Consider the following 143,944-nt stretch of genomic DNA (forward strand, 5'->3'; position numbering starts at 1 on the left):
GCTATGAAACATTGATGTCAAAGGAAAGAAAAATAATTTTCATTTTTCAACAATGTCTGAAAATTTTAGCATATTAGTAATTAAGCATCTGAAAAAATATAACCCCCGTCCCCCTTTCGTCTATATCGCTGTTCCCTTACATGTTTATAGATACTCAATTCTACTTTATCTTAGTGAAAATCATAACTGAATGCCATTTTTTTAATTCATTCAATTAAAAATCATATATATTTGTGTATTTCAAACCTTTGTAAACAGTGGGTTGTAAAAATGAAAATCCTAGGCTAGGGGTGCGAACCCCACACCCTGAATCCACCACTGTTGCTGCCTTCCCAACCTCATACCAACACTTGTACTTATATTATATATTGGACATCTTTTTCTGGAATATCTCTCTAACGAGTGTGATTCCGTATTTAATTGATCTATGTTTTGGGCACGTAGAATTCGTAACACAAAAATTACCCTATTTTGGCCCCCCAAGTTCCCTTCGCAACTTCTCGGAGAATAAGTGAAGGGCGCGAGATATACCGAAACAAACCGAACAATTTGGCGGGAATCAAACACCTCGATGGCGCATGGGCAGGTTATCGGAAGTAAACAAAGTCAGCCGTCAGACAAACGAAATGCACGTGTATTCAACTATATAGAACTAAAGAAGATTAACTGAGTATGTCATCGTTTGCACCAAAGTTCTGGAAGCCGGGTAATTAAAGTTTCTTGCATAGCATGGAATAATTTGGAAGCATTGATGGAGTTTTAAAATCAAGCTTAATTTCTATATAGTGCTATCATTTAAATTTGTCTTCCATCCTCTACTTGATTTACCTTGAGAAATGGATGACTAAATAACTCCATAACATTTGTAATTTATTTAAATATCTAATTCTGGGCAAATCTAATTAAAAATTCAAATTTTATGACAAAATAAGTGCAGATCAGCAGATTATTGTGTTTTCACTACACCAATTGGTTAACTCACCATGCAGTTTCATCATATTCTACATGTTCTTAATAAAGAATAACTAATAGATGATATTAAACAACAAGTTATCAATTATTGTCTCTTGGATTGAAGGAAGTGATGCTCCTGGTCAGGCAATTAAGGAAGAGAGAACAACTACAACAGAGGAAGGGGGAACAACTGTAGTGTACAACCAGAACGTCTCTCTGTCAATAGAGCAACAGAGGCAGAAGCTTCCAGTGTTTAAGGTATTAACATGGTAAAAAAGTACAGTTAATGTACAATTTGTGTACTCTCATTACATATCAGTCATGGTATGATAAGCTAGGTTTAGTCTTTTGTAACTTTTGTTGTCAATCGAACAGTTGAGGAACCATATCCTTTATTTGGTGGAAAATTACCAGACAGTGGTCATTGTTGGAGAAACGGGCTGTGGAAAATCCACCCAGATACCTCAAGTATGTGGAGAATCTCTCAGATAACTACCCTCAAACTTAGTACCACAATGTAATAAAAAAAAAAGATTTGCAAAATATGACATTTGTCTGTACTTTTGTGAGAAATTAATTTTCTTTTTACTTTTTCATAATTCAGTATTTGCTGGAGGCTGGATGGGGAGCAGAAGGTCATGTGATAGGAGTCACTCAACCAAGACGAGTGGCAGCAGTCACAGTGAGTGATAATAAAGAACGCTGTACTTGAATTACTCTATTGAATAAAGTGTAGAATAACTTTGTGAACCAGGCTCCACATAAAGTTCAATCTGATTAAATTCACAAGTGTAGCAATCTTCGTGAGCGGATCAAAGGATCTGATTTTAATCAGATTGTATACAAGTTGGTCATCATATGACTATAAAGGCAACATAATCTTCTTGAGCCAATGCAAGTTAATAAATAAGATTACTTACTTTCAAAATTACCAATTAGATGTGCATTTTCTCTTAAGTGTTGAATCTTTTTTTTAGTGAGTAATGTTTGTTGTGTTTGTAATTAGTATGATTTTTTCCAGGTTGCAACAAGAGTGGCTGAGGAGAGGGGGGCTCTATTGGGGGATGAAGTGGGGTACACCATCAGATTTGATGACACCTCAGATCCAACTCGTACCCGTGTCAAAGTTAGTACATAGTGCATATAAAGATTAAACACACACACACACTGCTATACCATTTTATATAGAAGGATAGGATGTAGTTAAAGGATTATTTATTTAAAAACCAGGCAAATACTTCTAAAATTACTAGTATATGGCATACAAGTTCTCATCACCAATTTTACTTGACTTACCAGTACCCTTGTTCCTGTCATACAAAATTTTGCTTTAATGTGTTTTGAATATCTGGTTATGCTATTAAATCTGTAGGCTCTATATCTACATAATATAAATCAAGATAGTAAATGTGCAAGAGTTATCTGCCCATCATTTGGAAGCTTTTTTCCTGATCATGTTTTGTGAATGTTTGATTGAGAGTGAAAAAAACTAGATCTTTTTATGAACATTACACAAAGATTTGATTCATAATCTTCCAATTTAAAATTGTGCTTTTAACAGAACAATCATATTTTGTGAAGGAAACAGAATTTTTTTTTTTTTGTAAGTTATTATTACCTCTAACCTATTTATTGAAGTTTTGATAAATATATATTCTTAAATTGTGGGTTATGATTTTTAAGAATTTTTCTATACGGTACTCAAAATGTTCTAATCACGGTGAATTTAGAAATTTCTGAAAATAATTGGTTAATTTTTTGCATCATATGGAATAATATATTTGACTGCATGCAGAAATATTCACTTTAACCATGGATGTATATACTAACTATACTAATAATATAGTGTATACGTCTCTGCTTTAACATAATTAATGTATAATTGTTTAGTTTATGAAGATTAGATGTCCAAATATTTTGGAAGCAGTAATGGATTCAGAATGTCTAACTTTTAAATAATCAGATTGGAAGTTTTTTAAACTCCAGAAAACCTACCACTGAATTTTAACTTCATTCATTAGTGAGATTAACTCTTGATTAATTGATAACAAAGTTGAATTTTATCTTACCACTGTCTAGTAGATTAAAGCACATTATTTTTTGACAGTTTTTAACAGACGGGATGATGATTAGAGAAATAATGGAGGACCCCTTGTTGAAGAAATACAGGTCTGTCCCAAGAACATAGTTTGCATGATGGTATACATATACATATACATGTTTATGAGAAGAAGGAAAGAATTATTGTCAACTTTATTAGGGTATGCAAAATAGCATCTCTGTGAAAACTTCAAATCATGGTTTTATTTTATTTCACTTTCAGTGTTGTGATGTTGGATGAGGCTCATGAAAGGACACTCAACACAGATTTGATCATGGGACTTCTTCGAAAGGTTAAAATAAAAATTCTGGCAATACCTAATTAACTCTTAAATTATTTCCCTTAATGTGCATGTTCATTTTTTCATAGCTTCTCAATATATACTGGTGTGTGATTATATAAGTACATGTATTTAAATATTTAGGATGTATCTGTGCTTATCTTTATCTCAAGTAAAACACACCTGTTAAATACACCTGTCATCAGATTAGTTTCTTTGCAGATTCAGAAGAAAAGAGAGGACCTCCGGCTGATTGTTACATCAGCAACATTGAATGCTGAGGTATGGACCACATACCGGTATTCTCCTCATCTTTCTCTTTGCCTTTGTATACTGTGGAATCATTAAACTTTATGATGGTTCAATATTTGTGGATTTCAAGGGTACAAGGAGTGCACACAAGTTTACTTCCACATATTGATGAAACGATTGTCACCAATGATGCATTATCATGAATGATTATCTATTGTTCTGAGCCTCACGATGCTACTTATAGCTTTCAAAGTAAAAGTCGCCGCCGACATCGCTAACCAAAAAAAAGAATTTTTAAATCCGGATTTTGAATAGCTTTGGTTTTATTTTCTGTTTAGTTTATTTTCTGCATGCATGAGAATAATATTTGTTTATGTATTTTAGAAATAAAACTAGATTTACTCACAGAAGATCTATTATTGCCCTGCAATTGCTAGATGCATAAAACATTCAGTGTAAAAATTGAAAGTCTAGGTAACAACATCTTCTCTAGCCAAGGGTCCAATTTGTTTATTCTCTTCTCCCCCTTGGCTAATATAACCAAATTTGTAATGCCATCTAGCAGTTTGTCCGAGTTATCAGTCATGAAAAGCACATTTGTGTTTACAATAGTGACAGCATTGCCTAAAAGTACAAATACATACTGCAAAAACATTTCTTAAGTTCATCTTATAGGTACAGGAATTCAAACTTGGCTATTGTGTTACATGATCAAGAATGCCAAATGTCCCTCTCAAATTGCCTTTCCTGCATACACGCAAAAGAAAATAGCACTGGGCACTGCCATAACTGTGAACAGTCAAAATTAAAGGAACAAATTGATAGGATGCCCTGAAAAGTCAAAGCACATAATGTTGAAGTCGTGGCAAAATCTGCCATGGGGGAGCTGAGAATAATGAATCTGACCCTTGGCTAGCAAAGACGGGGTAACAAAGGTTGCAAGAGCTAGAAAGAAAAATGTAAAGGTCATATCTTATACATGTAAATATGTATCAAAGATCATAATAATTATTTGGTGAAATTAGGTTTTAAGTTTTCAGGAAAATATCGATGAATTTAACAGATATAGTTGTATCTTTTAGGAGATGAAAGATTTTTTCAATACCAGCTCATCTGAAAACACAAAGTGAGAACATTATACATATATTTCATCTGTGGTAAAATTTTACAAAGTTTGCCAGATCATCATCATCACAATATTTCTTGTTATTAATCCTCCTTAAAATGTCCCTATTATATTTATGATTAACTTCATAGGCTTATTTGCAAATATTAAGTTCAGCCAATCAGTTGATTATTTGTAAAATATAAAACAAAGTCATTGTAAATAAAAGTTTAGTTACAATTAACAACAGTTTCTGCAAAATTATAACATGTTACTGGTATATGTGTTGTTGATTTTACAGTAAAGACACTGCTGCTATTCTGAGTGTGGAGGGCAGAAACTTTCCTGTAGATATCCATTATACCATTGAGTAAGTTCATCAATATCAAGTTTTACTTATTTTACTTAAGAAGTTTAAAGTAATATTAGTAAATATCTAAGGTTATTGATACTTTTTTAAAATCTGTACTTCATAGTTCGTATTTTTATCAGTGTATGTTCTCTCTCTCTCTCTCTCTCTCTCTCTCTCTCTCTCTCTCTCTCTCTCTCTCTCTCTCTCTCTCTCATGATTTTCTTTTTGCTTACAATAGGAAGGTAACTTTTGATGTAATAATTTGTTATTATTATTTTGATATTCTAGTCCTGTACCTGACTACTTGAAAGCGACAGTGGACACCATAACTAGAATTCATCACCAAGAGAAAGAGGGAGACATTCTAGCATTTCTAACAGGACAGGTTAGTATATTCATACTACCAGGTAATATAATTTCCTCAACTGGAAAAGCTCAAAATAAAGATATTTATTGTATTTTATCCAAATATTTACCATGTCGTAGTAAGATGAAGACATATCTAAAGTATATAACTCCCTCAGACTATGCAAACCCTACTAGAAGTACCTGTAGTCAAATATTTTTGCAGCAGCACAGTACAATGATTGAACTATTGGTCCTAATTTTTGGATATCAAAAGTTGACTGTTTCAGTTCCTTTTCCATGTTCTCTGTTTGTTTTTTTAGAATCACAACAAGTCATTCTAAAAATTAGAGAATTAATACTATGTTTAAATTGATGTTATATTTTTCTTAATGAAAGGTTGTATCTTTCCAAATCTTTGTCATGAACTTTTCAGTTTATCTTGCACACAACAGTTATGAATTGAAATGTTAATCTTGTGATATTTTGGTAGGGCGTTGCTTAGCAGCAATAGGGCAATAGGCATTTTGCCAGTTGCTAAAAAGTCACTGGTTCAAATCATGGTGGAGCAATTGATGTTTTGTGTTATGTCCTTTGACAAAGTGCTTTATCTGTGTTGTCATAGTTCTACCAGCTGAAAATGTGAACTGACTTATGCTGACAGTTTACTTAGGATTGACTAATGTGCCCCATTCATAGGAAGTCAAGGACAAGCTTTTATCCACTTAGCACCACAGAAACCTGATACATGTATAAGCTCAGGCCCTAAGTCCTCATGGCTTGAAAAACTTTATTAAACTAACTCAAGTGTTTGCCTTTTAATAACTTTATGTTTTATGATTACCTGTATAGCAAAATACAGTTGTGATAAGATGCACCAAGAAATCTTCAGAATAATTAATATAAAGTTTCATATCAGTAAATTTCATAAGTGGATCACTGTGTTTTGAGTCTGGGAGATTTTAATGTGGGTTTGCTGTTGTTTTCTTTGTGTCCCATGGAAGGCACATGTTACAGTTCATAGCACAAAATACACATAAATATATTCCCCTTATTTCTTTAGAAATGTAATGATCATGTTTATTTCTAGCCACAATCAAATCCAAATTACTTTGTAACCAGTTAAAATCAGTTTGTTTACATATAAATACATATACCGGTAAATGCATTCTTTGAACTTTTTAAACCCTCTTTCAAACATGCGTTTTAGCAGCATTCAGATGTAATAGTGTCAACATTTATTCAAATTTCTACTATGTATAATGTTTAAATTATTCAATATTTTGGGGGTTACTATGTGTGGGTTATTTTGTGATGTGTGGTAACTTGAGCTACAGTGACAATGTAAACAAAATGAACTCCAAGGACTGACATCAAACTTCAAGACAGTCACTTAAACTAGCTTCCACCAATTTTCATATCAGGTAATTATTTTTGATAATTCACTATTAATGGTTTTCACCAAAGGATACGATTTATGTGTTACACTTTATTAAATGCACCTGACAAATTAGATTAGAATAAAATAAAAAAAATAATAGGGAGCCACTGATAAACTTTATTGAAAAAAAAAATAATGTACGGATAAGAAAGATAGGCAAATAAATGTAACAACATTGATTCACTATTGCGTGCTAATAATACTAATATGGCACATATTTTTAAATCATTTAATTAATATATGGCCTTATATAGCTCAATATTAAAGATGAAAAAATAAAGTTATATATAAATTAGTCATACATGATTCTGAATGCATTTTCATTGAAAACTGAAAATTATATTACATGTATAGAGTGAAGCAGAGCTCTCAAAAAAATGCTGCAGTGGTAATCACTCAAGACAAAGAAAGCCTCGTTTGGCTAAGTCATTCATTAAAGAAACAAAATATTAAATTCCTTAAAATTGCGAAAAATAACCACAAAAAACATCTAAACAAAAAGATTTAGACATGACAAACCAAAGCAAGAAATGCTTAATGTTAATGAATAAACAACAAAGAGTGGATAGTTATACCACAGCCCAAAAAAAAAAGCAAAATATTAGTGGAGTAATTATGCTTAAATTTCCATGGCAACAAAAAGTATCCTGAGTACTGCCTGGTTAGCAATTGGTAATAAAATGGGAACTATTTTAAAAAATAAAAACAACTCAATCGCACAAATACTTGTATTCACACATCTAATGGTTTTCTTCTGGTCCCTGACTGGTATTATAAAAAACTCCAAAAGCAATTCATGTCTCATTGACAAATAAAAAAATCTGGCATTAATATAGTCACAACAATTGAGCAGTAAAAAATCATCAAGGCAATTTTATGAAGATAGTAAACTTTATGGCTGTTTGTGTTTTTAAATACCAGCATGAACTCCTTCATAATTCAACTGTTCAAGTATCAAGGTTTTATATACTGCATTGACATTTCTTGACCTAAATAGTTTCCCTGTATGATAAAAAAAACAAACATCTACTACCTGATACAATCATCCAATTAATTTCTGAAAATGAAAATTTAAAGTTTAAATTGTCTGTCTGTACTATCTATCACAATGATTCACATATCAAATCTAACAGGTATGCACTCTAGCTCTTTTCATAATGAAAGTACTTATAATATCAATTGCAGGCCTCGATCAACAAACCATATCAGCACTACATGTTTATTATGCAGTACACATTGATCTAGGTCCTGGTAATCTCAAACAGCTTCAGTGTGTCACAACCTTGACTCTTCAGTCTTTGCGGAGCTTTCATCTCATTGAGATCTTCTACAATGAATCCCTCACCAAACGCCTTCTGTAATTCCTCTTTTGTCATGCTCCAAGTAATATCTACCATGGACTTGTCAAAGTTGACAAACTCGGTCAGGTTGATGCACCCTTTTCTCATCAGAGTGCGAATTCTGTGAATATATGCTTCTCTGTCCTCAACATCCATAGAATTCAGACCACCACAATCCCATATTCCATCAAACTCTCCACAAATGTCTGCAGTGAAAAGGAAAAAATCACAACTATAAATAACTATCTTCTGATCAAGACTCTCGTATTTTTCTCCATGGATGCCTTTCATTTCTTTAACATTGTAAGGAATGCCGTTTTCTTCAAAGAAAGCCTTGCAAGGGACAGGGGCTACCTCCAATCCCACCACTTTATATCCATGATCCACCAACCATTTCATCTCCACAGCCTTTCCACACAGAGGCACAAAAATCCGCATACCTGGTCTTGTTAGCATTCTCTGGTGGTATTTTACAAATAGTTCATTCAGCTGTGGGTTATGAAACTCCACATTAGGTGTGTTCCAGCATTCCTTCCACATTCCCACGGTCATTTTATGCTGGTGAGCATGATGGTGATGGTGATGGCTGTGGTGAGCCATGTTGTTTATATGTGTTAAGTCAGGAAGAGGCCAAATCAGGTCATGCATGACAGGTGCTTTAAAGAAAGGGGCCCCAGAGAGGATAATTCAGACACTTCTGTTTATTTTTTTTTTATCAACAGATAAACTCCACAAGCATGATTCACAGGTGCTTAAAAAATATATATGAAAATATATAATATAATACATAAACTTTGTTTTTGCATTTAAACTCATTATATAAATATACCAGTTATATATTGAATGAAGAAATTTCTACAGAATAAAACCATTATGCACTTATTTCAGGATGAAGTGGAAACAGTCACACGGCAATTGATGTAAGAATATTTTTGTAGCAGGAAGATTTTTCTTTCTATCCACTTGTATATTCATTCTATTAATAGTTTTAAAACATGCTTAATATTTTAACCATTTTAAAAGAATTTTTAATTTGGCGAATACTATTATTTTACATTTTGTATAATCTTTACAATTTCATTTAATATGTTATTAATTTTGATGAAAACTTGATGCAGAGATGTAGCCAAAGAATGTATCAGGACACAAGCTGCAATGAAGATGAAAGTTTTACCCATGTATGGTAGTCTACCAGCATCAGAGCAGGTACATTGTACTTGCATAAAAACATCTCAATGTCCAAACGTTGCAAGGCTATGATTTAAAGATTTCATGATTTGCTAGTTTTAATACATGTAGTAAATAAAATGAAAACAGCCTCCTAACCAGTGTCAAATACTTGTGTATCTCTTAAAGACTATGACTTCAATGTTTCTTATTGTTTACTGTAATTATGCCTATTAGTCTTGCAAAATCGTAACACTGGTAATACAGTGTAAAACCTTCATTGAAGTATGAAGGAAAAGAATAGTGTTTTGTAATGTAGATGAAAGTGTTTGAAAGATGTGGCAGAACGACAAGGAAAATAGTGGTGGCTACAAACATAGCAGAGACCTCCATTACCATCCCAGGCATTGTGTACAGTATGTAGCAAATATTCAATGGCAGAAATTCTTGTAGATAGTCATGAATTTGTTTAAACAAAATGTTTTAGACAACTATTAAATGAAAATATTCTCTGATTTATGCCACCGTGATTATTATAATAATGAACATAATTATAACAGCATTTTTTTTTTGGGGGGGGGGTATTGTTTTAATAAATTAACTTTTATTTCTTAAAAATTATGAATTATTATTTGACATCTTCATTTACCTATAAAAATCCCACTTTGCAGCTTGTTTAACGTAAAATATTTTGTAATGTTATATCTTTATTTTCATAACAGTTGTAGATTGTGGATTTGTGAAATTAAAGGCATATAATCCAAAGTCGGGTGTTGGTATGTATTGCGTTTTCATTATTTTTTTCTGTAAATCTTTTGTAGTGTAGAGAACTTTACACAGATTTTTACAGCTTAAGCATTTTTATGAATTATGTAAAATTAATGGCTGTTAACATTTCAATTTCAGAATCTTTGGTGACCATTCCTGTGTCCAAGTCGTCAGCTGAGCAGAGGGCAGGGAGAGCAGGCAGGGTGAGGGCAGGGAAGGCTTACCGCCTCTACACAGGTGTGTAACATGGGGTCAAGGTCCCATTTTACTCCAGGGTCATGGTCAAATGGCACTCAACAGTGGTTGTTTGTCAGAATGCTATTTAGTTGTTACAATTAAAATTTCCATGCAGTTTTATTAGCTCACCTGAGCTGAAAGCTCAAGTGAGCTTTTCTGATCACCGTTTGTCCGTCGTCCGTCTGTCCGTCTGTCCGTCCGTCCGTCTGTCCGTCCGTCTGTAAACTTTTTACATTTTGAACTTCTTCTCTAAAACCGCTTATCCAATTTCAACCAAATTTGGCACAAAGCATTCTTATGGGAGGGCGAATATAAATTGCAGAAATAAAAGTCCGATCTGTATTCAAAGCGGAGAAAACCTTGAAACTGTAGAAAAAGGGGGGTGCATTTTTAAAAATCTTCTTCTCAAGAACTACTGATTCCAATTCATCGTAGTTTAGCATAAATTATCCTTATGGGAAGGAAAATATAAATTGCAAAAATTAAGGTCTAATTCTGTTTCAAATCTGAGTTATTACGAAAATAATAATAAAGGAAAGGCGTGTTTTAATCAGTTTAATAGCTTCGGGTTCGGCATCCGATAGGTTCGGTATCCGGTAAAATGGGTAGACAAGACTTGGTTGGCCTGGGCATAACAAAAGATATGTAGGAATAAACATGTATATATAAGATTACAAAAAATAAATTGTGTTCTTTATTTGTTATAGTGCATGTTTCTTGTGTTTAATTGTTTACAATTTCTATTTACTAACCATATTTAAGTGTTAAGCTTCGAATTATAAGCAAGATACATAGATTTGCTCACAATTCTATGATTGTACACAGATCTTAAAAACTAAAGATAAAAAAAGTTTTAAAAAATTGTCAATATTTATTAAGAAAATTTTCAAAGTCTGTTCTTCCAGAAACCAACTTTAACAACTTATTGTATTGTAAACTTAACCTTTCTTCGTCATTATTACTCCTACTGTACATGTGATCCTTGACTGTGTTTGTGTACATTTGTATAAACTGATTTTGAACCTCAAATACCAGTGAACTGGTCTTGAGTGAATAAAAGAATTGAAAATCTTAGGCCATTCTTTTTTTCCATTTTAAATGCTGAATAGGAAATACCAAGTTAAAAATCTTAAGTTGAATGTAATAAACTCATGGGAACAAAATATGACTCAAACCTAGGCGAACTGTGAGCTCTGTATCTTGCTTATAATTTAACATTGACGCTGAAATTTTGGTTGAACATTAGAAATTCTATATGAATTAGAGTATGTTAAATACTTGTACAAACAAAATAAAGAATGGTCTTCTGTATATACCTACTCTCTGGGGCCCCCTCTTTATACAATAAATAATGTGAAATCTACATCAATTTTGATAGTTTTTCAGACACGGGTAAATAAAAACGACATCTTTAAAACAGTCTCCATAGTTCTGACACATTTCTGTTGCGGGGATAAAGTAATTATCGCTATTCCTAAGCAGTTATCACATCGGAAAATTATCCTGGTTTGTACGCGAAGTAAATAACGGTCATTTAATTATAATGGAGAAGACAAATAAATTTTTTGAATGTTTTTTATTTGAGGAATTGAGCACATTGAGGTACAATTTTCTTCTTCACATCTAATACATGTAGGATTTTTAAAATAAAAAAACAATAACTATTATATTTTCTTTTTAAAAATACAATTACTAGTAAGTAGTTGATGAAAAAAATGTACCTATATGCTTTCATATATTTTGATCGCCTTACAAAGTGGGGGGGGGGGGGGGGGGGCAGAACGAAAATATAGGGAATTGGAAGTTAACAACTTAACAGTGTACTCCTACCAAATGTTTAGTTTTATATCTTGCGTAGGATTTTCTTATTTTTGTAAAAAAAAATAGTATTTCATGAAGGTACAATGTCAAAGATTACGTGTATGCAAAAATAAGTGTAAAATTCGAATACTTTACAACATTTATTTTTTGTTATTCTACCGAAGGACCATACGGCACAATATCTTTTGAACGCCCATTGTTGCTCAGGTGAGCGATGTGGCCCCATGGGCCTCTTGTGTTTCTTAAGTTTTAAATAAAGACAGCATTTAAATAATTACATGTATTTTGAAATACAATTACTTTGCCAAAATCAAAATAATTTTACATCAAGATATGGGTGATGACTGATATAAGACAAGTGGTCTTTTTTTTAACTGCTGTGAAGAAATTAGGCATTAGTCAACTTGGCAAACAAATAATGTTTCATAAAAACTATGAAATTGACATAGCATCAGTTTAAAGTTGTTTGCAGTGATGCTTGAATGTTGTTGCTGCTTTGTTGTGTAGAGGAAGGTTACGACGGACTTGAATCATCCACTGTGCCAGAAATGCAGCGATCAGACCTAGCACCTGTGATACTCCAGATGAAGGCCCTAGGGGTGTCCAACATTGTCCGATTTAACTTCTTATCGGTAAACTGAAAAGGTTTTAGAATACCACAATCTGTTTTACATGAAATTTACTCTGACTTGCTGAATTATGGAATTATATGAATTTCTATTGTATTATTTCATGGACATACTAAAACAAACAAATATATGTGAAGTTGTGAAGTCTCAGACATTCCAACATTTTCATCATTTCAGCCTCCTCCAGCTCAGAACATGATCAGAGGTCTAGAATTGCTGTATGCCCTGCAAGGTGTGCTATTATGCTCAAAAGATGTACCATAGTGTTAAAATATGAAAGATGCATCATTGCAATTATTGACTGAATTATGGTTTCAATTCATTACTTATAGATCTATGCATTCATTTTAATTGTTCAACATAAAAATATGTATCTAAATCCATCTTCAATTGAATCTATTTAATGCTGATTCAGAAAGAATGCAATTTTTACTTATCTCTGCTTTTAATCAACTATTTAATAGGTTTATTGTATTTTCAGCATTAGATGACAATGGTAACCTAACATCTCCACTTGGACTTCAGATGGCAGAATTTCCTTTGACACCAATGTTCTCAAAGATGTTATTGGCCTCAGGTATGAAAATTTCTACAGTTGTCGGAGTTATCTTTCTTCTTTTGAAAGCAGACACAAACTTGCTGATGTCTCTCATTCTCTTTTGTATAGGTTAAAGTCTAATGACCCTTTGATAAGCTTGATTAACAAGTATAACACAGTTGTTGTCAAGACAAGGTCCTATTATGTAAATCTATGCAGAATGAAGAAAAATCAATTCATGTTATTTACCATACATGTTCTCTACTGTTTTTTTTTCTTATGAAAACCTACCACTTTTATTTAAAAAATGTTTTGTTTTGATAGATATTGTGGTTAAAAAATCTTGTTGGTTTTGAAATTATTGCATTACAAATGTTTTTACAAATACCAATGGTTGATAGAATATCACTCAAGCACATGTTTTAAATTGAACAATGAAAGCAGCTACTTCCAGTGATTACATTCAATTTGGTTACCAGACATGCTTATATTCTAGCCAAGGGGGGGGGTGACTATTTTATATACACAATATTTTAGTTTTGATTATTACTGGATAAATAATTTTTTTTTATTTCTTCCATGATAAATGTAAAAAGGGCATTTTGTACTTTATTGCAACAAAGCTTGATTTCTCTATGATAAGAGCCCTCAGTAATATTGTAGGGAATACATTGTTTTTAACCGGGTTTTCCAACGGAAAAATCCGGTTATTAAAATGGTGAAAATGGTGGGTGGATGGGTAGGTGGGCGGGCAGCTGCCAAAAGGGTACCCTCGTTGTTCGGATAACTTCTCCTACAGTTTTCAAGATAGGAAGTTGTTCTTTTGCACATCAATTGTACATATATCAGAAGTGTGCATGTTGCTAGGGTTTTGATTTCTGATTTTTAATGAAAAAAATACCAGCTTTTAAACTTAGTCATTTTTTTGGCAAAATATTTCATATAGGGTATCCTCACTGTATGGATAACTCCTCCTACAGTTTTCAATATAAGAAGTTGTTCTTTTGCAGATCAATTGTACATATATCAGAAGTGTGCAGATTGCGAGGATTTTGATTTCTGATAATTTATGAAAAAAATACCAGCTTTTGAAATTAGTCATTTTTTGGCAAAATAATGCATATGGGTACTCCATTTCACTGGAGTTTGCTGTCACATTGACAGCTTTTCACTTGTTTTTCATATTAAATAGGATATATGAACTACTGTTGATTCTCACTTCACTTGTGATGTATTTGCTCAATTGTTCAATCATTTCCAAGCATTTCCTGTATTCTTAATGCGAAAATAATGTTGAAATATTGTAATTTTATGTGGCAATTTTTTGTTATTTGCAGCATGTTAAGGATAAATCTTGACTGAATTTAAAAAAAATACTGCCACAAAAAATTCAAAACAATTTGTAGGTATAATTTCAAATCAATTTATTGAATAATGCATATCATTTATTATAAATTATTTCATGAAGGGATATCTTTTATTAATTGCAAAGGACAAATGTCAGATTTTCTAATTATATTTGTAAAAATAGAAACATATTTCAATCAATTTTGGTTTTAAATTTTAAATATTATGTTTCTTATTGTTTCTGTATAGGCGAATTTCAGTGTTCAGAGGAGGCAGTGATCATAGCAGCCATGACACAGATCCAGAATGTGTTTATAACTCCAATGGGCGAGAAGTCTGCAGCTGTAAGTTTTACTCGCATCATGAAGACTGGCCATTTTTGTCTGTGTGGACACAAAATGGCAGCATGGTCAATTAATCATGATGACAGGCACTGTTTATTTCACATAGGAACAATCTTGAAATTAAAAGCACACACCCATGAAATGGATGAACAACATTATATGAAATATGAAATCTTGAACATCGTAGCAAAATATTAGTGATCTTAGAAAGAGTTTAAACCCTGATCAATTTCAATTCAGAGAGAGGGAATACATGTATATTGTTTTTTACACATTGTTGGTCAACATTCAATGGATAAATAAAAAAAAACCTACTGAAATTTGTTAGAGCAGTATACCTAATATAAACGTCTCTGGTTATAGTCAAACCCTGTTTTAGCACGACATCTAAATACCGCTCCTGGTCATGGTGATGGTGTTACGGCGTACATTCTAATTTGGATACTAGAAATCTATATATCGCTCCTGGTATCTCTGATAGTGACACATTTTACTTCGGATAATTAAGAAATCTATATTAAAGTTAATTCCCTTAATATAGTCTGTCAATCCTTGCAGACAAGTAAGTCAGAGGATTAGTGTAATTCACTTTTTATACCCAGGCATTAATGTAAATAAAATTGAAAATCATTGATATGATTGTACTAATGTTTTGGCAATTTTAAAATTTTTTGTAATAAGTTCTCCTTTTTACATTTAAATAATGGAAGTAAGCAAATTCAGATAATCTTTTGTGAGTTTCTCCAACTTAACAAGATCATCAAAGAAAATCGTATTCCTATGGAATCATTTTTCTGTGATACGGAGTTGCATTATATAAAATGTGGGTGAAATTTGGAAAAGACTAATAGTATTTGTCAATTAAGACACAGATAAGGTTTAATCCACTAATCCACAGATGAGTTTCATTAACTGCAAGGAGAGGGGCTATTATCACTGTTGTGTTTTTTGAAACTTTTTAAAACATTAAATCAAAAAATATCATCTAATACGAAACATTATAATGTATTGCATATGTATTAACAGTGAAGTTAATTTGAAAATTTGTTTTAAAACTAAAAATAAGTTGTATGGCGATCATTTTAACAATTCTAGAATATTTCTTTTATTTTATGTGTCACAATTATGTTAGTGACTTTATTTAGGGAAATTCACATTTAATTGCCCCATTTAAAATTAGCCTTAAGGGGGTATTAGTCCCATTAGGAAAGTTTTTAGACTAGTTAAATTGGTTACAATATGTGAAAGCTTGTCTAAATTCTGTATCCAGTTGTAGTTCTGTAATTTCACTCTTTGGATGACATTCCTTAAGTTTAGTCATAAAGACTACAAGAATGTGTCTTGTATTTTTCTATGATTTTTGTATGAAACTATCAAGAGGAAAAAAAAATGATGGAAACTGCATCAGTGTAGGTACTATATTGATGCTTGATTGATTTTTGTTTGATTGGTTGAGCAAAATGAGTTTTATTGGACTTAAAAAGAACAGAAAGCTATTTATTTCTATAGACATATGGGATTGTTTTCCTTATCAACTATGTGTGATCATGCTTATAGATTATTTTTTGTGCTTTTGTTAGAAAAAATATTATCAGATAAAACCTGCCTCCACCATTTTTATTTGAAGCTACACTTTTTCATTCCTGTGGTTAGGAGGTACACAAAATCTAATAAGTTTACAATATGTCTGCAGACTTTTAAAAAAAACTGATGACAGGCTGACATCTTATCTTGAATTCCACAGATGTTAGTGAACCACCATTTTTTAATGTCAGTTTCTTGGGGATGAAAAATAAAGATGATTTCTTACCCTCCAGTTGCAGATGTTTAAAAGAATGAAAAAAGAATAATGCTCCTACAAATACCATAGGATTTCTATAGTTTTTGTATGGCTTTTATATTTCATATGTATTTGACATACTGAGCTGTTGGAAGGAGAAAAGTGAGGAGAATGATTTGAAAAATAACCTGCTGTGTTATGTGTAGTTGGTAAGGCAAGGAGATCAAGATTATCAATCTAATGTTTTCGTACATGTATATATTCATAATTTTCATTTGAAGATAAGTTCAGTGACAATTTGTTTATCAATTTTTTTTAATCATGTTTTATCTGCCCATAATCTTCAAGATATATATGTTTTAATTTGACAACATTTTAGTGCTCATGGGGAAATAATCATTCATTTGTATCTTAGCTAGCTTCCTTTAGAAAAAAATTGACGCTTCTTATCACAAGAAGCAGCGACCTTAAATCTGGAATGTCAAGGGTGTTTTACAGCAGTATGACACACACGTTTGAAAAAAACCTGAATCAAAATGCTGATTGATCCCTCCCAAATTCAGCCTAGTTATAATTTAATGGGAGCACTCAATTTAAGGAGCAGCTTATCAGGGATGTGATATAAGAAAGTATGCAAGAGTTCAGAGGACCTTTTGTTGATAACCTCTATAAGAAAACTGTAAAAAGGTCAAGTATATGCCACAGAATTTCAAGAATTTATCAGAAATGAAAAATGATTAGAATTTATCTTATGTTGAAGAATTCAGACATGAAGAAGGTGTATACATGCATGTATTGAATATATAATGGTTCTTGGCACTTGGTAGCTTTCAAGATGATGTAATATTCCTTTAGTATGTCTGAAAAGTAGTTCACACTGTTTAAAAATGCTAATACATGTAGTATTCAAGCCTAAAATTATCAACAATTTTACCAAGGATCATTTAACATGTGTTTTATACACAGCTAAGCTAATGTTATTGAAAACCTTGAATTATTAACAATTTTCCCCATTATCATTTTAATATGTGTTTTATTCCTTATGTTCAATGAACTATCTCAGTTTTAGACTGTTCTTTCCAAATTTCCAAGATTAATTAATAAGTCTTGATTGTACTGGATTCTTGATGATAATCTTTGATTTCATCAAAGTTTGTGCTAGATTTGGGTTTGAAGGTCAAAAGTTTTCCAAATGAGTCTATTCACATGGGCATTGGGTTACACCTACATTGTGTACTGGTAATTATTGGCTGCTAGTGGATAAATCCATTCTACTTTTGGCTGAGTGAATGAAGGAGACTAAAATAGAGAGTCCTGAAATATTTACCAATTGGTCCGTTTGATAATTCTAACAATATTGAGACTTCCCTTTTGCGAGTTGTTAACTATGGCGTGCAATATTTCAAATTAGTGTTTGACAATTTAATGTTGTAATAGCTGTCCAGTGAAGGAGTATTGGACATTAATGGATGGCAGGTGAAATTGTCTGCAAAGAAATGAAATGAATTTTGAATAGTGAGTTTAGATCTCCAGTTGGTTTATTACATGCATCCTATAGTGTCTTTTAGTAATACAGTAGAGTTTTAATCATTGACTCTTGGGGCTTAACTGGATTGGATCTGTTTTGGTGATTTATGTAGGCCTTAGATTAAAATTCAGGCAGTAATAACTATTTTGAACAGGATGTGCTCATACCCTTTATTGCATGAACCATTCCTAGAGGTAAAAACAATGGAAATTTTCAGAGGTTTTTTTTTTTCATCCTATTTACAAGTACTGAGTATTTGACGGGTCGACAGTATTTCAGCTCTCTTAAGTCCCCATCATTTGCCAATTTATCCTTCCAACAGACAGAAAAAAAAATTGGAGTAATTAGAAATCAAAAGTGCTTGCTTTGAAATCTGTTTCCTTAAATAGAATAGCGTAGCCTTGTCATGCAATTATGATGTCACAGAGTTTGTTTCAGAGGTTGTTTCCGAACTATTCTCAAGACACCTTTAAGTATTGATGGTGTCAAGTTTACATACATTTGGGAATATCTATTATAAGCCCCACCCACGTATGGCATGCTTTGTTACCCATTATGCACATCCCCTACTGCACTCTTTCAGAGCAAATCAGCTGATCTGGTGATGTGGAAAACAGCAAAGTTCATATTTCTTTTGACAATTTCCGCAAGTCTTCTCTTAACTTCTCAGATCTCTTTGAATCTTGATTGCCTGAAATTGCCAATTTGGAATTGATTTTCCCATTTGTAAACAAGTAATATATAAAAAAAAAAAAAAACCAGAATGTGTTGGAAAATGACTAGAAAATCAAGTAGTACAGGCTTTGAAAGTGTTTTCATGTCAATTTTTGTGAGAGTTTGAGCTTTTTTGACCATCATCTAACTTCACTTTCCTAAAGGTCAATAAAAAAATTTTATGCGTTTCTTAATTTTTTTCAAAATGTCACTTATCAAATAATAATTTGACACCTAAGAAAGATGAAAAGTAAATTCGATGAAAAATTGATTTAGGTGGGGAGTATTTATAATAAAAGACATTTTTACATTGCGGTACTTGTATTAATTACTATATGCATCTCATTGACAATTAATCCTACATGTCCTATAATCTTCTGACAAACAGGAAAAAAGAAAAGGTGTGTAAAGACTGAAGATGAAGGTATTTCCAAGTATCTTTGAGGCATATAATCTATAAAACAAACATGGAAAGGCTCAAACTTAGACACTTTGGATGCAGTGTCTATCGGTATTCCTCCTCCGAGGTCACTGGTTCAAATTTGAATCAACATTTAAAATGAATTGTGTCTTCGTTGTTCTTGTTTCAATGATTAATTGATTAGGTGGTTTTGATTTCTATTCAGACATTGGCTTAACCAGAAATGAACAGGGTTATTTTTGCCCAAAACAATTGTAATATATATCATAAAAAATTTATGCAAGACATTACATTCTTTTAACACATCTAGTTTTGTGTGCTGAATTTATAACTGAATCCACTGAATGAATTTGTTGTTGAAATCAAAACTCAAAACCTCTCATATATGCTTCTGCTGTATCAGACAATGAACTGTTTGGACCATTTCTAACATTCCAGAAAAGCTGTAATATGCCATGAATTCTTTTTACTATGGGAAAGGCATAGAGTTTCTTCAAATCATTATGCCAGCAAAGTTGCCAAATCAGTTTAGGACCAATTTCTCAAATGGGAAATATGGGATATAAAAATACTGTGCAAGTTTTTTTTTATTTTGACAAAAACTGCATAAATCCACATTGAAATGCATAAAACACAACAACTTTTGGTAAACAGGTTTTTCTGTAACCTTACTGTTATGGAGATGATTCCTTGGCTGGTCCAGTACTTCTTGGGGATCAATCTCATTAAATATGAGTTTAAGGAAAAACTTGTTTACCAAAAGTTGTTGTATTTGATGTATATTTATCCAGATTTATTACAAAAATTACTTTCAAAATTTCCAATTTTTGCATTGTCAATTTATACCCCAATTAGGGTATTATATCCAAAACAAGATATAAAATATATCCATTAGGGTGATTGGTCCCAACCTGTTGAAGAATCTGTATCAAAACTTTAAAAAAAAAAGATGTCATTGAGAAGATTTTCTTTGAAAACAATTTTTTTTTATGTGAGTTAGCTTAATTTGGTTCTCTAATAAGAGAACTTAATATAGCATATTGGCGATGCATGTTTTTATAATGATGTACCAAACCAAGGTGTTCATGACAAGATTGCATGGTGAACAAGTGCAACTGTTAAGTTTTGACAGGTATTTATCTTGTGAAAATATTCAAATGTTTATTGGCCTGTCAACAAAGCTGTGGGGGGGAAACATAATACAAATCATAATAATACATCAATCTTGGGGTGCTGAGAAGATTCCAGTGTGTGATGTATGTTCCTGGCATGCTTCGATACATAAAAAAACGAAGCAGCTTTCTTAAAGAATTGATCCCTCCATTTCTGTTGTAGAATCGTGCCAAGAGAAATTTTGCAGTGGAGGAAGGTGACCATGTTAGTTTACTAAATGTGTTCAGAGCTTTCATCAAGGTAGGTAATGAAAGAGCAGGTATGTGTGCAGCTGCAGTTGGCTGCTTTACTTCTCACCTGCAAAATAAACAACAGATGGGAAACAGAACATGCATTTTTAAAACTCAATCTCTGTCCTGTTAAGTTGTTCTTACATCATGTGGTGATATATTGAGCCAGCTTGTAACATATTGTTAACGATGTAAGGCAAAATAATTAATTTTTAATTAAAACTAGAGTGAAGTATGATTGATTTTAATTTTTATTTAAAACTTCTTTAGAATTTTTTATATCAATAATATACACTGTGTTCTTTGAAATCAAATACCCCCCTCTCTCTATATAGCTTTGTCAACACTGTACCTTTCACTTTCATTCGCCTTTTAATTCTTGCAAATCAATTTTCATAGTGATAGAAACACAATACATTATGTAATGATTATCCCATATGCATCTGTATTACCTGGGTTTAATTTTTACATTTTTTTATTGCATGACTATAAATATCTGGACTGTAAGAAGAAAAAATAAAACCTTCTCTCTGGGTTTAGTTACATTTCTGAATACTATCTGTAAATTAAAAGGCATCAGTCTAATTTTTCCTCTTAAAATTTATGTTTTAATTTTCTGTTTACATTTCATAATATCAAAGTTGCCAAAGCAATTTCTAGGTCTGACTGTGATTGCTATACAAATAAAGATATATTACAGCTGTTTTCTTAAAAAACTGCATCAGAAAAATTTTCGTTCTTTATGAAATTATAAGCAAACAGATACACAATTTATTCCTTTCTCCTCTATATCTATATTAGTATAAGAAGAATTCCAAGTGGTGCAAACAGAATTTCCTGAACTATAAAGGGCTTTGTCGTGCTGTTGAAATCCAACATCAACTGCAACGCTTGCTGAAGAAGTTCAAGGTGCCACTGGTATCCTGTCAGGGTAAGTCTCCCCGATGTCTCCTTGGCTTCTGTTGTTCGTACACTTGAATGTGACATTGTAGGAATGAAAAATAGTTATATATTACTAAAAATTTTGGATTAGGTTTGTGCAATTACTTTTGAACCAACAAAATAAAATTAAATCCTTACAAAACCACTTTCAAGCACAAATCAATGACATTTTATCCCCAGTAATTCCCCACAAAAATTTCTACTGTTAAAGTCATTTTACTCACTGATAGAGAAGTAGATTTGTTCACCGTTATTTGTAGTGAATATAAACTGTTGCCTGCATGTACAACAAAAAAATTAGCACAAGACAGGAATTTATATCTCTGTGTGTTGAAATGAACTGTGTAAGACATGTCGAACATCTGGACTTTACTAAGAAACACATATATTAGTAAAATAAAGGACTCAACACAAGACAGGAACTCTTACCACTGTGATGTGATCAGGTTTATGTGTAAAAGACAGGTCTAACATCTAGATATTACAAAGAAGTATGTATTAGATTACATTAATGTCATTCTTCTGGGCAGTATACATGATGACATGCAAAATGCACAATCTTGCAGTTGATGATTTGGTTTTCTTGCAGATGCATGTTGCATCATGAATATTTTACTTACATGTGTGGCATTATTTGTATGTATGTTATTTTTAAGGAATGTGTTTTTTTATGATGTGAATTTGGTGCAAATGCACTGAGTCACAATTAAGTTACTCCCTGGTATGGCTACAAATGATAACAAACAGTGAGATGAAAATTAGTTCTGTAATTCAAAGATTCTGTAGATTAAAAAAAATGGGTCAAAATATAAACAAATATCGGGATATTGATAACCGAATAGAAATTTACTAATAGAAATGACGGTTTTGAACTGGGGATTTTTTGTTAATCACAAGCAGCATGCAGAGGTCCTGGTTGAGGGGAGAGTTTGCCATCACAGATCTCTCCCACAGGAATTGGATGTAAATTTACTAATTACTCTTTATAAATGATGTTCATGACTATTCAGGTAGTTGCTGATGCAATTATAACCAGTGTGTTTACCATTTGTTGTTTTTCATCCCGGAAGAGATAGAAAACTATGTTAATTTTAAGGGGATTGGTAATTTTTTAGGTTAAAGAGGGGTGTGTGAATAAGATATATTGTACGTGACTTCTGCAATGTTTGATTGCTTAGGCCAAAAAAAACCTTAAATGTTAAAAACTCTTTTTTATTAATGAATGATTGATGTATCCTATATATATATGTCTGTCTATAAATCTAATGTATTTTTTTTATTTTTGGGGCGGACTGATTCCGTCAAAATGAATAAAATTTTGTCCACAAACATGCTAAAAGTTTTGATACACAGAAATACACACTCACTGAATTCTTTGCATGTGCTACAATATTCCCTAAAATAGTTTTAGTTATCGGTGAACCACAAAAGCTATTTGGATAACATTCATTATTTTTTTAGAATTAACTCTTAATCTGATGAGTGTTCAAAAAATTATAATCTTATGAAATCAAGATTTATAATTTTAAAAGAAAATTTCAATGTATAACCTTGTATGAAAAAAAAAATTGCAATAAAAGCAACTTTGATGAATGCTTTTGCATATTGAGATTAGATTTCAAGCAGTTAATGAAGGAATTGATTAAAGAGACATTTCATCATAAAAAAGACTAATAATTGCATACATTTTTACATATGAATTTTCTTGAAGGGGGAGGGGGCAGAAGCAATTATTTTGGCTATGCTGAAATAGCTGAGTTGTACGAGACCGTAAAGTAAATTTCATTTCTATATGATCTATGCACTTTTATTGTATATACACATACCTTTATTAATTATTGTGATGGTGTATGAATCACGACGTGTGGCTCTTCTGCCGGAAATAGATGTACGGTTAATAATTCTGAGAATCGTAGCTGTAATCAAGCGATAAAGAATATACTGTGCTCTAATTGATCAGATAAATGAAAACTGCCCTCTCTCAGGCAATTGGGATATTTTATGTAAAGTCTTCAAACAGACAAAATAATGAATTGTTCAAATTTGTGTCCTTGTTTGTGTGTGTGAAATAGCAAATGGATATGAAAAGGTCATACAAATGATTCCCATTCATTAATTTTGATAGTATGATATTTGTAGGAATTTTTTGGCAAATTCCCAAAACAAATTGATATTTTAGCAACTAATATAAACATCCAAGAATTGGTTGGAAATATTGAGTAATTGATGGAAATTCCACACAATAAAGCTAACCAGGTGTTGTCTTATGTAGGTGTGATTTTTTGGAAATTCTTTTTTATTCATAAATCTATCCGTGTTCCAGTAAACAATGATCACCACTCCTACCCCATCCCCACCCCTTTACCCCTCTATATTCTTAACTGCAGCATTTGATTTGACATGAATTTAAAACTTGAACATCTTTAAGTAGAATTAAATATATGTACAGCAATAAGAATTTTTATATATACTATAATTTTGTTATTTTGCATTTTAATTATTTACCTTTTACTTATAGCTATTCACAAGGTTATTATAACTTTTTATCTGGTCAAGATTCAAGTGAAGTAAAAAGTTATATTTTGAGAAAGAAAAAATGTATGCTTATGTTTTATTGTGCCCCGATATTTATTTTGTCAACATGGAGCTTGAGTTTGCCTTGATCTTTTGGAATTGTTTTTGAACACATTAGTTTAAGTTTGTTAAATTTATCTTAAAGGTCAGAGACATTATAAACAGTGCTCAATCTGCCTTCTAATTTGTGTTATTAAGGTGGAATTTAGATCGGAGCTTTTGAATAGAAAGATGACTTGGCATTGCATACTTTTACATCAAAAACAGTCTTTTGAACTTGGAGGTATTTCAAAGAATTGTGCTCACAGATGCGAAATATATAGAGAGATAATTCAGCTTTATGATTTTGATGTCAAATTGAGACTTGATTATTTTATGTAAGAGTATAAAAATGAAAGTGGTTTTTCTTTCGAGATGAAAAAATTCAAGTTGTACTTTGCACTCTTATCGAGTGTAAAATTGTATCATGTCTGATGAAGCCAAAACATTTATATCTTTGAGCACATTCCTGTGTCTTGGAGAAAAAATTCAGAGCTGAATTTCATGATGCACAAAGAATACTTCTATGGTGTATAAAGCTGTTTTCTCCAATTGTATTTCATTATTATAGTTTGGTTTGGTTTTGTAAGTGTACCAACATTTATCCATTAGAAAGCAGTGCTGTAGTTTTCCTGATCATTTTAGCAATGTTTTATCAAAGAAATGATGTACAAATTGTTTTACTAAACAAACTTTATTCAAAAGTATTCTTGAATGTATTAAAGAATAATAAGTGATTTCACTCATAGATTTCTCCCAGTTTTGAATTGAGTATGTGCATGTATTTAAAGATTTTTTACTTTTGATTATTAGTACGAAAATAAGGAGAACTAGACACGATCTCGTTGCGAGCAACGAGGAGGTCTTCCGTCTGATTTTAGAACTTGAGATTTATGTTCGATCTTAAGTTTGCTATTTAACAGCTAAACATGATTTAAAACAGGAAAAGAGGGTCTACATTTTAAGGGCCAGATACTATTTTGTTTCAGGTGTAAGAGCTTTGTTCAACAAATGTTTATAAATTTGTAACCTTATTTGAGATATCTGTAAAAAACGTTTAAGGGGTCGACGTCGGTCCCTTATCTCCTTATTGGAGCCAATGAACCAAATTTTTAAGGTTGCATGTTGTTAGGTACATCATTTTGAGCAATTTTTCTTTTACACTGCCTTTCAAAATATTACGTTGGAAACGGAGGACCTTAATAATAGGGAAAAGAAACAAAGCAATAACAATAAGGTCGTTTGAAACGGAAGACCTTAATAATAACAATAAGAAATGTGAAAAAGAAACAATAGAATAATAGAAGGGTCTCACGCTGAAGACGGAAGACCCTAATAATAAAAACAAAGGTGAAAAGGAAACAATAGAATAATAAAAGGGTCTTCCGCTGAAGATGGAAGACCATAATAATAAAAGACTGTTTTTGTCTAAATCTTAATGGAAGCGTGTTTTTCAACTTGTACAACCCCGTTATGTTGAATATTTTAGTTAACCCCCCCCAAAGAAAAGCCTTTGCAGATGTCATAACAGTCTTTCAGCGAAGGTTCACGTCAAAACATGGCTGACGTGAAATATTTCCCGAATTTTGCTTTGAATTTGGGGCGTTTCCGCTCGGGACAGGAGCTGAATTTTTGTGTGAGATGAAAAACAACGTGTGAGATGTCTGACTATTCAGGTTTGGTAACAGTGCGAGGTCATTTGAAATATTGATGCGAGTTTGTGTCTGGAGGGGACCGAGCTTGATTTTCGTCGTAAATAAATTGAAAGTAGAATTTTGAGGTGTGGATCTAGGATTCGGTTAAAGGTAATTAGGGGAAGTCCTAAAACAATGACTGATGCATTTTACACATGTATTTCAGTGTTGTGATTTTTTTTTTTTCGAGTCGTTTACTATTAAGTTTGACTGTTTTATTTCAACAGGATTGATAAAATCTTTATAAATGTAGAAATAACGAAATCAGTAACACTTGAATTTATTTGGTAAAAATTTGATGACGATAATATTACACTTCTAACATTCATAAGTAGTTCACACGCTATCGTAGATACAGACTAAATGGAAAACAAGAAATATACATGCAACAGAAAAATTATGCGGCTGCTTACATCCCTAGTACTGCGTAAATTTTAAGTCCCCGTATAGGTTATACCCGTCGCTTGATCTCAGGAATTTCTTCTTAATTGTTCAATCCGCTGCATATTTGGCAGACAATAAGAATGGGGTCCGAGGTACATTTATACAAAATTTCATTAGGATTGAGTGAAGGGCTCGGGAGTTAGAAATTTTTTCTACAGTACATGTCAAGCACGACAATCGAATCTCAAATGCCCCAAAACTCATAACTCGCTTACAAATGAACGAATTGGTCTGGTCATTGGTCCAAAAATCAAGAATGGTACTGGGTTGAAAGAAAAGGTTTAGATTGAAAGATCCAGTAATAGGGGCCAGTACCTTTTTCTTGGAAACCTTTCAAATGAAAGTTTTTTTTTATTTTAAAGACAACAAAAAGACAATTGTTTAGAAATTTGTTACCATTCTCGAGATATCTTATCAAAAAATATTTTAGGGGCTGGTCCCTTATCTCCTTATTGGGCCTGCTGAACCAAATTTTGAAGGTTGCATGTTGTTAGGTACATCATTTTGAGGATCTTTTCGTTTATACTGCATTTCATAATATTTTTCTTTTTTGAGATAAAGGTGATCAAAGTTTTGGACTTTTGACCCCTAAAAACCCCTAATTACATAACACATGAGAAAATCATTATACTGTTGGGCTTTATAACTGTAAGATGAACATATTTGCTTCTATAATCTATTACAAAATATCCCTCACTGAAGAGCTATGGGCAAAAGATTTTAGAGCCCACTAGGTCCCTAATTTGAGGGGCCAGTCCCTTTTTCTTGATATCAGCTGAAAGGTCTTAAAAATTCAAACTAATTTTACATTACATGTTTTAACAAAATATTTTCCAGAAAAGAGAAAAAGAAAAAAAGCACGAAAATTAGCGACGCTTTTCATATCTCAATTTTCGAGCCCTTCCGAGCTTTGGCGCATGTAGTGCTAGAAATATAAAACAACAACCATGCAAAACTTCAATCTTCCCTCTATCAACTGTAGAAATTTGAGCGCAATATCTTTTATACTTTAGGAGAACTGCCTCAGACAAAATACCCATATAAAAATCGCTAAAACGTCAATATCGCAAAAACGGATGTGACGTCATCAATGCAAAAAATTTGCTATCAATTTCAGACCAATATCTATCACATCTGAAATTTTGATGGAGATCGGCCAAGTCGTTGCTGAGAAATCGCGTGCACAAAAATCGGAAGAAAAAAAATAATAATAGGGAAAAAGAAACCGAAGAATAACAATAAGGTCTTCCGTTGGAAATGGAAGACCTTAATTGTATGAAATTTGATCATAGGAAGTTTTCACACATTATAAGTCATCCCCTCTCAGTTTCCAGGTCATTAAAACTTATCCGGAATTATGCATGTTAACAAACTGAGTTGTTTTGGACATTGGTGTGAGTGTCATGCAATTGCGATTGCTGTCTAAAAATAGATACAGAAAGATTGACACACTGAGAAAAGAATTGAAATTTGAAGTTATTTGATGTAATAGGAAATATGCATCCATGGAGAGTGAATCTTAATAAATATCAAGTACAGATACTATTAGATCTTGAAGACATCAGGTTCACACTGAGGGCGCTTGCCCATGATGTATGACACGCTGCAGTATATATTTACATTTCCCTTGACTGGTAAGCGGAAGGAAAACTCAATAATTATGTGTTGGTTCAGCAATTAATTCTATTTTTCTCTTTTTAATTAGATTTATTTCCTTTTAAACAATGTAATTTTTCAAAGGTTCATCTTTTCTTTGGATATATAAGATTACATGGAAATGTTATCATGTAAAAATTTGATATTTGATAAATCATAAGTTTGTGCATCACCATGTATCTTTTAACAAGCAAATGTGTATCGGTACTTTGGTGTTTCATGTGGGTATGAGGGTTGCAAAAATACGCAAACATCATGTTTTCCTGTTTACCTGAAAAAGATTAGGTGCTTACCTGAAAAAGATTCAGTTGATTTCAAAAGATATTTCTAAAAACAAATTTACATGTTAAAGAAAAACAATTAATGTATTCTTGTTCAGGATTGAACAAAGGAGGAATGAGGTCATTGAGAGACTTAATGAACTGACAGAAGAATGGAGATGCCAATGTTTATTTCAGTATTTTGATTTCGTAAATTCAGTGTGGTAAAGTGTATCTGTTTGGATAGAAATTAAGACATCTGAATTCCTTCTATCCAGTTTTTGTGTATAGAATTACATCATTTTATCTGTGCTTGAGAGGATATGTTAACAATTCAAATGTATACTAGTTACAGAAAAAAACTGCTGGAGGAATTAAAGCATTTTGTTTTAAAAAGATATAGAAGCTGTTTACTTTACGGAACTCAAATCAATCCGGAGTAAGCAAGACATCGTTTCTGGTCCTTTGCCATATTTCTAGTTCTCAAAATAATTTAGCTTGATTTGAACGAACATTTCCAACCCTTGTTGAGTATATTTTTTTCTGTAGAAAGGTACCCTAGTTAGTCGGAAAATTAAATTTTCACTGAACTAGCTGTTTTAATGTAAATTATCTCTGTAAAAATTTTGACAATGATCGGAACTCTACTTGAAGTTGCTACATGCTGGGGCGCTAACGTCTCTTAGTGGGTTTTCCTTTAACTTTATAATTATTTGGCATTACCCACTCTGCAGTCATCCCGACATTGTCTTTTTTCTCTACATATAATTCAATTAAAGCTAAGCAGTAGATAAAATATAAGTAGTTTTGGCTGACGGATGAGGGGATTCTACTCGGAGCTCAGTAATTTTGCTGTAGATCGAGGCATGAGCACTTCCGTGTTTTGATAAACCATCCAGTCTTGTTTTCGTTATCATCGAAAGGAAAACTTTAGTAATTAGCAACATTAGACGAAAGATATCTTTGGCCCAATTTTGGTTCTAATTTTTCTGACATCATATTGCGTGGTTGAGTTGTTTTGTCACTGGCCTAAATAGTTTCTGTAATGGCCTCTAACAAACCGCACGTTTAGGAAATGAAGAAGAAACAATTATTTGAGTATATTTAGAAGACTTTTTTCCACCCCCTTTCAGCAGAAAATTGGCAAACTAAAAGCAGGAATGCTTCATGGTGGGAATTTCTGAAATAAAGTGAATACAAGTGTGCACACTCTTATCTATGAAATTGAGAGGTGGGCTTATTTAAGGGGAGACAATGTTTGATACCACGGAGCCATTACCCAACATGAATCCCGACTTTCATCTGAAGTGTAGGGCAAATTTGCCAACTTGTGTGATTGAAGAAGTGATGTAACATTTAATTTTTATCAAAAAAAGTAATTTGCTGTATTTTGAAGTAGATGAAGATTATCAGGATGATTGAGTATTATACACGGACTGAAGCAGAATATTTCATTTTCTGCTGATTAAACAACTCTGGGGATAAGCTGAAGTAAAAACACGTTCATGTTATGACACAACACAAGCCAAAGACTTTTTTGGGGGGGAATAGAATAACTGAGAAAAAAAAAAACATTTAGAAGAGAAAAGATTTTTGAAAGCTTTTAATGAGTTAAGCAGTAAACTGTCAAAACCTGACAGTTGATTGATCCTATCATTCCTATGGTTAAAAAAGGAAAGTGATTTCTGAGTCAGTAAAAGGCACACCTCTGCAGTAAAAGATGCATGCAAATGACATATGTACTCTCGTAAAGTTGTGTAAAATAAATTGATGAGCTAATTAGTTTAAATTATTTAGGAAAACATGAAACTATCAAGTGTCATGTATACTGATTAATTAAGATGAAGGAAGGAGCTAAGGGGAGATAAAGAGAAGCTATGAGCCCATAAAAATAACGGAGTAGTCAAGTCAAAATTATCAAATACAGCAACTTGTATTTCATTTGACAGATTTATATTTTGTGAAGATTCAGGTAGTTTATATTCATGTAGTAAGTGTTTTTGTACTGTGATTACAGACATTGGGCTGTTTAGGGGTTGTGGCTTTATATTGGAGTATTTTGTATGATGTGTGATGTGACCCACGTTTAAAGAATTAAGGCCCTTGAATGTAGACATTATCTAATTGATGGTCATGTGTGATTTTTGTCTGAAATTCTATCCTAATTTAGAATCAATAAGAGTCACTTGTAAGTGATTTTGAATACTTAAAAAAACTACGGTACTTATTTTAAGGCCTCTTGTTTTTTGGCTGCTGAAACATTTTCAGTTTCTAGCTGATTTCTGTCAAATACCTTCTAGATTTTATGATTTACAGCTGAGACATGCATTAAATATGAGTTTTATCTTGCCATTTCGTGAGAGACTTGTTTATATATGAATTGAGTTATACAGGTTGATCTTAAATTAATGAGCTTGCTAATTTGACTAACATGAGTATTCGATATTGCACTTATATTACCATCCCTATGGGCTGCTCCAATGAACCTTAATGAAGTACACATATTAAGAGATCGAACCATTTATTTACTTCTCGAATACATATAACTAATTATCTCATCGCTGAAGAAGGGAGAGTCACTCCATAACGAATTATTGAGTTTGACAGATCTCGGCCATTGCATAACAAGTTCAGTACAACACAATTCTGTTTCTTTAGATAGATGCATACTTTCTAATAGCATTAGAATAGATTGGCAGGATATTGTATAGAGGGCACAAGTGTATTTTGTATGTAAACTTTCTAATTATTGATATACCACTAATGAGAGACATTTTTTTTATATCTATATATTCATAGAATAAATGCACACAAGATCATTAATTACCAAAGGTGATGAGGGTATTTTGGTAGGTATGAAAACAAGAATAGATGTGTCGGTACTTAAAATATGACACTATAGTTTATTTTTAGATGATGAGCTCATAGGATTCACATAAATGTAGTTTGGAAAGCATTATTTTATGATTGGGAGGAGTGTAGTATCTGCTCAAGGCATGTTTCAGTGTGGGAGATACCTATTACCATCCTGATTCCCATGTGTTGTTGTTTGGGACTAGATAATCTTAGAGCATTTTGTATGCGGGTGTTTACTTTACATCCTCATTTACTGTACATTAATACCTGGTGTATGTGAATATTTATATGAATTTTCATTAAGAAAATGCCCGTTTTGATATAAATGGATGAATTGTCTGTCATGTCTGTGAGATCACTATTAAATCCTTATTTTCTTTAGTTGATAAGAATGAAAAAGAATTATTGGAAAGTGTATTCACAGCAATCAGCTCTGCTGTGAATGATGATAAACAGTCTCTGTAAGAAGAGACATGGAATCTTCTTCACTTTTCTTTTCATCTGAAGCACCAGGTACCTCATCCAGACCACTGTATAACATGCGCATCTTTTACTGAATGATTTTACTTAATTAAAGTTACTTCATTCAAGTTTAAGAATTAACATTCTTAACAGGCATAGTTGTACATATTACTAAAGAATATTTTGGCGAGTTCGATCTTCACTTTTCAGTATGGCTACTATGGTATTGTTGTTGAAATCGATGGTATTGTTGTTGAAATCGGGCAACCTCAGCCAATTAACCCCGAGTTGGATGACCAGTAGAATAGAACTAGCTAGCTTCCTCATTAGTTGTAAAGATTCCAGACAATGCAGGTTTTTATTATAGCTGCTCATGAAATACTTCATAAGATCAAATCTTAACGTGAATGTTTATATTATATACCTGCTACGTAAGTCACGAAATCACCATTTGTGAAATGTGAAAAATGCACATGGAAAAGGGAAATCAGCTGCTAAGTAAACATACAGGAAATAAGTCAAAATAATAGTAATCATTATCATAGGAAAATGCTACATCATCTCTGCAATTAAGGAGATATGGGACACCTGCTTATTTTGACATACATTTTTTTTTTCAATATAGACAAGAAAATTAATAATAACAACTTATATTCAAGATTTTAATTTTTAAAAGGGTGGTGCAGTGGGTTTAAGCATTGATCATCAACTTAGTACTGATCTTCAAGTCTTGAGTTGGAAACCTGCTTTTTACCTTCATGAGAATTTCATAATGCAGGTTTGGGTCAAATACTGTAGAATTTGAAAAAAAAAAAATTAACTGATGGTTATATATAAAATATATTGTGTACTTTCAATTCCTTATGTTCAGTAAAGTAATACATGTAATTGTACCTTTTGAGTTAAGTATTCAATTCATCAAATTCATGTCTGAATTTCCTTAGAGTTATAAGGGGTTAGATAATCGGAAGCTGTACAGCAGCTTACCCAGGGGTTTCAAAATTAACATTCTTTTATTTGTAGGTAATGATATATGTATCATGTTGCTTATGACTTTACTGAAGGTTTAGGGTCCTGACACAATCATGACATGCTAGTTGATATGATGCTAATTTGTTAAATCAACTATTATATTACGTGGTTGAAATTGGTGACTCATTGTAGATTCAGTGTACTTCTTGAGGATACATCATACATCAGGTGTGTTTGAATTCTTTTTATAAAGATGTTCATGCTTGCATGCATGCCTGCTAAAAAGCTGAAAAAAAGAGGGATATCATTATTCTGCCAGCTGAAATAAATGAGAGTCTTAAAAAAATCCTTACAAATAAGGTAGTTGATTTAAATTCTTAAATATCTTTTGATTCAGTGTATTAATTAATTAGTATATTTTTGGGGGTGGGGGCTTGGTGGGGGATAGGGGTTGTTTGACGTAGGTATTCCTTTTTAAAATTTATCAGTAGAGGTATCTGTCTATCTTTCCTTCTCCTTTATTATCCGTGAACATATGTTTGCCTGATTTTTTCCAAGGAGGGCTAAGATGATCCTGTATGATTATGAAGGAATTCAACTTCATTTCTCATTTCCACTCCGTATACTTGCTAATCGAGCAAGATAATGAGCCGTGATACTTGGAGGTAAACTCCTAAATCAAAAGCATTTTTTTTTCTCTTTAGCCTTTTTTATGATGAATATTTCAGATTCAACATCTGGAAGGGTTACATATATAATCGTTTTGGTTTTCTGGGGTGATGGAAAGGGACGAAGCATTGATTTTTCAGGTCAATGAAGCAAGAACAAGTGTTTTCAGTTTTATGTGTAGAAGATTACTTCTTGAGTGCTGTAGTTAAGGAATCATTTTCTGTTTCATTTTGACATTAGAACAATATGGTAGTTCTAAAGCTCCTGGTCTGTTCCTATGCCTAATGCCAACTATAGATTTAATGACCTAGAAAATTTATTACCATTATCTAGACTGAAAAATTTGAAGAGGTTGCAATTACTAGACAAAGCTTTAGTGTACTTTATGGGAGAACGATTTTTGGTACTCCCACATTCTTGTAAAATCTTTGCATTCTAGATTTTGAAATTAATTTATACTGGTAGTGTGGGAGCTAGCTGCAGCATCCTAACAGTGTAGAGTTTTTTACAAGCAGTTATATGTGGATCAATGTACTTAACTGTTTTTCATGTACTACAAATACTGCTCTTTGCTTTAAATATATACATGTAGGATCTCTCATGGTTTGCAGTGGTATTTGATTTTTATCCAACAAGTTATATGTTTTCTATCCCTGAGCCTTGGGGAGGGGATAGAAAACACACAATGAGTTGGATAAAAATCGTACCATTGCAAATCAAGAGAGATTCTTTTTATCACGTTTTACCAAGTATTTTGTTAATCTTAACTTTTTCTGTAAATATTGTAATTGAGCACCGCACAACACATTATATACAAGACATCAACAACTTTATGCATGAAAAAAAAGTTCCTTGAAGTTTAACAAACAATTATTTCATTTTCAAACATTTTTTATGAATTCATGAAATATAATTGAAACAACATCAAATGCTTCACATTTACAACTCAACACTTCAACTAAATTATTTATTTACTTTTTCATTCTACGTCAGTCAACCGCCTAAACCTACGTAATGTTTAATTATGAAGTCACGTCGCATAAGAACACACAGAGTAATATCAAAAATTCATCCCATGAGTGTTATCCACCGTATATTGAGATAAACATGTGATAAATATATGTAAATTAGAGAGAGAGAGAGAGATTATAAATTTTAAAATTAAACTTTTCATCTTGTATATTTTCACTTAATTATAACAATTATTGTATTGTGCACAATCAAAGAATACATGTATGTAATTCCATCCACAATAATATGTTATCATACAAAAATAGAACAAATTTTTAAAACTATATGAAATAATCTGTTTCATTATCAAGATGTAAAGGTTTATGATTACCATGCATGAGATGAAAGTTGATTGAATTAATATTATATTTCAACATCTAGAAGTTGTAAGGAAATATATTTCATTTATTTTCATTGTGAATGCATCAATGGACTGTCAGGTTTTTGAATTTCCTTATCTGGCCTGGTTTAGTTTTACTAGGATATTTAATAATTATTTGCTCATAAACTATATCAGTCTTCTATTTTTGGTAGTGCTTGTTTTCTCTATTGATAAGCGGGTACATGAACTTTTGGATTGTCATGAATATCAAAAGCGATGTGCTGAAACCGATATATCTTATTTAAATAGTGTGTTCAGCTACTGAGGTTGATAAAATCTTTCAAACCACCTATTTACTGTCAGTATGGGCCATTTGTATGGAGTGGAATCGGGTATGTCATCAAAGACACTAGCTGTCAGTTCTATAATACTTAAGTGATGCCAACGTATTCGAAGGTGTGCAGATAAACCTGTCAAGCTTTTTCTCTGATATGATCTAAGCTTGCAATGGGCACCCTGTCCCAAGTGGCATAATATTGTCAAAGTACGGGAAGAAATCAATTGTTATCTTTGCCGCTATTCAAATGGATGGGTAAAAAATTGCTATGATTTTGCAAAGGTCCCATTTTATTGTATCCTTATGTCCATGATTTGAGTGTGTTTTTTTGTGATATGAAGCTATTTAACCAATATTCAGGGTTTTGCACGCAATGTTTACATGTTGAATTGGACAGAGCTAAAAATCCTTAATGAATTAAGTCTCGTGTGCCATCTCAATAAATTTTTGGCCAGCCAGGAATATTGAATTCATCACTGAAATTAAACGTTAGCCAGCACTTCATCTGCAATGAATTTATTAAACAGTATTGGTTGTTTGCTAATTTTCAATGATTGAAGACCATGCACTCATTGTTGAAATTTTTTTAAGATTGATTTTACAGAGAAACATTTGAAGGTTTTCCCTTGAGAATCATTTTCACAATTGTCAAATGACCGGACTGTTTGCTTCAAATTGAGCTAACTATTGCCAAAAAAAAAAAATGGGATAACAATGAAAGTTCTTTTTCAAGGACTTGTTTGAATGTATTAATTAAATGAAGAACAGAAGGAAAGTTGCAATTTTTACTGACAAACTTTGATCTAATTAGAGAGCAATATCCTTCAAGTCTTACATGTGCTTGCATGTAGACTTATGCTTGCATGCAAAGCTTTCTGACCTTTGAGCTTTCAGTGCTGTTTTTAGGACTTAATTAGAGAGCAGAAGATTCAAAAGAACTCAGTTGTAGCATGAATTACTAATTAGATATTGAGTAAAGAAAGTGGGTCTACACATCATATCAATCAGAAATATCTTTTTTTTTCTTACCAGAGAAAAGGGCAGCTTAATGAATCTGTGCTGGCTCAGTTACAATTCTGATTTTGGAAACTTGGAAAAATAGACAGTGCTTCCTGAATGCGTGCATGATCATGCACTTTAATCTGTACTTTAATGTCTCAGACCTCTAAAATTGAACTACTGTGATTAATGTTAGTTGATTCATGTTTGTATTTCATTGAGTATGCTTGTGTAATGAATTATTTTAAATTTGACAATTTTAACAGAGGACTATATAGAGAAAATCTAAAAAAATCTTCTCAGAAACCCTTAGGCCAGGAAAGCTGAAGTTTGTGTGGAAAAACTCCTCAGGTAGTGTAAATTTAAAGTTTTGAAAATCATGACCCCAGGGGGTAGGATGAGGCCACAATGGGGGTCAAATTTTTACATAGTAATATATAGAGTTAATCTTGAAAAATCCTTTTCTCAGAAACCATTAGGCCAGGAAAGCTGAAACTTGTTTGGAGGCATCGTCAGGTAGTGAAAATTCATGTTTATTCAAATCATGACCCCTGGGGGTAGGATGGGGTCACAGTCACAACCGGGGGGAGGGGGGGGGAGACAATTTTTTTCATAGGAATATATAGAGAAATATCTTTAAATCTTTTTCATAAAAAACATTTGCCTAGAAAAGCTAACAAGGTCTAAATCTACATGATCCAGTTTGAGCCTGCAGTTTTTTGATCCATTGAAACTTTGACTAACTCAGGAAATGTATTTTTCTGCAATGCTCGCTGCCTTCATACCAACATGAATCATCATATTCTTTAATTGTCTAAATAATTAAGTCCAAGGAGCCAGTCTTAATCTTGATCTACAGCATATAGGTCTTTATTAAAAAAAAATGGTGAAATGGTGTGCAGCACTGAAGGAAGAAGAAATGAGTACTTTTTATAGGGGGGGGGGGGGGGGTAGTTATTTTGATCATTGTCTGTACTTGATATCAATTAAGACACGGGCTAACTGTCATACACAGACAGACACACATTTCATAGTATATTGACCATGTGTCAGATGCAGACTTGTGACATATTAATTTAGTGACCTTATTGTACAAGAACATATATCCCAAAGAGTACAGAGCATATATAGTGTCAGATTTTTCTATACCTGATTTTGATTTTAATTGTGATCACATCACAAGTTGTCCTGCATACTGGAATATAGTTTATGTGGATCATTCAGCACATGTGCACATGATTGCCAATACAAACTTTATCATTGAAATTCCACTCCATTTTTTTTATAATGATTTTAAAGGTTTTTCTTTGATATAAATTATTGTTTATTTTTTTAAAATTTCAAGTGATGTGAAATGAGTTAAATATTCTGCGTAGATAGTTGTCCTGGAAATGAAAGTACATGTAAAATTTACATGTAAAATAAAATGGTCCTTTGTGAAATTTCTCACAGGCAAATAAAATTGTGCTGTTGTACTAAATCTTCTGCCCTCAGAAACATTCAACAAGAGCTGTTTGGTAACAAGGATATTTTTATTTTTCATTTTGACATACCGGGATATATGTACATAGTATGATCTGACAACAAATAACAATTAGAGCACATGATGTACGTATTACAAAATAGACTATTATGTCATTTAGATACAAATAGTTCAATTTTTCTGAAAACAGGGGATGAAAATATTATGATGGCATTTACGTTATAAGTGTATCTGAAAATCCTTCATAGCAGTAGACTTGGTCTTTCTTTCTTCATCATAGAAAGTCTTTGATGGTCAGGAAGTGTAATGCAAGCATAATAGAGGGGAGAGGGTTTTTTATTTTCTTTTAAAGGTGGACTAATTCTTTCAGCATCTATGGGCTTTGGGTAATATAAATACATTTGTCTCATTCATCGTGAATAACGTTGATAAAAAAACAACATCAAGTATCAACATATAAACATTGAGTTATCAACATTATATAGAAGACAATATAACATAATTTTTATATACATATAAACTATACTACAGTGGATGCCATCTACTCTATGAATAAAAATATAAAGTAATTTGCCCTAGTTATTGTCAAGTTAGGTTTTGATTCTAATAAAGACATATATGATCATTATTATCGTTATTTTAACATTTACATGTAATAAAGTAAGGCCTTTAGGTTGATCGAGCCACTTGTTTTTGATTTCTCAATATATAGCTACCAAAAGATGTAGATTTAGTACTATTTATTTCGGGGGGGGGGGGGGGAGGGGAGGTGTTATACATTTAAAGGTCAACATTCTTATTCTAAAGTGTTTAAAACAGTTGGTGTTTTTTCTTCAGGATATAGTGTTTGTAAGTTAAAGCCTTTTATAAAATTAATTTGATATTCTTAGAATTTTTTTCAAGATATTTTTGACCCAGATGTTTAGATTTTGGTTTGGGAAAAAACCTGTTGTTGACTGCCAGCATGGAAGCAAAGGGGAATAACTCAGTTTATCTGAAAACTATTTTTATGACATACATGTATTAGCAAAGTCCCTGAATAAAAGACATGAAATAGACATCATCAAAAACATTGAAAGTGAACAATAGACCATAAGCATAAATTTCATTTTTATATTGAACTGAGGTCAATTCAATGCAAAGCAAAAAAAAATTTTGATTATTGTACATATAGTGTTAAGATTTGAATCTTGTCGCTCTTGTCCTGACAGGAGAGTCCTTAGTGCGCAAATACAGAACACAAAGATATTCAGTTCTCAGCTTCACTTTTGTCAAATAAAGCTGTGGTTTGACTAATGGAGTGATCTACCTTATCCATCTTGAGAATCTCTTGGCCGCCCATGCTCATTGAGCACTTGGTTTGTTGTGTCAGGCTATTGGTCTGACTACTGTTATTTCTTGTAATTCCATTGATGTTGAAGCTGACTTTGAACGGCCTGTAGGACTGCTTGATGCAGCTCAACTTCAGCCACCTTTTGATCATGTGACGCATCACACGGCGGAACTTTTCATTGAATGCACAGTACAGCACAAAGTTGAGGGAGAGGTTGCACCACACTAAGACGTTAGCTATGTACTGCAGAATGAGGTAAAAATTGGATGTACGGAACTCTTTTACTGGGATGCCTCTGCCAAAGAAAAAGTATGCAATGGGGAAGTCCGAGAATGCAGAAGGTAATATGCAGACTATGAACAAACAAACAATGCTGATCAGAGTAATGGTTAGACGGACCTGGTCTCGATACCAGGTTGCTTCTTTGTTGTTGCGGATCTGTAGCTGTTCGCGTTGCTTACGAGCCCTCATTACAGCATACACTAGGTAAGTGTTAGCAAAAAGTAGGATGATAAGGGGCAGAATTTGTACAGTGATGCTGTACACCCAGTTGATCCCAAAGAAGTCGTCGCTCCTGCGGAATTCTGTATGCTCCAAAGCCCAGATTCCTGGACGGGGCTCATGGACTTTAAACAGTAGGAATCTTGGGATGTTGAATACCACTGCCAACCCAACTATTCCCAGGATCTTGACTTTAGCACTAGCTCGGTCGCATTTAGCTTTGGCCCAAAGTGGGTGCCTTACGAATAAGAATCGTTCTATTGTCAACAAGACAATTATCCACACGCTAGAGGTGACACAGACATTGACAATTGGGAGGAAAATGTAAGCGTCATAATATTTCCAGTATTTCCCAATTGTCTTGTGGGAGAAGACCATGTAGATAAAGGAGAGAGTCAGAGCCGAGAAGTCGACCATTGCTAATCCCGTGAGGTACGTGTAGGGAGACTCTTTCAGCTGATGCTGCATGAGCACAGCAAAGTTTATGATGTTGAACAGCATTCCCATGGCACATATAATAGGTCCTAAGTAGGTGTAAGTTATTTGTCCCACCACTTGGTAAACCTGGGTCACAGAAGCCGAAGGGGGTAGGGTAGTGGTCAGGTTATCTGCCGTGCTGTTGATAGTTGATGCTATGGCATACCCTGGGTCTGTCATGTTCATCATTCCAATGATAGAAGACAAGTTGTTAGCCATGATTGGTGCCTAGCTTGAATAGTTGATCGGAAAATGTTGTTTTTTGAGGATCGAAGAAGATGGATTACATTTCTTCAATGCAACTGTGGACCTGAAAAAATAAAGATAAAAATATGAGTATTAGCAACAGAGCAATCCTTACTTCATGGGTATGTAAATTTTCAATTAAATTTTGATTAAATTGATTTAAAATGCATTTATTCCAAAATTGAATTGTAAGTGTTAAATATATAGATAAATACATTTAAACATCTTTATATGCACAGTTGATCTTGTGTACTATATGGTAAGTGCTATGCAGTTCTCAAACCAAATTTATAATAGATAAGTGTAAATCCTAATCATGATCTGTCAAAATTAGGGAATCATTTTATTGTCAAATATTAAACTGCAGAGAATCCATGCACCAAGCACATGGCTTTTAATCAAAGGGCTCAATCTTTTTTTCATTTATTGACACATTTACTTAGTAACTTTGAAAGAGTTTAGCAAAGTCATGCAGTTTTAACATGTGTGATAAAGAAAATATTTGTGAGATCATTATCTCCCTTTTAATCTGTTTGCGGGTTACCGGTAGGTATGTGGTATTGATCTATTCTGCAAGTTTTAACTATGTTATATGTTCCCCTGGCTACACCTGTGCCATTAGAATTTGAAATGAGAGGAAAAAAACTCTGAGAATAGTTACATAATTCTAAACAACTTGTAACTTCAGAAAGCACCTGCCGTCATGGGAGATATGTCTTGTTTCACTTTGTGTAAATATTTTTACCTTCAATATGCCAAAGTCAGACAACTAATTACTCTTAATTGCCTCAGAGTTTGGAATGGGTCAGAGATTTCAACATGATTTGTTTCGAGTGGGTCAAAAAATATCCAAGCATTTGAATGAGAATATAAAGAAAAGAATTCATAAATGACTTGACTTGGGTTTTCAGGTAACAAAATGAGATCTATAAGCCTTCTCATGATATTATGCATGTGCCTTTGTTTCAGTGCATCAATTTTAAAATATATGATTTGGCATACCTATGCTTATATTGAACTATTTGCTCTTAATACAGTACATGTGTTGTATTTTTAATATCTCAGGGAAATGGCATTTCACACCAAAAAACAAAAAAACAAAGATTTTGATACCCAACAAGTTTTATGTTTCATTTAATTTGGCATTGCTGAAAAAAGAGCTTATGTTGAAAAGTACAATACATGTAGGTTGATGGATTCTCACTAGGTCTTATATTGTTACATTATTATTGAAAATTATAGACAGCCCTCAAAGGTCAACTATAGTACATATATTGTTTGAGAATGTATTGCCAGTAACTCATGACACCGAGAATCAATTTTGTAATTCTGTTGGGTGGTAAATGCATAGTCAGAGATTTTTCAAATTCCTGAAGAAAAAGGGAAACACATGGGTAATGTTATAACCAATAAATGTTTTCTTTTTATGATGAAGTTTGATGGGTAGTCTTCATCTTGCATACCTAAGGGTTGATATATTGGGGATTGTTTCAGTGTTTCATTGTTGGTGAACATGTTTGTGAGATTTTGATGTCTTAACTCTGATTCCATTAACATGTTCTTAAATGATGCTTATCTTGGTGGATTTATTTTTAACAGCCCCGATACCATAGCACCACAACGTCACTTTGCAAAATCCCTGTTTATTAAGCCATGGGTTGTCAATCCAGTGTGGTCTATACCCTTTTTTCTTTTACAAAAATACAACGTGTGTATCAAATCATAAAATTGCTAAGTGTGCAATGAAAAGAAAGGAATTGAACAGGGCTGTAGAAATGGTTGTCATTCCCTGACACAGTTCAGAGATTCATGCATGCTGAAAAAAGATTGCCAAATCCATGTATTGGTATATCTGACATGATTATGGAGACCAGCTGATTAATTAACCTATTTTGATCCACCAACAGGTGCTACCCTAGCAGTCTGGACCAAAGCATGCCTATTGACACAGTAGTAAGAACCGCTAAGAAGATTACATGTGTTTGTTAATTAAACCAGGTATTAGGGACTATCACTGAGCACATGGAACAAGGTGAAAAGGAAATATCAAGTTGTAGAAAATATCTTTGATTGAGATACACACATATAAAGCAACACAATTATATGTGCATTTACAAATATTGGATTTAAAAAAAAAAATGATGATGTGCAGCAGTTTGTAACTATGAGTAATGGGGGGGGGGGGGGGGTAAGGGAAGTGGACATGATGATGTTCCACAAAAGAGCAAGGATTTTGTTATTAAAGGTCCATATTGGATTACTATAGAACCCTGACCTTTGAAGTAGGGGAAGTCATTGAAATAATCTAAATGAGTAATCAATTGGTTTCAAAAAACTCCATAGAAAACAATTACAAATGAACGCTAAAGATCAGCTCTAGTATTTGATTTCCATTTATAGAACTCTGAATTTCTCAAAGAAAGAAATCAGACATTTTGCAATTAGATATTGGGTTTTATTTAGTCCATTGTCCAGGCTGACAAATATAACCAAAAGAGATTTTATTGGAAATTTAGAGAAGGCAAAAAAGGACAACATGAAAAAGAAACTCATTATTTGAAATGCAATCTAGTTATAATTCCTCAAAGAATGGCATGAATTGATTATAGATGGGTTATTTTCCTTGACTGTTTTAGAATATGAGATTGAATTTTGTGAGAAAAAAACCCAGAAAATAGAGAAAAGAAATGGTACAATTTTACCTGTCTGTAGAACAGTAACACAAACATGCCAAATTCACCTGGGTGTCTAACCGTTGCACTCGGATTATTAAATGTATATAGGTGAGGGTTTTGTTTATAATTTTCTTCTAGATTTACCACAACTTTGAATACAAAGTGGTAACAGTGACTAATATTTAAATGTCTTTATGAAAGATATAGGTGTTGGATTGTACACTGGACTTAACTGATTTTGTGGTATATAGAGTTTCCTGCAAAAGTCACAAAGGGAGAGAGGGTAATTGGTATTCATCATAAGTTAAATTGGTTTCATCACAGAAGCACTTAGAAGTGACAAACGATCAAAGAATGTACAGAGGGTTCTGCTTAAGGTTTTGTAAGAAAGTGTTGCTGGATGTCTCTGAGGAATGGCAGAAGCTATAATATCTGGTTAATACTATGCAGCCTCTGTTACCCTGCTACTACCTGTAACCTTTACATACATAATCAGTTAGGCAATCTTTTAAATTGTTCAAGTTTAATTTTATTATATGGACTGAAACACTGTGTGGCTTTTTAAAATGATTGGTTAGTTTCCTGGTCATTTTCTAAAACTCTTTCAAAACAGGTTACATTTGGGGGCTTCTTTTTTTTTCAAGGTACTGGTAGATTGACAAGCTTAAACACTAGTTTAAAGCAATTAAGCCAAGAGCTCTTGAGATAAAAAAAAAATGAAACAAATGTTTATCAAGAATTAGATAAACATTAACAAAGAGCATCTTGTCCTTAAATGACCCGAGTTAGATTGGTAGAAGTAGTTGTAATGTCATAGGGCGTGCTGGCAGGATAATAGCTTAGCCCCTCCAGGAACAGATTTCTGGAGAACAGCTAGCTACTAAGGCTATGTACATTTTCTTACAGTATGGTTAAATTATTGAGGAGCCTTTCTATCACACAAATACTCATTAAGTCCTGACTATCCCCTGCCCTACATATGCAAACTATAACGTAAACCTGGACCCATGGCTTTTAATTACATTGCCTCTTTTTGTTTTCACAGAAAAGTCTTCGTTATTATGAGTTGGTCAGCTTCCAGTTTGTTAAGTTACACTGTCTGTTGGCTGTTTACTGTGAGAAATGATGATAGAGAGAAAGGAAAATTACAATAGAGAGAAAGATGAGGTCTTTAAAAATTATATGAGTAAATTAGATTTAAAGCTCTGATGATTGAAAAGTTAAGGTTTTTATTTTTTTCAAAGAACTGTTGGATCACTTCTTTCATGAGATACTTAATGCTAGTTTTGTGTTTTAAAGAGTTGCCTCTTCTTGGTGATTAAGGGCCTAATTAGGATCAGAATGTTGACTCTTAGAAATTAAATTAAGATTTATGACCACGTAGACTGACTAAACACAAGCATCTCTCGGATTGCATGTCTATTTGTTTTATGACATTATTTTACACATATACACCGAGCTATAGAAATAATTTGATATGGCTTTTCTGCACTGTGTGTACATAGCATTAAGTCTACGATCTATGTAACAAATGATGTAATTAGACTTTTTTTTTCATGAAACATGTCTGTTCTGTTGCTCTGAAGTACTCTTCAGAGTACACCTGATAAAGGGAAAAGAATATTTTTATACATGATACAAGCTTTCATGTTCGGTCAATGATTATGAATTGGGCTTTCAAAGAGCTTTAGTAAACTATTGAAAAATGTGATGAAAATTTTATTGCACCTAATTGTATGTTGCTGGTTTTTTTAATTCTTTTAATTCAATGAATGTTTGAAATGCAAGCGGATCCAAATTTTATTTGCCTAGCAACAGGGATACTGTACATTGCTTTGGATTCTGACATCAGAAAACCCTGTTATGGATTCTAATACTGTTTTTGTGGTAATTGGTTTTTCCAGTGCTTGATTATAATTAAGCAATGTGAGTATGATAAAATATTTGTTTAAATCTAATGAAAGCAATTAAGTTCATCATCATTTCCCTGATTTCCCTCAAGGAGACTCGAGCTATACTGGGGAATAGAACAAGTTTTGTTTGCATATCAAAATAAGAATTAGTAGAGGCAAGGTGATTATTAATTTGGCACCATTCACGTAAGGATTGGAAAATTCAGTCTCCAGTTTGTTAAACCCCATGACTCTTAATTAAACAAGCTGCTAAGTCTACTTGGTCATGCCTTAATTGGTCAAGTGGACATCATTTGGGTCAGCTGGTATATGTATTCATAAAATGTATTGGTCATCTTGTCCTTTTATAACTTCCTTGCATATATTTTTGGGTGGGTTGATTCTCTTACATCATGCTTGATGTAGTCAGATTTTAGATTTTCTTTAGATAGAACATGTTTTTCTTACAATGCAAGACAAGCATCACTTCCAGATGTTTCCATTAGGTGCAAAACATTCTCACACATTGTAAAATAAATTTGAAAGTAATTTAACAAAGGAGTGTTTTACTTTTCATTTAATTTTCATTTTGTCTATGTTTTCTTATCATCTTTGCTTTTTAGCAATGAGTTGGTATACATATGATATGGTTTAGAAATTATCTATATAAACATTGATATTTTACTGCCAGTTATTTCTCTACACTGTAAATTCAGTTATGAGAATTAAGTTCATTGTATAAATTAAAATCTGGAAACTTTTGAATTTGATGCTATCATTTCATTTTATTTGAACACAAAATTGATGAATTTGAAATTATTTTCCTTACCTTGATTTTAAATGTCTGCTGTAAATATAATTTCCAGTTAAGCATTTGGGATTGCTTTCAAAATCACTCTTTGTCTAGTACACTTTGTTCATCATCCTAGTTCTATTGTAATGAGATTGGAAGCAAGTTCACAGATTGATATAAGTTTGTATAGAGATGATTTGCAGATCAATTAGACATCTTTGAGGAGCCTATGTCAGAAGTGGGAGGGGCTTCAAACAGCCTCTCTGCTGCTTCTGTTAATCTGATTGGCTAATGGAAGTGACAGCTCTTCTGTGTGTGGTTGGATAATACATCCATGAATGAAAGGATCTACTCACTTCAGCATTTTGAAGTGTGCGTAGTTAAATTCTTATGAGAAGAAATAGTTCAAATTCTATGTTAATTAATCTTTGAATTATGCCCATGCATTTAAAGTACTTAAATAATATAGACTCTTTGAGTGTAGTTTGGAGGTGATTACATGATTATTCTTGTGTTGAATTATTAAATAAGAGAAATCGTAAGCTGGTTATTGGACCTCTGTGTGTGTGTATGCACGATCTTCTCCAACTCAGCCCCCAAGTATTATTTACAGGGGGCTGCGAGGGAACTCGGTAATACCTCAAATGACTGACATAGTTGTTCTATTCTTTGTCATAATTTGAGGATATCAGTTTTCTCCCATTATAACAAAGAGGGGTCATGCACGTTCACTTTTTCCCCATGAATCTTTTTACATTTTGGATACACATAGCTTAACAATTAAACAAAATTTCTTCAATGTGATTGGTGTTTCACTGTCCAGATTTTTGAATGCTGTGTGTAAAGTACAATATGATTTTATAATCAACAAATCAGTTTTAGCATTCTTGTTGTCAATGTGGGTCACTCAGTATGACCCTTTTTTGTTGACAAAACAGAAATAGGAGATTCTGAGTCATTAAATGGCATCAATAGCATGTCACACAGACACAAACATTATATCCTGGTTATTTCCTCCGCATTATTATTGAAACTTAGGCATATGGAGACTATGATTTTACAAAATTATTCTGAACAATTAAAAAGGAAAATTTTTATTAGTATACCCCCAGCAAACAAAAAGGGAAGAGGGCATGAACATGTATAACAGTATTGAAATCACTTTGTTCATTATTTGTCATGTTTTATCACAACCATGAAGATCTAAGAAATTAGTGGGTGATTTTTCTTAAATTTGCATGTACCAGTATACAGTTTTTCATGATATTCTCTGATGAGCTTGGTAATTTCACATTGGTCCAACAAGTTTTCTTCATAGTTCAACTTCAACTTAATCATCTTTCTAAACATTTTGTCAGTGACATATTATCTAACAAATTATCTAATAAACTGAGCCTTTTCTAGGATTGGGGGACTTGTTGGACATTTCTAGTTTCCAATGGTTATTGTTATCAAGGTGATACCCTTAAATTTATATTACCTTTATAAAGATATATTCATATATTTTTATTGATTTTAAACTCCAAATCCACATATATCTTAAAAAGAATGAATCATTATGTCTATATACCCGTTACTTCGGATTAGAGAAAATCGGTTTCTGTATTCTAAAGAGTTGGTCAGGATCTGCTAGGTACAAAACCACAGTGTATTAGATTATTAGACAGATTCTGATATGATCTGACGTCATCATGGGAAACAGTTAGACCCCCATAGGTCTGTTCTCTGAGTGAATGGGAACAGTACTGAGGGTTGATTTATCACCATCAAATAACACAAACCTTGTCATGTTAACGTAGATCTTTTCATTGGACAGTGATTAGCACAGGTCTGTTTGAAATTGTCCAATTATTAGTGACCTAAAGACTTGTAGCAGTTGGACAATGGAACTACCTTACTGGTGTTCTGGATAATGACTTCTAATTTACCCAATTTGCAATCATTGCCATTGTTTCGTACTTTCAAAGGCGAATAAGGTTTGAGTTGCAGTGTGGAGGTAGAAATGATTGTTATTGAAATTCTGTAGAACAGTCAAGATGCATTACGCCTATTTGTTGTTTCAAGATGCTATGTAACATCATCATCGGCAGATGCATGACAAAACATAAGGTGTGGTAATATACGTAACACACACATGAAAAAAAAAATCATATAGAAAAAACAAGGCACCGATATAATAGGTGCATCTGCTGCTAGAGAATTTTGCAAAGGATGGTTGCAATGATTTTCCTTAACTTCTCCCTTTCCAAGTGGTAGGCTCTCAAGATTTTGTTGATTGCTTTAAGTGGAATTTTTTTTAAAAGTATGGTCTATTTTTCTGTTCAGAAGTTGCTTTACACCTATAAGATTACTTATGTAGGCTGCTAGCTATTATGAATGACTTTGACCTCAATAGGTTTTTGATTAGATTGATTGCAGACAGCAGAGAGTAAAAAGGTTCACATATCACTCTATCAACAATACTACCGGTATTTCATTCATCTTAGTGAGATTTAGGTACGAAATGATTGGGGGCTTACTGCTGACATGATATACAATATGAAGATATGTATTCCAATTCAAATTACCCAGTATGCATTTGTCTTAAATTGACCCAGTGTCTCAGGATTTTGTTTTTAATCTCCTATTAAATGAAAGACATTGCCATCATTATAAATCACATTTAGAGATATCACTTTTAGCCATATTTTTTATGCAGAGGAGTGATGTATGACGTGTTTTGTTATCTACCTTAAGAACATACCCTATCATGACACTGCTTTTTTAGCTAAATTTCTTGACAATCTAATTTCAGTTTGAACAATTTAATGACATTATGTTTTTATGGCAATAAAGAAACTGTATATGGTTGTACCAATTAGAATTTTTTTAACTTTTGGAAAATGAACGTTAATGGATTGAAAGGATATGTTGTTAGCAATTGTTAATGACAGTTTAAGGATCACTTAAAATTTACGCAGACTATTTTATGAAAGTTTTACGTGTGCTCAGTGAAATAAATTGCTGAGATAGAGTAAATCATTAGTAGGATTCCTAAAGTTGTTAAGCATTTTTTCTTTAAAATCTTTATATATTTTTTTTTTGGGGGGGGGGGAGGGGAGGGGGGGGGGGGTATTGGTACATGTTTAACAATTATGGGCATGCAGTTGTTGAAAAAATTTAAGAGATATTCATTTGGTTTAATATTACACTTTATGTATAGAAGAAAAATTAGGAATGGACTAATGAATCTGTGTAGCTATAGTGTACTTGTGTATGGAAATTATATTAGAATATTTTGAAGTCTGAATTTAATAGTAATTATCAGGAAACAATATGTCAATAACAAAACAAAGAAATACTCATTGAATGTAAATATTTTTAAAACATGGAAATCAGTTTTCTGATTGTTTACTGGTACTGCCCTTTAAAACTATCTTTATTTCTCGAATATCAAGATGTGACCATAAGTCATAACCATCAAGGACTGGGGCTTCGCCCAGCATGATCATTTTTGATACTTTTTCTCAGCCTCATAATAATTAAAAATTAATTCAATAAGTAAATGAATGCAAGGATGTTAATATGTGTATAAATTCTTGTATAGATTAAATCATATATGCTGTCTTTATTAAGTCTTTATCTATAAATATACAGTATAGAATATTTATTTCATAATGATTCATGTCAATCAGATTATATTATAGATAATGATGAAATGAGAGATTATTAACCATATCAACAAATGTTTATGAAACAATGTGGGCTTTAATTGTTTCTTTGTAGAACCATAGCAACTTGAATATTTTTAATATTTAGGGGGAAAATGGAGTAATTTGGTGTTTAATAGAGATTTTATCTGCTTGATAATTAGATATTTTGTGAATATTGAAGACATAATGGGTATGTTATAACAATTTTATCACTGCACGGTCACAAACAAACAATGTTCACATTTTGTCAGTGGAAGTGCGTCAAAACCTGGGAGAAAAGCAAACAGAACTTCTCAAATGTATCAACTAGCAACAAAACAGCATCATAAAAAGTCATCCAAGTCAAGAGCTTCCTAATGGCTTCCCATTTTAAATATGATATTTTATGGCTGATTCCATTATCATTGTAGAACAAATGATTCAAGTTGCCATTAAATGCAATCAGGGGGTAAAAGAGATCAGAGATTGCTACAGAAAATCATCGAAATTTGCAGAGAACTAGAATGTCAGATAACAGTGATATACCTATAGAAGGCCTAAGGGTTAAGTCCCGAGTTTACCTGTATTTTGTTGTCGTAATGACTCCATGGCTTAATCCATGTTATGTTCGCAGTCTCCAGTGTAACCAAAATACGTATTATAAGTCTTAGCTCACTGTAGTAGCATTAAAAGCATCCCCTCCAGGGTCAGATTTAGTCACTTCAAGTCTGTGGTTTTTGAGGTTTTTCTACATTTTACTGTGGTTATTTAATTCACTTAGATTAAAAATGAAAGAAAGGAGAAAACTTGACTGCAATATGTCAAATTTCAATACTGTATGTGGTTTACGAAGGCATGAATACATAAAAAGTGATTTATAAAGTTGATATGCGTTGATTACAATTACGACATTAAAAGCAGATAATGTTAATTTGATTACCAACTTGAAAGGTCTTCTGGCATAACTAATTAGAAAAAGGAATATAAGCTTCACTTGGTGAGAGTCGACTTATTTCAACCATGATTTGAAGGGCATGAAATTTGTTTGTTTGTTGTGACAGAAGCTATCATCTTCAAGAAGAAATACATCCATTGTGCTCATTAACCTTGAAATGAAGCTAAAATTAGATTTTATTTTAATTAATATTTAACTCAATAAGTTGGGTTTTTTTAAACTGGTAGTTAAAAAGATATTTTCAAATAGAGTAAAGTTCTAATACAATAGTTTCTTGACACATACATCTACTTTCAAAAATTGTTTTGTACGAGAGAGAGAGAGAGAGAGAGAGTCATTCATGATAGTTACTTTAAGTGGATGAAAACTTTTTTAATGTGGGAACTTTAGTGATGGTGATATCCCTGCACTTCCTGTATAAACAATGTCAACCACTACAAACATTCCATAGTGTATCAAAGGAAATACACTATGTACCTCCATTCTTACAAACACTGTGTCAACCACTGCAAAGCTCTTAATACCAGCTACACTTTGTGTCAAAGACGGTTATGTGAAGTCTCTCACACCAACTGATTTATAATGAAGTGCAAATCTTATTATAGATGTACTACACAGAATTTTACACAGCATTTTAAGCACTAGTTGGCATATTATCTTTGTAACTCTAAGACAAGAAGTTGTAACTTTGCACGGAAAGTTTCATATTAAAGACAGCTAAGTAAAATAGCTACATAAATGGAAGAGTTCTTTAATTTTGTTTGATTTTTTATTTTAATCATTAATATAAATGTTCTATGAGCCATTGTGATTAAATAAGTTACAGATGATTTTATTATAATAAGGTACAGAACCATTCAGACCCAACTTAACGGAAAGTAGACCCTAACTAAACCCTGGGTTTACTTTCAGGGTCTGCTGTTTACTCCAGGTTTGCTAGAGCAGACCCAGAGTTAACCCTGAGTAAACCCAAAGCAAATGCAGAGTAAAGAGTAAACCCCAATCAAAAGAATATAGACCTCTGAAATCAGACACTACTGTGTATTTGGAATATACAAGAGGCGGGACTTACAGGTCCTAAGATAAATGACAGGTCTGTTTAAAACTTCAGTGAATAGAGCGGACCTCAAAAGCAAACCCTGAGTTTACCCAAAGTAAACCTGGAGTGGACCAAAAGTAAACCTGGAGTGGACCAAAATTCAATAATCAGACAGAAAAATGGGTAATAAAATGTGGTCAGGAATATTGATAGGACAGACAAAATCCCTCAAAAGTACTGAAACCCCATTCTGATTCTGATAAATCAGTCGTCATGACATACAAGGAATAGATCGGACATAAATCATGTGAAAATGGGATTAGAGTCTATATCATTAGGCCAGTCTTATTAACAAAACTAACTATCTTTCAAAACCTCCAAAATCTGACGTGGAGCCTCATGATTTCCCATCATACCTTTGTAGCAGCAAAGAATTATGGGAGAATTGGCCTCCAGAGATTTGGTTATCATCACTAGGGTAGATGGCATCAGTAATTGTTCCTGTGATACGACCTACAACTTCAGTAACAGCCTTTTTATCTTCAGCAGATTGCACTGAACTGGGGGATATTATGTGCATAAAAGTGTGGCTAATTTGTTTATTCAGGGGCTTATCTATTATTCAAATTCAGATTATTTTACCCCAGTTATTTATCATAATTAAGTTAGAACTGGACTTGGATTACACTCGGATTAACTGTATGATATATCCCTCACTTAAAAGTTCTTATAACCCAAAATGTGGTATAAACCCTTTGTAAGTCTTCCTATCAAGTTTTATTTTCAGCTGTAAAAAGTATAGGCTACAAAATTATATTTCTAGTTGCCACATATGTATGTATTGTTAAATGCATTGAATATAGGAGGCTTATGAAGTATATTTTTCATCTAAAATTTAGTTGTTTTAATTACTTTTTCAAGTAAATATATGAACTTTGATAATGTGAGAAAATTTAAATATGTTTTAAATATAGACTTATGAAAGATGACTATTAAAATTTATTTCCCTCAAGAGATATTTCCTTCTTCCACCCCAATATGATATTTTTCTTTTAAATGGGAATCATTAAAGCAGATTTACATCATCCATCAATTTTTTTTTTTTAAGTAGATCACATCAACTGTTTGTTATAAATTACCATATTTTATCGTGTTGCAAGGTTAAAAGTCAAAGTCATTACAGGTTTTGGTCCATATAATATCTATTTTCACTTGAAATATTACAGTTAAATGAGAGAAAAAAATTCCAAAATGCAATTTGCTTTGTGCTTTTGAATGCCCCTCTATCCTCCTTAATTGGAGCAAAACTCTCCATTTAAGTCCATTCATTCCAGTTTTAATTTTGCATATCATTGCTTGTGTAATTGTAGCAGACCTTAATGCAGACATTTAATGAAGCAGAACTCAACAGGAAGTTCTCTAATATTCTCAGATAGATCTGTATTAATTTGCAGTGAGAATTGTTCCTTAAGCCAACGATGGGGGCCCTCTATATTGTCTGTCCATGGCTTTCAGAAGCCAACTGCTTGTGTTGCCGGCTCATTTATTCTAACTCTCTCATTAACAGGTACTTTTGTAATTAGGAATGACATGCTACATTACACTTTTCATAAATGTACGAGAAACAAAATATTTTGCTCCACAAATTTCAATTAGTTGATTTACTGTCACAAGTTAGTATATTCTTTCCTTGTGTACTTTTAGGAAAGCTTCTTCTTGTGGTTTTGGGCACAGGTGCTTTGCTTATTCAGAGATAAAGATTTTATGCTGGGAAGGCAGGCCTGACTTTTCCTTGATAATTTGCAATTTATATAGGAGTGAGTTTAATTAATTGAGCATTTCATTTAAAAGATTTAAATAGATATTGATGTAAACACTAAAGGTTTAGAATAATTTCCGAAATTAAGAGTAAATATCAATATGTAGTGCACCACTGATTAGATGAGGAAAAGAGACCAAAAAAAACATTTGTAAAATGTTACTTAGAAAATGCCAGGAAGATAACAGAGTCCCAGACATTCTCAGAACCTGTGCAGCTCTGTGAGGCAACTACATAGTTGTCATGTTTGAAAAGAACAAGTTGTGTGGCAATTCAAGGTGATCCCATGGTTGGCATTGTTTTTAAAAAATTTAATTCTGTTATCTGTGTAGATACAGCAAAGCAACAGTTAACGCTGCCAAGTTTTGTGAGAAATGAAAACACTGTGATGTTTGCTGACAGATACAATAGTTGACCCTTATTCAGGGAAGTTGTCCAACTTTGGTAGTATTCTGCACAGGTTTAAAGCTAAGGCCTTGTAAATTTGTTAGATTATCATGACAGAAGCAGCAAGCCTTGCAACAAGGAAATGATGCATCAGAGCTGCACTATGGATAACCTAATTGCAGAGTCTGTCAAAAACGTTCTTTGCCGAGAGATCCAGCCATTTTTTTAAAGGTTTTAAGTCTATAATTGAAAACTCATGCCTGTTGATTTGCCCCTCAGCATGTGTTGATTTTCTCTCTGTGCAAGCTATTGTTCCCTGTTAACATATTTGTCTTCTGGGAATCTATTTGTCATATTCCTGTGACACTGCAGACAGATGTACTCCAGTCTAGAGTCAGACAGGTACTCTGTCTGGGAAGGGGAGCTAACCCTGTTCTCTCCCAGGATGTGTATATATTTTCAATGCACTAGAAGTTCCCTCACAAATTCAATTGGTTGTGTTTTCCATGCATGTTTATTTTTGTGTTCCTATTTACAATAAGAGCTGATTTTACTGAACAAACTTTTATGTTTTTGTCAACGAAAATGAAAATTTCTTGAGGTACAAGAAGTACAGAACTTTGCGTGGGTTCAAAAAGACTTGTTGATAATATATAACAAAGCTAATCTGAACTTCCTCAATGCTAGAGAACTTGATGATTATCTCTGGTACTGGCCTCTCCCACATAGGTAAATAGACAATAGCATAATTAGTTTTGTTCTAGCCCATTTTATCGCATCGATAGGAAAGTGCAGGGCTGATAATTGAAAGCAGCTAAAATAGGCTCCATCAAGCAAAAATTTTAATGGTGTATGAATAATATTAAGTTCAAAACTAATTTGTGTCTGATGCAAATTTTTTAATTGAATAGATTGCATTTGCAGTTTTTACAATTTTTAAAAATTATTTGCAATTTCCTTTTCACCAATATATTTTCCCACATGCAAGTATGGCTGCATGCATGTTTGCCTTTGAGAATCCAAATGCAGTAACATTTTTTTAGAAATTAAATGTAAATATAATCATTGCTCATGGGACTGAAGGAACAATATTCATAGGAATAAAAAAATAATTTAAAAAAAAAAAACTTATAAAAAAATAACTTACCTTTCTTTCTATCAGCAAATATTCAAAATAAATCACTTCCTAAACATTTTTATGAAATATTGAGTGCTTGCTGAGATAACAGAAAAGTGAGTTAAATGACAGATTTCTTGTGGGGTCGGTACCAGCCATTTGTTGTAGCATATGTAAATAAGAAATTGGGGCCGCAATCATTTATAGGGAGAGATCTTACAAGGAAACCAGGGCACACATATATATACATATTATGACTTAGCATCTGAACTTTTAAATAGACTTAATTTACAATTGACCTTGCAAATACGAGATCATGCAGTCTGGTAAAGACTGTTCATTATGATCATAATATATTTCAGTTTTTTGATATTTCTGAATAATTAAGGACGTTAATTTTAAACATGTCAAAGTAGTCTCGTTAAACTTCATTAAAGTGAAGGTTTTGATTTTGAATTTTTTATGCAGTTTCTTTGAATTTATAAGAGTGAAATGATATTCATGAATTCAAAACCACACAGATGCTGTTAAATACAAGCTAACAAATATATAAGTGAATTTTCACTGGAATTCTATGACCAGATTTCACAAAGTTCTGAAATAGTTTCATGAATATATTTAAAAGCTCACCATTGTCTTCACTTCCTTCTTCATTTTAGATTCCCTGATATTCTTCTCTACTGGTTGTTACTTTCTCAAATTTAATTCAACCATTTGAAATGCTTAATACTCCAACAGTGTAAGCTAATATTATATATACCTGTAAATTTTGGGTGGTCAGACTTTTCTTTATTTGGAATGGTTGATCAGTGTTTTCTTAATCAGTCAGACATACTGTATTGACAGCTTTTAATGTTGGCAGTGTGAAAAAATATCAGGGTGGTCTGAATTTAGACTATTTATGAAATGTGTTGCCTAAATAATGGAGTGACTTCAGAACCTTGTCCCCCATGGTACCTTTCTTGTAGTCCTAAACTAATATCTTCCTAGTAATTAAGGTCAGAAGTTATCTACATGCATGATTCTGGAATTCAGACCATGAAATTGACCATATGATGGGCAATGTTTGGAGCAGTGATAAAAGCACTGCATGGTGTGGTGTTACTTAGAACAAGGGTCACCAGTATGACCCCTCATGAGCTCAGGCAGTCTAACATGTTATTGACAGCCCATGACAGGTCTGTGTATTTCCACAAGTTCTGTTCTGTTACTGAAAGCCTAAGCATTGTAACAAACAAATGAATAACGTAATGGGTATGTTCTTGGCATAACTACCTGATTTCCCTATATGACACTTGATGACAATGACATATACATGCAGTCCTATTTTGACAAAACTGATTTCCTTTTAATTCCCGGTTATCGATCCATTATTGTAGAAATTACATGTTGTACAGTGTACTTGTATATTGTGGACTGCAAAAGTCTAAGAAACAATGATTCAAGTTAGATTCTTATAGTGCTACAGTTAGATATCTGCCTTAATTTGTATAAAAACTTAAAATATTCAGTTCTTTTACAGAAATTGTAAATAATAATTTTTATCGCTTAATTTTCTCTATGACTTAACTTCATGGTTTTCTCAAATTGAAATTAAAGTTATCTCTGCATGTTAATTTTGAAAAGAAATGAGCATTTTCCTTGTTGTGGCCCTATAAATGTTCTAATCATTGTAGTTGAGAAATTGTAGATTTCTGATAAAACAGGTAACAACAAGGGAAAAAAACCATTAACCTTTGTTGGAACCTGGCTGGGATTTATTTGCTTTGAAGAACTGATATGTTTGTCAAGTAGGCAAGCATTTTTTCTAGAGTTGGAAGTTGAAATAAAAACAGCAAGCTATTATAATTTGTAACTGCATGTACATGTATTTCCACAAGATGGAAGTGAAATAGGTAGTAACTAACCTATTCATGAATCATATTTATATCATATATCTTTATTGTAATATCATATTTGTATCTCAGACAAGTAATTTCTTCGCCTGGTTGAGTACATATTGGTGTCCTATTATTCAAGTAGCACTTCTCTGATGGACAGCAGCTTGTAAAAGGATAGCTTGCAAATGGACACCAGGTGATAGCCAGTTTATCTCTGTCACAAGAAACGATGAACTCCCTCAAAATGATTGAATTTGTGTTGCATGTTCGATGTAAAAGCTGTGTAAAGTTTGCAAACCCACTTCATTTAGCTTGTTTATGCTTCAGAGTCTTAAATTCAGTTAAACTACAATTATTTAGATGTTGATTGGGTTAATCATGACCATTAACCCACTTTTCAGGAAGTCTCATTCTTGAGATAAAAAATTGCATATGATTTTCAACCGAGTTATTCCAAATAATGTTCTTATTTAGTCAGATGAATAAAAAAAAATTAAAAACTAGTAAAAAAAACCTGTTCTTTTTTGAGGAGTTGACAATGTTTGACGGTTAATCTTTTGTTGATAGAATGAGATGTATGTTAGCTAGCACTCTGAAATGCACTTTATATTTAACAGATGCATTTAAGATGGAGATTTAGTCAGTGCAAAATTTTACAAAAAATTCCATTCAGTCAAAATATATACAATTGTATATCATTCAGAATTAAACTCAGTGGGGCATGCGCTTGATAATGATAATTGTATTGTCAAATTAGTTTGTGAACTCTTTCCTTTATCAATGAAAGCAAACCCAGATACCGGTACTTTTATGATATCAAACTGTTTGAAAATTAGATAAATGAGAAGGGAAATATTGAGTTTTATGCAATTGGTAGGTTAGGTTACTCAGGGCTGTAGGGAGTCTGTTGTGAAGTCTTCACAATGTTTGTATGTCCTATTTAGCAGCACTGTACAGAATATGCTCTTTATTGAAGCAGATATATTCCACAGGGTGAGTGCTTGTTGAACTTAAAATTTTCAAAATACACGAAAGGTTTATTATACTTAAGATAATGAAATTAACCATCATCTCCTATAATTCTGCTTTAACTCAATATAATAAACACTCAATGACTCTTCTACAGATTTTCATCAAATTGTTTTTGTAATTAAAAGTATATTTAGGAAGTTTTATTTGGTTTGAAACTAGTACAATAAGCTGAGGAACTTTTAAATCCCAGGAGAAAATATGACTTAACTGAATCCAAGCGGCAGTGTAGGCGATTTTCTAACAAGTATTAAAATTGCAAAATTGATGATGAATAATAAGTGTTTATTAATCTGTTAGGATATTTTTTTATTATTAATTAATTCCCTAAAATACCTAGAGTTACGGCATGCATTTTGTCGCAGATAACGGTGTAGAGGAAGAGTAAGTGACGCAAGGCACTCGCCGGGAAGACGAGAATTTTAAGTGGTTTCCTGAGATGGCCCTAAATAAGAGTTAATTTTCATGGCAGACAGTTCATTTTATTATCTTGATTGAACAGTTGCAGTTTCATTTCATTCGTATTAGCTACAATATATATACCTTCTTTCCTCAGTGCTTTATGACCCAGTTGGTGATCTTGAACACTTGAGTTTAATTTGAAGGTCACAATTTTCAGAGTTCATATATCTATAAGTAATTCTGCCTAAGACCCTGTGTGTAAAATATCAGAAATTGAAAGACTACTAAGCGTGAATTTATGTACAAACCCTGAACAAATTATAGAGATTAGTTCATTTTGATATCTCAGATTTTAATGCTAAAATATGATGAATATTGATAAATTTTCATCTCTTTTTTTCTGTTTACTTTTTGTCAGTGGGGTCCATCTGTCTGTCTGTCCATCTATAAACTTTTTACATTTTTGACTTCTTCTCCAAAACCACTTGGCCAATATCACCCCAATATCACCCCAAATTTGATACAATTCATAATTTGGTGAAGGGGATTCAAGATTGTTCAAATGAAGGGCCATGCCCTCTTTCAAGCAAAATAATTAAAATTATTGGAAAACACTATACATGTATTTGGTATGGTTAAATATCTGCCCCCAATACTAACCAATTTTTAACCAGGTTTTCTGAAGGAAAAATCCAGTTATTAAAATGGTGAAAATGTTGGGCTGGTGGGTGGGTGGGTACCTTTATTGTATGGATAACTTCTCCTACAGTTCTCAAAATAGGAAGCTGTTGTTTTGTAGATCAAATATACATATATCAGAGCGGTGCACATTACTTGGATTTTGATTTTTGATAATTTATGAAAACAATACCAGCTTTTGAACTTAGTCATTTTCATGCAGAAAATGGCATATAGGGTACTCCATTTCTCTTGATGGGTTATGTTTATCAATTCAGGGTTTACAAATAGATACTGTTCACACAAAAGAAAACCCAATTTGCTGTCACATTGACAGATTTTCTCTTGTTAAAGAGTGTCATATGAAAACCAAATCTTTATAAATCATTGTACAGAGGATACCCACTGTCGTGTATCCGCGCCGGTAGTGACGCGTTTGGATAAAGTGAAAATGGCGGCTCCGTTTGTTTCTTGATAAGTTTTTGTGTTATTTAAGGCTTACATTGTTTACTTTTACATGAAAAAGATCGTCAAAGTTATTTAAAAGCATATTAAATCTTCAAAGTTCTACGAAGTTTATGTTAAAATTATGTAAATAAGCAGTTTATGTCGATTTATTTTGAACAACGGAACAGGTTTGGATGACCTTGTTTTTCAAAATAGGAACGGTTTGGATACGCATCTGATACGGTTTGGATGTGGTTAATATGTTGTTATCCCTAAAAAGAACAGAGGAGAGAGTCAGGCTCGGCACGTTTATTTATTAGCAGGCACACATACTATTCAGAATGCTCTAAATTTCATAATTCCGGGAAGTAGAGTTATCTCCCATGAAACATTAAAAAATATTGGGAGAGGGCGGTCTAAGTTATGGAACTTGTGCCCAATCCCAATTGTATTATTGTACAATAAAAATATGTTCAAATCAAATAAAAAAAAAATATAACGGGGTACCTGCAAACGGCCTTACAGTACTACAAAGTGAGTGCAAACAATTCTTTTAGTTATCCCCTCGCAAAGGGGATATAGCATCGCTACTGTGCGATATACATGCCCTCGCTGCAAATCATGCTTTCAATATTACGGAGATCGTCATGTGATAGACATATGAAGTCACATTGTTTAAAAAATAAACATACACGATTATAAATATTATTTCAGAATAACTAAAAATACACATCATATAGTCGCTTGCCATAAAAGTATTAGATAGTTGTCTTTAAAGGTGTTTAATATTTCAATTTCTTTATTAACCAATTAAGGGCCCTCAAGGGGCAACATGAAGACTGTTGACATACAACATCCAATGAACATAAAACATTCAATAAACATATACAAGAGGGAAAGAGCTGGATGATTTAAAGAACTATGACAGACATGAACAATTAAATAGTATATATGTATATATATATATGTATAATAATGTATGTTTCCATATGTTTAATATGATGTATTGCTTTTTTGGTTAAAAGTGAAAACTTTTTTTTACATTGCTTTATATAGTTTTATTGTGTTCCTCAAGTTTTAACACATATTTTCTTTACAATTTAAAATTAAAGAAAGTATTCTTTTGAGATGTTAGTAAAAAAAATTGATATAACTATTTGTTTTGCCTCGGACTAGAATGTCGCGACGTCATTGGATGAAACGCGTCACGTGGCTGCCTTACAAATTTCTTTAAAAGGCAAGCGTCAAAATTTATAGCGCAACATGGCGGACGTAACGTTATTTGAACTGATTTTCTACACAAACGTTTGTTTACATATCAAACTTTAGGTCCTCGCCTTCTATGGACTTTACCGACCCCACAAATTTCTTTAAACAGTCAGTAACAAACCTAATAAGTAATAATATATACATTTTCATTTTTTTTTTCATGTGATAACACAAACGTATCAATTTTGTATACTATTTTCAGTCCAATAAATTCAAATGACGTGTAATTGAGGTGCAAGTGGGGTTTGCTTATTTGTATTCAAATATTTAATCGTACAATTGCTGTGAATTTAATTAATATAAGTAATATGGAATCATTCTTTGGATACTGTGAGGTGATAATTTCACTTCGGACTTTATTGGATATGACCACGCACCGACCAAAATTATCAATTATATACTAAATATACCGTTTTATCAGAGGAAAAAAAGCATGCCTGTCTACAGAAATGAACTTAGTCATCCAGTTTTAGTCCCCTTCGAACATGTGGAAGTATTTTGTTTTCATGACGTTTATGAAACTGTCGGACAGGAAAGAAAAATTCACCGTCTGTATATTAAGTTTTTTTTATCTTTTGCATGCTGTGTAATTGGATGGTCAACTATCTTTTAAAAAGATGTATCTTCGATTGCACACCGATAAATTGCAAACTGCTCCATTTATGTCTAAAATATAAAAAATGATATATCTTTAAATTATTCAAACCGTACCATTTGCACAATTTATATTTTAGCATCCAAACCGGAATAATTTAATTATCCAAACCGTACTACTTCTTTGGCAGGTGCATGAAGTTATTGTTTTTTTTATACATATTAATGTATTAAAAAGATATTGAAATGATTTCATTTTGTTAGTGTAGTGTTTTAAATTAATTTTGGCTGCTTCAGATTTTTAGTTGGTGTTATATTATCTACGTTATCTCGAAATAGATCTTGGTTTTTGCGTTTAAATGACACGTTAACGATTGATATTCCTATAAAGAAGTTATTATTTACGATGAACAAAAATAACGCACACCTTTTTCAACTGCAAAACCTTCAGAAAAATATGAATGATTATTACGATGTTTTAATTCATATTTACCTCGTTGTCGATAGAAAAAAGGACACAACACTCATTGTTTTTGAAGTGGATACGCCATTTTCACGTTATCCAAACATGTCACTACCGGCGCGGATACACGACAGTGATACCTATCACTTTAATCTTGATTTTTGTTACCATTGCTCATTTGCTGTTTATCTATGACATCACCTAAACGACCCAATCCCCGCAATTTGGCAAACAAATGAAAATATTGTCATATTTTCTTTATATTTTGCATTCAGAAGTATAGAGCGCAGGTCTGCTCAAATACAATTTTAACATGTTTTTCTTCATATAATTATACACGTCAGATACTAAAAAATGGTACTAGAGTGAGCCTGCAGTCGATGTTTCCCAGTCGAAAAACCATCAAAACAACATTGAGAACACCCGTATATTGCTACAAAACATCGATTTATCAAAATAAGACAATCTTCATAATGTCATTTCTGCATTATGATTGTCACAGTGGTGATAACCTTTTAAGTTTCTTCAAGTCATGAACTCCATTGGTAGGGTTGAGCCACAATTGGGAGTCAATTTTTAGGATTACGTAGAGAAGCATCTTTAAAAAATCTTTATCTCAAAAAACAATTGGCCAGAAAAGCTGTTACTTGTGTGGAAGCATCCTTAGATAGTGTAGATTCAATTTTGCTCAAATCATGATCCCCAGGGGTAGATATCTGGTGGGGCCATGATTTTGGGAGGTCAAGGGGGGTCGAATTTTTGCATAGAATATAGTGAGAACTCTTTCAAATCTTCTTCCAGAACACCATTTACCTTACAAAAGCTGCAATGCTCAGAATGTGATATGAATATGGAATCATCCTGTTACAAAAGAGGCTCAATAATAAACTAAAATATATCAGGAGAAAAATCTTTTTAAACAAGATCTTTTTTATTATATTGACCAGATACGTTGTATATGACTCCATAAAGCTGATTTTATTATGACTTGTTGCTCAGGTGAGCAATGTGGCCCATGGGCCTATTGTTCATATTGAACAGATATATATTTTGTGTAAACTGCATGCTTGTGAGTTAAATTGTCCTACCTTAAAGTACAAACCACTAACATGTTTTAAGTACATGTACATGTATACGAAATATAGGATAAAACTTGACTTGGTATATATTTCTTACATTATGGAAATTTGTGGTGGGGGTGGGGGGGATGTCCATTATTGACAACAATACATGTTTCTTTATGTTAAGAAGATAAATTGATATGGTCAATAATACAGCTAGGGTATAGATGGTCTATAATTACCTGTCTTGTGCCAGTATAACGGAAATCTTGTTGAAATCCATCAGCGTGACCAAGGAGATAGATAGTATCTACTTAGCTCAGAGCAGACAGATGGATTTATCAGTTTTCATGGATTTTGTAAAATATGCACCTTTAAGAATATTTATATTTGAAGAGAGTAGATCTAGCCATGCAAATCATAGGCATTTATTTCTTATATTTAATGAACTTAAATATACAAATTCTATGGGAAAAATCAAATTTGAAAACATGATGTACATGTATAAATATGCACATTTTCTCAATATATAGCGCAAATTTTTTTTTTATTCTTTTGCCAATTAAACACTGTTAAGAAAGTATGATACTCTAGTACCTCATGAGTACAAGGACATTCTATCTTTTTCTCAAGATTCTATATTTTTCTCAAGATTATCAACTATCCATTGTTAAGGTCATTGTACATATATACACATGTATGTACAAAGTCACAAGATTGGTTGTAACTCATTTAATGACCTTCAGACATCATACATGGTGAATTTTTCAATATAACTGATTAAGGAGTTAGTTGTTTTAAGTCATACTAACGGTAATTAGTACTAACAATGTACTAAATTTGATAGTTAATTGCTTTGGGTTGATGGTGAAATTTTATGTCAATAAGTGTGCCTATTTACATCCTCATCACAAATTACTGGTACATATGTACCTGTAATTAACTCAGTCTTACCTGTGCTAAAGGAACTTTACCTACAGTAATAAAAAATGAAGATGCAATTTTGTCCTATTTTAGTTTCTTTATTACATTTGGGACTCAAAATGCAGATCGATCTCCGTAATTTTTTTTTTAATCAGTTATAAAATACCGGTACCCAAGGTACATAAAAATACTGGTAATCAACCAGATTGAAATGAAATGCTTTAATTAAGGTCCTCCGTTTCCAACGGAAGACGTTATTGTTATTCTTCAGATTCTTTTTCTTCTTTTTTCTGAACACTTTTTGTGCATGCGATATCTCAGAAATAGCTTGACCGATTTGCACGAAATTTTCAGATCTTACTACCTATGTTCTGAAACTTATCGGAAATTTTTTTGGTTGATGACATCATTTCCGTTCTTGAGATATTGGCATTTTAACGATTTTTAGGGGGTTGGTTTGTCCAAGTTGTCAAAGTTGTTCATTATGATCTTATCAATGTCGTAACAATAATATTTTGTTCGGTATTGCGTAATATGAGTGTAAAAAGCTAGACTTGTAACCATGTATTTGTGTTTTATTTGGCAAATAAACGGGGCATTTGTGCGTATAACTGACATAAAGGGTACCAGATTACATACGGAAAGTGTTTAAACATTTAGTTATTTTCTAGTGAAACACATTATGGACAAAAGAACTGCTTCTATGCAATGCATTTGAGTAGCATTTAAAATCTAGCTGGATTCTGAGCTGTGTATGTGAACAATTATGTATCCGATCCCTTGCCCTCGGCCGCATGACTATTTAAAATAACAAAAATAGAGCAGTGTACATTTGGTCATAAATTGTTTTGAAGTTTACATATTTTATTTGTTATGATAGATCATATAAAAAGGACAGATGTTAAAGTCGTAATACAACCATACTAGCTACGACGTAAGGGTCAGTTTAAACACAAGTCGAAATAATTTTGTAAATATCTTGTCTAATCCGGTGGTTCTAAAAACATTGGCCGGATTAGGCAACATCCGGTTTAGAGGATAATGTTGCAATTTAATTATAGTATTTAATGCAATAGGTCTTGATCGTGTACTCTTACAAAATTTTCAATTCAATTAAATGTCCAACATTTTAATCACCCATAGATCAGAAATGAAATATCTTTGGAAATGTAGTACAGAAGAAAAGATGCTCAAAATGATATACTAAACAATATTAAACCTTCAAAATGTCATTAAACGGCCCCTATAAGGAAATAAGGAATCAGCCCCTAAAACTTTCTTTCCCATATATTTTAAGAACGGTATTGAATTTCTAAACACTTGTTGAACAAAATATGTTTAAAATTAAAAGACCTTTCATTTTATATTAAGAAAAAAGGGGCTGACCCCTCAACTTAAGGGACCAGAGGGCTCTTAAGACTTTTTTCTAGTCCTTTACTGAGAGATATTTTGTGAAATGTTATGTTACAGTTATGTATCCAAGCAATGTAATGATTTTATCGTGTTACCTAATAAGGTGTTTTTAGAGGTCAAATGTCTGTAAAATTAATCACCCATATATCAGAAAGTAAAAATCTTTTGAAATGCAGTATAGAAGAAAAAGGACTATGTGCGGTATGGTCAATTATCTGCCCCCGATTTCAACCAATTTTTAAATAGTATCGTATAAAAATCAAATCTTCACAAATCATTGTATAGAGGATGCCTATAACTTTGATCTTAATTTTAGTCATCATTGCTAATTTACTGTTTATCTATGACGTCACTTAAATGACCTAATTCCCGCAAATTTGCAAAAAAATGAAAATATTCTCATTTTTGCTCCATATTTTGCATTCGATAGTACAGAGCGCAGGTCTGCTTAATTGCGATTTTAACATATGTTTTTTGTCATATAGTTATACACATAATATTAAAAAATGGTACTTGAGCAAGCCTGCGCTCAATGTTTCCCAGTCGAAAAACCATCGGAAAACACCATATTTTGCTACAAAACATCAATTTATCAAAATAATGCAATCTTCATGACGTCATTTCTACATTATGACGTCACTGTGGTTATAACCTTTTACACCTTTATTTCTAATATGATTTTAACTATCTTTCACCTTATTTTTAAAGCTCTTTCTAAATTTTTGATTTTGGGGACAAAAAAGGCATAAAACCGCACATAGTCCTTTTGTTAAACAGCCCCTATAAGGGGATAATGGATCAGCCCCTAAAACATTTTTTCACATATATTTCATGAACAGTAAGGAATTTCCAAAGACTTGTTGAACAAAATATGTTTAAGATTTAAAGACCTTTCATTTGATATCAAGAAAAAGGGAGGAGTGACTCCTCAAATTAGGGATCAAGATGATCCAAAATCTTTTATCTATATAGTCGTTTATTGAGAGATGTTTGTAATAGGATATAAAAGCAAAATTAAGTATAATATGTATATATATCCTGATTTTCTCATGCTTTACCTAACTAGGGTTTTTAGGGGCCAGAGGTAAAAAAGTTTAATCTTTTCTATCTTATTTGGAAGAAATGCAAGTATTTAAAAAAGCAACGTAAGAGAGCTTATAAAACGCATTACAGGAAAGCATTAGTACTCAACTCTTATTTCCAGATCATGTTTTGTTGTCGAAAGTTAAAGTTGATGACGTCATTTCACCTTCTGAAAATTGGACGGAAGACCTCTTCGTTGGTCGCAATGAGATCGTGTCTAGTTCTTATATTATGTTTGGTTTTCATGGGGACATTCATTAAATGAAATGGGTCAAAAATATTTTATATAACTGTGTATGGGACCATGATTTGGTTGAGGAAAGACTTACTTTATGTATAGGCTTGCTTTTATAGAATTGTACATGTATTGTGCAGATTTCTTTGGGTTTTTTAAATATATTAAACTTTATGCTTATTATTTTTAACATGGTGAACATAATTTGAAAGTATTTTGTACCAAAATTATAAGAGTCATCTTGTTTCTTTATCTTTTTGTTGTAAAACTTCAATTGTATGGTTTTTTTGTCACCAACAGAGGATGTGTGCCTAATCAGACGCTGTATAACCTCGGGCTTTTTTGCCAACGCTGCGTATCTACACTACACGGGGGTGTATAGGACAGTAAGAGATGACCACGAACTTCACATCCACCCAACATCTGTACTCACATTCACTGACCCACCCAAATGGTAGCTTTCTTGTTCTATCTGCTTATTAATATTTCTTATAGCTTAGGAATTCTTATTGTGTGTAGTGTTATAGTGCTTAGTTTTGAAATAAACAAATACAAAAATTATGATCATAAAATAAATAACATTTTTCGAAATATGGTACATTATTATAAGTTTTAGAAAATGCTTGTCAACCAATTTGATTTCATTCCTATTAAATTTTATTGATATTTGGGGTTATTGTTTTTCTTCAGGGTGGTGTTTAATGATATTGTCCAGACAAATAAGGATTACATGAGGGACATCTCGGTGATTGAACCAGACTGGTTGTGTGAGCTTGCTCCCCATTTCTACCAGTTTGGAACCGTAAGTTCATACATTTAGTATAGATTCTTATTTTACACTAGTACCAAATTCTGCATTTAAGCAGTTTTGTATCAAATTGTAAGAGTGAAAATTTGCAAACACTGAAATTTTGTAATATTTCAAAATATAAGTTTACAGGAGTCTAAAAAATAAAAGGGAAATCTAGCTGTGAGGGTTGCCTCTCGCAATTTTACCTGGATATTTTTTTTTGCATTCAGTCACGAAACTATAATACGATGTACTTTTTGCTGTCTTGCTGATTGCATTAGCTTTGGATCTAAAAAAGCAAGGTTCAATTTCAATTAATCTTTATAGTTATTTTATTAAAAAGACAATTAAGAACGTTATTTTCAGCTGATTGAATAATTTACTAACATGTAATATTTAATTAAAGGTTAATAAGGCAAGTTATTTTAAACAAATTTGGTGTTTGCAAATCACTGAAATCAGAGATACAAGTATAATGTTCTTTAATCAGCCATGTTAACTATGCTAAAACTGCATGCATTAAAGAGATCAACTTTAAGGGGATGCCAGAGATTCGTAAAATTATGTAAAATCAAACTGTAGAAACTGTAGTTTCACCACCCCCTCCCCCTCCCCCCCCCCCCCATATTAGACTCCAAAGAGTCTACTGTTTATATTATATTGTAATATGTGAATTATTGTAAACTGATGGGCTGTATTGCTCAAGGTTGAATTTCTGAATAAATAATAATGTAAGTCTTTACATGCAATCAACATGTCATCAAAGGTAAGTTGGGTTTCACCAACTGTTAAAAAAATGTATAGTTTATTTTTCTCTGAAACAAGGATTGAGGATGATATTCAAACATCTATCAGATGAATGAATGTTAAGAACAATTATCACACCCATATGATGGCATACATGATTTGGCTTTGGAAGCTCAAGCAGGGTTAACGGAGATCAATAAGATGCTTTGTTTGGTGTATCTTAGCTCTGGAAGGAGAATGAAATTGCACTTGATCGAATGTTTACCCAATAATGACTATAAAATACAAACATATCAAGTGTCTGATCTTGTCAAAGTGGAGACTTTCTTTTCCGTGTTTATCAAAGAAGTATGCGTTACTTAGTGAGGTTGTTAATCATCTCTGCCTCTCTTTTCTTGTTTTTAGGAAAGAGAAATAGCTTACAAACGTGCCAAAAGAGATGAGCAAGGAAGATGAGGGGATGATGGGAGAAACCATTGACGCTTTATGGTGTGAATTCCGGTTTGTGTGTGAAGGTGTGAACTACCTTAAGCATTGACATGTGACCAAGTTAGCCATTATCCACAGCTGGCCAGCGGGACACAGTAAATTGTCTCATCACTGTGGGAAAAGTCAGAAATGGGGTGCTAATGCTGCCTGTCATTATAGAATCTGCAGTACTTATTTTCTTATCAAAAAAATCATGACACGTATTGTCTAATTGTTAATCCATTTGATGGTGACCTCATTTATTGGATTTTATAACACATTAAAAATCAAGTATTGAATTTAAGTTTAATTAAGTCAATATTTTTATGTGTCCAGTAGTTTCATATCTGTATATTATTGTTCAGATAGATATATATTAGTATGAAAGATAAAGGACTTGTACAAAGCCCAGTGAAAGTTATTGAATGAAGTTAGTGTCATGTAAACTAGCTGTGTCATACAGTGTATTTATTTTCAAGGTTTTTCTTATGAAAATGCATTTTTATGGCACAATATTATGGCACATTATTAAACAAAAAACCAAAGGTTTAATACCAGATGTACTAAAGACAACACATATGTATTATTTTGTCACAATTTTGACATATTCTACCATAGATGTTTAGATAATTATAGAATTCAGGAAGAAGAAATGGATAGAAATGTAACCTATAGATATATATGCACTGAGACAGTGTACCAATATGTGGGAATTTTATTGTAAAAATGCCTGTCATGCAGTGCAGTGTGAATACCACAGACAATGTATGATGTTCCCTGTGGGAGATTTATAGTCATTTAGTTTTACTTCAAATGAAGTATGTGTTTTTGTATCCCACTCCCACTGCCTTCACCAAGTCATAATTTGAAGTGTCTGTATAAACCTGGTATTATACATGTGTGAGAAATATTTACGAGATAAGCTTGTGAATATTTATCATCATAAACCAGTTTGGCATGTTTATACATGTAGTTGAAAATATATACTGTAAACCAACTTTAATTCACACGCAAGAAATTTTCGCGAGAGCCTTGTTGTGGCGGATATTCCTTGCTGTGAATTGATTCCCAACTGCCACTGATATGTTATTCTCCAAATAATCTACCCATCTTAATAGCAAAAATTAGTCATCGCGATCCAGTATATCTCCAGAAAAGTCGCCACAGATAAAAAATGGTATACGGTAATGTGACTGTATAGTTGCTATGGTACTTTCTCATGTATGTTTTTTTATTGTGGATTTATTTCAACTGGCCAAAAAATAATGTGACCTATAATACTTGGTTTACAGTAATCTGAGATCAGTTTGATCTTGAGGATGTGTATTTTGTATTTTAATTGACAACACCAATGTAGAAGCAATTATTCATATTTATATTTAATAAAAATTGAAACTTCTGAATACAATGCAATGAAAAAATGTACAATGAAGGAATTTGAGTCTTTGATTTTATTGATCTGTACTGTTGTATCTGTTTTTCATGAGGTGCACAGTTGAGCACTAGATCAGTAACCAAAGCTTTCCAAACTGCATACAAATTCTACATATTCACAATTGATTCAAAGATTTGTTACTTAATTGTCTGAAAAATGGGACAAGACCCAAAAAAAAATTGGTACTAATGGACTCCAAAAGCCATTAATTATTAGAAAATCTGAATCGCTCACTCTGACAGTCTGCCTGTTATTAACGCAATCAGTTGCATCAGTGGAAGCACCATGGCCCTGTTCAGGTTTTCATAGATGGGGAGAATGTTCATTGATAATCAATGCAGGAGAAGTGGAAAAGTTGTGTTGGTACTTGGAAACAAAAATTAGAACAAGTTTAGATTTTGGGGGAAAAAAAAGAAATTGAAAATCTGGATGTTAAAAGCTGTATGGTCTGGTTTTGGGTGCTAAATAAAATCTTGTTTTAACCACACTCAATGGGTAAATGTAACAAAAATTGTCAATCTGAATATTAATAGAAGGAAATAAAACAAAGAATATGATAATTGAAAATAAAAAAAAAATAAACTAAATTAATGTATTGATTAAAACAAAAATAAACCCGAAGTTTTCTGAGCGTTTGTTTTGAACTTATTTCACTTCTTCCTTGTACAAACATTGTACATTATTGCTTTAAATGTCCTCAAGCAGAACAATGTTGTACTGTCGCGTACACTTGCAATCCTATTCATAATTAAGCAACTTGTATATACTCATGAAATTATTTGTGTTTATGATGGACCAACCAAAAAATACAGCTTCCACATTAATGCATGTATCGTACATTAAAATTCAGATAGATATTGGAGGATTTTGATAGTGTTGAGAAGCCAGCTAGAATATTCCACCAATGCAGGAACTTGCATTGCCTACAGTTTTCCATGGATTTAGTTTTCTCCATTGAAAGCAATTATAGATTTTATTTATTTGAATCTTTTTCATCTTGATATATTTATTATGGAATAAAATCTTATTTTTTTGTTATGAGAAATTTACAATAAAAATTTGTAAAATCTTATTCCAATCCATCAAAGTTACAGGAAGCGATTCTGTTAACAAGAAATTATCTTGGAGAGAGGAGAAAACAGGCTACCACGTACAGATTACATAGATAGACTTGTGATTTCATGCTTTATTTTTTATTGGAGAAAAGTGTGAATCGAAACCATTCATCATATATTTGATCAAGCAAATCAGAAGATAATGATTGACAGTGCCTGATTAACAAGGGGAAAACGTAAAGACCCAGCTGTTAAACCAATCATAAATTTCGGCTCGACACGAAAGCACACTTTCTGTCTTTATGTATCATAATCGAAAAAAAGTGGAAGGAAATCAATGCGGATAATGATTTCAGTCGACCCTGAATTCATGTTCTAAAGTTGGTGCAGAGCTGATCTCCACATGTTGCATAATTCATCATAGAGAAAGCAATCAAGGAGCTTATGAGACCCCAATTAATTTTGTCTAGATACCTTGGTAGTATTATCATAGACTCTTATTTATTGCTCTTTCTTCGGGGTATTAAACTGAAATACTCTCGTTTATCAAGTTTGATATCATTTCAAAGACAACAAAAAATGCCTAGCCTTGCTACCAAATATTCACGATGTACCGAGCCTCAATACTTGGTACAATGCAGGGTTGTCTGTATAGTGTAGTGTTTAGATTAGCAATTTGTTATACTCTGTAAATTAATAGTGGGGATTTCTCTTTGATATATCTTGATTAAATACTCAGGAAAAAAGGGTGAAAAGAGATCTGAATATAAACTTTTCCTGTAGGAGATAGATAAGATGTTTTGCTGGAATATCAAACATGTTTTTATATACTTTGGGCAAACGTAATCACCATATTATGAAAACATTACGTAGGTGTGATGGAGTTTTTTTTAGGAAGACCATAATAATATAAAGGATGTTGTGTGATCAAAATCTGACATCATTAAGTTGTATGGGTATTTTGCTGTTTATCTTAAAATTAACACAATTCTGACTTAAATAGCAGTCCATATGCTTTCCTTATAAATACTTTGGAAAATGAAAGTATAGAGTTCTAGCCTCATGTACAAACTTCTGAAGATAGTTTTATAATTGAAAGATATGTGTTCACTTACCCTACAATGTCATAGAGATTTCCATTTTGATAGCCTTATTTTAGTCTGGTGCAATTATTTTGATGCTGATTTTGAAGCTTTATAAAATATTTTGTCAAATGTTACATGTAAATTGACTGTTTGTATGGTCTACTTTGTGACCTCATGCAGCATTTTACCATTTACTAGGAACAAGCATTTTTATCATAGGGTTTTTTATCATAAGGGTAATATCTTGCAAGATTATTATGCATTTTCATCTTCAGTTTCTTTTCACATTCAGCAGGTTTTAAAACTATATGGATTTGAATCACAGTTACATGGTAACCCTGCAGTAGAGTATAAGATTACCATATCCAATCTTCTATAATAGGTCACTTATGCCAGCTGTTACATTATCACACCCTTTATGTGTTTTCATGTCAATTACCTCTCACTTAAATGTAGATCAATGTATAGCTGTGCGATAACAACACTTCAATAACTACAGAAAACCCAAGTAGATGGTACGTAGCATCAGTTTTCAACCTTTCATATATACATGATTTCGTAGCTCGTGTATCAATGCAGTCAGATTGACACTTGATCAACACCCCCCCCCCCCTAAACTTTTCTACGTATTCAAGATGAACTTAACAGTATAAAATTAAGGTATCGCAACATCTAATTAACCTGAGGGAAAAGACAATATTTAATTAGGGGCAATCATTTTCTGTGTGGTTTTCATAACTCTCATAATGTTGTGTAAACATAGCAAAGTCAAACAATATCTTTGCATTCATGTAAATGATTGGTTCAACAAGTGCAGCATAATTCTGTTGATCCAAGAGATTCTTGTGTACACTTTGTGAGTGACTGTATATTCATTGGGATGGTGCTCCGTCTTAATACAATTCCCAGCGACAGATTATAACCTGTCTAAAGTGCAGACACATCAAAAGTTGAAGCGATTCAGTACTGGCATAAATACGTAGTAACGCCACGATCTGACATCAAAGGGGTTCACAACACGGAAAGCAGGGATTATTAATAAAGTTTATTATCTAACAGAACTACTCAAGTAGTTGGCTGAAAACATTGGTATAAAATAATGCGAACATTTCACCACAAGATGTGAAAATCAGATAAATTATAAACAAATGCTACAAATATAAAGAAGCTCAGGGGAAAATCTGTCTCTAATCAAAAAAAAGAAATAAATATTATCTATGAAATAAATATTCTCTATGAAATAACAACATAAATGCACTGAAAGGTTAAAGAAATGGACGGCAACTAGATCACATGACCAAGTAAAGGTCGTTGGCCAACTTATCACAGCTCTTTGGATCAAAGTCTCGTAATGCTAATAAGTTAATACTATTCTATGCTTGTTATCCATACAAAATGTTTTACTGTCAAGTTTGATATCTCAAGCTCGGTGGGTGAACCAGATAGGAACAGATTTAATTACCAGAATCAGTTCAGAAAGTTGAATACTGTAAATTAACATTTTCAATTTTGAATTTGCTGATTTTTGCAATGCCTTCAAGCAATATATTAAAGTGCAACACAAAGTAGTAATGTTGGGACACATAAAATGTAACATCTACATCCAGATTTAAACTTGTATAAGTAACAAAACTGACTGGTCAATTCAACATACAAAGCAATGGACGGAGACAGTAAGAAATATCAGTATCTCTAATGTGTAAAAATATTATTTATATATCAATATAAAACTGGCAATGAAATGTAGATTTACTCAAAAGTGAGCTAGGTCCTAATCCTCTAATGTATAAAAAGTCCTATTTGTTGATAAAATTCTTCAAAAATATTGAACAATAACTAGAGAAAATAATAAGTATAAGGATGTCCTTGAACAGTTCAATCCTGTCATTTTGGAAACAGTCAATTTGGTTTGGTATACAGTCTGCTGATAGGCTACGCATTTTACTTGATGTCGCAGAGCAAAGCAACACCGCGTAACACCCAGTGATCGGGGTTCTGATTGGTCTTCAAGAAGACGGCTGCAATGTAGGTCAGGTCCGTCCTGCGAGGTTTCTTGTAGATTGGACACTTGTACATGCGAGTGTCCTCTTTGTCGGATGTGGTGTTGATAGCGTAAATGTGAATGACCGGCATGGGCTCAAACAGGACTTTGGGTTTGGGCTCGATGAGTTTGCTGCCCCTCTTGTCCCACCCAGCTCCCTCAAGGAAGAGTCCGTACACGTACACGCCCTCCGAGGGTGGGGTAGTGATGTCGTCTTTCATTTGGCGGGTGACGTCGTTGTGTAGGATCACTCCATCCAAGGCCCAACCTTTGTGTGCTCTTGTTACTTCCTGGAACAATAAGATGTCAAACATAAAAACCCTGAGAAATTTCAATTTTTTTCATAGGTGAAGAAAATTGAGAATATGCATTTTTTTCCTCCATTTTCTTGAATACAGGTTAAATAATGAGAATTATAAAGAAAATATAAAAACTCAGAGAATGAAATTAACTAAATTAAGAGTTTCCATTAATAAATGATTAAAGAAATAGTTCCTGACCTGTCTCATTGCTGTAAGGAATCCCTGAGCGTTGAAGAATCCAGTCATCCAGAAAGTAACGGGTCGGCCATCGAAGCACCAGGTATGGAATTGGCCGTTTCTGTCAATCAACTCTGTAAACCAGAACCCAAGGGTACTGGAATCCCATGAAATCTATCACAAAACAGAGAGAAATTCAAAATAAATTCCAATTTCAAAAACTTAATAGATGATAATGCAAATATCTAACTTTAAAATGATAGACTTGGTTTTTATGTTACATTTGCACTCACCTTCTGCCACAGTTTTGGAATCCTGGCATCGTACATACAGTCCAGTGCATCACGCAGTGACTCACTCATGATGATGGTACCATCAATAGCCAGTTTCAGGTCACTGAGCGTGCTCCTCACCAGAGAGATGACGCGCTGCATGCGGTCAATCTCCTGCTTCAGGAAGATGTTCATTGGCTGCAGGCGACCCATTTTTTCCAGTCTGGCCTTGACCTCGAAGGGTACGTAGTCATTGGGCAGTTTCTCCAACATGTCATCACAGATACGGTAGACAATGGACTCACGGGTCTCTCCACTGCCTCCCCCACTGCTGTCCTTGGGCTGGATCTCCAGAATCGTGTCCAACACTGTCTTTGCAGACTTACTCTGGTAACTGTGAACAGAAATGTCCAAGTTTATATTCATTATAGATATGAAAAAGATGTTTGATTTATTTCAGAATACATGTACTTGGTCAATAAAAAACATTAAAAAATCGAAAGAAGGATTAAATGCTTATTTATCATTGAAACCTAAGCAATTATGTATTTTGTTGGAGAAAAATTTTGACTTTATACCACTGTTTGCTTGGAGCCTAAAAATTATGGATATGGAGATTTTCAATTGGTTAAAAGTTAAGTGCTACAATTTTAAACAATGATTATTGTTTCAGTGCAAACTTTCTCAACTATTCTTCTGGTGATGAAGTTTGCAAATTCCTAGTCATTATAACATTAGCTATCATTTCGATGTTGACACCAGACCACTGACTTACGTGATATCGGCATTCGCATGCAGTCCGAAGGCCTCAGGGGTGTCTGTACCGGGCAGGTTATTGATGTAGTCCATGTATTCCTGCATCTTGGCACACTTGGGGATGATGTAGCCCTTGTAGAAGCAGAAGTTGCTCTGGAACATGTTCTCTCCAAACCAGACTTTACAGAAGGTGTTGAGTAGCCTCTTGTCGTAGTCATCTGTCACACGGCCACCATATTGGATCTCGCCAAACATATAGCGGACACAGGTCCAGTTCACTCCCTGTAACATGAAAATCAATTAGGGCTCTTGTTTACTTCCTGTTCAATCATATATACTGTAACTGACCGAGATTACAAATCTAAAATTTCGTTCACATCTTATGTTTCTATATTTGACTTCATTTTCAAATATCATGTCAGGGAAAAAAAATAATTAACAGATAAAGGGTATTAGATATCTTCAAATGATCTCCATTTCCAACAATATCATTGATCTCCCTTATTACAATATCTTTTTTTCTGAAGTCATAGCAATTTCCTCCAAACAGCAAAATAGATTAACAAAAAAAAGTATCAATTAAAGAAAAGAGGCAAATTAATCCCTCTCACCTTTTTGATGTCCATGTCATCCAAATGATTCTGTACAAACTGTACACTGGCGTTGAAGTCGGCGGCGTTGAACTCGTATGGAATATTCCATCCCAGTGGTCCAAACTTCCTTCTCTCTTGCACCACTGTGTGCATGAAGGCCACACCATACAGCATGGGCTTCCACTGAGGCATGTTGGATATGTCCAGGAAGTCCTGGCTAAGACCGGCGTACGTTCTCTTCAGACCGGCCTTGATGCCTTGAGGAGGTTCATTGGTGAATTTAATTGAAATCTAAAAAAAAAAAAAAAAAACATTTGAGTACAGTTAAAGCACATATCAGTATATTTCAAGAAAGATTCATTTCAAAACACCATCTTAATGATACAGCTCTTTGTGCTAATTCTAATATTAAAAATACCAGTATTAATAAAGTGAACCAACTTTTATCCTTTTTGCTTTGCCATTGAGTTTTAATATTCAAGTAAGACAGTTACCTGCAGGAAGTTGATGGGGAACTTTTTATGGACCTCAGTGGTGACCCAGAGCCTGAACTCTTGGTGAATGGTCTCGGTCTCTATCAGCTGGTCCAGCACCTCCTCCACATAGTCAAGGGACAAGTGACAGTTCTGTAGCAGCAGCCACCCCCCGTTAGCCATGCCCTGGGCCATCAGTCGCCGGGCATGTACCTCCTGACCCTGTCCCATAGAGATGTTTCTGCACTCTGAAAGTTGGAACATTGCATTGTAAAAGGACTTGTTCTACAGTGTTTAGTCAATATTACAAATACATATCTGCAGCAAAATTTAGGCTGCAAACAATGTGTTAATAATATAACATTTAAACTCGCAAAAAAACGATGTATCTCAACTTTTTTTGAAATGTAAAATTTATCCATAATGGAGACTTCTGAAGTGTATACTAACCTAGTTTCAGTTTCTTGGCCAGGGCCTCAATATTGTTGGTAGGATCAGATCCCATGGACAGCAGACACACCATGGGAGTTCTGCTGTTGCTTTCACTCCACATCTTCTCCAGGTCCAGAATCACCCCCTCGGCGTACTTGTCTCCCAGGGTGTCAGCGATGTACTTCCTGGCCTGGGACATGGTTCTGTCGGGACACCAGGATCTGACCAACAGCAGGCGACGGAACACGTCCAGGGAGTTGTTGTAACCATCAGGAATTACTTCCTCCTCGGGAGCCTCTTTGTCAAACCATTGCCTCCACTGCTTCTCATTTCTGCTCACCTGTTTACAAACAAAAAAAAATTGATAATAGAAACATATGGAGTTTTTATATTTCTAACTGTCTAAAAATAATAAATGGTCAAAATACAGTCCATCATTGCCTCCATGCTTTACCTGTTCAAGAATTCCTGAGAACTGATGGAGATTGCTCAGCTCCACCAGATTGAGCCAGGTCAGATCCACAATCCATTTGTGAGGTTTGGGCTGCACCACATTCAGATCCAGGGAAGCACCTCCCTTAATGAGGGTCATGAACTCCTCGTGCTTGATTTTACCAGCAGCGAGGTCGATTTTGAGGGTAAGGAGCAGAGTGAAGGTGTTCTTGTCCTCCTCATACAAACCTCGAACAGCATACTTGAACACCTCAAAAGTCATGTAATCAATGATATTCTGAATTCTTTTCTGTGTGATTGGAGATTTTGCAGACCTGTTTAACAAATTTAATGCAAATGTTAATGATTGAATGAACAACCATTTTAACATGAAAGACTACTGGTACAAATCATGAGGCTAAATACTTTGAAAAATAATTTTTCAGTACTTTTCTCCGTAAAGTTAGAGTATGATGTTGGTTCACCATACTTTTAAGGTCCTTCAGCCAATTACATGTATTACTGGTACAATAAAGCAAAAGAAATGATTATTTCACCATAACCTGGGTTTAATTTCAATATATGATCTTACCTGGCCATGGACAAGTCAAACAGGTAGAGGAACTGTTTGAGTGAGGTTTGGTACATGCAGTTGACAAGTCCCATCTCTACAATCAGGAAATACAGGATGCTACCGCGAGCTGCCACTGGACGGAACTCCTCTCTTGCCACGGTAATCTTTGTCTGGGTCTCTGCAGCGACCTGCAGTTTCTGGCTGACATCCTGTGCAGTGGTTTTGGTCGTGTTCAGCACGTTAATCAAATCTTCATCATCCACCAGAGATCCCTAGAAAAGTTATTTTAACAGGCTTCATATAAATCCCTGTACTTCACAGAATATACAGATGCTGTGCATTTGTAGTTAGCCATTGACTTTCAGCGAGTTAAAATTCAGGCATTCAATTACAAGACATTTTTCAAGGTCATAAATTCTAACCATTTGGGAATCATAATATTTTTTCTAAGAGCAACAATTACCTTAGTACTGGTCAGTCTGTACAGCAAGTTGTCTTCCAGTTCCTTCATCTTCTTCTTGTTGGACTGGACATCCTCCATCAACTTCACTCTCTCAGATTCCAATTCCTGAAAAATTAAATCCATTCATACTAAATACCCCTTGGTACACATTTAACTTATGAATCACAGATTGTGAAGCCAAATTTTAAAAAAAGACTCGATCACATTTCTTTCAAACAACCATTAGAAATTAATTTCTCTCTTGGTGGTCTTATAATAAAGAAAAAATGCTTTATTTTCAAACTTCTTTCCTAATGGTCCCAGTTGGCTTCCTTGAAAACAACTTACAGCTTTCTCTGTCAAGATGACACGTCCTAGAAGCTGGTCCTCAAGTCCCTTCATGGTGACCGTGAAATCAATGATGGACGTCTTAGCAGATACTTCTGGGGTGTAGGATGGGTTACCTAACTTGGTTGTGATGTACAAACTAAAGCCCTTCATGATGTCACACTCTTTGTCTCCGACCTTGACCTTCAAGGTTGAACCGACCTTGATGAAGTTTTTCTCCAATACATTGTCCAAAGCAGGATCCAGTTCTTCTGCTACATCCTCTATCAGTAATGGTCGCCCAAGAGACATAGAGTCCTCAAGATGGGTACGGAAATATTTGTGATTCAAAGATGTCAACTGTTAAAAGAGAAATAAAAAGCATTTTTAATGAAAGAATTTACACTTGAAAAGCAAACTGATTATTCTTTAAAGTATGGTTTATTATTGTTATATTAATTTTTGTGCAATAATGCAAGTGCATATTAACATATTTTTCAATTATTGGGGTTTCATAATATTTGTGGGCACTAATTTTCAACAACAACAAAAATCCCTAAAAATTTGCATTATAATTACACAAATACATGTAATTACTGAGGAAACCAAAGTACATAAACTTTTTAAAAAAAAACATCATTTCATTCATCTTCCAAAAATCTCAAGACTTTAATGTGGCATAATGAGAATAGATTTCTTGTGTACTGGTCTTTTAAACAGGTCATTTTACTTTACCTGGAGTTCGCTATGGGCCTCCCGGTTCTTGATCCAGTTCTTGCCCTGGCCCTGGGGGTCAATCAGCAGGGGGTATCTGGAGGCCTTGGTCACAATGATACCATTCTGTGTGGACAGCTCGTCATTAGGCAGGCCTTGTAAGTTCCACTCTCCAATCTGAATGACAGGTACATGATTTTAATTCAACATAATCAAAAGCAAGATCACAATATCTACATCTCTTTGAATTTTTTCGGAATAGGGGATGAGGGTGGTCATGAACATTATATGAATAATTTATATATAATATATTATATGGTATATGATAATTTCAAGCATTAATTAGCTTCAATATCCTTGAAATATTAAAAATCTACTTTAGTAATTACACTGTACTGGTTGTATACACCGATACACCATGTGAAGTTTTTCTTATCAACACTTACAACAGTGGGGTCTGTCAACATGTCGATAACACTCAAGTTCAGGGTGCAGGGAATCTTCCGGTTCTTTAATTCCTTGAACCATTTCTGGTTCAGTAGGAGCCTGAAGTCCTGGTTGAATGGACCAGAGTAGGACAAGAAGGCGGTGCATACCAGTACATCCCCCACCAACCTGTGAAAACCAGAGGTGATAAATTGATACACTGTTAGTTTACAATGCTTGCTAAACTACATGTTCATGTAAACTACAGATTTTTTAATTTTAATTATTCCTATGTAGGAAAATTAATTCAAACCTTCTCTAAGCAAAAATTCATGCAAAACATTTAGTGAACGACCTTTAATTCATATTTGCCATGCTTCTGTAAAAAAAAGTTTCACTGATTTTGGTGTCATTTAACATCAGGCAAAGTTTGATAGTGCTGGATTTGATAGGTCAACTAAACATCTTAAAAAAACATGAATTATCCTGATTTTCCTGAGGTGAATAATCATGACCATAATGCATTAGTGAAAAAATGGTGACATACACAATAATGACACAATACAGAGATCACCTGCTACCCCCACTGTCACTGGTTAAATATCAATACATCATTGAGAAAACAAAATAGTCCAATTAATTTACTACAAATTGTTGGTTAAAAATGAAGAATTTACCACATATATTTCATCACCTATCTTATCTTTTCCTTTTAATAAAAAGACATTTACTTGTACTGTGAGATGAAAAAAAACCTCTGAGACTGATACTGTAGAGGTGACTGACCTGCCAATTTGGGCCCTGAACTCCTTGCTTTGTTCTGTCCATCTGTCTCTCTCTCCCTGGAGTCCATTAATCAGCGCTGCAGCAGCTGTCATCTTCCTGCGACAGGTCTCTGCATCATCCAGAAGAGTCTGTAATCAAATGAGAACCACTTATCGGTATGTCACGTGTCACTGAACTAGTGAACTTATGTCACTGAACTAACCCACACATACAGATAACAACAGATGCCTTGAAATGACAGCGGTACAGGTATGCATAATACAAAGACCTACTTGTTTCTCTCTCATGGCCTGGTCGTACATTTCTCTCACTTTGGCTAACTCAGCCTCTTTCTCATCCAGCTGAGCCTGGGCCTTCTGCAGGTCTCCCATGGCAACCTGCAGTCTGGCTTCCTGAACTGCCAAGTTGGCCTAAAAAATCAAATTTAATTGCAAAAGTCACAAAACCATCAATTTGCCTTGCAATTTAAAAAAAAAATGATTGTATCAAAAAGTCAACAAGTTGGCATTCACAAGTATATTACCTTCAAAGGCAGGACCTCTTTGTTGATTTCAAAGAACACTGCCATGGACCTGGTCCAAGAGAGGAGACCAGCCACGTTACCACAGACACGCTTGGCGACCTCCAGGGTGTAGTCCTCCTGTGAGAGGTAAGGATCCAGCAGCTCTACGGTCTCATCATTGATGGAGTCCTTGGGGAAGTTCATCAAGGACTGCAGGAAGTTGGTTCCTGACATAAGCTGAAAAACAGATTCATAAAATTTTGCCAAGTTCTTGCCCACACTGAAATTTCAAAATAACACTCTGCAATTTCATAAGAAAAGAAATTACTTTGTAGTATGTTCAAAATCAAACAAAAAGGAAAAAAGAAAGAAACCTAAGCATAATATCTATACCTTAAGAGCTTCACCCCATGATGGTTTAATACAAGGTCTCTCTGGGTCCATTTCAACTGTATTGACCCTCTTCTGGAACAAGAGCAGTACAGAGTCCATGATCCTCATGATGAGATGAGGGGGCTTACCCAGTTTTCGGACAGTGGCGATATCAGCTGGTTTGATGGTATTCAAGGCAGCCTCTGCCTCCTCAAGAGCTGGGCGAGCCTTCTCCAACTTTTCAAAGGCAATGACCTTGTCACTCTCAATGGCATCTACAATGCCCTGAGCTTTGTCCTTGACCTTTTGCACTTGCTCTTTCACCTTTTCAGCGGCTTGTGCTTTGACTGTTACTTCTTTCAACACTTTATCAGCTTTTTCTGATGCAATGGCCAACTCTTTTTCTTTCACTGCTAGCTCCTCTTTCAGTAAGGCCACTTGCTGTCCAGCTTCGATCAGTTTCTCTAAACCAGTGTTCATTCTCTCTGCAAGTTCTCCTATTTCATTTTTCTTGTCGGAGTAAATTGTCTTGTAACCATTAATGAAAGATAAGTAGGACTTTGGAGTCACATGTGTTGAGCGACGGTATCTGAAAAGTACAGGGAAAAAATCATGACAAGTACTTAATATAAGCTAATTTCAGTTGTAAATATATAAAAGTATCAAAATGGAATCCTTGTCTATAATTACCTCTGGAAGTAGCTGACACAGGATTCTGCCACTCCGTCATGGATCAGACCCATGGTTTGGATGACCTGTTTCTTGACCTCTGCGGTGCATTCGATGTTAAAGTTGGACAGGAAGTGGTCAGCCACGGCAATAAGAGCATCCTTCGGCCAGCGCTGGAACCAATCCATCGTACATCCGGAGATCAGTCCGGGGAACTTCAGGGCTCTTGCTCGGAACTTCTCTCCAACCTTGTAAAAAAGATGAAGTTTTATGGCTAAGAGTTGTATATTCCATTTTGAATTTAATTTCCTGCAATTCCATTTCTCCTCATGGTGAAGCTTTGATGCAACATTTATATTCCATAATCATTATTGTCTACAAAATCTTAATTTAATAAGACATTTTTATGTTTCGTGACTATACTTACAGGGGAGAAACACAATACGACGTGGAGATTGTTTCGGACTCTGGTAAGGTAGTAGTCGTACAAATTTTCATTGGATGGTGGTCGCCTTGGAAACTCTTTCTTCATGATAGGGATAAGTTCTCCCATGATCTCATCCATCTCATCTCTGGCAAACAAGTTAGCTACCTGTCAAAACAAAGAAAACTCCCAGGTACTAACATTTCAGATTGATGATAGACGTAGAATATTTTGCTTGCAGAAGGATGTAGCTCTGAGTGAATCCCATGGTCACTTACGATTCCTGAGGAGAGAACGTTGTTGAGGTACTCCAGGAAAGCTTCGTCCTTGATCTCCTGGTCAGTGAAGATGAAGGTGATTCCCTTGCCCTGAGCACCAGCCGTACGGTACAGGTACTTCAGGTCTTCCAGCAGGTTGGACACATTGTACGACCTGTCAATCAACAAGACTAGGATCAGTTTTTCAGGAAATTCAAACCCATTTAAAACAGCAAAAATTTTCATCAAGAATCAATGAACATTATGAAAGTGAACATGGATTTGATGATCTAATATATGTGAGTCACATACAATCATATTGAAATTTATGACAACACTGATTTTTACATTCAGTTGTTTTATTATACATTCCAGTTACCAGCCTTACTTCTCCTTTTACAGCTATCATGTGAATGAAACAATTAATATCATGCTGTGGCCTATCATTGTCATTCAATATCATTTTACAGGTGGAATACAACACTTTCTGATTTTACATCAAATGACTTTTACCATTTCTTCTTTACTTCACCTCCTCCACTGGCAGAGGATGAGAAAACACACAGAAAAAATCAGCAATACAAGTCAGCTATATCAATTACTTTGAACTTTAGTAATGTTTTTTCAATATTTCTTTGAGGAGTAAGCCTGAGATAAAGCCTTCGCTCAGATTTATCTACCTTGTGAGAGTGATTTGGAACGTCTTGTAGCCGGCAATGAAGGAAGCCAGCTTGGTGAGGGACTGTTTGCCCGACCCTCCCACCCCCACAAGGAGGGCGTTACCCCTGGGGGTGCGGATGATCCTGGACACCTTCACCAGATGTATCATGGCATCCTTGAAGAACACCAGGTCCATTCCTGATCCTCGGATTCCCTCATTGTACTGTTGTAAGAACATCTGTAGCCTTTCTTCCAGGACTTCAAAGCTGGGAATCTGCAAAACAAATGTAACAAGCATTAAATAAACAGTGCCTTACCATCAGTTCTGTAAAAGCTTTTGTTTGTTTTGTTTCAGTTTAAAGATGTTATCAAACAATATCAAAGACTTATAATTTAATACTGGTTACTCTATCCACCTTAGCTGTGAATTGTAAAAATTGAAATTAGCCCGATTATAAGTGATTATTTAACAAGTATACAAGATATTTTCAATTTTTAATTGAATCTAAGATGAAACAAACCGGTTCATAGATCTTTGGCATGTCAAAGTCAGTATCTTCTGGCTCATCACCTGTGGCTTCAGGGGCATCTCTAGAGAAGTCAAAGGTTATAAATCAACCAATGAACAAAGATCTACTTCAGTAATGTAAAAAATTTCAGATTTATTTTAAGATGTTATTCTTTAAAAATTCCAAATATTTTTTTAAAATGGTAAGCATGGGGGTAAAATTCAGTTCATAAATATGCATAATGATTGATATATTATATTGTATTATGTGTCTATGTAGAAAGATAAAGAATCATAAATACATGCAATAATAAACACGGATTATTGGTTGTTGGATTAATACTAGAATTGTAATGTGCATAAAAAGGGAAAATATGTGATGCAAAATTAAAAAAAGGAAAACCCATAACTTCATAATCATGTACATGTATTAATATTTTGTGCAATCTGAAAATAAAATGTACCAAAAGACCGCAGCGAAAAAAGTCAAAATATTGATATAATGTTTTTCTACCCACCAGCCAAACACACAAAGGAAATAAAACATATTTTAAAAGATTCAATAAATCGAATTCCAAAATCTTTAAAAGCTAGGAATAAAGCTACCAAACATTCTAATGAAATCTCTAGAAAAAAAAAAAACACCAAAAGAGGATTGCATCTAAAGGAAATTTCCCACTCAACTACGGTACATCTCAATTAGAGGTTTATTGGTTCATCCTTTATATCTTACCCTCTTTAACCTTGTCGTAAGTACTGAAAACTGTTCTTTGTACCAAATTAGTTTCATTTACAAATTCTAATATTCATCATTTTGCAAAAAGTATCGTATATAAATTGTCCATTTTTTAGCTCAGGGGCCAGATCAAAAGCTCTTAATAAAGGTAAATATCGATCAAATTCAGTTCTATGAGGAAAGTATATGTGTATATTAATTTTAAATTTAAAGAACTTAGAAATACAATGAACTTTTGATCTTGTCCCAACTACTTTCACATTTTAATGAATCTCATGTACCTCATGAAATCTCCAAAGTAATAAGTAGGTTTGACAATTTCTAGAAAATCTTCACCCAGCTCATCACCGATAACACGCAACAAGGTTTTCTCAAACCAATGCCCATCTTCTGCTGTCGTGAACCTGTGGTTGTGTTGTTAGTACAAAAAAAGGGTAATAAATAAATAAAAACTAGTTAAAGCAAAAAAAGGGGGGGGAGGTAATGCAATCACTTCTTCCACCGAAGATTTTGGCTTCCCACACCGTGGTTCCCAGGAAGTGAATGCATCGAGAAGTGCAGGAAGGAAAAAAAATTAAAAAAGCTACAAAAAGAAAGCCAGGGTGAGGTCACCCCTAGGTTGTGCAATCCAAAGAAAGGCCGCATGGGGAAGGTAACTCACTTCATGAAGTCAACAAAATAATGGGTCGAATCGACCATTGCTCCGTGGGTCTCGCTCAGTTCCTCATTAATGACACGAGACATGGTCTTATTGAACCATGCCTGGTCCTCAAAGTTTGTAAATCTGATCAACACAATTTCGCAGTCAATACAGGCATATAAACAAATTGCTTTATCAATATCATTAAAGTTCAATCAACTAAAAATCACACAATTCTTTACATTAATAATTCTAATTATAATTTGAATGTTGAAAATTTACATACTATCATAGATATAAGTAAAATCATATAAACAATTAATTGTGATCTGAATAACTTTCACTGGCAAATCAACATCAGCATTCATATTCCGATTCGTAATTATCAATGAAGATACATAAATGCTGGCGACTGACCTGTCAGCAATGACACGGCTACATTCATGCTTCCAGAGCCAGAGCAGTTCTTTCTCTGATTTAATCACGCTACACTCCGTGTTGATCATGCCCTGCCAGATTCTGGACAAGTCACGCAAGTTGAAAATGTAGTGGAACTTGGCTGGAGTTGGCAACATCTTGATCTGCAACACAATTATGACAAGCATGATTGTATTTTCAAGTTCAAAAATAATAAACATATACCTGTGTAATTTCATATTCTATTGCAGCTGCATACATACAAGTTTTAACTGCACAAGTTCCAAATTGACAATTTTTCAAAAATTTGGCAATGGACAACTAGTCCAGAAAAAACTTCTATCCATGAGCAAATAAGAATATAAAAGCCAGGACAAGGTAGATCTGAGTCTGATTCTTTCTCAAAATTTGAGAACGGTAATTGGTTCCAGTATTTCTTTACCATATTGAACTTTAGCGAAAATATTCTAATTGCACCACTTCTCATTGATTACATAATTATAAGAAATAAAGCTTCTTCTAAAATAAAAACTCATTACAATTGAAACTGAATGTCCATATTGTAGCTAAACTTTTCAGGCAGGGCAAAAGTAAATCAAAATCAGGAGGACAGTTTTCTCAGTTACCAGAGGGACAACTGTCAACTCAGACACCTGTCCTACTGACCTTTGTGAGCTGCCAGAGTCGTCTCGTAATGGGAACCAGTTTAGCTGTCATGTCGATCACATCCTTCGCGAATCCTCTGTCTGTGATGTAGTGACCACACCCGATACAGCTGAAGATCTTGTCGATGGATGGGTTGGAGGGAAGGGTACAGTTAATGATCACAAACTGTCTCTTCAATCTCTGAGGAATGTCATTTCTCCCTCCTCCTGGCTGAATCATGGCTGCCAAGAACTAAAGACAACAAATAAAACAGACATTAACTCAAAATTATTACCTATCTTTCCAGTTTATGAAATGGATAAAACTGAGTTCCTTTTTAGATAGATACTTTTTGTAGATTTTGTACCATATCTGAAAGAAATAGATAAACAAAGTGAAATAGAATGGTTTTACCCCATGAAATTTAGATTTACCTGGACATCAGCAATGTTGGTGAAATCTCCTGGTTTCTCCAGGTTGTAAAATCCTTTGTACTCCATCAGTTGTCTGACAATCTCGTTAGCGATCTGGTCTCCCCACTCATTGATGACTGGCATGTTGATGTCATCAACAAATATTGTCATCTTCTTACCAGCAGGTGGACCATAGGTACTGCCCACTCTCTTGTCCACATAACTTTCCACTGTTCTCTATATTATTAAACAGAAAAGTTTTAAGTATTCCTTATAATAGATTTTAATTTCCAAACCTGCAATAAGCAACTGAACATCAAAGTATACTGATAATACAATTACGCTCCAAGCCAGGCTCATGCATATAAAAAAAGTGTATTAATTAACAAGCTCAAAAAACATAAGAAACAAGTTCAGTTATAATGCATCATGCCATGAACTCTGTTAAAAAATTGAACAACTTCATCTGGAACTGGGCACCTACCTGGAACATGAGAGGAGTGGTGGCAGAAGAGAAGTTGAGTGACTGACCCAGATGGTACTCTGGGTTGTATTTGCCCATGTAACCGTTGATCATCACAGTCTTGGCGGTACCTTGCTCTCCAATCAGGAGGACAGCCTTGCCTTGTTTGGAGATGGTGTTGATGAGAAATTCTGTACGGACATTGTCCACCATGGGAACAAGAATGGAGCCGTATTCTGGGGTGCTGTCTGTTGGGTAATGGTAAGGCTCCACTTTATTGCTCCAGTGCTGCCACTGGCCTGGTAAGGAAAGAGAAAAATAATTATCAATTTCAAAGATACATCCTTAAAAATTACAGAGTTAATCAAGATGCGAGCAGTGAGCATTGACTCTGATAGCATGCTTTTGCTTACAATCAATCTCTTTGAATCAGACTTATTAGAAATCTAAGTCTATACACACCATTGGTATCCACCATGTAATCAAACATTGTTTCGTCTGCGTCCCTGTTTGTGGGTGGCAGGTCCAATACAATGTCATCATTGCCTCTCATGAATTCCTCCACCTTAATCCTGTCGTCCCACTCCAGGAAGGCACCGATGGTCCACATCAGAGTGAAGATGTACAAGTGTTCATAGTGGGACTGGCTGACCGAGCCCGAGTCCTTGTCGTCCTTCGAGGGGATCAGTCCCTCTAGCAGCTTGCAGGCCTGTGAGATGATGAAGGCTTCCAGGACCTCCATCTTAAAGGTCAGGTTCTGAACGGCATACTGCAGCACTAACGGGAATGAGCGCTCAAACAGGTCCATGATAATGGCTTGCTCATTGACAGGTCGAGAGTTCAGCCAGCACTGTTAAGAAGAAAGCAAACAACAACATTTTAAACGTTCTGTGATTAAAAAAGTAACAAAAACATCTGTGAGGTAAAAAATGGTACAAATGTTCATTGTTTGGAAAATAAAACTGTTTTTTATCATACGATACATAAACATAATTTACATATTTGATTTGCTTAAACTTTTCTATTCTCAACAAAAATTATCAATTTTAAACTAAATTTCTTTGATATTTTTTTTTAATTCTAACTAAACTGAATTTAAAAGCATAGAATTTAAATTAAAAATTATAAGCAGTCATTAACTACTTACCTGTAGAATTGGTTTCCAATCCAGGCCAGAGCTGGACATGTAGACCATACCGTTCCTGGAGACAGTGGCGGGGGAGGCATTGTCAATGTTGTGGGGCTCAAAGATGATCTTGCAGTTGGGGGCCATGGGGATACGGTCCCCATTAGCCAGGGTCAGAGTCTTGTTGTCATCCAGCACAGAGTTCAAGTTCTCGATCCAGATAGCATCCACAGGCCCGTCCAGCACCAACCAGATGTGTTCACCTATAAGAGACACAGGAAAGTTTGTCAGTCACAAAAAACTCTCCCTCTTTCCCCCATTCCCCTCTCCTAGCTTAGATGTTTTAGAGGAGTTACCTTTCTTGGCTCTGAGGGTCCTTCTCCACAGAGTTGAGAAGATTCCGTCAGTCCAGTCATTAGTGGCTACGTCTAGTCGACCAAACATCTGGGGGGCGGTGATAGCCTTGGGGTTCATCCTCAGCTCCTTGTGGGGTTCTCCACAGTCTGTCATAGCCTTCATCAGAATGTGGATACAGCAGGTCTTTCCTGCTCCACTGGGTCCCAGGGTCATCATACCGTGACGCACTCTCTGGGTTTCGAACAGCTGAAAGTGTATCAAAATTATTTAGCTATTCATTATTTTATTAGTGATTTCATTAACAGATGACATCACTTGACATATCTTAAAAATGAATTTTAGACTTCTTAAACAAGTAAATAATTAGTTGCTACAAGAACTTTTATCTACACACCTGGATGAGTTTCAGTGTCCATGGAGGATGGGCCACTAGTTTAGCTTCATCAATCTGTCTGGCTATGGCTCCTTCCAGGTCGGGATAACCTCCCTTGTCCAAGGTAATTCCTGGGAACAAATCGTTGATCAGGGACAGGAAGAGGGGTTCGTCTTGGTCCACAAGCTTAGAAAGGTTCATGTCTCTCAACACTCTCATCACACTCATGGCCTCAGGGTCATCCTTATTCTGTCTCTTGACAGTACCCAGGGTTCTCAGACAGGACAGGATGTTTCTGAGACCAAAGTCATAATGCACCTGTTTTGTGAGCTGCTCTTCACAGAGTTTGTACAGGGTGTAGAATTTCCTGGCCAGCGTGATGTTGTCAAGGAAACCAACAGAGGCCAGTTTGACACGGATGATAATCTGTCTGTCAGGGACCATCATGGCCACAGTACGGAAGTTGATCTTCAGATTTTCTGGCAACTCCTGACGACCAGCATAACCAGGGTTCTAGAAAATAAATCAGTGATTAAGTAAGTATTCAACAATATTTTTGAACACATACATATCAGAATATATGTGGACGTGCAGTCACAACATAAGAAATCTGTTATCTATATGACAAACCCAAATTAATTTACCATTGTCAAGAAGATTCCAAATTCTGGACTTAGAGTCACATTATCACCATCTGTAAAGATGAAGGCCTTCTTCCTCTCCTTTTTGGCACCTAACACAATAGCAATCTGCTGGGCAGCCACAGACAACACTGGCAAGTCAATACGATTGAACTCGTCAAAGCATCCCCATGACCCAGACTGGGCCAGACCTTTGTAGATACGACCCAAACCTCTGAAGTCCATCTGATCGGAGCAGTTGAAGACAACCACATATTTACCCAGACAGCGACCCATGTCTTTGGTGGTCTCTGTTTTCCCTGTCCCGGCGGGACCAGCTGGAGCTCCTCCCATTGACATTCCAAGGGCCTGAGCCAGGGTTATGTAACATCTGAAACACAGTAACAGATTAATATGGTATTTTAAAAAAAAATTTCATCTTGGAACATCTCAACAATGATGTACATATGAGATATGGCAAAATTAACATTAAATATGAATTTATCTGAGAGTTACCTCCCTTCTATCACAGGGCCTTACAAATATTTTATGGAATTTCAAATAACTCGTAATAGGCATGTACATTTGTAAGTTCTATTACACAGAATTTGTTAATGTACCTGTCAGTAAGAGGGGTAATGACAAGACGCTCGGTACATCCCAGGAACTCGTTCTGATAGATAAAGTCCACATCAGTGACCGAGATCTGACACTTGTCCTGGTCCTCCAAGAAATAGAATCGGGACTGCTTCAGCCACTCAAAGTCTGTGGGTGACTTCACATGCATGCGGCACTACAAGAAAACAGACATTGATAGCTTATAGTGTCAGATTTTCTTACATCAGCACTTAAAAAGTAAACAACTGGTGATAAATATTTCTGAGCAAGGATTTTCCATTTCAGCAGTTTTATAGAAAAAAATATAAATTGATACATGATTTTAATATTATATATAATACCACTCATTTTCTGATTCAAAATAAAAAGTAAACTAAAATAACAACAAAATTGATTCTTTTATCTGGGATTAGGAAATACAGAATACTATCTTTTTAAAAATGGCTTTTAAACAGCATTCAAAATACAGCAAATTTACCAGGTCATCAAAGATGTCCTTCTGGTGGACGTGGATAGTGATGAGGGTCTCAAACTTTGTCCTTTCCACCTTGGTCAGGTCCTGTGTGGTCTGGTTAATCAGGATGTTCAGCAGGTCCAGGAACGCCTGGTTCGTCTGCTGCATGATCTTCCTGTCGTAGCGGGCGTGGGTCAGTGCCTCTGTGGAATCACGAGTCCAGATCATCTGGATACCCAGGATTCCAACCTAAAACAAACAGATCAAAATTCTTAACCAATAGCTTGAATTTAAGCAAGTATTTAATTTAAAAACATACATACTCAAATCACCACAACAATATGGATCCATCACTATTAACTTGCTTAAATCATTAAAATCAAGATCCTTTATAGTTTTTCCAGAATGGAAATTTTTATTTTCATTAGAATAGGATATCAATCTGAAATGTTTGTTTACCTGGGCAGGAAACATGTTGAGGAACTCCAGAAGCTGGAAGCTGCTATCCTGGATAGACATGGCCGCCGTCCGGATGACTCCGTGCAGAGACTTCTGGGACATCAACATGAGAGACATCAGCCAGGTCTCCACATTACCTTCAGCCTTCACAGGCTTCTCAAGCTTTTGGAATAAACAGATATATTTATCACTCAGTTACTCAACAATTACATTAACACACAAATGTTAAAATCATGATTCCAGTTCTGTAAAAACACATTATCAGGCTCCTCTTTACTTGGATTAAGGCCAAGAAATCAGTGATTCTAGTGATGTGCATTGTAAAATTGTACAAAATGTTGAATACTACTTACATCTATAGTTTCATTTTCTGAGGAGTAAATGGCCAGAATCTGGTCGTAGAATTTTTCATGAAACTTGACTGTCTTGAGATTGTCAAACACAGACAACAAGTGGGCCTGGATAGTGTGGGGGTCGCTAGCCTGACCCAGGATCTCCAGCAGGGCGGGGTCAGACACAAAGAAGAATCGGGGGAACAACAGACGCTTCTTCTCAAGGTATCTAAGGGAGAAAATGATACATTAGACAATCATTTCCATTTTATAGTGACTGTAACAAAAATATTAATCATATCGTCCACTTGACAGTATGATTAATATTTCTGTTGATCTCAATTCAAACCAAGATTAACCATTTAACAATCTACTCATACCACAATGTTCTTATTAACATAATTCTTCAATTTTCCATAACATCAGCAAATAGTTCAAGGTCTACCTTTATTTTAAGCAAGTAATCAACAATAACCAAGTAGCTGTCAGTATTTTCAGTAATTTGATCTTGTCTGTCCCTTACCCAGTGAGTGACTTCTGACAGAGCTCTAGCTGTTCCAGGAGGTGGGGCAGGAGCTGCATCAGGGTCTCGTCTCCAACACAACACTGCACCACATTGGGCGTCTCGTGGGCCCGGGTCATTATCTTGATCCACGACTTGTCAATGTTGCTGAAACGTTTGGCTTCCTGTTTGGAGCAGAAACAATACAATTAATAAATGCTTGTTGCAAAACAGAATTTTCAAAAGTTAAAATTTACACTCTTTTGATTTCAGATCTGTGTTTAAAATTCTAAATCTAACATTTTGGGGGAAAAAATTTATACATTAAATAGGTTTTTTTCAATTCAAATTTTTTACCTTGGGCAGCTGTTTGGCAATGTCCCCACCAACAAATACAGCCTCCAAGTATACCCAAAGGTTCTGAACAGTCATCCAGTTCTCAATGATCTCAGAGGAGTTGGTCAAATTCTGCACCCAGAGCTGAATATTCTTCTTGAAGGGAGCATTGTACCTTAAAAGTTTAACACAAATACAATAAAGATATGCATCAACCTGATTCAAACACCATTATTGTACATGGTCATACTGCTGAGATAGAAGGATCTTGCCCTTTGTTTCTAGCAGTGTGTCATACCTGTTGCTGAGCAGGGAGCTGAGAACCATGAGAGAGTCTTCCATAAGTGAGACAATTTCTGAGGTGTTGTCTCCCCTGAGCAGTAACTCTCCTCTGTTCTTGAATTGAGCGAAGGTAAATTCCTTGTTGTTCCAGTCGGCAATGACCTGTTTCAGTTTGGCTTCAATGTCCTTCTCCTTGACGGCTGAGATACAGATATCCTGTAAAACACAGCCAGTTATCAGAGTTACATCTACCTCTCACTTACATATCAATTCAAAGCTTCATACACGTGACAATAAGTAATATTTGAGTAATAACAGTGATTCATACCTCAATTTCTTCCTTGAACTCAAGAAGTGGGGCTTCCAGAATGTTCTTAAGAGCAAAGTTGTCACTCTCCACGTCGAACACGTGACTTGTAACCTCAGCCATCCTATTCCAGTGACGCGGCTTCATGGCCTTGTTTGTCATCAGCTCAAGAAGAGGCACCATCTCATTAAAGTTGTCAATTGTTTTCTTCAAGTCTTCAAAGGCAGGCCAGTCCTTTAAGGCACGTGGAAGTTTCCTACACCTGTAAGTATTAACATATTGTAACATATCCTTCTATACATACAAAACATCCCTAATTTTATTTATCAGTAAGACAAAGTGGTTAACAATTATATGTAGACATAATATTATATCAATAATTTCAGTTTTATTCATATTTCAATGCCTTACTTGTTCTGGAATTCAAGCAGTTCATTGTTGATTTTCTCAATGTTAATGTCCGCCCACAGAATGTCATAATATCCATGCACAGTCTCCAGAACATTGTTGTACAAGCTGTACAGCTTCTGGAGCAAATTCAGCTCCTTCTTAATCTGTCCGAGCTTGGGATAATCTGACACAGGCAGACCGAACAGTTCCTCTCCCCCAGTGTAAGTGATGAACTTCTTGTAAAGGACGTCAAAGTTGTTCTGGAAGATGATGAGTCTGTCAGAGGCCTCGCGAGGGGGAACTCCAGCACACATTGGTCCTTGCTGTTGGAATGAGAAGAAATTCAAATTGCATTAAAATGTTTCCAAGAAGTGAGGAAAAAAGGTTTAATAAAGAAATTTTTTTTTGTTTAATAGAACAAAAATCGAAAACTTTGCAAGTAACCGCAGTTGCGTAAATTATTAGAGAAAAGTTTTAAGTTTAAAAAATAATAAAGATGTATAATTGAAGTTTTCATATACTTGTACAAGAGCCATACAAAACTCACCGTGTCGTATTTGCCGTAGAAGTCACTGCAGTCCGTATTGAAGGTTTTGACGTTTTCGATAAGCTCCGACTTGAACTGCGGCTGAACCTGGAGGAGTTCCGTCTGGACCTCGGAGGTCTGGACCTGCAGTTTCTCCCAGGAGTAGCGCAGCGTGTCGCACTTCTCTGTCTCTTCCTTGTTGACCGGCAGGTCATGCTTGATTAGCATGGCATAGGACTCCTACAGAGTAAAACATTGGGGTTATTTCATCTCACATACACTTTTATATTAGAGGTTATTTTACACTTCAAGTTTACACTGCATATTGATATACTTAAAATTTGATTTTGGAAGGTTGGTAAGGGTCGGTTGGGTGAAGATGCTTTCAAATGTCAACTTACCTCAATTGGACCAATCAACATGTCAATCCTGATTTCATCATCTCGAATTTCTTTAAGGGCTGCCATGGCGAACCTGATATCATCGAGGTCCTTGAGGGGCCGAGACAGGCGCTTGGTGAGGTCCTCAATGAAAGTGAAGATCCTCTCCATCTCCATGCTATATTTCTGGTTACAGGCTTTGCCATAGTGGAGCTTCCATGCTTTGGTTTCGGTTGTCAAACCAAGCTTCAGGTTCTCTGGAAAAGGGCACTAACAGCTTTTAACCATGTTATGTGTTTTTTCATAAAACATCTATTGAACTTCTGCTACTATAAGTTTATTTTTAAATAGCATTCAATGTCCAATTTTTCCAAGAACAAGCATCAACAAGATGTTTAATTGGGATAAACATGTACTCATGATTACTTTTTTTTGCAAGTCAATATGCAACCTTAATGAACAAATAGTTTACCCCTGAAAATATCAACAATTGTATAGTCAGTGCCTTCGGCTTCCTACCTGTATACAGGGCAATAGGGCCGACATCGTAGAACTCTGGCAGTCCGTTGATCTCCACCTCCAGCTCCTCGTAGTGCTTGATTTTGGCCTCGTACTCCGACAGCTTGGGGTCTTCCTTGTTGAACTCCACCAGGTCATCCTCTCTGTCCTTTTCCCAGATTGGGTGATAGCCAGAGAATCGGTCTAGGGCAGTAGTCACCTCCTAATAAAGTATCAAGTTAAATTCCTGTTACTAAACATCTCTTATCAATGACTTTCCATTTCAATGAGTAAAAAATCACAAGCAAGCAGTGTTCTTCCACTTCTTTTATAGCATTTAAAAAAATACACCAATGACAGGAAATTCTCAAAATATTTAAAAAGGAAACAAGCATCTGTTTCTTACCTTTTTGGTGGAGTTGATGGATGTGGAGAGAAGGGACACCAGCTTGGTGACTTCCTTGTTCTCGGACACAGCCTTGAAGTAGTTCTTGGCCTGCTGGGTGATGGTGTAGTTCTTCATCTCAGTTTCCTCTTCCTTCTTCTCTCCAGCAGCATCAGAGGCAGCACTGACCACACTCTGTCTGCGATCGGCTGCCACAGCATGCTCACGGTCTACAGCCGATTTCTGAGGTCGTTTTCTCTCCTCACTCCATTTAGCCACGCCTTTACTGACAGATATGATCATCTGAGCAGCTTTGTTGACAGTCTGTTGAACCTCATCTAATGCAGGCTGCATTACAATGTTTGGGATGGCCAAAGTAGCGAAGGTCTTAAAGAAGGGGCCACTATCTTTCTTAGCATCACCAAAGCCTCCAGAATCTCCTGCAATAAAGAAATAAGAATTTTTTTTCAACTTCTCTTTCATCCACCATTCAAAATCACTTTATTCTCTATAAAGTGTATCAGATTGTGAGGAAAAGTTCTACCTATATATGCATTATCCTTACCCAGGTAGTGGACCATCGAGCTAGAGGTGATTCGTTTCCGTAGAGATTCCAGGGTATTCTTGGTGACCTTCATCAGGGCGTCCTGGTTCCTGTGATTGAAGTGAGCCAGCAGCTCATTGGCTGCCTCCTCGATGTTCTCTCTCATTTCTCGCTTCTTCTTGGCCACTAGATGAGCTTTAGAAGACACAGGGCGAGACTTCCTGCTGCTGGTCCTAGCTCCCTGGGATCCAGTGGGACTACCAGCCTGGCTTCGTTGTTCTTCTATTTAAAATAATAAAATATTTCATTCATTGAATACAATTAGCAGTGTTTCACTAATTATCTTATCTTCTTGAGTACAAGAGCTATCTTTGTTATATATCTTTAAAAACTTTACCTTCATCTTCTTCCATCTCAATCTTCTCATCTTCATCCTCGAAATCAACAGGACACAACATGTTGATCAGTTCATTGGCCGCTTCCTCCACCACCAGAGATTTTGTCTGCAAGGCCACAGCTCCTTTGGCACACAGCATCTGAATAACACAACGGAATCAATATTGTCAGGTTTTCTCCCTTTGCTCCCATTGTAGATTTTAGTTTAAGGTTCCATCTCCACCATTCCCTATAAACATACCTGAGTGTTCTCCAGGAAGGCGTCACAAAGCCAGGGCTCGTCCTCTGGAAGCTGACACAGCTTGGTAGTGGACATCTCCTTCAGGACGGCGTCAATCCGGAACTCCATCAGGTCGTGGGCACGGTCCATCAGGAGCTCCAGTTCTCCCAACACGCTGTACACTTCCTGGATGTACTCCTGGATGTTGAGAGAGGTCCAGGAAAGCTTGCTCAGGCCCGGCTCCAGTCTCTTGTCCACTTTACTAACATGTGGACCCATCAAACTCTCAAAGGCTGTGGGGATCTTACTCCTCACCCTCTTATTTTCTTGCAATAGCATCTAACAAATAGAACAATACAGATTATGATCACAAATAGGATACTAATACTCAGATACTGTAATTAAAATGAAGGTTCCCTCAGGCTTCACCATTAGAACACCATGTTGATTTACCTGCAGTGCACTGTAGTTGTCTTTGTACTCAGTCTGCTTGGCCCTCATTGTGATGGCCAGTGGAGGAATCTCCAGTCCCAGCCTGGCCATGCACTCAGTCTCCCTCACCATGGTCAGAATTTGGGGGTCAAAGTTTACAAACAGTTCCGCAGTCTCTGGGTGTTTGATCAGGAGTGAGGCCTGAAGTCCTGATCTAGCAGCCTCAATCTACATAACATAGCATCCATCAGTAAAGTAAAACACAACGGGGAGAAAATCTATTCTCTTATGATAATAAACAATAAAATTTTAATGTTTTTTCAGAATTATACACAAAGCTGGTACCTGTCTGAGCCATCCTCTGTGGTACAACATCTCAAACTCCAGCAGGACTTTGGCCAGTTTGTTGAAGTTCTTGATGATCCTCTTCGCCTCTGGCATTTCCAGGAGTTTTCCTTGCTGTTTGAAGACTTCCATGGGTTCCTGGATGCGACGGTAGAGCTGCCTGGCCCAGGCTATCTTCCCTGTTTAAGACAAATAATTCTATTGTAAGAACCTTTTTTCTTTAATACAATTTAACTTAGATGATAGGTATTAAAGACAAGTCATCATAATTGAATTTCCACTCACCAGCAATAGGAGGCAGATCTCTGGCCACCGGTGGGTCATTCTTGTTTTTCTGGTACAGTTTGGACACATTCTCAATGTCCTTTCCGTAGTGACTGAGGATTCTCTGGTACTTGTCGTAGATACCCAGTCCTGGTAAGTTCAGCTTCTCGAACCTCTGAAGTAGGACCAGGGCTCTGGTGGTACTGACGATCTTCTCAAACTTCTGGTCCATGAACATCTGGATGTTTTGCTAAAATTCAGAAAGGGTAAAGGTAACAATATTCTCTAGTCAGCAAAATTAAGATTTTTTTTAGTTAGGGGAAAATTTATCAGTCCTGGGTTTCACAAAATAATATACCGGTATATACAATTGATCTCTATCAATTACATCACTGTCACTTACATGAAGTTCTGCCACCATTCTCTTGAATTCATCAAAGTCCAGTTCAAACTCAGTCTTCCTCTGGTCCAAGAAGTCATATGGTTTCTTCTTCATGTTGGTCACAATGACATTGAATCTTGTTGCTGACTGCTCAATTCCTGTAAATGAAGACCACAACATGTTACTACTTAAAAATCTACTGATGAATTCTCGTAGAATAAATTATCATTTACTATGCTGTACATTTCATTAACTACAACATGTACTAGAGATTTCTACCTTCAATTTTGGACTCGGACAAATGAGAGTACATAGAGATGGTCTCAAACATCTCAATGATCTTCTTCAGTCTTCGGGTGAAGGTGTCAAACTTTCCAAAGATGTACATTTCGGAGAACTCGAACGGCCTCTCATTGGGCATCTTCTCCAGCTTTTCCTTGGTTTTGTGGAAGCAGCGCTGGTACTCCTCGTTGAGCTTGATGCAGTCGTTGAGTTTACGGACAACGTCGGCCTGGTTCTGAGTCCACACAGTCTCTGTCTTCTGACAACTGATGTAGGACTTACACGCAGTGATCATCTGATTAGTGATCTGAAAAAGAGGGTTTACAATTACTAACTTACTCGCCAATATTTTCGAATTGCTGAAATTATTTATTAAAGCCTGAACGTCAAAAGTGGCAACCTAGAAAGAGGAATAATTTTGTATTCCCTGCAGCATAGAAATATATGTTAAATTAACTAAAAAAACTATTATGATCATCTTTTGTGTACAATAGGAGGGAATTCATAGAAAGGTGAAAAACATCGGTCTTTGATCTTTGATCTTGAGGGATCAAAAAACGCCTTTAAATAGTAACGAGATTACAGATTTTAAGTTTACCTTGACAAAGAGGGATGTCATCCTCTCAGATGTGTTGTAGTATCTGGAGATGGAATGGATCATTCTGATGGCATTGATCAGGCCAGGTATTCCTTCCAACATGCCAACCTATACAAAACAAACCAACAATGTTGTTATTTTTTGGCAGAAAGGAAAAGAGAAGAAGATGGAAATGGAAAAATCAAATCGGAGTTGTCCTTACAGGGTCGCTGTTGTACAGAGGGTCACAGAACTTCTCCAGGGTGTACAGAAACTTGACATTGTCACGGGCCTCATTGGCTAAGTCGGTGATTCTCCTATCATGCTCTTGCCATTGCTTCAACAAAAATTATAAGAATTCATCAAATAGAAATTAAAACACTTCTACTACTTCAAAGTATTTCATTGCACTTCCTATCATTTCTACAAAATGTAGTACAAGTGAAATGCAATACCTTGATGAGCTTGGATTGGGAGGCATGCAAGACACCCAGCACAGCCTTCACATCTGGCCCTTTGATCTGATCCAGGAGGTAGTTGAAGCGTGACATGCGTTTCTTCCAGTGGTCGAGCTCAGCTCGGGGTCCAATGTCGTCTGCTTCCTTCCTCATCTGCTCGCTCTCAGCGAGGACCTGCTCAAGCTGCTTCAGCCAGACGTTCATACAGTTCTCGATCCCCTCAAGGGCCTCCGAGCTGTTGGCCACTGCCTGGTAGTCGGCTGGGGTCTGGATTTTGGACAGGTCATAGGTCTCACAGGGCTTGAGTGTAACCTTTTCTTCCAAGCTTTCTTGTGCGCCTTAAATGGTAAAATGGTTCAATACAAAACTATTATATAAACAATTCAACATAAAGCAGATCGGTGAACATCAATTTCATCTGTTGATCTGATTACAAGTTTTATCCATCAATTTGAATATTAAATGAAAATTACTCACCAACAAGGACTGAAACAAAAGAGTCCAGAGTGTTCAAGAAGTCCTGTCGGACTTGTTCACCAGAAGGAGTGCCCAGAGCTCCCCATCCCTTGTCAAGGTTTTTCAGGGCAGGAATAAAGATGGAGGACAGAAGAGTCTCTACTGCATGCAGCAGTCCACTGCCGTTTTTCCCATTCCCACTGGTATCCAAACGAGTGAAGGTCACTTCCTGTTGTAGAAATAAAATATCCAAGACTTAGTACTTTTTAACTACTGCCTGATGAAATTCATGTTATTGCATATCTTCTGCCATAATACATATTGCATTGGAAACATTTTTTAGTAAAAAAAAAATTGTTCTCTTATTCTTGAAATTCTTCTTAACATAAAATTAAGGGACTTAAATTAATTAATTAATTAATCACTACACTACATCTTTCTGGCTGCAGAATATTTTTATTATTCATGGCTATTTACCTTCATAATATTGGTTTCGGTGATGGTGACATCTGCTTCGGCCACTTTGGTGAAGACTAGGGCCACTCCTCGCAGGGGAGTGTCTCGGCCATTGGTGACAAACACCTTGGGTTTGGATGTCTTGGAAACTTTGGCTTGAGGTGGACCCACTCTCAAATGATCCACTATCAAAAACAATGTACATTGTTTAATCACCAATAAAGAGTGCATATAGATAATACAGGTTTTTTTTTCTTATGAATGTTATGTACGAGTACGGTAATTTCAATTTGTAAAAAATAATACAGTGTAATATTATATTTTTAAATAATATCATTTTTTTCTTATTTCAAATCCCCTACAATTTTTACACCTCTTATATAATGTTATCTGTAATATCTTAAAATCTCTGTTTACTTAATACACTTAATTTCGTAAGTATAGCCCGCCATTCATTTCTTTAAACTATAATAGTAACCCTAATTCTCAATAAGCATTCATCGAGGGATTATGTTCACATAATAAATCTGCGTGTACCGGTACTAGAGAGTTAATTCTTGTAAGTAAATGAACTTTTAAGGACAAATGTGCATTGTTCGATATTAAGCAAAGTCTTACAGGTTAATTTAACACTACAGTTCTATATTCGGTTTCTATTATGCGTGACTATAGTATGTTCATTACATGTAATACATTGCATGAAAAACTTGCTAAAATCACATCTATAATGGTGCCTTTTCACATTCAACTGCAAATCTAAAATACATCAGGCATTATTTGCTAGCTATATTATTGTGAAACAAAACATAAGAAAAACATTAATCTGCGGACAAAAGAAAAACAAACTGAGTATATTTCATGGCAAAATATACTTCACACACTCAACATAAAATCAATATAAAACAAAAACTTAAAATATTTCTGGTTAAATGCTAAAAGAAGTAAGAAATGGTATGAGGGAATGAAGAGTAAAATAATGGATGTGCTAAAAATTTTAATATGTAATTTTTTGCAAAGAAAAAAAGATGACTATAGTCAAAAACAGTTCAAGAATAGATGAAAAATCATGAGGTTAAAAGAAATGCTGCTTAGAGAAGAAGCATGTGTGATTTGCGCTAACATTATTTTAGCAAAATTTAAGTGGCATATAATCATATTTTTGCCTTTTTTGTGTAATTCATTCAAATGATGCATGTATATACAGCTATGAAAATATTTGCTTCATATAAACCTAGGGTGAAAGCTTCATGTAAGCTGTGGTGAATTATTTCTAGTATTAATAAATAAAGATGACTATTTTTGGAAAATTTGTCTATATATGTTTCTGACTAAATGGAGACAGACTCTAATATGGACAAACATTTTTAGTCATAAGCACTTGTTCACATATGTACCATTTCTAAACATATCCATTACTTTTACATATTATTATTTAAAGTCCCAAAAAAAACCATTTGAAACGCTGCCAATTTTAAAGACATGCAGCTAGAAAAAGGAATTTCACAATGACATTAGGTGTGACTAATGGGAAAAGTCCATATCAGAGTCTTTAGAAAGAAGAGTAGGGATCAGACAACTTTGAATCATACAAATATTCTGGTCTTTTTTCCTTGATTCAGCAGTTTGGGGAATATGAAATCCGACCGCCACTGAAATACCAGAAGGACAAACGTTTGGTTACATTTAAAAGAGAAATGAAGTTGTCCCACATTCAGATAAAAAAAAAGCCCTCAAAACACAAACCATGATGTCTAAGTTTGTACATCTCCATGGCAACAGGACCTGACAGGGATTTAAACATTTAAAATTTTCCATTGTTTGTATTGCTAAAACAGATCTATTTTTCCCTAAGCTTTTACTAGTAAGGCCTAATTACTAGAAAACACAAGCTGAATTCAAATTTAAAGATCTTGAACAAATTGCACCAATTTGTGAATACTTATGAGTTCTGATCTATAACCATTGGGTTTAGAATTCCATCACCTAGGTGCACAAGTATGGTTACAACTCTCAGAACCAAATTATTAATATTTTCAATTGGACACTTGAGGTATAATTTTTTGCTGAAATGAATTATAGAATCTGACATCTGTATAAAGGTATATTGATTAGTAGTTTGATCAATTCCACTGCATTTTTTAAAAGTGTTTGTCATTTTCAACCAACATATATTCAATTAAGGACGTGAGACGAATACAATTCACAACAATATCTGAATAGACATAGACTCGTACAAATATTTGATTCTCGTCTCCGGTTTGATATAGGAATGTAAATGCCCGCGTGCACTGGAAAGAAGAGAAAATAAAGAAAAAACAATAGCCCAAAGTTATTAACAACAAATACGGTGCAATTTATGAATTAAGAAAAAAATTCAGTCAAGGAATCTCCATGGCCATTGACAAAATGGTGCTGAACCATTTACCATTAAAGTGTTTGTTTTCCTCATCCTATTGCAATAATCAATTCACAATCGCAATCTAGCATCTAATACATTGCACAATGATTAACAATCGCATAAACATTTTATAATTTGATCCATTAAGTTTATTCACAGATGACTTTTTTTCGTTCTCTCTACACTTCGACTAGCCACACAGCAGACTACTATCGCTATGGAGACACCGTACCTGGTTCCACATGTTCCGGTTCTTGGTAATAGAACAAGAGCTGGCTCACACTGTTTGGACTCAGGAACTGGTCCATCATTTCAATCTAAAAACACCAGAAAAATACATTAATTTTAAATAAGAAGGAAGTATAAATTTTCTATGAACAGAGATTTCATCACTACAGTATATGGGTTGTACAGAAAACGATTATGATGAACTTTTCATGATATTCAAATCTGTTGAGATGCACAATACAAAAGTGCCTATTTTAATATCATAATTTGCATAAGGTTTTAGCTTTTTATCCCTTTGCTTCATTATTGCCAAAGATTTTTGGCATGGCTCTGAGGGACCCCATATCGTACCTGATTTCCCTCCAATATGGCATCCTCCACTTCGGTGAGTTCCAGACCGAGGCTGTCAGCGACGGTCTGTAGGATGTAGAAGTGGCGCTCATCTAGATGTGCTCGCTTAGCTTCCCTCTCTTCTTTGAGCTTTTGCTGAAGAGAAAAAAAAAGAATGTCAACACTTTCTAAACAAAAATGTTGCCAGTAATTCATTGCATTCTCTAGCTGCCCAAATGCACATGTACCACTGAACATACTTTCTATGTTTTCTTCAGGTTTAGCAGCAATTACAGAAATCCTGTTATTTTAAATCCTGAAAAGGTTTTATCAATGTTTTCCAAAGTGTTTCATGGTACCAAAGAAATATTAGAAAGAGGAATCAATTCAATTGAAAATTCAATTCAAATCTATTTTAACGTATTAATTTGATCAGTACTAATATATCTTTTAACTTTTTATTATTTTTTACTATGTATGCTTTGCTAGATTACCAGTGATCAGGAAATGACTGTTGAGTGAAAAAGTCGGATGCACACTGCAAAAGCAGCAGTGAACCATCACTAAAATCTCAGTATTGAGTGTTATACAAGCAGATGTCAGAATCAATGAGTAGAATTTTTATAGGTTGTCTTTCAAGTTTTTAATTCAAGATCATATGCTCATTAGGTCTTCATACAAATATAAAAGTAATTTAACGCTTTTGTCTCCAGCCTTAACATTATTGTACAAGTGGCTGTTTGCATTGATATAGTCTTTTTCCCATGAAGAGCCGGCTGACTTTTTTCCTAAAAAAAAGACCATGGTCCTTTGTCCAGCCATTTCTCAGAAGAAATTTGAGATTAAATTTTTTACAGGAAGATAAGTTTTGGAAAATTGCACATGCAATGAAATTATTTAACTTAATCATAGCCCTATAAGGCCATCTATTTTACAAAATTTAATATAAGTAACTTGGTACATATTTACAAACCATTTCCCCTCACCTCACAATAAAGTCCTATATTTACAAACAGGTGGCATTTCTAATTGAACAAGTATTGATTTGGATGTATAATTTCAACTCAAGCCTTTGAAGTTTTGGCTTGCCAAAATAGTGCAAACTAAAAACTCTTCAAAAGAATTCAATGTAAGTTTTGTTATCCCGCTGTAAACCTTTACAATGCTATTGGTTTTATACATGACCCAAGGTTTTTCTTTACATGTATGCAATTAAGGATTTCTTTACTTTTTCAAAATGATATACGACACTGTCACAGTGACACATAAAAAGTTGGAATGACACACCAAATATACAACAAACTTCTTTTTCTTTTAAATGGAAGATTTTAGTAAACTTGAACAGTGTTGAAGATGTAAACATTTTATAATATATTCAAAGATCTTGTGCAAATAATGATCTGGGTGCCCAGGGAATCTAGATGGTTTTCTTACACGAATGTCTTGATAAATCTGTCCTTAACTTTCAGACTTAAGTGGGAACAAAAATAAACCCGGGCCCTTGAACGAAAAAAAATTCATTGCTGATAGTCATAATAATTTATGATAGTTTATCTAGTAGTTAAGATATTGGTGCGATAACGTGATAAATTTGTGATTTGAGCAATAAAAACAGGTCCCCCCTCCTATTCAGTCATTGATTGTTAACTTAAATCTAAAACCGGCAGGATTATCTACCCTGAGTGCTGTGTGTTTCAAATGTTGACACTGACAGTTTTATAAAGATCGACAATCAATATTACACTTGTCGATAAATTAAATAGAGACAAAATTCTGATCATTGCATGGGCCAAGGGTGTGATTAATTAAGGAAGGGTGTGCTTTTATAGTCTTAGATTGGGATCTATTGGTGTAATAAGAATTCTTTTCTTGTTTTACCTAGTATAATAAAATCTAAAACTTTTTCCTTTAAAAGCAGATGTGAGTAAATCCTAAATGCTGGCCCATGGTTCAAGAGACATTCAAAAGGGCAAGTGAGAATTACAAAAAAAAATTTAAGATAAGGAATCAGAAGAGTAGGAGAGAGAGAGAGAGAGAGAGAGAGAGAGAGAGAGAGAGAGAGAGAGAGAGAGAGAGAGAAACAACCTCTAGTTCTAGTTATGTATTAGTAAATAAAACAGTGATGTTCCAATTTGAAATTTATTTTTCTAACTTAACATAATGCACGTACTTTATGCTTCAATTTTGTTATCTTTAAACTGTCCTTCTAGATCGAACCCTGGCCAACAAGTTTAATTTCTTAATGTGAAAAAATTATTTCAACATATCATTTTACAGCATGGTTTACACATCAAACTTAAAGCAAACTCAATAATATGTAATGACATGCATCATTTTTTTAATAGCTTCATCAATGGATATAAATATTGTAACTAATTCAGGCCAATATTATAAAATAATACAATTGCAAGGTTAATTTTGTGTCTATCGCTTTCATCACAAATACCAAATCCCAAGCAAACTTGAACAAATTCAGAATTTGACGCAAAAGTTATTGATAAATTGGTATATGAAATATGAGCAATTTTGAATAAAGCAAATATTCAAGAGGATTATTTTCATTTTATAATATGAAATATTTAAACCCATGCAAATTAAGCGTTGGTTGTTGAAAATCAACATGCAACCAACATGCATGCCTGCATGGTTATGAATACCAGTAATGGTCTAAGATTTTCTTTTTATTAATATTCAATTGCCTCTTGTTCAAGGATATTACATATAAAAAGAAATTTCATAGGAAAACAAATTTCAACCTGCTACGCGATAACTCACACATTATTACATAACATCTGCATAGATCGGGTTAATCTGATTACAGTGCAGATTATCTGTGATTATAAGGGCCTGGGCATTGATATCCTGTGACAGATGTCTGTCCCAATCTTCATAATGACTATTTTTAAACAACAACATTTAAATCAGCCAAAAATTCAATCGTAAATGGTTGAAGTTTATCTGATAGATAAACAGAAATGTTCCCACACTCCTACTGCATAAATCCCATTGTGTAATCTCCGAAAATCCAACCAATTTAATTAGGAATTTCACTACAAAGAACTGCAATTTGTATGAATGGAAATTTTACATGGCAACAATACCTCTTCATTGTTATGGTTTACATGTACTAATATAATATTATCGAAAAGACAATAAAGAAGGAAATTAAGAGTAAAAATTTTGTTACCAAACAATATGTGCCAACCAAATATTGAAAACAAAGCCAGTATCACCTTCCAATACTAATTGGTCAGTAACCAAGGAATTTATAAACTTGTTAAATTTTCTTCTGTCTGCATATACACATGTACTTAGAGTCTGTACAAGAAAACATATCGGCTTGACATAATACTAAAATCATAACACAAAAGGAGAATCATTAGCCAGATACGACATGAATTTGTTAATAGTTTAAAAACATATTGATTTCTACAAGTAGGGTATATCGTAATTGTTTCCATTCATCGTCTCTGAAGTAATGAGTGTTTTGAACCATTAAAATTTCCCTCTGATTCTCTTTAGCCTCCCTCACCCCTACCACATTTTCCCCACCCCCACAGAATCAGCAAAACTTACCATCTGAAGCTCTCTATTGGCTTTCACTGTCGACGTTGCTGCCATTTTGAACTTTCACCAATTAAAATTCTTTAAAAATCTACTGTACAGTGCCTAAAAACAGATCCATACTACGAGAGAGAAAAATCCATAGAATAAAATCCAATATCACTACAGCCTTTCTGCCGTTAATGACAGATAACTTTTTGTTGTTTCCTGTAGCAACACAAAAAACGGTTCTGTACAATCACAGGTAACAGTCAAATCAGGTGACAACAATTCACCCTAAAGACTGTCCAAAAAAATTGACAGGTTTCATTTCTTTGTACATAACAAGCGTACACAAACAGTCCAGAACTCAATGGTTTCCATGTGTCGTATATTGAGAAAATTAACCAATCATGTCACAGATAAGAACCAGAAGAGAGTAAAACGATCAAACAAAATATTAGTAGTGGGTGCCCAAACACAAAGCCGGCATAGTGTTCCGAATTTAAATGTCAATTTCTCTAACTTGCATGGACAGATCAATTTTATCTATATATTCCTCCATGTGCCTGTTCTATTGTCTGCATGTATATACCTTCTCTTCAAAGAACAAATATTGGTTAAAGGGTTTTAATCAACCCCATTGTTCACATAAGGAAAGAAGGATTCGAGGCCAAATCCCGTGAATTACTGGGATTAAACTTAATGTTCAAATTACCACAGTCCAGCAAGATACCCTGCAGTATTATATGGCTACTGCTGGGTGGATTTTTTTACCAATTATTAATTGGCATGGTTAATTATTAACCTAGTAACCTCTCATTAAGACCTAATTAATAATGAAATACCAGTTATTTCTGCTAATGGCTTTTAATCTCGGGTATTAATCCCCGAGGTGTAAATAACAGCATGATTAATAACAGGTAGAGTACAAAAGACACACAAGGATTTAATGAATAAACAGCTAACTATCCGCTGTGCCTGTATGTGTTTAACTGTTTCAGTGTATATGTAAGTGTAGTGTCCGAATCAAAAACAGAATTGAGACTTTGTACTTGGGACTCAAGTAAAATACAAGTGGACCGTATTTCTGCAATACACAGAGGATATCCAACATAAGAAATTCCACCTCTGTTATCGCACAAAGGAGGGATTCAAAACTCTTAAGGGTCGATCCTCTAGATAAATAAGTACATGTATAGATGAAGTTATTATTATTTGTGATTGAACGCTAAATTGTTGATGAACATCTCAAAAAACCTATAAAATTATTTTTTCCTCCCCTTAGTATCAGGCATGTACATAAATCATCAAAGGTAATAGATAATATCATTTATAAGTTCCCCCCACCAACCTAACCCCATTGAAATCAGCAACTGTATGGATCGTTTGAATTATTAGAAGGAATTTTGATAGAAAGAACTCTGACAAGAACTTTCAAATGAAAAATCTCATCTCTCTCAATCCAATTCTCAAGAAAAAATCCAGTAACATCACTTTAAAGGTCTTAAATAAAGAGAGATCATTTGATTTTTTTTTATTGAGAACTCTGAGTTTTCAGGTGAAATAAAAGTTCTGGGGTTAGATATAGTCATTAAGAATCATAACTGAGTAAATTTTATCAAGTACTCATGCATAGTTACACATATGGTTTGATATTTAAGAATAATGATAAAGATTTCAATGCATCATGTTTGATTATTACTTTATGACAACCATAAAATAAAGTGAAGAATATTTCATACATTTTATAGTACGTCATTCGTTCATACTCAAAATAAACACAAAACTTAAAATTCATTGAAAAGCAAACCTTTGTGTCAAAAACACTTTTGAATGTCTGTCGCCTTTAAATTAGAATTGACAATAAAAACATGTATATATCAAAAGGTATCTATTCCATCTGTTCATGTATTCTCAAAACACATAATAAAACAGCTATATTACAATACCATGATTTTGTAAACAGTTATAAATTTTTGATGTGGCCTGACAATAAATGATGATTGGTGGAGTTTCCTATGTGCATTTCCACTTTTTTTAGTTGTTTTGCATGGAAGATGTTTTCGAGTTTCTTACATCGTTACCATTTTACCATATTTTAATGTGTTGCGCATGAATTTTTTTCTATCCAGTTTAATTGTTATATATTTACATCAAACAAGTATTTTCTCCCCTATTTCTTAAGAAAATTAATCGTGGTTCATATAGATCTAAAGAAACTTTGAGGGGTGAAAGCTACACAATCCAGTTCTAACCAGTTTATTGGTAAGTCAAAATCTTCAGCAACCTAAGAAAAATCATGGACTGCAAGAAATAATCATGAAGATGTCAGACTTATTCCCATCATGTAAGACAACTTGACCATTTCTTTTATCTAATGGACTGATGTACATCATAGTTTAGTTATGCTAATGCAGGTAATGTAATTTTTTCTGCAATGTCGCTACTTCATATCCCTCATGAATCACCGAAGGAAGCATCTTATTTTTTAAATGGTTAAAATCTCCTTACCATCTGTTGTGCAAGTTGGTATTTGCCCCGAGACCCTACACTGGACAAGCGGGCTATTCTCTCTCGGTGAAGTTTGATCATTTGTTTCCAAGATGCCATAGTCTCTTTTTTTTCTAAATTTTATTATCAGGAACTTTTTGATTGACTTCAAACAAAATTTGGCATAGGCGTTTCACTACAGTACATGCAAACCGATCTATATCTGGACTAAATAGTACTGTTAGCTTAAAGTGCAAAAATCCCAAACAAACATGGAAATCATGATGCAACAAGGATGGTAATCAAAGGCATTTTAAGCACTCCATTGACTTCAAAAGTCTATCACATTCAGACATTTACACTATTTTCTGGTAGCTTTTTCTCACAATATTAAATATTAAAATCTGAACCAACATCTGCATTTTTTATGTCCAAAGCATGACCATCCAAGTGACATTCAAGACATGCAGTAATGGCATTTGTGTGATCTCCGCAGACCTTGCCACTGATTTCTTACAGGTTTCCAATATCTATTCATCAGGTTGTAGAGTGTAATGGGGGTTCGTCCGTCTCAGTCACCGTCTAACAAATGACAACTACATTAATAATAAATACACAGGAGATTCCCGCCAAGGAAATGGAGGAACATCACATCCGCACACGGAGGAAAAATGGTTTATCTCTGTCTGGAACGACAACAGTTGCCTTATATATTCCGATGACAACTGTGAATTCTCCTTCAAAGCTAGGAGACAGTGGTAGTCAACTTAAACAGATGAAGGCCCAGACAGTGTTTCATAAAAAACTGAGGAGGAAGCTGATTTCCAGTGATGGCAATAATGACTGCAATCTGTGATACTTTACAGGTAAATTGTGCTATATGCACGAGGGGACAATTAACACAATGTCATCAAAACATCCTGTGTTGCCATCAATATGAGTGAGGAGTCATTGCATGTCAGCAGTCATTTCATCAACACCAAGGGGAAAATGTGCAATTTGCAAAAACTTAATTGCTTGAACAATGCAGAAACAAGCATTACAAAAATAGATAGTCGTAAACTTTGCATGCAATTAATGTTCCTCTTGCAATTTAAGAAAGCATTCAAAACTCCTATATAACCTTATCTCTTACATAATATTTTTGTTTTTCATTGAAATTTTCTTTGTAAAAAAGAAAAGGAATTGTATGGGGTAAAAATTGTTAGAAAAAAAATATACAACAATCTTTTAATCCTTAAAAGTACTTTCTGAAAAATATACTTTACAAATGCCCGAAGGTTATGGTACATACTTACAATCACATCCACAACTCTTTGCTGTCGGATCCGAGTCCTTACTCTTAAAACGGCCTTCTTCATTAATCGCGACATAATCTTAGAGAAATAATACAGCTTTTAAGTCTCTGTGCTTTCTCCAGAATAGAGTATCCAATTGCTTTTCAGGTCTATGGTATGATATTTATCCTTTTCATTCACAGTCTCCATCAGAAACTGTATCTTTTAAAAGATCATATTTTCCAGCCTCCTTGCTTTCTCCAGAATCAGGTATGCATTTGGATTTCAAGATAGAAATTAAATCAAATTTCATACTTCATCCATAGATTTGATCCCAATCCGACCAAGTCTCTTCTCTTCTTCAGGTAGAGCCTTTTATCCACTGAATTACCTTGGTTAAGAGCTAAATAGTCTGACTTTGAGTAGGAATTACGGATACACGACGGAAAACAGTCATAGGAAGTCTTTTGACAAGTTCAATAACTTAAAGCAGTAAAAGCATCAACAGAGCTTAACAAACCTTTCTGACAATAATATGCAGCAATTTAATGTAAATTACATGGAGATTAATACACAAGGGTATGCAGAATTGCGAACGGTTCTCTTGTCAACAGCAAGGAATTTTTATCTAAGGTGAGGTATTATCTTATTGCACAAAATTGCCATAGTCTGTATCTTAATTTATTATGCATGGGAAAGCATCTCTGATCAGCAAAGCCTAATCAATGTCTGCAGCCAGTTTAATGGTACAGATTGCCAAAGTGACGGAGATAATCACTCTTATTGCGCAGAACTCACTTTGAAGATCGGAACGATAAGCACAGTACTCAGTCATCCGTTATAGTAGAGCTAGAACCAAAGCTAATGCCTGGTAACTGGATTCAGTCCTACAGTCCTACTTCTTACTCAAGGTTTGCAAACGAATCAAATAGCCAATTTAAAGCCACAAAGGCCCATTATCTAGTAAATGACTTCACAATTTCTGTCAGATTTTTCCAATGGTACAAGATTGTCTTTCTGATTTCAAAACACTATATCTCACTCCGATGTAGCATTTTTTCTCAGAAGAGAAGTATAATAGCACAAAATCCTTTAAGATGATGATAAATTCTTCCTCATTGAAACAACTTCAATATTATTAGAATAATTCAGAGTTTGCCAAAGTTTGTCAGTAAGTTTCCAACTCAGTTCTCCGTGGTTGTAACACCATTACATGGGGACCATAAGGAGCTGTTGGCTTGTAACATTAAGCTAGCCTCCCTCATATTACTTTATTTACCTTCCCTGTGATTTAGATAGTTTATTGCATTAATTTAAAGCCCAATAATGGGGAGGAGGAACACTATTCCTGTCCCTGAGAGTCGAGAGTCATAGAGAGTCAACCACACATAATCAACGGCTCTTCTTACAGAGATCTAGAGGATCAAATAAAATTGTACACAAAAAGGAGAGAAATTCTAATTTCCTACTTTCCCAGCATGGAAATAAAAATTTCCATTTTCATTCATATAAGACTTTCTTACAAAAAGGTTCCAAGATAAATCAATTTCATCCAGTAGAGATGAAGAATGCAATGCATAAAAACAGCATGAAGTTATGGATGATCGAGAGTATTTCTAGAGGAATCAATCCTGCTGTGGTTTGCAAGAACAGAAATATATAAACATTCTCTAAAAATCAACTTCTAAATCTTATAGAAGAAATCCTAAATCTCAAACTGCAAAAAGTGAATGTGAACAATTGATTAGCGCCCCAAACATATCATACATCAGCTCTCATTGCAATATATAAACCTTGTGTTAAGTAGTTTGTGTTCATGATTATTTGAAATTTGCTTCTAGAACATAACACTTAAAATTTTTATTAGCCATGCACAGTCCTTGGATCTTTCCCCAATCTTGCCACAGTTTGGGTCCAATTTCCCTGTTCCCTTACCTGCAGGTTTTGAATGGAGATGTTCCTTTGTACTCGGGTTCGACTCTTTGATGCCTCCTGAGTTTTATCTTTACTTTGTACAGCTTTCGCAGCCAAGTCTTTCCATTTTCCACTGGATTTCCACATTTTTAAACACTTTCCTCTTAGAAGTCTCAAAATTAAATACTCGTTGGCAATATATATTTCTATATATTTTTATGCAATTTCCTGCACAATGGTTCAATAGAATAATATTTACTTTTCCATCAAACTATCACCATTTTGTATGGTTCCCAATGGATAAAAAATCACATCTAAGAGAATCACAATGGAATTTAAATCCATTAAGGAATTAATTCTTATGATTTCACTTCATATCTAATTTATTCTTATATCAGACATTTTAATGAAATTGCTAACACCAAATGAATCTTTCTCATACAATGTAAAGTCATTAAATGGCATTTCAAATGAATTAAAACTATTTTAGACTTTTGTGGAAATCAAGACCAAAAACCTTTTCAAGTCTTCAAATAGTGGGTGGTAATTAAATCCCTAATGGAAGATGAACCCAGACACACAAAAATTTCTTATTCTCTTCGACTGCAAGTCATGAGCTTATGTAAATCAGTAATTATCAACCAAAGGTGGTCCATAAAATCCATTGTTTACCCAATCAGCAGTCTTTCACTGAATTTTGACATCAGTTAACGGTGTAGATGGCATAGAATTTACTTAAACACACCAAGGGAGCTCTCATCTCAAGGAGTTTCTAAGATTCCTGGGCGAATTTATCATTCTTAGAGTCATAGGAATCCCTCCAACTGTGTGTATCATAGACTCCGCAAATGGTACATTGTCTTTTATGTCGGGAGGTTCAGACTACTGCTATAGAAATATTAATAATTTATTGTTTGCCTTTTGCTTTTATATCACAAAGTCAACACTTTCACAGCATCAATTGATTGAGGGCAAAAATGTTTTAGTGATCAAGCTAAGTGCATGTAACTATCATCATATTAAAATATTTACTTCAGGATACCGTATTGTCAGCGAAACCAAAGCAACAGAAGATCACAGGAAAGCGCTCTTCCATTTAGTTTATATCTCTTCAATCTTAATAAGCAGACTCTTTAATCAGTACTCAAGCAAACATATCTAGAATTTTTCACGATGTTATGAATAAAATCAGTGGCAGCAATTTTTAAAACATCTGAGGTTGTGCTCATAAGGCAGAATAAAAATTTCAAAAATGAAAAATAATTTAATCTCTGCTGATGCCGAGTCAAATAGGTGGAAAGTAATGTACCATAGGCAATCAATTGGCAATCAATTGACTAAACTGTGTTTATACCTTCTGGCTTAAAGCGTTCACAACAATAAACAAATCTTTGATTGTTTACATGGTTATCTTTCATCATCTAATAGATTTCACCTTTGAACTTCAATGCCAGTATATTGATTTAAAATACCCAAAAGAACCCTTATACATTATTTTCCTGGCCTCACACCTTCCCTTTAAATAAGGTTTGTGATAAAATTTTGAAAAGTTTTAAATAATATTCCTATTCAAGGCTCAAAATATTTTAAAATACATATCAAATATACTGCACTTGCAGTTTAATCATTATGAACATTATGTACTGTAATTACCATCAACATTTTTTTTTTAGGGTTTTCAGAAATTCTTTGGGCTGACAAATAACACACGTATTAACATGATATGAATTTATATATGCAACTAACCGTGGTCTCTTCCTATTCAGTTTTACAAACAAACAAAAAGTCATCGTTTTCGACAGAAGAATATTTAATAAATATATGTTTCCACCCTTTCACATTACTCAAAACTCTGCAAATTCTTATGCATTTGTAACATGTGGAAAAGCTTGATTTCTGATTCATATTATCCATGGACTCCCTATGTGGTCCCTTACTGTTCCCCTGGATTCAAGTTTTAAGTTTCAACTGCCTCTTACTGAATAAGCTAGTCAAAGCTTTAAAATTTGATTTAACAATTCAAAGCCTTTTTCTTGCTTCCATACAATGTTGTGTGATGGTGGTATACTGGTGGTATATGATGAAGATGCCAGTACTGATTCTCAGGGAGGAATAAATTGACAACCCCCTTGGATCTTTATATTGAACAATTAATTTGATAATCAATTCATAATAAACTAGAGCGGGAAATTTCCAATACAACTCTTATTCCCCCAATAACAATCTCTTTAATAGAGCCCATTGATCTCAATCCTGTTCAACACCTGAACTTCATCAATGTATCACATATACAGACAATACACAAGTCAATATTCCACAATATTCTAATTCTCCTTGAAAATTTTGATAAAACATACATATATTTCATTTAGGCCAATTTTCTGTCTTTGAAATCAGCAATACAAGTCTAAGTGCACTCATCAATATTTATCAAAAAGTATGTATTGTTGCTGGGTAACCCATTAGTCATTAAAGGTTTTATCTGAATGCAATTTAGAGATGTATTTTTGCTGCATACATTGTGCATTTTCAATTATTCAAACTCATTTCTATCTAATGTCATATCCCAATTCCTGTAAACCTAGCTTTTCATATAGACTGAACAAGGAATCTTTTGTCTAAATGTGTGTTTTCGGTTGGTTAACTCATAAAAATTTCATTTTGATATCCAAGGCATAAGTATCTATTTACACTTTAAAGTTTAGTAAACTTCACAGAGATAAGCGTTTGTTCGCTTAGCAACAACCAAACAAAACACTTTCCGTTTCCTCACATTCAAAGGGGAGTAACTCTGATACAGTAAGAGGCACACGTATAGAAACTTAAGCCTTAATGCATCATGGTCTACTTTAAAGCTTATCTATTACCAAATAGATAGGTGTCTTTAATAATACTTAACCCTCTTATCTCATCACAAATACCAGCCACCCACTCAACACATTCTAAACATGTACGAGGATTGTTCGGAAATTATTGAGACAACCCATACATTTTCATTTCCTGGCAACAGATTTTTTTTAGTAAAAATTGGCATAAATTTTGAACAAAGCATAACAAATGATTGACCAAAGTAAAATGTAAAAATTTAATTTGTTTACAACAGAATAAAAAGAAATCGGTGCTTGGGGCACCATGCACAGACATAAACTCGGAGGTTGGAAAACTAACAGTATTGTCAGACCTACAGCAAAGGAGGTTATGTGGTTTATAAAACAAATTAACCAGCAAATCTTCTTTTAAATTTAGATATGATTTGTATAGCATTAAGCAATCATTTAGAAGGGAAAAATTCCAAATAGTTTTGCTTTAAAATTTGATCATTTTCCTATCTCTTTATACAGACCTCTTCTTCTTTAAAGGAGATTAAAATGGTCTAAAAATGGTCACGACCATCGAGCCCTCTTCATAGTTAAAAAATCAAAGTACTGGTACATTATGCTCATCTTGCTTTTCATGGTGACTAATTTTTGTGTAAATTTTACTTGTGCTTGAATTGAAATACGAAAATAGTATACAGAAAGCGAAGCCATGGAAAATTGAATTACTACAATGGCATAATGATATTTGATATTTGTATATATCAAATTGGTGAGAATCTCAGAAGAAGACCTTTTCTAGCAACTGCTTTAACAAATACTATATATATAATATATATATATATATATATATATATATATATATATATATAAAACTAATATTAACAGTTGTTAATTAAATATGTACAAAATGACTGTAAGAGATGTTCCACAGTTTTTTACTTTTGAGTTCCAGTAACACAAGTTTCATTCACAAAAATCAAGAATGGAGAGAATATGTAAATGCTGGCTTCCAAAAATTATAACCAAAGATTACAAATTACGAATAATTCATGTTAATATAGGAGCCATGGGGCATGTTAAAATGATGTTGCGACGATTTTTCGAATGCTCTGGGTCACTGGACATAGGCAAGTTTGTTGATCTGATGATGTTATGGACAAGTAAATTATCACAAAGTTTATTCTAGTTTACTTTTTGCTAAATTTTCAACAGTTTAACATTTTGGCAAAGGGAATAAAGGTTCTAAATGAAAAAAAATTATCCTCTATCAGGGTATATCCTAGCGCTAGCTACCAAAAAACAAGTAGCCCAATTTTATAGTGCGTTAAAGCACAATATTTGACTTTTAAATGAAAAAAGTTTTAAAAGTCTTCCTGTATTTTAACCTTTACTTAATGGAAAAGATTGCAAATGATAACCCATTTTCTATCACACCATTACAACTTTTATTGTGTACCATTATATCTAATGGTAGTAACCATAGCTATTCAGTTCATAAAAGGAAAAAATAGTAATAGCTCTATGAAAATTTATGAGACCAATATATTTTATATTTTTCATTTCATTGAAAGTTTTTGTGGAACGTTAATTTAATTAAATATATGAGCCTGAATCAATTTCTTATGGATGTCTTCTATGCAATAATTTTTCATTAATGTGAGGTTGTATACAAATCAATCCCATGAAAATTAAGCCATCTGTCTAGCTCTTTCAGCCTAGAAGTTTTCAGTGCATGTAATTTGATTGTTCACAAAAATGCAAAGAAGACTGATTATGATTAAACTGAATTAATATCTGCAATTCAGCAACAATAAAATAATCTTCACATTTTCAGCCAATTGATTTTGCCAAGTCTAATTCACATCACACATTACACTACTTTTGGAAGTAAACCACTATCTATACTACTATATACTCGACTAAAATTTTGGTCTATACTGATAAATAGGAAGAATAGTGTCATTTGTTTTATATATTATAATAAAGAAGATTACCAATTTGTTTTTATTTTTTCTCAGATAAGCTTCACTAATTTATAATCAAAGAATTTATAATCAACGAAAATTCCTAAAAAAAAATCCCAGAAATCATCTGGATTTTTTTTATTTTTACAATCTTGCGCTTGCGCAATACATTCACGCTAATGGGAAAGATAATACAAATATGGGTAAATTTTCATTGGAAATGTGCTTTATATTCTGTTCATATCTATTAATGATTTCTTATGAGAGAAAGTATAAAATAACAAATATACATTTCAACTAAGTACATGTACTTACTTTTGTCTTCGTGATAACAAAAAATATTTAATTACATGCAAAAAAATTCACATTATATTTTTTAGGAGAGTGAAGATAGAATATGTTTTATCGTAAAAATGAAAAATGAATAATATGTCCTACAGACCCAGTTTTACGATAGAATGCGTTCCGTGTATTGTCTCTGTAGGAAAGAAAATACATGTATGTTGGTGAAAAAGTGTTGAATTCTTCCACTATATGATTAAAATTTTTAAATGAAAGGTATTTACAGTCTCAAAAAGGTTTATTATGATGAATTTGACTGGGGGTTTTTTTCAAGGCAACTTCATTAATTTTCTCCAAAATCGTTCCGAAGCGATTCTGCAATTTTCTGCTACATTACGGGTATATGGAAGGCATTCTAACTGTGGTGAGGGCCTTTCTCGAGACACGGTTAGATTATTCAAAATAAGGAAAATGTAGTGAAATTGATAGCATTATTGTGGGCTTATAACTTTGTTATGTAAATGTCATAATACGGTGTGTCGATATATCTATTTTGTAAATGTCCGATATGCAATGTCAACCCGTGCAAGCACGGGTCAAAGTCCAGTATTATAGAAAGAATTTGCAGAGTTTAATAAAAGCATGAACATTTCTTTTACCTCATATGACATAAACAAAATCAATTCATTTTTCTTAAATTTTACTGTCCAGTTTCATGTAGTTATTGATAAGAAGTACCCTAGGTCATTAATTCTCAGTTCTCCTAAATCAGGTTTACTTTGCAGTACTGGGAACTAAGGGACATTACTGATACACATGTATTGTCAATTACCAAATGCTTAATTGGTCATTAATATAGGAAAGACGCTAAAAATTTTGTTCTCTTTATAAATTTCAAGAAAAATTGCAAGCACGAACATGAAAATCTGTAAAACGTTATAACTATCCAAGCTTAAATTGTAAAAAACCAATAGAAATAGGAAAGGTAACTGAGTAATGTTACTTTGTAGATGAACTCATTAAATGCCAATTTAATGTCTTGGTTTTGGGATTAGGACTTTTTATCATCATGCATTAAATAGTGATTTAGATTCTTTCAATTATACAAGTGTTGCCATTAGTTTCAAACCATCATACCTAAACTATTCTATAAGTATATCCTAATAAGAGAGGAAGCATCTATTTAAAATTGATCCTTTTACGCTTCACAGTGGAATCATTAAAATTAAATGATGTGGATGTTTGTGGACTTTAAGATTTTTACAGATTTATGTAGGAATGTATGTAATTTTGTGGATTTCCAATCCTGTATAATGCATAAATACAGTATAATTGGTTGAGGATGTAAATTCATATGTACCAATGAGAGAAATTAATCCATATATAGAATCTACAAACAATTGCAACATAATTAACAATTTCACAAAATGAAATGATTGAATCAAACGGACCTGGCATAATAAATACTGGGTGAGAAATCAAAAACAAAATCACAAAAAATTATGGGACTGATGATTTATGAATTCTGTTAAACATACTACAAAAACCAGCTGAACAAAATTAAGCTGAACAAGATAAAGATAATAGAGAATTAGATTATTGGTTAAAATGAAAGTGACTTTGCCCCTGACATTGTAAGCTAAAGGGAATACTGTTCAAATAAGGTACAATTGTATTCCCTTGAGGCCATATGTTATATTTTGTACCATACAAAGAACTACGTTAGTTTGATAACCTTACACATATATGGTCATGTTATTCAGAGATTTAACTAAGTCAGTCATGTTCAGTGCATCCAATATTTAGGTTTTTGCTGTGATTAATTAACCAATCCCTTATGCTTGATTTTATCTCAACTGATCTGATTGCTTGGGATCAGTCCACGGATGCAATAATGGCATCAGGGACCAGAACTTATATAATTTCATCAGCAAGAAACAAGCTCAGAAAGGGATTCAACTTGTAACCAGAACTTGAAATATGATATTGTTATTCAAGATAAGCTTGAAGTTAAGTCAGTGTTCTATGAGATTTTATTCCTTGCCAGGGATAAGAATACTCAACATGTACAATTGTCACCAACTCCAAAGCAGTCACCAAACAGATTTGGTAGATATATAGTTTGGTAAACTCATGATGATGATGATGTACTATAGGTTTACTAGATTTTCAGGAATACGAACAAGGGATGAGAACCTTGGACTTGCAAGGGAGGAATAGATCACGTTAACTGTAAGGAATAATCAGGTATGAACCATTAGGCTCAATTGCAAGGGATCTAAGTAATGCAAGAACTTTAGACTAGACATAATTGGTATGTATCAGTAATTGCATTAAGGACATTGCAGAATCGGAATTGAATATATAGTCTAATTAAGACTTTATACATGTACTTACCCTGTACACTTTGTCAGGAATCAGAATACTCCCTCTCCGGCCGCCTTGACCGCCGGCTACACTAAATCTACGTCCTTTAGTTTTGTCTTCCATTTCGTCAAAATATCAATGGAAATTCAACATTTGGCCTAAATTCCATCAAGCACTACATAACATGTCCTGGGTACAACAACATCATATTCACAAACACTGTCCTCAAACTCTTATAATTGACTGGATTTATGTCAAAACATAATGGGCCAAAAGTCACATCAATCAAAAATACTATCCCCAATATGTAAACAATTTTGAAATCAAATCCAGTCTTCAGCCAATGAATGCAGTCTAATTACCGCCTATTCTTTGTCAGGATTCAGAGTGCCAGAGTTGGTCTTTTAATGAACTTGTCACTCAGCAAAATGGGAATAAGCCTGCTATTATATAGAGCTGAAAAACTCCATCACTCCCTCAGTTCAGAATGTATAAAATCACATCTTTGCGGCTTAAACCCTTAAAACCTGTATACTTGATTGAATTCTATTAAATGTCTCCAACCATTGAATCCCGACCTTTTCCCTACTCAAATACCACTGGTTACAGCAATAGCAGCTAGGCAAAAGTGCTCAGCTGAACAGGGTTCTCTTTAAGAAAGTAATGGGCTTCCACTGGGTCTCATAACTCCATGAATTTACAGTCTTTATCTTGTAGTGCCATTACACCACCAGAAATCTATTGTCTCCTCCAAAGTCATCAATGTTTAGTTTTACATGAACACGCCATAAAACTATTCATGCAGTAATATTTGAAATTAATCTTATCCTCCGTTATGTCCAATAGCCCCGTTCACTATCAACTTAATTCCTCTCCGATACATGGGACAATATCACCTCTAAGTGGTTTTCTTTGAAACTTCGTACAATGGAAGTGATCATACGCTGCACAAAATTGGACCTTGCAGACTAATGAGACGATGTCTGTAATTTGCATTTGGAATAGAATTTTACACATTCAAGTACTTGAATTCAATGAAAGTTTTCTTTCATTTAAATAAAGACTTTAATATTAATCTTTAACAACAAAAGGGTTATAAGTTGTAGAGATCAACTTTGTTTAAATGTTTACACAAAGTTTAGAAATTAAGGTAATGTTATTAAACGCCTAAATGACTCCCAAGCCTTTTAAGTTTTAATCGGATTGTTATGTCTGCTGTGTGTATATTCAATGCAAACATGCAAACCTTTGACTCGATAAAGTACAAAGAACAAAAACTGCACAAAACACAATGACAACATTCAATTACTGGTCCTTGATCTTTAATCATCGCTCTAGCTATATTACGTAAATAAACAATCTGTTTACAGTACATACTCCAACAATATGCAGTAATGGATGCACCATTTAAATATCTATCAAAGACAAGTTATTTGTTTTCATATGTTTCAGTTCTCAGGTTTTTGAATCTGATGAAGGCCTAGTCATAACACAATGTCATTTATGATTCATTCTTATTGAAATGACATTTTTTTTTTGGAACTTTTGTGCAAACATGTTTTTAAACATTATTATTGACTAGGGCCATATTCATTGTTTCATAAACTATCTATCAAAAATCCCAAAATGTTACATTTAACAAGTCACTAATTTTATTTCCAGGTCGCTGGGCAGCGAAATGTTATCCTTCGAATACCAATTTTTACAACTTTTTGCTATGCAAAAAACATGATGTGGGTTGATTTTAAATGCCACAAATTCAATAACAGTCATTTCATATTGGTAACAAAAGTTACAATTCATTATCACAAAAAAAAAGATCCAGGCTTTAATCCAATATTTGCTGATCTCGATACCTACAATAGCTGCTACACTCAAATTTATGGGAAGAAGAAACACTGCCTTTCATTTCACACCTGAGACATCAGGTACCTATACCTTCTATTGATATTTCCTCCATTCAGTATCAAGGAATCACTGAGACTAAAGTATACACACCCAATTTAAGTATACAAGTGTTGTGCACCTTCGCTAAACATATGTAATAGCACAGCCACAATTTGAAGCCTTTTAACATTTTGTAAATGAACATACTTATATACATAGGAGCTTAAGTTATCCGGACGCTTTTGTTCCCAAGTCCAATCATCTTGATAGGTGAAGCATCCAGATATATGAATTGTGTCTATTGTTATCATCAATGAAAATGTATTTGATTTTCTTATACTTTAATGTTAAATACTGAAATCTGATTGGTTTAGACACAGTTGGTAATCCGTTCTATTACCCTCAGCGTTAGCAACACACTTTGCAACGGGTAACACAACGGATTGTTACATGTGCGTAAATTATGCTCATATGGTTCGCCGTAAAATTCACTTTATTTCTGTATAAAAGCAGTAAAATTTTCTTTAAAAATAAGACATTCAGTATAATAGATAGATAAAGCTTGGTCAGTTGATCGGAAGTCAACCGCGGAATAAAGTCACTGTGAATAAAAATTAGTTAGTTTACAGTTTTTATTTCTAGATGAACCTATTTCCACATTAACTGACGATTTATTTTTTAAAACTTATTCATACTTGCCAACTTACCCGATTTAGTCGGGTAACACCCGATTTTTTTACCCTTCACCCGATTATATTTTATGACCCGGCGGGTCATGCTTTTCACCAGATTTTTGTCACACAACCCGAAAATCTCCAGATTTCTGGATTTGGTTCGTAAATTACGTTGCGCATTTGACTTCTAGTTAAGTAAACAATGCCGATGGCTATAACAGACACAGTAAGTGTTAATTATTATCGTGAGTTGTTTTGACAAACCAAAGGTTTAAATCATTAAGTGTGATGGCCTCCAATAAGAAAAGGTCTTCATTGGGGCCAGTGGAATCAAAACCAACAAAAGGAAAACGATATTTTGTACCTATCAACATATCTGGGAAAATGAATTCCCATGGTTAAAACAAAGTAATCGAGTACAAAACGAGGTTTCTTATGTTCTATGTAATGCACATTTGAATATTGAACTTTGTGCCCAAAATGATCTGACTAAACATTCAAAAACACGAAGTCATATATAAAATGCTCTTTAATACACAAAAGTCACTCACAACTTTCATGCTATCGTTTACAGAGTTTAAAAGCAAGGTTAATGTGGCAAAAACTCTTTTTGCATTTTTTTTAGCTGAACACAACCTACTATTTTCTGTGTCAGATCACTTTACAAAATTCAAGATCAGCAACTGTTAGTTAAAATGCTTCTTTGCAATAAAGTATTACACATAAGTTTTAACAAATATTTCTATTGTATATACCTATGAAATGCATGGTAAATATGTAGTGAATGTCGTTACGCGCTACGACCAGATTTTTTACTTTCCATATCTGGTCATGACCAGATTTTCACATGTTGGAGGTTGGCAAGTATGCTAATTTATTTTATTCTTTCAAAAACTCAATTTAATTGATATTAAAATCAAAATTTACTAGCTTGAAAATTGCATGATCCAATAAGTACTTCCTGTGAGTTGAAATGTTTTCATTTTGTTTTCTACCTGTAATTCTGTTCTCGGGATTTGATGCAAAACCATTGAATTTGTGTGCTATGAATACCTGAACAGTTTTACGAAATTCTGTGCAGTGGTTTAAGAGGAATTGCATGTACAAACAGTTCATTACTATTAATATTCAATATATAGTCAAAATTCTGAGTTCAAAAGGGCCCAAATTCCAAAAATATGAAGGAATCTGAATATCTCCTGGTAATATCCATATCTACACTTTTTGTCCAAAGTGCCTACAAAACACAAAATTCACAACACAAAATGTTAAACACTTGAAACCTCTTTTGTTGTTTCAGTTTTTACAATGAATATTTTCCATGATTTTCTCTATATTTTTCTATGTAAAAACTTACCCCCTCCACCTCCCTCCCCTTGAGGATCATGATTTGAACAAGCTTAAGTATTAACTATCTAGGGATGCTTCCACACGTTTAAGCTTTTCTGTCCATATTGTGAGAAGAATATTTTTAAAGATTTCTATCAATTTATTCCTATGTAAAAGTTAACCCCCCCCCCTTTGTGGCCCCACTAAACCCTGATTTAAACAAAATATGAATTTACACTTCCTGAGGATGCTTTCACACAGGTTTCAGTTTTTCTGGCAAAATGATTTGGGAGAAGAAAATGTTTGAAAAAATACCAAAAATATTTTAAATAATTCTACATTTTCTCCCCTTGAAAGAGGGCATTGTCCTTTACTTTATTAAATTTTCTTTCATAATATTGCTTTGTGTAAATTTTGTTTAAAATTGGCCTAGCGGTTCTTGAGAAGATTTTGAAAATGTAAAAAGTATACGAACATACAAACAGACAGACACCAGATAAAGATTGATCTGAAAAACGCACTATATCTTTCAGCTCAGGTGAGCTAATAAAGGAATCTACAGAATATTTCTTGATAATATGCATATCTACACATTGTGTCCTATAAATACCTACAAAGTTTTACAAACTTCCATGCAGTGGCTGAAGATGATTTGGGCTCACTAAAAAACAGGACTGACTGACAGACAGATGGGTTAAAAACATTAGACTTGCAATTTTAATTACAGCAGATTGGTAAGTTTTATACATTACGCTTTATATATATGCAAAGTCTCTCTTTGTTGTTAATAAAAAACAGTTTCATAAACTGGTCTTTAATTGTTGCATATACCGCTGTATTTATTAAACAGTGTGCTGGGCATAAAAACTGCACTGTTAACCTTCAAGAGATATGCATTAATTTTAAAATTGATTTCACCTTCCATTTTTAAAACCAAATCAATCAGCATTCCTGCTGACAGGACAATTAAGAATTTTGATTTGACTTTTACACACAGCAAACCGAAGCAGCAAGAACTCGGATAATGGAGCCCAGAAATGTTCAGTCTTTTATAGTGGAGATGTTCAATAATTAATCAGCCCAAATGAAAAAGATAACACACTGTTACAATTTCTGGTACTGAATGAACTTGCAGACAGGGTGGAATCCTCTATTGACCATCCAAGAGAAGACCTGGCTACATGGTAAGTGCAAGAGTTTTACATTACCTAAGGCATCAACAGCAGATTGTTAATCATGAAAACTTCTCAGGAAATAAAATATTTTTTAAGCAGTATTAAACGAGGTTTCAACTGTAATTTTGTTTTATATTAAGTAAAAAGCAAACTGATGACATGGGTTATAAAAAACTAAGGTTCATGCACCTTTATCAAAATTATGAAAAGCTTTTTTCCAGATATTCCGACTTTGATCTCATATATTCTCCACCTGGGACATAAGAATAGGCACAACTTCTGTATTCTTTAAAATATGACTCCATATATCAGCAATAATTGCTGCACTTCAAACTCATTTTACTAATGGACAAAGAGCTAATTTTCTTCTCAAAATAGTTTCTTTTACACAAATTCTTATATGAAAATTATAAAAAATAACTAGGCATGTGATTTATTGTATTATTGGATTTAAATTGCCCCAAAATGTCAAGATAAAGTGAAAACCTGCAAAAAATTATTATGTAAATAACTGATAGATTAGTACATTATATTGTACCACAATTTCAGGAAAGCAAACCCTGGGCTAGCCAACAACCAAAGAGAGACTACTCTAAATGAAGGCACTCTACCTCACTGCGCACAGGTGAGATTTAAACAGAACTTGACCAACTTAGATACCTTGGTGTGACAGTAAATGTCAATTTAAAAGCTCTGTGTAAGTAAAGTCTATCCAATAAAATCAATAGAGCAGTAACTACAAACAGTTGGTGTGTTACATAACAGTCACTTACTAACTTTATAATCTCGGGGGATCAGCAGATTAACTGTGGATCAATAAGTACTATTCAACTGAAAAATGATTGTTTCATCGGGAAAACTATTTCTAAAAGAAAACTTTTAATAATTTAATCACTGAATATGCGGATATTAATCAGAAAACGAGACATTAGCTCACTGGGACACTGTTAAACTACCACCTATTGAGACTTTCAACCGACCCAGGGGGGACTGATAATCTCGTTGTCAATTAAAATACTTTTTCACAAGACACTGAAAGAAGAATTAAACCCTTAGAAATTTTAAAAACTGTCATTAAGTTTTAAAAAATGAGAACAGAGAATGGAGTCATTTTCTTTATCACCAAGAAATAAAATGTTGTCAGATATGGCATTTAAATGTCTCGTTTGCCAAACAAGTCCGAGCATATTTACCACCAAAACCAAAATCAATGAACGAGGTATTTGTGCTCATAGATTACAGCCAGTAGCACACAATTCTGTTTTCAATAGCTTCGATAAGTGTCTGACATACAACATGCCTCCATTTTAGTGAAAATATCAGCTAGCGGCAAGCAATTGGCCAGTGAACTGTGGGAGGGGAACAACATGGAGCCCTATTCTAACATCGGGGGCAGTTATTACAGCCCAAGGAGCTCTCAAAACCGCTTTGGGATGACAGATTCTCTGGCTATCTCCTCAGGTGTTTTCCCCGATGAGGACAGTGGTTTTAACTCAAGCTTCAGCCTCAGTCGACTCCCACAATCCGAGGATTATTCACTTTCTCCCAGATCACCCATGGTTTCTCCAGGAGCTATAGTGAGATCCACGTCTCTATCCAGACTTAGTGGACCTCTGGTCACACAGGAGGTGACCCCATACACATACACTCCATTCAGGGTGGATCGATCGCTAAGGAATCTTAAAGGCAATTTGGAGGACAGTGAAAATAGGCGTCATGTTCTTGTGCATAAACTGCGAGAAGCTCAAAGCACGCTGGAGCTTCAGAGTGAGAGATTATCGAAGATTGAGAGTGCAGCCAAGGGAAATGCATTTCTATTAGAGGATTTGAAACATAAAGAGAGGGAGTACAGAAAAACCATTGATTCCCTGCAACTGACAGAACAGGAGAAGGATATGCTGAAAATGGAAAACATCAAACTGAGACAAGAAATGCAAGACAGAATAGATAAACTTGACTTTGCTTTACGTTCTTTACAAGCCCAACATCAAGTTGCAGAAAAAGAGAATCAAAAACGTGTCATTCTGCTAGACCAGTCTTCTCAAGCTTTAAACATGTTAGAAACAGAGAACAATAAACTGAAACTTGACCATGAACACATGAATAAAGAAATGGCTATTGCAAGGGAAGCAATTGAACTCGCAAGATCCAAGTTTGAGCCTATGGAGGAGGAAAACAGAGACCTACGATCTGAAAACGCTACTCTCAGGGATGAAAACGCAGATTTGTCTAAGAAAACATCCGAGTTAACAGGGCAGTTAATGGAATTAAGAAAGCTAACTCAATCCATGAAGGAAGAGAATGAAAAACTTGCAAGTTCCTGGAAAGCATTATCTGAGGAAAGACAGAGACTTGTACGACAAGTTGAAGGCTCTCAAGAAAAGGCGGCAGAAATGAAGACCAAAGCGAACACAGTTTCCGGAGAGAGAGACAGGCTGTTTCAAGAGAAAATGGACCTCAACAATAAATACCAGCAGCTTCTCATCAATAAAGAAGAGCTTGCTCAAAAGAAAAATGCACAAGAAGATCAGATAAACGAGTTGGAATCTGACCTTGAGAGAATGAAGAAGTCAATGAAGAAGATAGAAGAAGACAAACTCATTCTACAAGAGGAGGCATCAGATTTAAGAAGGGCAAGTGATGGTCTCTCTGCTGAACTAAACTCAGTGAGAAATTATTATGAAAAAGCCTTAGAACAAATAGATGCACTAGAAAATGAAAAACGAGCACATCAACAACAAGGAGACATGAGAAATCAGGAGCAGAACCGATTAAGGGGAGAAATTGATAGACTGAACAAGCAGCTCATGAGTAAGACAAAAGAGCTTAAAAAAGAAAAAGAAGAAGTGGATGAATTGATTACCAAATTAAAAGATGACCTTCGCACTCAGAAAGATGACAACTTCTTACTGGAGAGCAAGGTTGAAGAATTATCTGCCAAACTAAACAAAGCCAACGACAACATGCGATATGCAGCTACCACTAGTCAAGAAGAACTGGACACATGGAAAGACACATGTGAAAGGCTTACAGCTTCAGTTAGTCGCAAAGAAGCTGAGATTCAATCCCTCTCTGAGAAATGCCTCGAACTTGAAGACCTAACAGCAAAACTTCAGGCTGAAACTCGTTTGCTAAAAGAAGATAATGAAGCCTTGACAGATCAACAAGAAGATGTCAACAAGCTGAAGGAAGAGAATCGAAAAATGATCCAAGAAAAGGCCGAGAATGAGCAAATGATCAAACTTCTAGAGACACAGAAAGAGGTTCTGACAAAGAGCTCCGAATCACAGCTAGCAAAATTACATGACATCGAACAACTTACAGCACGCGTTGATCAGCTAAGAAATGAAAACGAACACTTAAGAAACAGAGTGTTAGAACTAGAAAATATCAGAGACAATTTAGTACAGCAGAAAGAAGAGTTGTTAGCAAACACTGAACTCATCTACAAGAATCCTAAGCTAGAGGAACTACAGACCAGAGTTGATGAACTGCAGGATGCCAACAGGCAGCTTAGAGACATTAACGACTCGATCAACGATAAATGCCAGACCTTAGAAGAAGCAAATCGCGAACTTAAGGAGGCCGTTGGTGGTGACGGCACTGTGGTTCCTAAATACAACCTTCTCCGAGTCCAGGAGGAAAGAGACCGCCTTGCAGATGATATCGACCGAGTACGACAACAGTACAATAAACTGCAAGATCAACATGAAGAGTACATGAACAAATATGGTCCTGATGGTGAAGAATATCAGAAAGTAGACATATTAGAGAGAGAAAAGGAAGGTCTTGAGAAACAGGTAGCTCTTATTAACGGACAGCTACTTCTTGTGGAAAGCAGTAAAAAGAGGCTGGATGAAGTAGTGGAGGATCTGCAGCATGAAATCGTGCATCTAAGGAAGGAGCTGGAAGAGGCTGAAAAGCAGCCAGTGTCTGGGCCAGATATGAGCGAGCTACAGGCTGAGTTGGAAGATCTTCGCACAGAACTGACTCGCAATCAGAAAGACAAAATGAAACAGGAAAATATGTTGCGCTCGCTAAAGGAAGAACTTGAAGAGGAGAGAACCAAAAAGCCAACACAGATTAGAGAATCTCTAGATGATGTTGGAAGTGAGCTAAATTCTATGAGAGGAGAGCTGCATAAACTGGTAGGAGAAATCGAAAGGAAAGAACAAACTATCACAACATTAGAAAACCAGCTCAGACAATCAAAGGACAAAATTGAGGATAAAGACAAGGTGATACATACTCTTAAATCAGGAAATGGCCAACACATAACCCAAAGCTTGGATGAGACTGCCCCAAAGTCAGCAGGCAAGGAGAGTCTGAGTAAATCAGACTCTCTAGGAAGAACACAGAGCCTGAATGAGAGGGGAGGCAGTGATCGTCTGCAATCGCTAATCTCCAAATACAGAAGCTATGGTGAACCGTCCAGTCCACATCCTGAACGCAAAATTAAACCACTACCTCTGATCAGCAGCAGTGGGACGAAGATGGGGCTCGTGACGCGAGGGAAAAGTTTCGGACCTGCTGCACCGAAAAGTGATGACAAAACCAAGAGAAGCACGTGAAAGCAAATAGTGAAAAAAAAGCATTGATGCATCTGTGCCTTATCCAAAGAAAAACTGTGCTTATTTGTGTATCTTTCACTACAGACTTAATGTAGCAAACTTTATTATCTAAGTATTGTGTATTGAATGTATGTTAATTAATATTTAAACCCAAACTACTCCATGTACATCGACCTTTAGCCATAGCATTATGAATATAGCTCTATTTTCTGTACGTGTTTGTGAATATTCTTTTTTAGAATGAAATCAAAATATCAATAGCAATATTCAATTAATCTGTGATATTTATTTTATTCGATTCTGTGATACAAATTTTATTCTGCCCGTAAAACTGTAATATCATAGCTTTTTTATACAGATTTCTTCATTTTACATGAATATAGTGATAGTAACCAAATTGTTTTTAATTAGTTAGTCAGATCACATAATGGATGTGTACTTGTTTTTGTTTTAGTATTTATGCATGTTATTACTTGTTTCATAGTTTGAAAAAAATACAATGAGTTTTTGTAACAATGGAGGTGTCTTTGTTTTGAGCTTTCCTTTGAATAGGAGTTAATTCAAACAGGGTTTAATCAACAAAATCAGGGTATGAAGTGATTAATTTAAATTTTGTATTGTGCCTCGTCAAATTTTATTCAAAAGGTTAAATTTCAAATACTTAAGTTAAATCTAAAATTTTGTTTCACATTATATTTGCTGAGCACTGATATGTTAAAGGTATACATACCCAATTTTATATACATGTACTTGTAATGTGATTTGTGTTTGAAATTTTCTTATTTGGTTCAAAATTATGTCTTCATGTGTTTCACTGATGAAAGTTGTAGCGGTACTTAAGATTTCGAAAACTGCTGGACTCATTATGTTTTGCGCATTACTCTATTTAAATTTGTCTTCACTTATTGAAAAATATTCATAATAAGCATTATTATAATACAGTATAATACAGCAAGATGTCTGCCTAATTTTATACTTGTAAATGAATGTTTTTTAATATATTATGAATACCTCCTGCTGATTTCTTAATCAATTTAGTTCATTTTCAATTTTTTACCACATTCATATATTAATTCTTTGTGTATTCAAAACCAAAGTGTAATGTGTTCTGTACACACAATTTTCCAATGGTGCAACACACAAGTCCTTTTAAATAGAGAAAAAAAATGTATAAAGGTAACAAATGGAGTGAACAGACTGAAGTTTGAATTTATCAACATGGCTTTTACCAGTGAAAGAATTTTATTGACACTGAAAATCCTCTAGACCTGTCAATGGAAGATAGAAAGTGCTTGACGAAGTTTTATGTTGAGTAAAGATTTTAAGCAAATAAACTGCAGGCAGTTATTCCTGGGAAGACATTCTAGTGTACAAAGATCGATCCGCCAGCAACAGTGAAAAGATAAGACTCCTGCACTCTTTCTAGTTCCCGGCATGATTTGGCTTGTGAAATGTTTCTTAATTTGTATTGTACAACTTGCTCAATAAATTTCTATTTGTTCAAACAACATTTGTTTTACTCTGTGGTACTGCCTTTAACTTGAAGTTTAAAACAAATGGATTATTCACAATTCTAATTGAATGTGAGTGATCAAAGTATTTCACCATGAAATTTCCAAGCTTGGATACCAGTGGTCATTAACAACAAAATCAGTAACATTCTCAGTGCTAAAGGTCTCTGAATACTCAAGAATTAAATTTCACTTTTACAATACCTTTATTGTATAAAAACATCAAGAATTTCTTTTTGAAGAAGAAATTTGAAACGCATTAATTTGGTAGAGACAATTGAACAATCAGTGCATTCACAAGTTAAAACAGACCACTGTCAGCACAGCTTAGGCCTCAGATTTGGAACAAATTTCAAAAAAAATATCCATGTGGAATTTTTCTGATTTTAAATCAATATGCACTGTTGCTTTGGTACATCACAGTATTAGCAATTTAAAATATCAATTTCAATTACATAATTTTGTTTAAAGCTTTTTTTGACTTTTTCTCACAAAATTAAGGAAAAAAATTACTGTAGATTCCTAATTAAACGTGAGAAATTAATATCCGTGTAATATATCACAAGAAACACAACTCACAAATTAAAAAATCTCCCTTTTGTTTTTTGGACAGATGTAAACTACATGAAACCATGATCAAATTTGGCATTCGGGATTTTATAATCTTGCGATTTAATGGAATATGGCTGGATCGTGGAATTAAGTTAATATACTCGCATAAAATAAGGAATCTACAGTATATGGATTGAAAGTGACCTACAAGTCTAAGATTCTGATTATATCTTACAGAGCAATAACATCACAAGTTTGGCATGAGTTGTGACACTGCATAAATGAACTGTGTAAATGACTCTATTTTTCTGAAAGTTTTAAAGAGAACGTTTATACAAATGTTGTATACTCTGAGATATGGCCGATAGAAAACTGTTTGGAAACCAAACCAAGCCTTAATCTAGTTCCACTGCGAGCCCTGGACTCCATGAAAGAACTCAAATATTTGCACTGATTATAGCACAAAATATATTTAAGTTATCCTGGTTTTGGTTTAAAGAAACTATAAAGATTAGATCTATGAAATGTTTACTTAGGTGACGACATCTAGTTTATCCAGAGTATCTAGGTTTAAAGTAAGCACCCCTGTCCTATAAACTATCATTTTATTTGAGAATGTAATCAATATTTATTTTCAAATTCTTAAGTATCCTAAAAATTCTGACATAGGGCTTTAAATTACACACAAATTTCATTATGCACTAATTTAAATAGCTTTGTAAAGATTATATATTAAGTTCACAGAATTCTCATCATTTGAAATTTAAATTTTGGCCAGTCCTTTTTGTTATAGACTTACTAGGATAATTGATGGTTAACGGTATTGATTACAGATTTATTTGCACTTTAAGTAATGCACTGCAAAGCATTGCCGACTGAGTGATTAAGCTGTAGCTGTGCACTTACACATATTGCAATTAAATCTCACTTTTGTATGATTCTTGCAACCAAATTGCTGCATGATTCCAAATACGCAGGAAAATGGTTTTACACAATCTATCAAGCAGCCCTCTAAATAGTCTAAGAAAAGCATGTAAAACTCAATTATCTACCATTATTATATCAGACTGAGTGAAGAACTTGTTAACTAAATGAACTTTATTCATTTCTTTTTTATTTCTACACTCTTCTCAAATTTTGATGAAGCAAAATTTAAAGCATGAAACGACTTAAATGATTTATATACACATTGAGGGTCTTTAAAATTAACGACAGACATACAGACGAAGATGGTCTTCAAATATTTGTTTATCTACTTATTAAATCTGGCGCGGAAATGTCATGCTTTAATTACAGATCGAATGATTTTCATAAAGGTTCATTCAAAAGGAAATAAAACGAAGCCAATACAAGACAACAACCCCTATGTCTTTCAGAAATTAGTTAAATCCAAGAAGGTCAGTCGCTGAAACATTTCTATAACACTTCACTGACCTGTTTTTCTTTAAGATTTTCCACCGGTGCCACGGCAAGGCGTCCCTTCTTAGGATCCGCCGATGAGGATATTTTTCTGGATCTCGGCTTTTCCGACATTCTTACGACGAGTTTAAATGTCCATTGATCAATTGACACTAGCAGACAGTAAGCGATAGTGGTTTATGCCAAGCTACACGCATGTTTACCCACGGATTCGCCTCACCAAGCATGCACTGGTCGCCATCTTGTTTACGTAGTAACCATGTGGACATGACGCGAAGCTGCTCGCACTGCATAGAGGCGCGCATTTTCTTTTTCTCTTGTCACTGATAATATTTTGGTCTGTCATTTATTTCAAATAAACAAGGGTGTAGCAATAATATTCTAAGTTTTTGTCACACAGGCCCATCAAGTCAGCTGCATTATTTAAAATAAGACGTTATTTTGCACAAGTTATAGTCAATTATATTACTTGTTATTTAAAACAGTTTCAACAAAGATATCATTGATCAACACATGCACAGACCTTCTTATCAGACATGACAATCACACTGAATGTACTTTAAAATGTGTGATGTTTTCAAACTATAGACATATTTATGTGGATGATTGACGGGAATGGAATATTATAGACTGGACTTCCGAGGCGCAAGACAACCATCAAAACCGTGGGTGAATCTACCAAATTAAACTGAGATAATACAGTGTAATACAGAATAACACTTTATTCACGCATTCTTAAGAACTTTACAAGCATCGACAGTGTAGGAAACATTAATTAGCTCAATGTTTATTCAGACAAAAATCGACACTGTTTCTTGACAACTTCTTATTATAGTGAAAACTTCACTACAAAACAAATACAACCTGTTCATGCTCTCCACTTATGAAATCTTACTCTTAGTTGTCCTGAGTCATTGAATTGAACAAAAAAATGGGCTTGTTTAAAAAAAAAACGCAGCTCTCCCTTTTCTTCCAAGCTACTGTCGAGTGTATTACGAAGGCGCTTCTGAAAATTTGGCCCTAAACTAATGTATCATAATGGCCTATTTCAAGAAATAAGGTTCAACTTTCAGGATGGGAAAGTCCTTAAAAGCTTAGTAAACATTAAGAAAGTAAGTGACATAGAGATCCTTATTCCATTTCATTTGTGTGATAAATGAAAACATTGTATTACGATTGATTCAATATTATATTTCAATTTATATAAGAGTCCTCATTATGAATGAATATTTCAATATTAATTAAGAGTCCTCGAATATCTTCGCTTGTCAAAGATGATCCTTATATAGTTCTTTAATTAAAGATTTATTATTAAGATCCGTTTCAACCAAAAGGCGTTAAAACAAAAAGGGCTTATATATAATATAACAACATACATTCGGAATATCAACAAGAGGCCAATTGGCCTTAACGGTCATCTGAGTAGCATATAACCCAAACACAAACTTGTCGAGGAATCTCATATATGCATTTAATTAATTAGGTTTCATTCTGGAGTAGTAAAATTATAAATTTCTAATGAGACCACCCCCTGCCTGAAATCTTTCAAAAAGAACTGTGAAACCTATAATTTTGGCGAAAAACTTAAAGATCTGGTCTACAAAATCATGAATTCAGTTTTCCTTTCAGGTGTGTGGGAGTAAAGATGATAATTTTTTAACATTATATGCATTAACACCTATACATCCATTTTGGCCCTGCCCTAGAGTCAAAACTCATACTCCAGGAGACATGAAAATTGAAATTGAAATTTCAGTAGAGGACTTCCTGGTAAACATAATTATAAGTCAGTTTTTTATACAGTGTGTGAGAATAGAGAAGAAAATTTTAAACATTATATGCATTAACACTATATTGCCATATTGCCCCCCCCCCCCCCCATGTCCTGAACCCCTGACCCAGGGGCGATGAATTTCATAATTTAGGTAGAGGAATTAGTGGACATCATAACCATTTATTCAGTTTTTTGCCCACATGTGTGGGAGTAGAGAAGAAGGTTTTCTAAGATTTAAAACATTTTTACTATATGGCCATATTGGCCCCACCCTAGAGCCTGAACCCCTGACCCAGGGGTCATAAATTTCACAATTTTGGCAGAGGGCCTCATGGACATCATAATCATGCATTTAGTTTTAACAAATATATATGGGAGTAGAGAAGAAGATTTTCTAAGATTTAATACATTTTTACTATATGGCCATATTGGCCCCACCCTAGAGCCTGAACCCTTGACCCATGGGTCATGAATTTCACAATTTTGGCAGAGGGCCTCATGGACATCATAATCATGCATTTAGTTTTTAACAAATATATATGGGAGTAGAGAAGAAGATTTTCTAAGATTTAATACATTTTTACTATATGGCCATATTGGCCCCACCCTAGAGCCAGAACCCCTGACCAGGGGCCATGAATTTCACAATTTTGGTAGAGGGCTTCATGGACATGATAACTATGCAACAAGTTTTTTTCTCATATGTGTGGAAGTAGAGAAGAAGATTTTTGAGAATTTGGTGTTGTTTTTTTTTTTTTTTGCATATTTGGCCCCACTTGTGGCACCCCGGGGGTGGTAGAGCCATGGATTTCACAATTTAGATTCCTCTTACGATAGAGATGCCTCACACCAAAAATGGTAACAATCAGCCTTGTAGTTAAAAATGTAAAATTGTTAACGCACGACGCACGTCGCACGACGACGATCGAAAACAGATAGCAATAGGTCACATGAGTTTTACTCAGGTGACCTAAAAAGAGGATCCAAAAGTGTCGGTAAAATGTACATGCATATCAAAAACCTCTTTAGTATGAACATTGATATAGCGAAGAGTTTTGGAGTCTCCAGCGAAAATTTCAACAAATCGATATCCTTTCCAAGTTTTTACTGTTTGAAGTCGGGTATATTGCAAATTGATTGCTAATCCTGCTGAGGTGAAAAATAACCAAGGAAATTGGCATCTTAAACAACGAAATCTTTTACAGTTTTAAATTTATAGCAGTACCAAATGATTATTTAATCCGATATTTTTAGTTTCCAATAAAGGTATGCTTTGATTATAATTTGATGTTTAACGCAGCAAAAAGTGGAAGTCATTTGGACGAAAAGGTGCATTCAGCACAAAAAGTGAATTCGATATATATATATATATATATATATATATATATATATATATATATATATATATATATATATATATATATATATAATTTTATTACGAATTTGTTAAATTTTTATAACGAAGTTAATCCATGCATTACTCCCTGTGACTTCGCTATGACCAACCTTTAAACTGCACACGTATTTCATAAATTCAAAATGCGTTTATTACGCCAAATAAAGGCCCCAATTAAAGGTGCATTACTTCGAGTGATGCGATATATCGTATTACCGATTAAAAAATGCGTTATAACGCCATTCAAATGATGAAAAAGCGTATCAAAAGAATACACCAATGACTGTGATTACGATGCAAAGAGACTTAACGTCAAAAAATGTTGTAACGTGCTGTTAATCAATAAAATATATTTTCTGTAGTAGAAGTTTTCTTATACTGGAAATAATATGGCAATAATAAGAAATGTTATAGCATAAGTTAGATAAGAATAAGTTAGATTCTACACAGCATTCAGAATCGGATCGTCAACGTTGGGGGAAAGACAAACATACAATACATAACAATAACATTGCATTGCAAATTGCTGTTGTATGCAGAAAGGAATTTTCCAGCAACACTGTTTTTCAGATTACAAGTAGTTATTTTTATTCAATCAATGATATTGGCTGCAAACATAGCACAGTTGTTAGCGATGTCCTAAAATTAGTCCATTGTTATGTAATTAGCTACCATGTCTTTTGTGTCTTTCATAAGGACCAAATCAATATATATTATAGAAATAACTGAATTTCAGTGATGACTACAATATTGCCCTTCATAATTATTTCAAATTTATTAATTTTCTGACACTATATCAAATGATACACTCGATCAGACTTGATTTACATATAATACTGACTTTAAGGTGGAATAACACACCTGGAAAAAGTAACTCAAATTAACAGGAAATTTTTTGATAATGAAAGATGTAATGATAAATAATATAAACTGTACAAATGTCAAATAAACGAAAATTTTGCAGTTTTATAGGGATAAAAAAAGAATATCTAAAATAATTATTCCAGTAAGTAACAACAAAAGCCCATGCGGGATTCGAACTTGGGATGTACAGTATGGATCACAAGTCCGACACTTTATCCACTCGGCTATGGAGTAAGTTACATGTTTTAGTCAATAAAATTCTTTTATTAAAACAAAATGTCATTTTGATCAGCGGTCAGCCATTTTGTGATGATGTGTTATTTCAGCTTAAAAACAATCTTTGAAAATGGAAGTACACAAGTACTAATACGGAATATTAAACCAGTTTTTGGAATTCACGGAACTTAGGGCCTTGCTTACACATGTATTTGTTCATCCAAAAACCTACGCAGGCCATATCATAATTATAATGTCTTTCACATATTATAAAAATGCCTGATCTCAAATTTTAAGAATTTTTATTGATCACATTTCATATGCATAAATAATGAGTTGTATTGTTCCAAAACAAACATTTAATATAAGTTTGTTGCTGTACATGACACAGAGAGCTGAACATTGTAACACAGAATTTGTTAGAAGTGGCATTATATAGGGGCTGTCACAGCCTAATCATGAGGAGACTGGATACAGATGAGAAGGTATTCTTTGTCTGAAAGAGAAAAAAAACTGAATTAACAATGAGGCTAAATAGATTTGAACATATTTTTTTATGTTAATAAACATAACTGTACTTGACAGCAGCCATTGACTATAAGCCTTCTCCAATAAGGCTAAATAGAAAAAAAGAAGAATTTTTCCATTATTTAAGATGATTTTACACATTATTAATCTTATTCCCAACAGAGAGTTTGGGTTTTTTTTTTACAAACAATTGTTGATAGCAAATTCTCTTATAATTGATTTATACACACATTCACACACAAAATGTAGACAATACATAAAAAGACCGGTTGTCAATTACTATGTTAACTCTAGCAAGCATTGATATTATTTTGATCTGTCAATTAAGATCAAGTTTTAAAAAATACATAAATATAATGAAGAATTACAGATAATGAATATTGGAACAAATTGGATGTAAAAATGCACTTTCAAACTCAAGCTGTGCATTTTTCCATTCAAAAAGTTTAACATGTTCAACATTATATATTAGTTCTGTAATTCCTCTTTTACAAAGCAAAATGTTTATTTTCATTCACTCATGTCTTAAATGAATACTCCTCTGGCAAACTTTAATCCTTTTTACATAAGAAATGTTGTAAATGGATAATATTGACAAATCAAAATTTCATTCAATCATGCTTTGAATGAATATTATTCTGGCATGCTACTTTCATGATATTTCCCAAATAATTGAATCATATCCTTTTAATGTACGGTAAATCTTGGGTTGATCTTTCATCGATAATTGATCTCTATAGCATATATACTGTATCACAGAGAGATAACTTTTAATAAGAATGTGAACTTGTTATATATTTTTTTTGCACAAAATTTGTTTACATCAGTTTTTAAATACCATAAATACATACTATTTTACACCATGGAAATAACAGGTTAAACAAACATATCAGATAGATAAAAAGGGCAGATAACTCTTGTAAAAGTTTCTGAGTCATATACCAACTGGTACCGGTATATGTATTCAGCAAAAAGTACATAAAAATATTTTTGGTTATCCCTAAATTAATCAAATATGTTTACTTGTTAATAAACTATCTTTCATTTAGGTCACACAGCTTTTTTTGAAGGCTCAAGCAATGCTGACTGTAAATTTTATGAACAGCCCGAGAATTATCAATAATTCATTCTTCAGTGTTTATTGTTTAATATGACAACAGACATATAAATGCTTTGTTAGTAAAATGTTTATAATCAATAGTTCTTCAATTTACATTAAACTTTATTTTAATTTAATTTACTCAAGCCAGAAAATCGTAACATCTATAAAATGAATGCTTAAAAATGTTAAGTATCGGGTACCATAATATCACACATGTACATCCAATAAACCCATGCATCAAAACTAAATAAATATACATCCAATTTATCCATGCATCAGAAACAGTTTTATCTTAAAACTGAAATTAAGTGTAGTACATTTTGCCTGTCCCCAAAGATAGTGTATTCTGTCTGATTGCAGGTATATATGACAGAAATAGGTATTAATACCCAACAAACACAAGAATCACTTTTGAATATGTTTACATTATTTTACTACAGACCATTTTAATAAAATTTTGGTTTTTTCCCCTCAAGAAAAAGGAAAATAACATCAGTATCTGATATCAAAATCAGAGGTATTAAAACAAAAGGTTATCAGCTATTTTAAAGATATGCTTCAGCAAGAAGTGTTAAATTTGATTAATTGAAACACACAAACTTCATTAAGTAAATTACTGTAACAGTTTTCAAAAGTTTCAAGATAGATTTTGAACATGGGTCCAAATTCAAAATCTTTTTTATGTTAGTACAAATGTATATTACTTTTCGTAAGAATGTTTGTTAAAATTTCCACACAAAAATGGAAAATTTGAAGGTGGAAAACCCGGAAGAGGAAAAAGGAAATGAAAAGAGGCTTATAAGCATATAGTTCTCAAAATATCTTGAATCACCCCTCAGCTAGTTTTACATACAAATTCAGAAAGATAAAGGTACTGTGTGGCTTCTTAATATTTATACATAGGTATTTATAATAAAATAAATATTAAAGGAGAAATTAATCTAAAGATTTTGATGAACTGACTTTTGAAATATGAGCTATCTGTAATTTTTTAAACAAATTACCTGCCAAAGAGTTTACTTGAAGTCAGCTAAGAATTAATGATTCACAGCCAATTGAAAGAGGAATTTTAACAACTGATATTCAATATGGCAAATTGAGATAAATTGGGATTCATAAAACGATCAATTATAAAAGAATTCAACAGAATTTAGCTGAGGGATGCAGTTATGATATCGAACTGGAAACTGCCATCATGGGTGACATGACAACAACTGAAAAACATCTTTTTTCTACTATTCTAAACTTCAGCAGCCATGAAGCATTTGAAGCCAAACAAGAAAAAAAATGGGTGGGTCAGGTGTTTGAATGCAAAGTAACCTAATTTCAGTAAAAGGTATCAATGTTTATCTGGACAATAAAAAACCAAAAACAAACAAACAAAAAACATGAGCTTTAAAATTCCGTATAAAATTAAAAAGGAATTGTATGGAAAGTTATCATGTAAAAAAAAAGGGACATAGGTATACTCCATGATAAACAAGCTTTTACAATACTTTTGCACTCTCCGAAAAAACACGATAATTTATATTGCAAATCTGGCATCTACTATTTGAGGGAACATTTTCTACAGTGGCTAAAAAACAACTGAAGGATATTTTAGTCAGTTCAAGCTAAAGTGTAATGCTATATGGTTGAAATCAGGCCTGCTCCACAGTCAACAAATACTCAGAGTAAAGACTGCAAAAGGGTTTTGAATCACTGTTAAGTGATGCTTAAAAAACTTTATCTAAGAGTTGTGTTATTGTACTTTTTCTCAACTAATAATCAAGAAAAGAGAAAGTGGGAAAGGAATATTGATGCAGTCTTTACCCATGGTATGAACAATGTGAAACATTGAATCAAATTTTCTTTTTAGTACCAGACCTAGTGGTGATGAACATCCAAAGGGATATAACGCATTTACACCGCATCTGGGTTCTGGATTACAATCAACAAATATTCATTTTCTGTTTGAAAAAAGAAGAGAACAGAAAAAATACATTGAATCTGTGTATTTTTCTATGACAAGGAGTGCATACGAAAATAAGTAGGGTTCAGCCTGATTAATCACCCAAAAGTGTAAAATTGTTAATATGCTCTCTATTAAACTAAAAAGTACACTCTATTCAGTATTCAACTTTGAAACTTCTGAGAGAAATGTCCATAATTCTTTTATAAAGAAATGAAATTATTTATCATCAGATATCCTTTTTCAATAATATTCAATATTTATGGTTAAATTTCACAATATTGATTTTAAGATATTCATAACAAAATGTAATGTGCTGAATAACCTTCACCCAACATCAAACTCTAGCAGCTAACACAGTTGGTGTGAAGTTGGTGAAATTAAATTTGGATTGATGCTATTGAAAGATACTTTTATGTATCTGAACAAACCAATCCTTCCAGGAGATACTTGTTAATCCCCTTTTGTTTATAAATTATTAAATAAACTTTTATTTTTAGAGGGAATGGGCTTCTAATTGAAAATAAACTTGTTTGCTATATTCCAATCCAAAACAAAATGTTTTTATTGCTATATTCAAATAAAATTTTAATTAAACAGTTTGTGAGAAAATCAAATTATATGATGTGCATTTTATTTCTTTTATTAATATGCAACCAAAACCAGCAAAGCTTTCTAGACTTCTACATACGATGCCAGAAAAAGTAAGATGCAAATTTACTTCTTTAATATATGCTATACATAGTACATGATCTGATCTATCATAAAATAAACGTGAACTTCCACATGCAAAATACTGAAGCAAATAAATTCAAATAGATCTATAGTGAACTTTAATCATGTAAATTTCAATGAAATGATTATTGATCTTTGTTTGTAGTAAAATTCAGATTTTGATTTTCAGTAATTACCTCTTGTTCTCTCAATGTATTTTTTTAAAAATGTCTCTGTATTTAAAAGTATCTCTGTATTTCTAAAACTTTTTCTGAAAGGTAGTAATTGTCAGTTCTTACTTACCCTTTTATCAACCCAAAACCTATCCACAAACCATGCCAAAGCCCATAGCAACCAAAGTCCACAATTTAGGACTAAATTAAGAACCAAGGCAGCCACAATATAACAAACATAGATATAGTCTGTATACATACCTGGGGCAACCATAATCTCGTGCTTCTTTGATCTTATCCTTAGGAATGTCAGGTCATTGCCTGGGTCAATATCACGAACAGTACTTCTCGCTTTAGCTGCTAACTGGCTGATCAGACCAGCATACTGGACTGTCGTGGAATTGTCAAGTGTGCTTCTGATTGGGATTCCTGTAAATACACAAAATTTCTTAATGAACACAAAAATCATCAAGCTTTTCATTCAAGGTAAGCATTTAGTGATATTTATTAAAATACTATACAGAGATCCAAAAGCATCAGAAATACACAGACTAAATACTTAAAATAGCACAACGTTTATTATTTGAAATAAAAATTTTGCCCTTGGTTGTTTTTTCAATGGACTGTATAATATAGCTGCAATGGCACTAATGAAAAACATATATAAAAAATACTCAATATTACCCTCAGAATTCACCACAATTACTCCTATGACACCTTTATGGGCCTGGATTCTTTTGAAAGTTTCCTCAACTTCAGCCTACAATCAAGATGACACACAGATTGAATCAACATCAATAGAGATGTGATTTCTTTGTAATCCAAAACAACTGCGAATAAGAGTATGCTTTGTCATGTCTTTCATAAATGTTCTTATTAAATAAAACAGCATAAATGTCTAAAAAGTATTGGATTTATGGTTGTAGAACCTTACTGTCATGGAATACAAGACTGGCATAAATCCAGTTCTCGACAATGACCATTTCTTGCCAATTTAGTGTTAAATCACTATTTCCAAACATAAAATTCGATATGAAAAATGATGCATTCAAACACTGACGACAAATGGTCGTTGGCGAGCATTGGTCTCAGGCCTGTACAGAAAATATGATGTTAAAAATCACCCTTTTTAAATACATTTCTGAAAATTATAACAGGTGGCAGGTGCAATACAATATAACAGTATGAATCTAAATGTTCTCTTAACCAATGTTGTCTATGTATCCAGATAACTATGTATCCATTATCTTGAAAGTGTGAATGTTTAAGTTGAATTTTTTACATCAACACAAATGACAAACAATACAAGGTGGGTTTTCATTTTCATTTTATCAGAAAATAAAAATTTAAAAAATTATTTCAGTAAAAAGTGAAAGAAATGTGAAGAATAACATATTAAGTTAACAAAATCAAGTAAAATGTTTCAGAAAAAGTCACACATTCCACTTACCATTGTGTTTATTAGACTAGCAGGTTCTTGTCAAAAGTTGTCGTTGCTACGGTCTTCAAGCATGCGCAGTAAAGGACATCCTGTGACTCATTTATTATTTGAATCTCGATCCCGATTGGAGAATAATTCCTTTATCGTTTATCAGAAAGATCCACAGAAGTTTTTGAACTTTCAGAGGGTTCTTGTATAAGTTCACAACACTACATTTTTTTATTTAGATTTTGTATTAGTTTTTCAACTTAGCACAAAATGCCCTTTTTTCGTCCGCAATATTCCTTTTGCATTCAAAGTTCATCAGTATATCTACTTTCTTATTTGAATAGATGTCCGAATTATATAACATAGAAACATAGTACATATAAAATACCATGATCTCTAAAAAAAATGATCATTGAACTTAAGTGCATTCACAATTGTCTTTTGAAAAAGGAAATAAGCACATTCTTTCTTTAGAAAATGTCTATCTTTTTTTTTTAATTATATGAATCATTTTTACAAATGCCATGACTACATCATAAAAATATGAGGCATAGCATACAATAACGTGTATTTAAGTTTCAAGATATTTACATTTATGTACATGGCATGTGTCATTTTTATATATATCGAATGTTTTGTATAAAAGAAAAGCTATGTTGTAAAGTTTTCTTGCATTTAATCTTTCCAGACGCCATTTCTTTTCACTTAATATTAATACTCTCCCCCATTCCCCCAAAAGAAATCAACCCTTTTCATTTCTAATTAGCTGAAATAGTTATTCGAGGTCAGTAGAAGATGAATATAATTTTATATTGAAATGTCCCTATTACTGTAACTTTAGAGAAAAATTCCTTAAGAAGTTTTATTATATTAAACCCTCTGTCTTTAAATTAATTCTATTATTGTTAACACAAAATGTAAAAGGATTTGTGCAATTTAGGTAAATATATTAAGATTGCTTTTGTAATCAAAAAACTTCATGTATAAACTTGCCTTTTTCAAGTGACCAGTATGTATTGTAACATGTGTATATATTAACTGTATATGTCTATGAGCTCCCCGGTACAGCTGTTGACCAATAAACAATACAATACAGTACTTTCTATTCGTCATAGGGTGTCAGCGATCGCTGCTTTAATAACCCGCATGAATAATAAAAGAAATCATTTTAACCGGGGCTTCCAAAGGAAAAATCGGGTGATAATGGCGGCCGGGTTGCTGCAAGAAGGGTGTCCTTATTGTACTGATGACTCCTCCTACAGTTTTCAAGATAAGAAGTTGATGTTTTGCCGATCAATTGTAAA

At 33.9% G+C, this 143,944-nt stretch overlaps 6 protein-coding genes across 18 annotated transcripts; 2 read left to right on the forward strand and 4 right to left on the reverse strand.

The window, feature by feature from the left end:
- Positions 1-556: 556 nt before the first annotated feature.
- Positions 557-69,411, forward strand: LOC128187737 (probable ATP-dependent RNA helicase DHX35). The gene is made up of 25 exons (XM_052858274.1): positions 557-706; positions 1,079-1,212; positions 1,330-1,422; positions 1,559-1,636; positions 1,976-2,080; positions 3,062-3,123; positions 3,278-3,347; positions 3,558-3,617; positions 4,670-4,713; positions 4,994-5,062; positions 5,333-5,429; positions 9,059-9,090; positions 9,289-9,376; positions 9,657-9,753; positions 10,060-10,113; positions 10,244-10,342; positions 12,671-12,795; positions 12,970-13,024; positions 13,274-13,369; positions 14,927-15,021; positions 20,800-20,877; positions 21,669-21,798; positions 66,271-66,424; positions 66,661-66,772; positions 67,913-69,411. The coding sequence occupies exons 1-25, from the start codon at positions 673-675 to the stop codon at positions 67,961-67,963; spliced, it is 2,112 nt and encodes a 703-aa protein (XP_052714234.1). The 5' UTR covers positions 557-672; the 3' UTR covers positions 67,964-69,411.
- Positions 6,914-8,818, reverse strand: LOC128187739 (thiopurine S-methyltransferase-like). Its single transcript, XM_052858279.1, has one exon. The coding sequence runs from the start codon at positions 8,816-8,818 to the stop codon at positions 8,072-8,074; it is 747 nt and encodes a 248-aa protein (XP_052714239.1). The 3' UTR covers positions 6,914-8,071.
- On the reverse strand, positions 37,618-54,544 carry LOC128187738 (FMRFamide receptor-like). 4 transcript variants are annotated; one of them, XM_052858278.1, is made up of 2 exons: positions 54,523-54,544; positions 37,618-40,208 (listed from the first exon to the last, which is right to left on the reverse strand). In XM_052858278.1, exon 2 carries the CDS (start codon positions 40,115-40,117, stop codon positions 38,837-38,839), a length of 1,281 nt encoding a protein of 426 aa, XP_052714238.1. In that variant the 5' UTR covers positions 40,118-40,208; positions 54,523-54,544; the 3' UTR covers positions 37,618-38,836. The 4 variants fall into 4 exon arrangements, with proteins under 4 accessions (XP_052714238.1, XP_052714237.1, XP_052714235.1 ...); XM_052858277.1 differs by lacking the exon at positions 54,523-54,544 and adding an exon at positions 49,757-49,960; XM_052858275.1 differs by lacking the exon at positions 54,523-54,544 and adding an exon at positions 45,541-45,729.
- Positions 69,412-72,581: 3,170 nt separating the features above from the next.
- Positions 72,582-132,683, reverse strand: LOC128187735 (dynein axonemal heavy chain 5-like). 9 transcript variants are annotated; one of them, XM_052858266.1, is made up of 62 exons: positions 132,509-132,683; positions 102,738-102,872; positions 102,391-102,475; positions 101,350-101,409; positions 99,782-99,945; positions 99,326-99,533; positions 98,846-99,186; positions 98,614-98,727; positions 98,412-98,519; positions 97,811-98,120; positions 97,553-97,689; positions 97,171-97,399; positions 96,886-97,064; positions 96,562-96,768; positions 96,130-96,447; positions 95,890-96,028; positions 95,514-95,774; positions 94,970-95,388; positions 94,585-94,786; positions 94,087-94,322; positions 93,707-93,925; positions 93,181-93,482; positions 92,791-93,031; positions 92,479-92,678; positions 92,202-92,355; positions 91,866-92,029; positions 91,364-91,571; positions 91,011-91,172; positions 90,576-90,800; positions 90,100-90,272; positions 89,504-89,870; positions 88,881-89,372; positions 88,486-88,732; positions 88,151-88,392; positions 87,466-87,853; positions 87,025-87,302; positions 86,562-86,777; positions 86,149-86,379; positions 85,483-85,646; positions 85,087-85,209; positions 83,703-83,772; positions 83,202-83,455; positions 82,543-82,696; positions 82,268-82,432; positions 81,862-82,088; positions 81,193-81,760; positions 80,821-81,036; positions 80,570-80,707; positions 80,298-80,425; positions 79,532-79,700; positions 79,107-79,262; positions 78,393-78,731; positions 78,066-78,170; positions 77,621-77,874; positions 77,051-77,363; positions 76,615-76,936; positions 76,186-76,412; positions 75,710-75,982; positions 75,118-75,380; positions 74,364-74,736; positions 74,092-74,244; positions 72,582-73,881 (listed from the first exon to the last, which is right to left on the reverse strand). In XM_052858266.1, exons 1-62 carry the CDS (start codon positions 132,605-132,607, stop codon positions 73,492-73,494), a joined length of 14,004 nt encoding a protein of 4,667 aa, XP_052714226.1. In that variant the 5' UTR covers positions 132,608-132,683; the 3' UTR covers positions 72,582-73,491. The 9 variants fall into 9 exon arrangements, with proteins under 9 accessions (XP_052714226.1, XP_052714227.1, XP_052714224.1 ...); XM_052858267.1 differs by lacking the exon at positions 132,509-132,683 and adding an exon at positions 119,406-119,987; XM_052858264.1 differs by lacking the exons at positions 85,087-85,209; positions 132,509-132,683 and adding exons at positions 84,707-84,829; positions 111,965-112,105.
- On the forward strand, positions 124,291-130,519 carry LOC128187736 (interaptin-like). The gene is made up of 3 exons (XM_052858272.1): positions 124,291-124,449; positions 124,990-125,065; positions 125,752-130,519. Exon 3 carries the CDS (start codon positions 125,808-125,810, stop codon positions 129,009-129,011), a length of 3,204 nt encoding a protein of 1,067 aa, XP_052714232.1. The 5' UTR covers positions 124,291-124,449; positions 124,990-125,065; positions 125,752-125,807; the 3' UTR covers positions 129,012-130,519.
- Positions 132,684-137,028: 4,345 nt separating the features above from the next.
- LOC128189197 (dynein light chain roadblock-type 2-like) lies at positions 137,029-142,770 on the reverse strand. 2 transcript variants are annotated; one of them, XM_052860702.1, is made up of 5 exons: positions 142,662-142,770; positions 141,896-141,971; positions 141,473-141,640; positions 140,240-140,322; positions 137,029-137,239 (listed from the first exon to the last, which is right to left on the reverse strand). In XM_052860702.1, the coding sequence occupies exons 1-4, from the start codon at positions 142,662-142,664 to the stop codon at positions 140,276-140,278; spliced, it is 294 nt and encodes a 97-aa protein (XP_052716662.1). In that variant the 5' UTR covers positions 142,665-142,770; the 3' UTR covers positions 137,029-137,239; positions 140,240-140,275. The 2 variants fall into 2 exon arrangements, with proteins under 2 accessions (XP_052716662.1, XP_052716663.1); XM_052860703.1 differs by lacking the exon at positions 140,240-140,322 and having other exon boundaries at positions 142,662-142,755.
- Between the last annotated feature and the right edge of the window lie 1,174 nt (positions 142,771-143,944).

This window comes from Crassostrea angulata, chromosome 6 (genome assembly GCF_025612915.1).
Source record: "Crassostrea angulata isolate pt1a10 chromosome 6, ASM2561291v2, whole genome shotgun sequence".
Lineage (NCBI taxonomy): Eukaryota > Metazoa > Mollusca > Bivalvia > Ostreida > Ostreidae > Magallana > Magallana angulata.

Coding starts and splice junctions, on each gene's coding strand:
- LOC128187737 (XM_052858274.1), top strand. CDS start 673: ATGTCATCGTTTGCACCAAAGTTCTGGAAGCCGG. Junction 13,370..14,926: donor AAAGATGTTATTGGCCTCAG/GTATGAAAATTT, acceptor GTTTCTGTATAG/GCGAATTTCAGTGTTCAGAG. Junction 15,022..20,799: donor TGGGCGAGAAGTCTGCAGCT/GTAAGTTTTACT, acceptor TTTCTGTTGTAG/AATCGTGCCAAGAGAAATTT.
- LOC128187739 (XM_052858279.1), bottom strand. CDS start 8,818: ATGCATGACCTGATTTGGCCTCTTCCTGACTTAACACATATAAACAAC.
- LOC128187738 (XM_052858278.1), bottom strand. CDS start 40,117: ATGGCTAACAACTTGTCTTCTATCATTGGAATGATGAACATGACAGAC.
- LOC128187735 (XM_052858264.1), bottom strand. CDS start 112,090: ATGTGGAAATCCAGTGGAAAATGGAAAGACTTGGCTGCGAAAGCTGTA. Junction 102,873..111,964: donor TCTCCATTCAAAACCTGCAG/GTAAGGGAACAG, acceptor TTTTCTCTTCAG/CAAAAGCTCAAAGAAGAGAG. Junction 88,393..88,485: donor GACCCTCAGAGCCAAGAAAG/GTAACTCCTCTA, acceptor TGTCTCTTATAG/GTGAACACATCTGGTTGGTG.
- LOC128187736 (XM_052858272.1), top strand. CDS start 125,808: ATGGAGCCCTATTCTAACATCGGGGGCAGTTATTACAGCCCAAGGAGC.
- LOC128189197 (XM_052860702.1), bottom strand. Junction 141,641..141,895: donor AATTGTGGTGAATTCTGAGG/GTAATATTGAGT, acceptor GTGTATTTACAG/GAATCCCAATCAGAAGCACA. Junction 140,323..141,472: donor CGAGATTATGGTTGCCCCAG/GTATGTATACAG, acceptor TTTTTCAAACAG/AAAATGAATATTTGTTGATT.